Below are 109087 nucleotides of genomic sequence, written 5' to 3' on the forward strand. Positions count from 1 at the left end.
TAAATAGTTGTACAATAATAATGATAATGATAGTAATGATAATGACAATTATTATAAGGATAAACTGTATATTAGTTGGTAATTTTGGCTGTTAACATAGAAATGGCAAATGAATTAGAGACAAATCGGGGCGAGGGACGACCTAAACTAGACAAATTAAGAACAAGTATCTAGACTAGCTAATAGCTCTCACGCGGGCGGCGACTGTTGCTGCTTTTTCTGCTGTTGCTGCTGTTGCTGGTGTTGCTGTTGTTGTTTTTGCTGTTGCGCCAGTTGCAGCAGCAACGCTGAGGCAGCTGCTGGCGGCAGCACTGCAATGTGACGTTTGATCCGCTTCGCTGGCGGCTGCGACGACGACGACGACGACGACGGCTGGGGCAGCGGCAGCGGCAGCGGCGACGATGCAGGCGACACGCCGCCTACAATGCCGACGTCCTTGACCAAGGCATCCTGTGAGTCATACTCCTCCTCCACATCGTGCAGCGTTAGGTCTGTAATGTTGACCCTCTCCTGCTGCAATTCCACACGCAATTCCACCACATCATTATCATCATCATCATCATCATCGTCCACTTCCTCCTCATCTTCAATGTCCACAATGGAGATGACGTCGCTGCCGTTGCTGTGACTGCATCTGCTTCTGCTGCGATTGTTGAGTGTTGCGGCCACATCAGCCGATTCATCATCCAGATCGCTGTGCATCAGCCCAATGTCATGCGAATCGTCACCATCATCCGCAGCAGCGGCAGCAGCGGCGGCAGCGGCAGCGGCATTGCCAACATCATTATTGTCGTCGTCGTCGTCGTCGCCACCATCATCATCATCATCATCATCATCATCATCATCATCATCACTGCCGCCGCCGCCGTCCGCTTCGGACTAGCTGCTGCTCGACTGCGTTTGCAGCCCACTCGCTGCGGCAGCGCTGCCCGCGGCGACACCGGCCCCAATCACACCGTTGCCCGGAAAGTGGCACAGGCACGCCGGATTCGGATAGTGGCCGGTCTGCGAGTCCAGTTTCTTGGTCAGCGTCTGCCAGTACTCGATCTGTGCATTCAGCAGCTCAATCTTGCGCTTGCGCTCCTCCACCGCCAGCGACATCATGTACTCGTTGTGCTGGCCGCGCGAGCTGCTGCTGCTGCTGTTGTTCAGGCTGTTGTTCAGGTTGTTGTTCAGGTTGTTGTTGTTGCTGCTGCCGATGCTGTTGTTGTTGTTGTGATTGTGACTGTTGCCGCTGCTGCCGACACTGGTGTTCAGGTTGTTGTTGTTGTTGTTGCTGCTGCTGTTGCCGCTGTTCGCGGCAGCACAATTGATCGCATTGATGCTGGTCACGCCCAGTCCATTGTAGCCATTGAAGCTGCCAGCGGCAACGCTCAGGCCGCTGCCCGGCTGCTGCGCATGCACCTTGTCCCTGCTGCCCTGATGGCCATTCAGCAGCAGCTGAACACCGCCGGCAACATTGCTGCTGCCGTTGCTGCCGCCAACAACACCCACAGAGGCTGCCGCAGCAGCAGCGGCCGCCGCGGCGGCGGCAGCAGCAACTGTTGTTGCCTCCGACCCACCGCGCACCACATTGCTCGCCGTATGACCGCGGGCCAGGCGCGGCAGCTGCAACGTTTGTGTTGTGTGACGCGTGCTGCTGCCGCTGCCGCCGCCGCTGCCGACGCCGCTGGTGCTAGCATTGATGGCGGCCTGCAGTGAATGCGCCGGCGGATGCTGTACGGCGGACAGGCCGAGGCCGTTCAGCAGCAAATGCTGTTGAATCTGTTCCGCTGTCAATTCCAAGCCATTGCTGCTGTTATTGTTGTTGTTGTTGCTTGTGCTATCATTGTTGTTGTTGTTGCAGCTAATGCTGTTGTTGTTGTTGTTGTTGTTACTGCTGCTGTTGCTGTTGCTGGAGCCATTCTGCAGCGCCTTGCTGATGCTAGCAAAGGCGCCCACACGTATATTGCCCACCGCGGAGAGCGTGATTTCCGCCTTGGGCAGGCCGGGCGACATATAGCTGCCGGTGGATGAGACGGAGGTCTTCGTGGAGCACACAGGTGAGCTGGACGCGCGCGGCAATGGATCGCTGCTGTTGTTGTTGTTGTTGTTATTGTTGTTGCTGCTGCTGCCATTGGCCAGGTGATTGCCATTGATGCGGGGAAAGCAGCCCTGATTTAGCTGACGCAGATCCGCGGCGAACAGCTCGTCGTCGTCCTCCTCGAGACACACCTCCGGCACCTTGGTGCTGGGGCAATCATCATCGTCATCATCATCCATGCAGTCCATTCCATTCTCGGTCTGTTCATTGTCGCTAAGTCTCTCCGATTTGATCAGAATGACATCCGTATCCATGCCCTCATACATGGGCATCTATTGGCGGAAGGGAATAAGAAAATGACAAAATTAAAGTGTTGGAAAACGCATGCATAACTGTAACTTATTATTATTATGCATACATAACTGTAACTTATTATCAGATAAGGGAAACCGAAATTCGAATTCGATATTTGCTGATGCAATCGATGATAACTGTCTGTCAGTGTTGGGTAACGAAATTGAATTAATAAATTCTTTCCCAATTTTTCGCTAAATCAAAAATCACGATAAGTAAAAAAATTCTATTCCCATGAAAAAATTTGTTCTCGATAATTATCGATAATTTCAATTTCTGCGTAAATTGAAAAAAAAAATCAGATCCCTTTGCCATTCCGAATTATCAGCGTTTGACTATATCTCTAAATTATTAATTAAAAGCAGCCAAGCTGAGTTTTGAGTTTTTAAACAACTTCAGTTTTTTCAGTGTTGGAAAACGCAAATACGCTTCATCTATTCTAGTGCACTAAACGTTGTTAAGTAGCCAAAACTGAAGCCAGTAAATTAAGTTTTAACTTAATAGTGTTGGTAAACGGTGTTGGAAAATGCAAAAATAGGCGTTTGGCATCTGAATCTAGTTAAGCACTAAACGTGGCTTAGTAGTCACCCTACCCTATTATATATGTATATAGTATATACCTTAGAATCCTCATAGTCATCGGTTAAGTGACGGCCATTTCCGGCCGTTTGGCTGCCAGCGCCGTCCGTCTGCTCGGATATATATTGGGCGACCGAGTCCTGCTGGGAGAGCGTGTTGAGCAGATCCATGAACGAGCGATTGCCCTTGTCCTCGCCGCACAGATCCTTCTTGAGCAGCAGCTTCATGTTCTTGTAGAGCTGTCGCAGCTGCTTGGCGCTGCGCTGATGATAGACCTTCGAGTTGAACTCCTTGGCTATCTGCAGCCAGACCTCGTCCTTCTTCCGGTTGGACTCGGCGTCAGTGCGTTTATTCTCAATAACATCCTTGTACTGGGCCGCATAGCCTAGCACCATGTTACGCTCCCGCTGCGTATACCGGGGAGTCTTTTCCATTTTCAACCGTTTGCTAGACGTCTTGAAGCTGAGAGCGAAAGTGGAAAAAATTGAATTAGGAATGAATTAAGGAATAGTTTAAAATCAATAATACATATATCTAATGGACATTCCGAAGGGAGGCTCAGTTGAAAAATTAAGAAAAAACTTGGACAAGTAGAAAGACAGAGTAATATTGAGAGATAAAGTAGATCATTATAGAGACATAGAGAGAGAAAGGAGAAAAGAGCTAAAGAGAGGGAGAGGGGGAGAGGAAGTGTGGAGAACTTATTAAAGAGTACATAACAGCAAACAAAGAAAGGAGTAGAGTGACAGACACTCGATCACATTAGAGATCCTCTCTTTAGAGTTCCTCATATGCAGATATATGTATTTACCACTCTGTCCCAAAATGATCTCTCTAAGGTTCAACTAGTTAAGCTCATTATCTGAGCTAAAAATTCAATAAAGCTTAGTTAATTTATGAGATATATTTTCCTAATATCCGAACTAAGACACTTCCTCACACTAGACCTGGGTCTTCTATCCGTCCTAGGAGCAGCTCTGCGCGTCACGCAACCCAATCAATTCACCTAACTATTAGATGCGCCATTCTTTAATTGATAAACGAAAAGAAACATAAGGGGAAAAACAATTAAAGAGAAAGAGAGAGAGAGAGCAGAAAAAAAGTGAAAACTAAACGCTTAACTCTTTTGCACACATCCAACTCTGAGCATATGTACAATACGATTATTGATAACACGATATGATATATGTATATACATATACATATGTATGTATGAATGTATGTAGGCACACATATGGCCTGGCCCAGACTGCGTGTGTGTGTGAGCGTGTGTGATAAGCTGGCGACGCAGCTAACGACTAGGCCAGGCAGCTAGAACCGAGCTACGTCTGTGATAAACCCCAACAATGCACCCCGTACAAGCCAAAAAAAAAAAAAAAAAAACCGTTTACTAAAAACTTCCACGAAATCCTCAGTGATTGTGGTTTCGTTTTCGTTCTTTAATGGTTTGTTTAGGGACTGAGTAAGTTGTTCCTATGATTGACTTTATTTCATTACGTTTCTATATTTCCCTTTTATTATTGATAAGCGCAGAAGCTTTTGTTTTTGTTTTTTCTTTTTTTATCGATTTGTAATGTTTTTATAAGTGCAGGGGTTAAAATTCACGAAGACTTCAAGCTCAACTTGAAAGCTTTAAGCTGCGCAAGCTGAGCTTTGAAAGCTTTGCTGTACGAATTACAATTGTATCTATAATATGTCTGTGTGCGTGTGTAAAGCAGAATGCAGGCCCAGACTAAAACAATAATGTAAGGCAACTTTATATCTAATCTCAAATTGGAGATTAGGGCGCCAACTCACACACATGCACATACATAATCATTGAGTATGAGATAGAGAGAGAGAAAGAGAGAGAGCGCATATTCAATATACTCACGTTTAAGGCCGCGCCAAAGCCGGCAAAAACACAGGCACACACACACACAGACACAGATACACCCACACACACAGTCAAAGAATGAACCGAGCGAGGAGTAGGCACAACGAGCACAACAGAACCGAAAAAAAAACGATTGGGTGGATTGGTTCAACTGGGATGGTTTCAATAATTCTGCTTTCTGCTTGTTTCTTTGGTATTTTTTGTTTTTTTTGGTTTGTTTTTGTTTTTGGGTGCAACAACGGGACGATGACGCTGACGGCGCGGCTACGACGACAACGACAACGCGACAACTTCGCGAGCAGCACCAACGAAGCACAAAGCTTGACTGAATTCGAGCAAATAATAGCTGGCGCTCAGAAGTACCGTTGGGCAACAACAACAACAACCAGCAGAAGAAGAAGAAGAACATCAAGCAACAGCAACAAGGGCGACGTCAACCGACGGGCAAACAAAAATAGGAATACCGCGCCAGGCCAAACGAGCAACAACAATTCAACAACTGCGTCGCAGCGCCCCCTGACGGCCCCGCATAAAACGTACATATGAAAATACACACACACACACACACACACACACACGTTCACACAGCTGCGGCTGAGGCTGAATGAGTCCGTCTGTTTGCCCTCGCAGCTTTGTATGTGTGTGTGTGTGTGTGTATGAGACGTAATTAAAGCTTGAAACCGAGTTTACAACAACAACCCCGCAGCGCCATCGACGACGACGGCGACGCGCGCATGAGTGAGTGGGAGAGCACACAACTGTAGGCTGTGTGTGAGTGAGAGAAATACAGCAGGAGAGAGATAGAAGAGAGAGCGCGGCGTAATATAACAGTTAAAGAGGCCGCGCTTGCCAGCGCACAGGAGACTCAAACTGAGACACTCAGGCACACACACACACACACAGACACAAACACATATAAACAGTTGCTGAGAGCGAGTCAAAGCCGCGTGTGGGGCAAACAATGAGCTCAGTTTATAAATAAATGCATGCACCCATACACACACACACACACACACACACACACACACACGCGTCTAGAACTGTAAGCGAGTGCAACTCCAACGTCAAGTTGGTGTTATGACATCCGCCCACACACGCGCCCCACGACTGAGCGAACGCCTAGAACAGTGGCGAAACGATTTTTTTTTTCTGTTTAAGCGCAGCAGCAACAAAGTAAGGGTTGACGGCGACTGCGACGCCGACAGCGAGCTCTGGCAGACCGAAGACCGAACGAAGCTCGAAACGAAGAGTGAAACTGAAGACTGACGTGGGTCGCTCTCGCTGCAGCAAAAAATAGCCCGAATAACAACAACAGAAGCGCGGATGTAAACAGAGATGAAGCAAATGGGCATGAACTAAAATACAAAATACCCTGCACTCATGATGTTTGAATGGATGTACATGCATACATACATATGATTGAATTATATATATATATACATAGTTAAATATTTGTATCATTTAGATAGAGCACAATCTATCCTATGCCACTCTAATACTATAATAGTATGGCCTGATTTACACATTTACTGCATATAGGGTATGCACCCATGCACATACATATAAACATATGTACGTAAGTATGTACATATGTATATGCTTATTTGCCACATATTTCATGAGAATAATTGCAGAGTACATGAGAGCCCAGACAAAAACGTAAGCCTTACTTAGCCCCTGATTATGGTAGTATATGGTCTGGCAGCTCAGCTATAGGATTTACATGAAAACTTTATGCTATCCAATCCTAACTTTAACAATAAGGGAAGCTTAGTTGATCTTGACTTAAGAGTTGATCTTGACTCTTAAGAGGAAAATTTTAGCTTTGATAGAGACGAAGGGAAGAAGAGCTTTCATAAACAATTCCAAGATCAAGTGATCCTTGACTATTGGAGCATAGAGAAGAAGTTTACGTATAGAGAGATATGTACATAAGGAATATGGATTATACTTAGTATATATAGAACAACATATCAAATGTTTACAAACTTTAGTACATACTTAGTTATGTTTGGAAAAAAGATCTTCAGTTTTGTTCATGTATATAGCATACATATTATATTATAGTATATACTATGCATAAGTATATATAGCATATAATATTATATATGTATGTAGAAATACCAGCTGTAAGACTACGTTATTCATAGAGTAACTCTCTGATAGGCATTTGTTTAGCTCACATTTGTGCAAGCCTCCGATCAGGTTGTGCTCAGCTGACATTTGAGCAATCCTCAGATCATATATACATATGTTTATAAAGACTTGAGTTTCAATTCCAGGCCTCAATTAGGTTTCATTACGTTAACAGGACATGGAAGCAACGCACTTTCTCCATGTCCAGCATTGAAAGCTTACGTAAAGCAGCTTAAATCATTGATATATTTATATTTTTTTTTTTTTTGAATGCCTACCCCTATCACGATGAAAGGAGAACTAATGAAAATTATCGTGAAATGTATTGAAGCGAGTGTGAGTGTGTATGTGTGTGTGCTCGCGTGCATTACAAAGCGTCAGCGTTGGTATGGCGACGATGTCGACTCAAGTCTTAAGATAAGATTAAAATGAAACCCAACTGAATCGCAGTCAATGATTCTATCTCTCTCCCTCTCTCTCTCTCCCTGTGTGTGTGTGTGTGTGTTGGTGCTCGTTATCTATGAAATCCATTGACAATGGGCCAGGCAATGGCTTTCTGCTGAGCAATGCAAACAGCAGCAAAAAAAAATAAAAAATTTCTTACTTCAAGCACTACACGATACTCAAGTCGACGTACTTATGTAAAAAGCTGCAAGCAGCGGCTCACAAAAGATACAAAATGCATCTCTGTGTGTGTGTGTGTGTGCATATCTATATATGTAAGTGTGCATATGGATATATAGACATATATAGAGTAAGCGCTGCTTCGCCTCGCTCGTACTAAAGGCACAAGTTTCAAAGCGACACCTGGCTGAATTTATCTTCACTTACGCACACACACACACATGCACACTTACACGCATACAGTTAATCATTGCTCTACAGCGAACCCCGCTTTCCCGCAACTCTCCCCACCGTCCATCCGTCCTCCCGCCCCCTCGGCACCCAAAACGCCACGACCCTCGCCCTACCCCCTTCACCAGCCCATTGAACGCCTCAACTGCACAACAGGTGGAATTATTTACTGATAAGCCGCTGATAAAAGCGAGCCCAAGTGCTGGGGCGGGTTTTGGGGCATATTATTATTATTATTATTATTTTTATTTTTTTTGTTGCTGCTGTTGCTGCTTTTACTGTTGCTCTGACTGTTGCCCAAACACTCGCTTGATTCTATTTGTAGAGCTCTGATATTGGTAATGGCCGCGTGATATCATATATGAGCACGATACTGTCTTTGACTGTATATAGATATATATATATATGTACATATATATGGACACTATATATATACTATATATTAAGACAGTAGCAATCTGTATAGCAATGCTTGTATGATATAGTATATATTCAACATATAAATATAATATAAAGAGATATAGATTGATATAGTGTGCATATATGGTATATTATATTTCATATATATACATCTAAATGATCTATATTATATCTATAACTTTTAACTAACCCAACATAATCTGGCTTAGTTATTATTCGGCCAACATTGCGTATACGCAATATTTTCAAACAAAAATGCTTTTTTTGGCTTTAAACCCCCCTCCCCCCACCTTCTAATCTAGGCGAGAACTGTTATGTACAATATACAGTTTCTTCTATTTCTAGTCTATATGCGTTTCGTGCTAGTCGTGTCACGACTCTAAAGCCCATCTCTAACCCCCCACATCTGCCCACTACAGACTATTCAGAATATTCATTTCATATTCTCGGCCTCTGGGTTGAGCAAGTTTTAAGTTCCAACCGTTTGTTGGCTCTTTGATAAGACTGGCCGAAACTAGCAACTGACAGGGCCTTGGTCACGAGTTTTGCTCCCCTATATACACATAGACCTGCCTGTGTGGGTGTGGGTGTGTGTGTGTGCGTGTGCCTACGTTGAGCTGCTCAAGTATCGAGCCAGCGAGCAGCGATAATAAAGACATTTTTAATGAGATATACGTAATATTGGCAACAAAATATTTCAACTGATCCAATCTTCTCTCTCTCTTTCTCGTTTATGAAACTCTGTCTCCTTTTCTCTACAACTTGCACTACTTGGGCTATTGTCGAGTACTCTATAGAACTTAAAAAAAAACTCTCTCTAAAAATTTTACACTCTATAACAGCTTCATACATGACTTAAGTAGCTCATAAAGCTGAGTTCAAAGAGTCCGCCGTTATCTAAAAAAAAAGTCCCCAAGGTAAAGCTTTGTTTACCGTAAGCTTACTTCTAGGTAAGCTAACAGCTCTACAAAGCTTGTAAGCTGCACGAGCTCTACAACAAATAGTCTACACTTGCTGTTATTAGGCTACAAAAAGGTCTCCAAGACAGGTCTCCATCCAAGTTAGCACTAAATATGCCAACTCTGACAGCTCTGCCTGGTTTTTGGGCTATATGAAGTCTACAAAATACTACAGAAACTCCATAAAAGAATTCCTAAAAAATTCGACACCAAACTCTACAAAATGTTTGAGCTCAACTGTTCAAAGTTTTCATAAAAAGTCTATAAAATAACTAGTAGAAACTATACCTAAAAGCTCCGTAAAATAGTCTACAAAAGATTATTCTAAAAAGTCTACAAAAAAGTCGAAAGAACCCTTAGAAAAACTACAACAACAATTACAAGAATCTCTACAAAGAAGTCTGCAAAAAGTCTTAAAGAAAGGACAAAAAAGTCTACAAAAATGCCTTAAAGTCTCTATACAAAAAAAAAAAAAAAAAATGTATAAGAAAATTGTCTACATTTCGTTTTAAGCTATAAAAAAATAAATAAAAGTAAAAACTATATAGGTATTTATAGTCTTATGCATTGAGCTACTCACCTGAATTTGTAGCCGGCTACAGTTTGAATAGTTGCACCACCAATGCAATGTTCCCTGCACGGTGGCTCTGTGGCAGCGGTTCGCTCCCGTTAGCTGTTGTTGTTGTTGTTGCGCGAAGAAGTAGCAGTTGCTTTTCAGGCAGTCAATTGACTAACGTTTCAATTACTGCCGCAACTATCTGTGATCGTTAACAATTTCGATGGCCAACACCATTGATGAGGCGAACGGCTGAGGGTGGTGCGATGCGGTGTGGGGCGTGGCACACAATTGGGCTGAGTCAGTGCTGATCAGTTTATTTTATTATTAATCTTTGCTCTTGTCTGGTTTTTGTTGTTATTTGTGTACGCTTGTTTGTGTTTTGTTTTTGTTTTGCTCTTCTTGGCGTCGATTGCGCTTCACACTGCGTATGCGTAATTTTTTTGTATTGGCCAAGCTACAGCTGCCAGCTCTCCTGCCTGTGTCTCTCCCTTATGGTATGCACGTCAATATATAGCTCGATCCGACTCTCTTGCTTTGTTAATGACACTCTCCCCTTCTCTCTCTCTCTCTCTCTCTCTATCTCTCTCGGTCTCTTTCTCTTGGTCTCTTTCTCTGCCTGTCTCGCGCTCTCCGTTGAAGACTTTGTTTTTGCGTCGTGCGCTTCTTTGTTGCTTTGATTACGTTTATAGTTGGCGGCAGTTGTTGTTTCAAACCTTGGACTAAAATTAAAAATACATAGAATCGAATTTGTTAGCATGAAATCACGTCCATACGTAAACATCACAGCAGATATACACACACACACACACACACACATAGATAGAGCGACGCTGGCGATGAAAAGATGAAAAATGAAAAGCGTGACGTCGCAACTTCTTGAATGCAAGACAAATTTCAACGCAATAAATATATTAAAAATTTTTTTAAATAAAATATATAAAAAAAAAATGTTTTTTTTTTTTTTAAATTAAAAAAAAAGTATATGAAATCTAAAATAGTTATATTCACAGTTAGAGTTTGGTAATATAAATCACTTCGCGTCGCGCCACACTCAAACGTGTCTCAAACCCCGCCAGCTTTGCTCTATTTTACTGCTTGCCAGTCTTGGAGATAATGTGACTGGGGCTTCGCCGCAGTGTTGAGCAGCAGCGCAGTGAGGTGACGCGACGCGGCAGCCAACTCATGCTTTGGCTGTTTGGCTGGAAACCCATAGGCGGCTAATATCTAATCTCTGTTAGCGGCAGCTTTATCTTATCGCCTTAAAGGTGAGCTTGCGGCTCCATGGTTACTGTCGCATTATAATATGGCGCGTAGTACTCCAACAGCAACAACAACAACAACAACAGCAGCAGCAGCAACAATACGCTGCAATTCAATTCGAAGCACCCCAAATACACACACACACACACACACACCAACGCACTGTGAGTCATATGAAAGGGGCGCAGGTGTTGAACCTGTTCATTTCACTTGAAATGAGCTCCACAAAAAGGGTTGCTTAAGCTCTGCTTGCCGCTCTCTCTCTCTAGCCCCCTCTCTCCCCCTTTCTCTCACTCTCTCTCTCTCTCTCTCTTCCCCTCTCTGAAGCTCAAGCCAAGCTTACGCAGAGCTTTCGCCTGGCAGGATATAGACAGAGCTTTAAGAATTGTTGCAAGTTATCTATTGCTGTTTATATCTCTTATATATATATAGATATTTTAGATATATAGATATAGATATTTCAGATATATATAGAGCTATTCCAAATATTTATATATATTTATATAGAGCTATGTATACAGCTATCAAACTGAAGCGTTCGCCGATTCATATTAAATTCTAGCAATTGCAACTTAACACAAACAATGCCTGACTATTAGATACCCTCACAAAGGGGTATGATGAGCTGCTCGAGTCATCAAGAGCTTTTAATGAGTCATTTGCCTCTTTGCCTCTCTCTTGCTCTGAAAGCTCTGTCAAGACTGCCTGACTGCCTGCAAATAAAGCTGAAGAAAATTTGAGTCCCGAAAAACATTTTTTTATAAACTGAATACAAGAAAGTAAGCTTTACATCGAAGTTCGAGCTCTAATCCAGGTGCTGTATGGATTATTTTATTATATTGATGAACTTTCAAAGAAAAGGCAAAGCTACTTTATAAAATGTCAAGTCAATGAAAAAGCTTCTTTATGAACTTTCAATAGATAGGAAAAGCTACTCTATGAACTTTCAAGGAAAAGGTATAGCTATTCTATGAGTAAAAAAATCTACTCAATGAACTTTTAAAAAATAAGAAAAGCAACTTAAATAACTTTAAGGGGGTAGAAAAAGTTATTTAATGAACTTTCAAGGCATAGGAAAAGCTACTCAATGGACTTTCAAATTGAAACGCATATAAAGCTTAATGGAAATGTTCAGATAATCGAAATACTATCGGCCCAAGTCTGAATAGCTGTGCTTCAAACTTCCAGTTACAATGTAAAATAAATCTAGGGATAAACAAAATATATTAGGAATGTAAAATTTCCAATAATGAAATGCCAAGCACTAATTTACATAAAGTCTTAAAAAATGCAGAAAAAATGTATGGACTAAAGTTTTTGGCATTTAGTATAAAGTCTGTAGACGCATTTCCCAAAATATTTAAGTTTTTTTCAAGACTCTACTAAAAATACTTTTGGGGCTCTGATTGAAAAAGCTAAAAAGAGACTTTCGAGAAATGATTTAGGATTTCGAATGACTATTTTATCGGACATGCGACTAGAAGCTATTGCCTGAACGTGCTGTTTGCAACTTGAAATTTGTGCAAAGCCATGAGGCATGGCATCTATTATGAGTATTATGAGATCATAGGATGTCCAGCTCTAGACTTCAGATCTCAGATATGGCAGATGTCAATGTGATGCTGACGACGATGTGAATGTGTTCTTTGCCCTGGCCGAGTGTTGGTTAAAAGAATGTTGTGAGTCTGCCAAGAGACATCGCAAGCCATTTAAGACCGCCGATCTCTCGCCAGACACGCCCACCCAGTGGCAGGCGGTCGGTCGGTCGGTCATACGCTTAGCTAGAAGTGAGCAAATTATATTGTAGTATATAGTATGCAGTGCAAGTGATTTTCAGCAGCAGCAACAAAAAGTCAAAGAACACACACACACACACACAGAGACACACAGACATGCACAGACATGCACACACGTACACACAAATACACGTAAAGCAGGAAAAGCGCAAAGCGCGAACGAAAGCGTTTTACCGTTTCTCTCCCTTGTTCTTATGCTGCCGCTCTCACTCTCCCACTCTCTCTCTCTCTCTCTCTCTCTCTCTCTCTCCCTCTCTGTCGCTCTGTCTTGCTCGCGCTTGGTGCGTTTTGTTTTTAAATTTGGATCCGTTTGTCGGGATTTCGGTTCTCGGCGCGATGAAATAGTCACAGTCGCAGTCCAATCGAATACTGAAAACTGAATTCAGGCAACCAACTCGAATTGGCCGCGGCCCGAGCGCCACGAGCGGCCGAGCAGCCATCGCAGCCTGTTGTGCTGGCGCTGTTGTGCGAGCTGAGCAACAGCAGCAGCCGGCAGCGCATGCTCTGCTCCACAGCGCCGGCTGTGGCTGTGACGGTGCCCCTGCCTGTGGCTGTGGCCGTGATTGCGGCTGCTTCACTTTGCCAGTTTGCAGCGCCCGCTTGCCCTGCCCCCTCCACGCACACTCCCTCTCTCACTCTCTTGCACACTCTCATGCATCGAAACAGATCCACCTTAAACCGCATCCCCAACCCATTCCCCTCAACCCAACCCATGGCCCTTGTTTTGGGTGCCCCCTCCGACCGGCTCGCCCCCTCGCCCATCGTCCGTCCGTTCTATTGGGGTCTTTAGCTGATCGTCCAACAAAAGCGCCGTGTGGGGTTGGCGATTTTCCAAATAAAAGTTCAAAGTGTGCGCGCGACTGTGTTTGTGTGTGTGTGTGTTTGTGTGTGTGTAGGTGTACATAAGTATAGCAGCGACAGCGAGAGACCGAGCGAGAGAGCGAGAGGGAGAGCAAAGAGAGAGAGCGCAGCTTCATGGCCTACGAGAAAAAAAAAATGTGAGTCGGAAAAACGTTTCGTATTTATGCACAATAGAAGGAAAAATTAACCTAAACATTTTGGCCAAGTTTCACATTGTGTGCACATTCCATTGCCATTACACAAAATTAACTGAAAATTTTCAGTCAAGCTGATCGGGAACAAAATCTATATTAACAAAATATATCCATACTATACACATAAGGCATTAGCTTTAACTGATCCCATTCGGATACATGTGTATATATATTGGGGGAAAATGGGAAAAAAATTTACAGATTGAAGATGCTCTCTTTGACATTGGTGTATTGGTAAGCATATGATTGACAGACTGACCTATTGATTGATAGACAGTTCTATAATTAACAATATGATTGACTGATGGACCGACTGACTGACCGGCTGAGTAAGCACATGCGCAGTGATTGACGAGCTGATTGACTGCCTGGTTGAGAGGCTGATTGATTGACGAGATAGACTAACATAGAGTGATGACTGCCTATCGCTGGATTGACAAAGTATACGATTGACTGATTGATTGATTATTTGATTGATAGACTGATTGACTGACTAGATAGACTGTCATAGACTGATGCCTGCCTACCGAAGGCTTGACAGAGTATACGATTGACTGATTGATTGACTGCCTGACGACAGATTGATTGACTATTTGACTGACTTAGATTGACTAGCTGACTGATTAGTTGGATGACTGCCTATTGAAGGATTGACAGAGTATGCGATTGATTGATTGATAGACTGCCTAATGAAAGATTGATGGAATTTTTGATTGAGAGACTGATTGACTGACCGACTGACTAGATAGATGTCATAGACTGATGAGTGCCTATCGAAGGATTGACAGAGTAAACGATTGATAGATTGATTGACTGTCCAACGATAGATTGATAGCCTTTTTGATTGAAAGACTGATTGATTGACTGACTGACAAGATAAACTGATATAGAGAGCTTTGTTGGATGACTGCCTATCGAAGGATTATACGATTAAGACTTACTGATCAGTATTACTTACTGATCGACTGAAAAATTTACTAAATTTTTGACAGATTGACTGAACGACTAATAGAATAATTGAGAGATTACCTGATTCAGTGGTTGACTAGCTGGCAATTAGTTTGACAACTGACATTCATTCATTGATTGAGTGAACTGAGTGACTTCTTAACTACCTGTCTTAGTGGAAGACTACGTTGGACAGAATTGACAAATAGGGCTGACTCCCTAACAAATTGACTAAGTTACATATCAGCTAACTATAGTTATTAGCTGACGAGCTTACGAGCTGGCTTACTGATTGATTAAATGGCAAATTATTGGGCTACAAGTCAACTGACTAGCTGATTGAATTACTGGTTGACAACAAGATCTTTATACCTGAAAGAAAAGAAGGGCTGACTCACTGATGAGGCTGAATAGCTAACTAATAGACATCAGACTGTCAGTGGATCATATGCATCGAGTACATCAAAAAGAGCTCTACAGTCATCCCAATTCTTAGCCTTGAATGGATCCCGAGAAGGTTGATGTCAACTAAACTGAAGTCTAAATAAACTGTTTGTAAATGATTCACGTAAGAAATCTGAAATTCTAATACATATCTACAGAATTAGGTCTTTATATGATATAATGAACTATGTGTTTGGCAAAATTTCCGATTCTTTCGTAGGAATAGCTTGGACAGTTTAGTTAAGGATCTATATGCTCTATACAGACAGGATTACAAATCAACCTAGACATCCATATATCATATATCAATGTATATATATTTTAGACTCTGCTTATATTCCGCTCTTGAAACTCTTCGATTGATCATTTAAGGATTCGCATGTGCAAAGCTATATTGATAAACATACATACATATATACATATATGTGCATATATATATGTACATACATATATCGAGAATCAATCTATAGTATATCTCGATCGGTGGTTCAACTTGTTTCACTTGCATCACTTAGAGCGTGCGCACACAACTGTACTTCATGCACGGTCCAACTTGGATACTCTCTGAATTATTTCGACTTTATAAATAGACACGGATGAGACAAGGCGGCGGCCAGACGTGAGACGCGCAGCAAGATGTGAGATGAGATCGGGGCCAAACGAGAAAGATCGCTTGATGTGTATTTGTACATATACATATATATATATATATATATAGTGAATATATATAGGTATGTGTGTTTTTCTATATATTTCGTTTATATATCTTTGTATTTACTTTATAGCTAGAGTTTAAGCTTTCCGCGCCCTTAAGCACACCGGCCGCAACATTTGGATGTTTTTCCGTTGTTGATTTTGTTTTTTAACAATTTTCCTGCTTTCATTTGCGTTTCACATTGTTATTGTTATTGTCTTTGTTGTTTGCTTATTTTTTTTCGGGGGGGAAACTCGAAACTAATGAAGACTCAGCCCCTGGACTTGGGGATGGCTTCACCCTGTCCGAAAAAAGAAAAACAAAAATTAAATAAAACAAAAAAAAAACACCAACAACAACAATCAAGATTCTAACCCCATGCGCCAAGTGGCAAGAGCGTCTGCACTTGAAGCGCACCTCATCCGGGGGGCGGGGCGGGCTCGTAGTAGGTATGTCTGTATATGTGCGTGTGTCTATGTATAGATAGAAGTATAGCTAGGTATGTGTATATGTATATGTATATATATCGGCTCGGTACGTTTGTGCTTTGCTTTTGCCTGGCTCTCGAGTTGGGAAAACAAGAAGAATTCATTGCGTTGGTTTTTCTTGGCACTCTTGGTTTTTCCTCGACTGCGCCGCGATTTGAGTTCAAATTTATTTTTGGCAGCAACTTGAGTTCTTTCTGGTTGTTGTTGTTGTTGTTGTTGTTGTTATTGCATTGCCTCACCTCGGCCTTAGGCAAGCGGGCAAACTGGGAGCTAACAACGGGCTACTGAGAACTGGGATCAGGCGCACGTCTGCCTAATCTGTGCGCCTGCGTATGTGTGTATATGTGCGTGTGTGTCTGTGTGTGTGTATTGGGTGCATGCGCCGTTTGATATCAGTTGCCCATCTTGCGTCTGTTTGTATAAACCATTTAAAGGTAATTGAACTTAGCTCCGTGCTATGCACCTAGGACAGCCATTAGAGCCGAGCCCAACAAGACAGACAGAGAGCGAGAGAGAGAGAGAGTGTGTGTATGTGTGTGTGTAATCTTACAATAAGAGTGTGTGTGTGCGAGAGCCAGCAAACGAATGCACTGAAATGAGCGCTATAAATATGGCCAAGCCAAAAATAAAGCAAGAAGAAGCTTTGACTACACGGCATGGGGCTGCCCATAAAATGAGATATAGGGCCAAGAGCGATAGATATATAGACAGAGGGGACCGAAACAACGAAACAGATAGAGAGAGGCAAAGGGAGAAGGAGACAGAGAGAGAGAGAGAGAGAGAGAGATACACAAATACAGATGATGTTGTATCATTTGGAAAATACACAAATTTCTGTTCTAAACTTAAAGATGACGAGCGTTTTAATAATAGCACCAAGCAGTTTGGTTGGATTAGACATAGCTTTAGTGTAAAATTTCATGTTGGACTCGTTATAAATAATATATATATGTGAAAAAAAACCAAAAGATGCGATTGGGAAATCTGTAGCGTAGCATCGATCGCAGAAGGAAAACAGTATTAAAGACATGCCTGAAGAATGTAAACACATATAGTTTGATCACGGATAGAGAGATTTATGCATGCTTAAATAGATTTCCTGAACTACAGTTCTATAATTCTTATAGTTCTATAATTCTATAATTCTTATAACTCCTTCCCTTTAAGTTTATAACTTGAATAGCTCCAAAAATAGCAGAAGCCTGAGTGCCAAATGAAACGAATATAGCTCTAATAGTTCCTGACTTACCAACTATCTATACATTTAATTTGAGCTCTATGGGTCTTCTAGTTCTCGAGATAAATGAGACGAACAGATAAAGAAACATTTCAGTTCAAAGAGACTTGAAAGATAAGCATGGCTATAAAAACTAACGCCAAAATATAATAATAATTAGCTATAAAATACCTATCTTAGGCATATTAAAAAAAAAAAATTAAAATAAAAAAATTAAAATTAAAAAAATTAAAATAAAAATAAATCAAAAAGCTAATATTTAAACCTAGTAATAAATTACATTACATTTTCTGATCATGTGAAATTCCAACCAACTGTTTGTAGCTTAAAGCACAGCATTAGGGGCAAAGCTTTTCGAAAGAAACACAACAAAAATGTGTACCCAGTAAACAATAAAAAAAATCTTTTTTTGAACTATTTAAGAAGTTTCATATTTCGACCTGAAAACGAAAAAAAAAAAAAAAGCAGCTGCGAGTCCAACTCAAAATTGTTCGACGATATTTTTAGGCCAAAGCGTCAGAAACATAAAAGTTTTCCTTTCAAATGTGAGCGCTGCATATTGGGCAAATGATCAAGACAAGGTGAGATGGAGGGGTGTAACGAGAATAGGGAGAGGGCGTAAGGGAGGGAGACAGGTCGAACAGAAGGAGTGCGAGTGAGTAAATATGATTGCAAAGGGGGGCGATCGCTGCTTGAATTGTGCCACGAAAGCCAAAGTTGAAATGATATAAAATTAGAATATAACAAGAAATATGCATACAAACATACACACACCCACAAACACGCACACACACACACACACACATGTGTGTAGTTATAATATGCATGTATTTATTATATAGACTAAGCCAGTGGCTTAGGACAGCATGTCACTAAAAAAAATAAAATAAAAATCGATAACAATTAATTTTCAACTGCAAGATGATTGCAGCCACGACAAAAGCGACAAACCGAAAACAAAATCAAAAACAACAACAACAATTATAATGGCGCGCTCGCAGGCAGCAAACGCAGCAACAGTGAAAAAAGAAAACACAACAGAAAGTAACGGCACTGCTGTTCGGCTCGGCGGCTGTAAGCACGAATCAAGCAAAGCCGAAGCCGAGGGCAGCGCAAGCTTTGGCCAAAGGACAAAGCTCGCAACGTAACTTTGCGTGAATGTATGGGTGCAAAGCAGCGCTGCCTCTATATGTGTGCATGTGTGTGTGTGTTTGAGTGTGGCCCAATGCTAAAGCGTGTGTTGATGTCATAACTAACGGCGAAAACGCGCACACAACGCAGCCAAGGATAATGCGCCACAACAACAACAACAACAGCAAGCCATAGCAAAGCCCACAAAAAAAAAAACCCATACAGCTGTGAGCCACCCATTTTGAAACACGTTTCAAGACGCTGTCAGGGGGGTTGAAAAGGCAGCAACAACAACAACCACACGAAGAAGATGAAGTAAAAGAAGCAGCAGAGCTAAGCAAGGAACAATAAGAACTGGGATTGCGGCTCAAGGGAAGCTGCGCACAAAACTGCGAGCCGGGAGCCGAGCTGTGGCCGCGTTTCGAAACGCTGCTGGGGTGGAAAATACACTCACACTCACTCACACACACACACACGTGCGCGCGGAAACAAACAGACAGACAGCACGGCGCGACAACACACACAGAAATATAAATATATGTATATATATGTATGTATGTATTAATATATGTATGTATGTATGTATGTATGATACAACTCCAATTGGATTTGGCAAAGTCTTGAGACTAGCATAACTCACGCTTAATGCAAGCAACACTCAATAGAATCAAAAACGGCATCAACAATTCCTTTGAGTGTGTGCGTGTGTGTTTGTGCATTTACAGCTGTCCATATTTTTTACACACACTCCAAGCATATTGCACAGATTTTGAGCTAGACTTTGTTTTTAACCTCACACGCACAATGCCAGCAGCAAACACGCGCAGCGCCGCGTTTTGTTTACACTCTGCAACAAAATACTAACACACACAATCAAACGAGCACACACAATCTTGTACTTCTCTTCTTTTTTCTTATTATTAACAAAAACAGGAACGTATGTCGTCACATGCTGCGCGCCGTTAGCCAAACAATTATACATATGTACATATGCGCAAAACAAAATAACCAAAAAAAAAAAAAAGTGAAATATATATGTATATATTTATTCGTACGTACGTGCGCACAAAGGGCGGCAAGCGCGCAGCAGAATGAAGCGAACGCGTTTAACTGTAGTCGGCAAATGACCAGAATTCTTGTTGCTGCGACGAGTCGCAGACGCCGCTGCTGCTGCTGCTGTTGTTGTTGCTGCTGCTGCCGCTGCTACTGTTGCTGCTGCTGTTGATTTCGTTTAGGCTTTGCATGGCTTGCACACGATTTCGATTCCTTGCTAGCCAAGCGCACCCATACATACACGTACAAGCACACTCACATACACACACACACACTCAAGAGTGGACACAGAAAAGTTTCTGTTATGATTTTGGCACGCTTAATGCATATAATACCACGACAGTTATTCTTTAAACCGACCGCGAACGTTACTTTTAATCGTTGCATCTCATTATCGATATCGATTACTTCCATTACGTTTGCATAGAGCTGCCACTGTGCTGGTAATTTGTGCGTCGCTTTTAATCACATTGAGCTCAGCTAACGGCTGCGCGACCCAACTGACCGTCATATGGAAAACAACTCTTCAATTATATTCTTGTAAAAATATTGTTTATTTTTAATACAAATATTTAATTTGGTTGCATTTGCATTTCTTTGTAACAATTACATTAACTTATTAAAAAAAAAATATGATGTATGCTATATTAATGATTTCAAGCTTAATCGTACATACAAAAAAAAAAAGTAGACGCGAAATATATCTAAATATATGCATATTACTACAGTTATAAACTTAAGCTAGACATAAATTAATTTAAGAAATCATATGAATGTGTTTTCTTTCTATCTTTCTTTCTTTTTTTTTATAATTATAAGCATCTGTCTAGCCTACTAAAATAAATACTTTCGACAACTTAAAGTTATAGATACAAGAAAAAAAAAAAAAAAAAAAAAAAGAGTTGTTTGCATTACAAATTGTTCAAACGGTTAAAGCTTTGATCGAAATAAAACCCGTTGTCTTGATGCAATTAATTATCAAATATATCTATGTATACATACATATATATAATCATGTACATATGTATGTTAAGCGCTTATTACAATAAATTTTTTTTATTAATAATTTTTAGGCATACACGCAAATTCCATGTGTTTGTATCTGTATATGTGTAGAATTCTCTGATTTTTTTTTTCCTTTTTTAAGATTTTGTTTGCTTTGCTTCTTTTTTTGATTTGTTATGTACAACGTCTGATTGCGTATGTGCACCTACAATTTTGTTTTGTTAAAAAATAACAAATTTTTTTTTTTTACCAATTACATACACTTTGTCACTTCATCTAACTAATTAGTAAGGTTTCCCATTGTTTTAATAGCATTTGTACTTGAAATTTTGAAACGCGTTGGCAGCGCCACTCACGCTGCCATTCTCTTGAATCTCTCCTAACTTTTATACTTCTTACTTATCTCTTATACTCCATTCTCTGTTACTCAACATTGATTTCGCCGTCTTGGCGTTGTTGTCGCTGTTGCTGCTGCTGCAACGGTTCGATTGCGCGCACTGTAACAGCGGATGGCTGTCACCAGCGTTGCCATCGTGCTGTTATTGCTCAGACTGTTGTTGTTGCTGTTGGTGCTGCTGTTAAGGCGGCTGGTGCTGCTGCTGCGCAGCGACCAACGTTTCGACAGATCAGCTGCTGCCGCTGCCAGCGCCGCTGTGTAGGCGCGCGTGCCAATCGCTAGTGTTGGTACGACCGCATTCAGCTTTTTTGGCGACGGCGGCGGACGCGCTGAAATTCCACCGTTACACGACTGCAGACGCGTTGGCTTGCTGAACTGACTGCTGCCGCCGTTGCCGGCGTTGATGCTGCTGCTGCTGTTGCTCAGTTGACCAGCGACTAGTGTGCTGCGGCGCTGACTGCTACGTCGCTGCTCACTCTCATCATTGCTGCGACGCATACGTCGCGCGCTGCCGCCAGTTGCGCTGCCTACTCCAACCGCAGCTGCAGCTGCGGTTGCTGTCGGCGTTGCTGCTGTTGGCGTTGCCGGCTTATTGAAGGTGTGACTGGATTTGTTATTATTTTGCTTGTTGTTGCTGCTGCTGTTGTTGTTGTTGTTAGTGTTGCTGCTGCTGCTGTTGCTGCTGCGCAGCGTGCGCTTTGTCAGTTCCAGGCTGCTCAGCTGGCAGATGGAGCTGCGCAGCTGACGCTTGCTCACGCAGCTACCGGCGCCGGCCAGTCTCAAGTTGTGACTGCGACGCGTTACCATGACGCTGCTGGGGCCGCTGTTGACGCTGTGACGTCGACTGCTGTGACTAATGTTCGCGCCGCTGTTGCTGCTACTGTTGCTGCTAATGTTACTATTAATGCTGATATTGCTGTTAACGCTGTTGACGACATTGCTGCTGCCGCTGTTAATGCTGCTGCTGCTGTTGCTGACGCTGGGCAGCGCTTCGCTGCTGCTGATGCTGCCGCTGCTGCTGCTGATATTAATATTGCTGTTGCTATTGCTGCTGTTGTTGCTGTTATAGGCAACAATTGCTGCTGCACTGGCAGCAATAAACGACTTGCTTTTGGTGTGCTTGAACAGCTGTCGGCGACGCGTCTGCAAATGTTGATGATTCTCATTGGGCACGTTGCGATAGCGACGCAGCGGTCGGCGTACGCGCGCCTGCGCTATCGACAACTGTTGCTGCGGCTGCTGCTGCTGTTGCTGCGGATGTTGCGTTGTTGACAGCAATTGTAACGGCTGTTGCGACGACGGTTGTGTTGCTGACAGCAATTGTAGCTGCTGTGGCGGCTGCTGTTGTTGTTGCTGCGGCTGTTGTTGCGGTTGTTGTTGCTGCTGCTGTTGCTGCTGCTGTGCTGCAACCACGTCCAACTGTGGCACACTTGTATCCATGTCCTCGACCTGCGCCTCCTCCTTCTCGCCAACAGTCATGGGCATTGGCGTGGGCGTGGCTGGCAGCGTGGAGCTCACCTCGTTGTCCTGCAACGTGGCCAAGTTGGGTTCACTCCAAGGCGAGGCATAGACGAACGAGGAACAACTGGAGGAACTGCAGTTAGAGCTGGAACTGGAACTTGAACTGGAGCTGGAACTGGCCTCAACCAGCAGCAGTTGCTGCTGTTGCTGTTGCTGCTGCTGTCGCTCCAATGCCACCTGTTGCTCCTCATCGCGTTCCTGCTGCAGCAGCGCATTCAACGCCAGCAGCTCTGCCGGCTGCTCCACATAGGTCGTTGCATGATGTTGCTGCTGTTGCTGCCACCTGTTGCTGTGTGCCACCACCACCGCCTGCTGCTGCTGCTGCTGCTGCTGTTGCTCGCGTCGCGTCTCTAGCTGTGTGAGCGAATAGCCCTCCTGCTGCTGATAGCGCTGCTGCTCCTGCAATATCTCCTGCATGCTGCTGTGCTGCTGATGTTGTTGCTGCTGTTGATTGCGTTGTTGTTGCTGCAGCTGCTGCTGCTGCATTGGTTGCTGCTGGTGATGGTGGTGCTGCTGTTGCTGCTGCTGCTGCTCGTTAAGCAGCGTGTTGTAGGACTCGGCAAAACTGTATTCCGTGCTACCGGCATTGACTGACGTGTTGCTGACATAACTGTCGTAGCTGTGCTCCAGCTCCAGCTCGCAGTTGTTGCTCCTGCTGTTACTGTTGCTGTTACAGCTGAAGATACTGCTACTGTTGCTGTTGCTGTTACTGTTACTATTGCTGTTAGTATTCCCATAGATCTCCTGGTCGTGCTCCGGTTGCAGCAGCTCTCTCAACAGATCTTCGTCCACTTCGGGACGACGATGGCGTATCAAAGAAGTTGTCGGCGGCCAGCCGGAGATCGATTGCTGTCGTGATCTACGCCAATATTTACTCTGCTGCACAACATTCTCATCGATTTCTGGCTCCTGTTCTGGCTCATCATCTTCCTCGTCCTGCTCCTCCTCCTCCTCCTCCTCCTCGACCACCTCCTCAAGCGTTTCCTCCTCAATGTAATAGTCGAAATTGCGATACGGCTCCGGCGGCAAATGCCGCTTGGCCAAGGCACTGTACGGCGTATCATGGAAATATTCCTGCTCCTCAATGTGGCCGCACAGCTCCAGGTCGAGTTCCTCCTGATCCGCCAATTGGGCTGCCAAGCCACCCGGATATTTGTTCTCCGTATCCAATGAAGTCTCCAGCTCAGCTGTATTCGCTGGCGCTGCTCCAGCGCCTCCTCCTGCTGCTGCTGCAGATGCGGGCGTTAGTATCACAGTTACAACGGACGTGTTGTCCGCGCGCATCTTCTTGCTGGCCCATGTCTTGAGGGCCTTGTCGACCAGAGCCTTGCTTGGATTCATAACGTCCTGCTCGTGCAGACACTCGCCAATGAGATGTTTCTCTTGGACCGAGTCGACTGCTTCCTGCGGGTTAACAACGTTCCAAAGGCCATCTGTGCCGAAGATGAGACATCTGGAAAAGCCAAAATATACATATTAGTCAAAGGTATTTTTCAATGTGTACAGTGTTGGTAAATGCAAGTTGTTAAAGTCAAGTGTAAAACGAAAAATGTAAATCCTAATGTAAATCCTAATGTTAATCTTAAATGATTAAATTGAAGTCAAGTGTGAAAAGGAAAATACTAAATATTTTTAACTATCTGCAGTGTTAATAAATATCTGGAGAACTGAATTTTGTAGTCAAGTGTAAAAAGGGAAATTTACATATAGCTCAGGGCAGTTTTAAATATTTACAGTGTTGGCAAATGTTAGGATAGTTTGAAGTTGGCAGTGTTGGCTAACGCACAATGTTTTAGTCAACAGCACTGAAATCTAGCTTGATTCAGCTTCCGGTAATTTATCCTCAAATTAAGTGTTGGAAAACTACGACTAATTTTGGTGTTGCTTAAATTGTTCACAGAGCTTTATTTGAATAATAGACCGGCCGAGATTAGAGACACACCTGAACGTATTCGGATCAATTTTGACCACTTTCACATCCGGATCGGGACTAACGACAAATTCCTTGCAGCGCGAATTGTAGCTCCAGAGATCGCCCAGCGAACGCGCCACAGCCAGAAAGGGTATATCATCAACGAGGGTGCGTCGCTTGATGGGTCCGCGATGCATTGGATCGCGCGGACGATTCCAGACGACGCGCGGCACACCTGACTTGATGGCCACCTGACCGCCGGAGCGCTGAATGCGCGCCTTCTCCGCCTGCGATTCGGGCTTGTGATCTGTTGTCAATTGTTTGGCGCGCCAGCGGCGCTCGCCAGGATTCTGATAGCCGAGCACAATGCCCGAGTCGCCCACATGTCCAATGTAGATCTTCTCGCGGCGCATAAAAGCGACTGTTGCTGTGGTGCCGGCGGTGCTCAAATGCCCGTTAGCTGTGCGCGGCCACTTTTCTATAAATAAGAAGGCAAAACACCAGAAATTAAATTCAAATTCAATTTCGATAACGATTATATCGATAAATTCTGCAAGCGTATTTTAACCTATTCAAATTCGCATTGTACGCTGTTAAACTTGAAAATTATCCATTTTCTTTTCTCTTAATTTAATTGCTAGCTTAAATTGTTTTTTATTTGTGACGTCGCAGCAGCAACAATTTTTATATAAACCTTTCCAATTGTGCACACTTGCTGCGCTGCTAATCTGCTTTTGTGTGTATTGCCGACTCGCTCTAGCGCACGCTCAATTATGGGCGCACACAGCGGGGTTGCCAGCGTACGTCACTTTCGTGAGCAGCTGGCAAGCCTATGGAATATTCCACTCAGAGAGTGGCAAACCAATCGATAAGCGATTATTATAATACACGGACACACATATATAGTTGACTCGCTCACTCACCTTGCTCGCGCCACATAGCAAAGTGTGTGCTAATGTAACCTTCGCGTATCGCACGCAACACATCCTCATCGTTATCGGACCAGAACAGCTTTTGCTTCACAATCTCCAGCATAAGGTGCTCCTTGGCAAAGAGCGCTGCCTCCGTGCCGCCATGTCCGTCGTAGATGCCAAAGAATGCGTATTCCAGCTCGTGTGTCAGTGGCGACTCTTGATATGCTACCGAGAATTGATCCTCCATATATTTGCGACCGCCCTGACTACACTGTCCGGTCACACGCATATTTACGCCCAATGTGGGCGTGGTGCTGGCAGTAGTTCTCTCTTTGCTGCGCTGCCGGCTGCTGACATTGCCGCTGCCTTTGGTGCGCATCGGTGTCGCTGCTGCAGAGCTACCGCCGCTGCTGCTGCTACTGCTGTTGCTCGAAGTTTCTGTTGTGGGCGTGACCAGTGGAGTCTCTGCTGATCTTGGGTGAACAACAACGTCGAGCAATGTATTGTTATTGTTGTTATTACTGACTCGGGAGCAGCGCTGCTCGGAGACTGAAGCCACTGAAGCGGCCGATGCCGCTGTTGCTGCGTCCGGATTCACATTTGGACTGGCATCTGTATAGTAATTAATAACATCATATTCCACATGGGCAACATCCTGTTCTGTTTCCATTGGAAGTGTGTTTATTGTTGTTGTTGCTGCTGTCTGCATGCTGGGAAGCATTTTTGCATTTAGAGGGGAGGGAGAGGGAAAGAAGATTGGGGCTGGTCGTAGCCGGCGCCTGTTTTGTACTTGTTTTGGTTTTGTTTATGTTGCTGCTTCTTCTTGATAACTTAGTGCTGCTGCCGCTGTTGTTGTTGTTGTTTTTACTGTTCTCGTTGCTGTTGTTGCTTTTGTCTTTCACAGCAGTGTTGTAATTTCATGTGACATTTGGCACTCGCACTCCCAATATTGACTGCTATCATTGCCGTCTCACTCTCACGTTACTTGGTCGCACCATGTGTGTGAGCGGGCGCACTACTCTCTGGCTCTTTGTTTGTCTACGCTGGACGACAGGCATGCAAGTGTGAGTATATATGTGTGAGTGAGTTTTATAGTATTTACGTTGATGGTTCTGTGTTTGTGTGTGATTGCTTGCCTTCTTCTTTCTATTTTTCTATTTTTTGTTGGTATTTTGATTCTTGTATTGGAAACCGCCGCCAATTTTTACTATCTTCTGCTGCTTGTGTTTCTTTCTTTCACTTCATTTGCGTTAATTTTTTCTTTTTGTTCTGAGCTTGTATAAACTTATGGGAAATTGTATGCAGTCAATGCCAGTTGCAGTTTCACCTTGATGGAAAATCAGATTATGCGCGCGCTTTGCGAACACAAACAAAACTCGTTTCCAGCCTCTTTTCAAATCTTACAGTCTTTGCGTTGCTGCAATTTGTTTTCGTTGTTGTTAGTGTTAAAACCGTTGCTGCAGAGTTCTTTCTTTTTAAATCTGCTATTTTTGTTGGTGTCGAGCATTTTCATCAGAATATTTTTGAAATAATCACGTACACACGCACACGACGGCAAATTGTTAATAACACAAAAACGAAATCAAATAGAAAGCAAGCGAACGAACGAACAGAGAGCAGCAGAGTTGTAGCAGTAGCGTAAGTTTGACGGGGAAAAAACAACTGAACAGCGCGCTGCGACTTGTTTGTGCTGCCAACTCACAAAATAAGCGGGCGCTAAACAAGCAGCAGGGCAGGCAGGCCACTCTGGCACACAAATACATACACGCATGCTCATACGGTATATAGGCATATACATACATGCATACATCCGTTCGTATGTTTGTGCGCAGATATGAGAGCGTGCGAGCAAGCGAGAGAGCAAGCAGTCGGGCAATTGAGTTGATATGCTGCTGCTGCTGCCTGGGTTGCCAGACGTGCTGAGAGAAAAATTGTGAAATTGCTTTGTGGCCGCACACACAACACAGCACAGCACAGGGTTGCGGTGAAGAGGAAAGATCCTCTGCTTATGACAGGTTTGCGTAACCCCCTAAACTAAGGTTGGCGCGTTGCCTCTAAGTTCGAAGTGCAACAATGTCACCTGCATAAGAAACTAATTTAATTTTCGTACATAATTTAAATAATAGCAACAATAACCATTTGAAAATATTATACACACAGATGATGAAAATACACTCATATGTATGCATATACATAAGTATATTAACGTAATAAATATTAAATAAAAATTATGTACAATATCCTATATGCATACATATGCATGGGTCTACATACTTTTAACATTTGATAAATCTTTAATATTAAAAAAAATAAATAAATAAATAAAATAAACAATTTTTTATGAGAAAATATGTAAGTTGTTAAAATATATACAAGGTAGATTTATTCAAAAAATCAAACAAAATTGCTAACCAACGGCCACACCCCGCATAAACGCAATCTGTGCACCCATCTGGCAGCCCTGAAATATATTAGTCATCGGCAGCGCGCGCTCCAATGCTCTTGCATGTCGTTGCTTTGCTGGTTTTATCCCACACTCACAGTCGCAGCTTATGTATGTACTTATAGCTGACACTAATAGCAGCGAGCAGGAAACAGTAGTGGTCCCGCTCGCACCTATGCTTTAAATATCGTGTAATGGCTGTAGCTCGCAACTACCGCTCGTCATCAAGTTGCTTTCGCTTCAGCCATTGTAAAGGGAACAAATGAAAATTTCCAATTTTAATGTCAGGCCATGCACATATGGTAGGTATAACAATATGTAGATATGTACAAATGTCTATAGTATTGAATATACTAACAGCTAAGGATGCACTTGTTTTAAAAATAAATATTTAATGTTTATACGACATATAGACATCGCACAATTGGGCGGACGGGTGCAATAATGGAAAATCGGTCATTTGAATATGCGTTTTTTTTTTGCGCTGAGGTAGTTAGGCCGCTTAATCGGCCTAGAGGGCAACACTTGCAAGCGATAGCCGATAGCGCAAGCAACCCTAAAACTGGTGTCGTTTTTTATTGTATTATTGATATTGCTTGGGCATGTGTATGTGGAATTGCGAGTGTGAATGCCAATGATTGAATACCTTTTTCATTTCCTAAATAAGAATGGTATGATGGGGTTACATAATATGATGAATAATTTAATAATATAGGACTAAATAGTTATTTGAAAATTTGGATATTAATAATATGGCTCCCAGTTAACTAAATAGATTGTTTATCAAATGATATTTAATTATTTTTAAAATTCGCTTTTCAGCACTGCTTTAAATGGCAGTGTTATACAATAGCCTCATTTCCAAATAACGTTCACTTTTATATTAATTTTTGTCAGCATTTGATCACGAATGTGTTGAGACAAAACTTTTCTAGTTATGAGCATATCTAAAAAAGAATTTAGCATAAAATATTATCAAATAAGGAAATATATTAGTTATTCTTTACAAAATTTAGGTTTTTTTTGAATACCGCGCTTTCCACTTTTTATCGACAAATGCAACTCTGTTGGCGTCTGATTCACCAGTGGTGTCGCTTATAAATATATTCGTTCGTTACTCATTGAAGGGTAACGGTTACTTGAAGGAAAATAGCTATTTTTAGCGTGTAATTTAGATTATTAAAATATATTGCACATATTTTTATGATACAAATAATATTACAAATACATTAAATGCACTTTCAAACACAAACATCTAAATGATTACAACTATTTACATGAAAAGTACTCGATACTCGTTACAAAAAACTGTAAGTACTGTTGCCAGAAGCGGCCTGCCAGAAGCCGCCTGGCAGACGCCGCCGTATCATAGCCAATCAGGTTCGAGCATATCGCCTACACTGAAGGCATTTGGGCCCCGTTGGCGGCTGTCAGACTTAGCTGAAACAGTTTACGACAAGCAAGCAAACTGTTCGCAACTGAGTGCGTTTCCAGCTCGAAATATTTTTTTTTGTGAATTTTGTCACGACGAGTGCGCTTAGCGGTAAACACAACTTATTCATATTAACAGCTTTCCAAATTTTCGGGTGCCAAGAATATTTTTTTGACATTTTGTTAGTGCTGCTCAAGTTATTATTTTTTTTGTTCTATTCCAAAGTGCAAAACGCGGCGTGCCAAATTTATATTGCGTGCAAAATTGCCAAAAAGGAAATTATACACATACATAAATACACACACCGACACAGACCCACACATGCAAATAAAGGCACACATACCTACACATACACGTACATTACGTTTGATTGGTTAGGACAGATATTTTTTTTGCGAAATTTTTTTTCTTAGCTAAGATTATTCAAAGTTTAGCTTTAATTAGTCGACAGCTGTTGAATTAGCCACAAGGCCGCCAAAAAAAAAAAAGCTTGAGGAAGACGAAAAAAACAATACAAAGGGAACTTTTTGTCTTGGCACGCGCGCAACTCCCCAAAACCAACGACAACTTTACAACAATAACTAAGGTGAGTGAATTGTGAAAAGTTCTAAGTGAAGTTGTGCAATAAATTGACATACTTATGCATGATTGTGTGTGTACCACAGCGTGAGAGGGTAGGCAAATTGCCCGGCCGGAGCCCAGAGATGGCGCCAGCAATTTTAGATCTTGTATGGTTAACACGAACAGTTCAGAAAATCAAATCAAAAAATCTAAATAAATAAAATAATTAAAATAAACTGATTCTCATATTGCCCTTCTGTCAGTTTTGTTTTTCTTTTTTTTTTTTTGGCTAGATCAATGCTTCTACACTGCGCAACAAAATAGGAAATCTGATTCGTTGTTTGAATTCAATCTAACGACGTTTTGAATTTGATTAGCATACAAAACTCTATTGTCTGTAGTTTAAGACAGTTGACGTCATTTGTTATTTCAGATTTGTATATTTCAATTATTTATTTATTTTTCTTGCCTAATCTGTCGCTTAATTTATGAGCCTGCCTTGAGAGGTAATTATGAGACTAAAAGCTTTCTATGCAAACCAATTTCACAAGCTTGATTGGCGTGGGAGTAAGAGACGCATACACGCACACATACACATACAAATTCAAACACACACGTTAGCTTAGAAGCTGTTGCTTGCGAGTAACGGAAACATGCTGCGCTCTGTCTCTGTCTAATGCAGTCCTGGGTTATTTAATGGAAATTTGATCTTTTGAATTGAAATTGCAAAATTGAGCAGGAGCAGTAAGAGAGAGCGAGAGAGAAAGATAGAGAATGGAAGAACGAGGGATATTGATAGGGATGAGAGGGATATTGTATTGAGTATGGTTTGTAACGAGAATATTATGTAGTTTTCATTATTATGAATATATAAATAAATTATTAATATAAAGAAAATAGAAAATTAGCAATCAAAGTAATAGTAATAATAAACAACTGCTTATCTTTAATACGTACATATGTGTTATGTAATATTAATTTAAAGTTTTCTTAAATTCCCCTGATTTTATGTATGCATATATTTCGGTACATCATTTAAGATCCTATTGAGGTCCGCATTAATTAAAAAGCAGAAATCAGCGTTAGTTCAATGCAGCGCAGTAAATTGTAGCATACGTTTATGGGCTCACACACACACACACACACACACACACACACACACACACACCAACACACACCAACACATACATACAGTTGTCAAGTGAATGCAATTGCACACACACACACACACACACACACACGCACAGAGTCGCCCACACGCACACAGAGCGTGTATTTATAGATCAGGTTTCGCTGTCGCTCCGTTCTCTCTGTAATCAACAAGCTGTCTTCGTTTGTCCAACTGTCAATGCATTTCTAATTGAGTTAATCAGCAAAAGTTTTCTGCTCGTCGTCGTTGTCGTCTCTCTCTCTCTCTCTCTCTCTCTCTCTCTCTCTGTCTCTCTGTCACTCGATCTGTCTATCTCTTTCATTCTGTTTAATTTGGCGTCGCTCGACGTGTGGCATTGTTGCATGCTCATAATTCTGCCTCCTGCCTTTTGTTGGCTTCCTTCTGTCAGCTGCTGCTGCTGCATCCTCTTTGCACTTAAATGAATTTCCATGAATGCATTATAGCGAGATGGGGTTATCAGCCAGGGCCCCGCCTACCTCACATCGCCCACCGCCCATTGCCTGCTATTGAGTGCAAATTTTCCTCTTTTCTATGTGGGTGTGTGGGCGTGCAGCTTTGTGGGTGTGACTGAGTCCATTCTTCACATTTTGCGGCTGGCCCAGTAGCCGCCCAAGCCACCCACTTCACCAAGTCCACCCACTCTACCCACTGTCCAGTGTTCGCCTTGCCAATGAGTCAGTTATTTCTCGTTAGTCAGCAAACTATTAAAAACATTTCCGCTGTTATTATTTGACATTTCCCTTTTCGTATTTAACTAGGAACACTTTTTTTTACAGCTGTTTTCCCCGTTTATCCATAAGGTTTGACTAGCGAATGGTTTTATGCTTTGTTAATCCAAATAGCAAGCCCTTAGTCCAGGCACAGCCGCGAAAATGTGTCAGCTTGTGCAAGAGCTGAGAATTTAGAATTGGTTTTTGTGTAGGTAGAGCTGGTGCCTGGTACTCCAGGCATGAGATGATGGTATGACTAAAAAGATATTTGGTAGATTAAATCGAGTGCTCTCAGATATTCTGGAATTTTTTATCTTAAAACTAGGGGTAATAATATCTAAATAAATCTCTATAATATTTAGAGGTTTTCTTTTATTTTGTAAAAGCTTCAATTTGAATTTTAACAGAGTTTTCAAAGAGTTCCTTAAGTTATTTTCTAGTTAAATTTAGAGTTTTGAATTATATTTATTTCAATTTCTTTCCATATCTAAATTTTTTATTTATTTTTTTTTTCTAGTTAAAGTGCAAATTTCTATTGCATTTATCAGGAATGTCTATACAGTATGTCCATCTGTCTCGTTTTCTTTTTAATGAGGTGTCTATTTATTTATTTTTGCATTGTTTAAGTTCGTTTGCAATTTGACCAGGAATGCTTATATACATATATATTTTTAAGCTCTTTTTAGCTCTTCATTTTTACAGAATTTATTTAAGGTTTTTTCTTCAGTTAAAGCAATAATCAAAAATTCTTATATACATCTCCATTTCGTTCCATTATATCATTATATTCTATGAGTTTTTAGTCATTTTTTCAGTTATCAGAAATCCTCTTGTGTATCCTTATATTGGTCCATCTAATTGCAATCATTAGATATTTGCATATCTATATACACAAATCTCGATCCATCCATCTAATTCTACAATTTCCATAACTGCAAGAAAATCGATATATGAATATATTCCTTTCAAGTCCGAATCAAAACACACACACATACTCATATAGCTATGCCTAAGCCATTTATTATGCATAAACGGTTTGATAGACCTGAAATAATGCGCGTTTCTCTAGCATAATAAAAAAACTAATTGAGGACAATTACAGATTTCAGATATTCCAGTGAATTTTCATTTCATTCATATCACCTGGAATAGCAAACATGAAAGACGTACAAAGTTCCTCACACATAGACCCACACACACAGTCGCATACACCTGAATATATGCAAAGAAACAGATACCGTGAATCTATAATAATCTGTGCGAGCTTCTGGAGCAGCTTTCTCTACACTTGAAAAGAGAGGATATTTTTGCTTTTATATTGTGTTCCGAAAGTGGGAAAGGGTATATTGGGTTTGCCCGTGCATCTGTCGAAACTTTAAAATGGGATAGTTGAGTTCTTGATAAGAGGAAATATGTTTTTTTTTTATTTTTTTATTTTTTTTTTATATTTTGTTTTGTATTTTTTATAAGTAAGAATAATAATAACAGAAATGTGTATTTTTTAAAGGCCTATTTAAGGTAAAGTTTTATTATTCAAAAAATCATTTAATTAAATTACAATCATTTAAAATAATGCTCCATACTCATCAATGCCTCCCTCCCTATACTCTCTATTTTAACGAACTGTAAATGAATTAATTCCTGGTAATGGAATCACGACACGCTCCCATCTGTTCCATCTATCGTAAGCTCAAATCGATGACAGTTTGCTATGCTTTTAATGTATATTTGCTAAGTGCAGTTGAGTTCCTGTTAACATGGCCTTACCGTTGCAAATCAGGCTTATAAGCTCCTCAATGTATAATGGAACGAGCCGAACAATAACTGCGCACAAGCGAAGGGAACAACAACATTATTAATAACCCACAATAACGGCATTTACAACAACAAAAGCCGTAGGAGTAACGCCAGTAGCAGTAGCAGCATCAACAGCAGCAACAACAACAGCATAGTCTATGCAATTTACAGTTGCATTTGATTCAGTACTCACAATGTCATTTCGCTCTTCTGGCTCTCTGGCTGGTTCCATCTCGCTTCATCTCGCTTTTGCGTGCTTTGTCCTTGGTTGCAGCAGCTGCGAAGAGTTGTTGTTGTTATTGCTGCTGCTGCTGGTCCGTCCTGGTGCTGCTTTGGTTGCCAAGGCCACGGTACGTGCTTTACATCGACTCTTTCACACAGCATTCGTTGCGCTTTTGGCTCTCCTCTCGCTCATTGCTAATTGATGTTGGTGTGGGTCTATGGGCGCACGAGTGAGTGAGTGAGTGAGTCAGTCAGTCAGTGAGTGAGTGAGCGTGTGAGTGAGCGAGTGAGCGACCAAATGGTGTATGGAGGAGGGCGATTGTTGTCTTCTTTGCCTATTAATATGCGTTTTGTTCAGCCCCAGCTGCGTTTGTTGCCTCTGTTCAGAGGCTTTAGTTCAGCTCTTCTCTTTGATATTTGATTTGCAATGTTTTGTTGGAGGCCTATTTGTTGTTGTTATTGTTGTTCGTGCTATTGTTGCTGGTGCCTGCTGCCTGGTGCTGCTCATAATTGAATTGCCAGCGTTACGCATTGTCGCTCACTCACAAAAGTATGCAGCAAATTTGTGCAGCTATTGCGCCTGCGTCGACCGAGTTTGCATGTGTATGCATGCATGCGTGTGCGTGTGCCTGTGTGTGTGTGTGTGTGTGTGCATTACTTTATTAAGCAATTGATTACAATGACAGGCACTGTTGCGTGATATGTGCCTACGCCTGCCTGCTGAACCATAGAATTTATTGAATTGTACTATTCCACCTGTATCTATAGCTGCCCTCAAATAAAAAATGTATGCACAACTAATAGATATCGAAAAATATTTGCATGCACAGAATGCAAATATTTGTTTTCTCTCTTTCATTACAGACGCAAAGAAGACCATATTCAAAGTAAACAAAACCCAAGCGAAACAAAACATAAATAAAGATGTCTGATCGCAAAGCTGTCATTAAGAATGCTGATATGAGCGAGGAGATGCAGCAGGATGCTGTTGACTGCGCGACACAGGCCCTCGAGAAGTACAACATCGAGAAGGTAAGTTAAGATTGATGAAGAATATATATATATATATATATATATATATATATATAGATGAGATGAAACGGCTCTCAAAAATACTTGAAGAATGTTTACTTTGCTTTCTGACGTTTTTTCATTTATCAGTTCATATTTCCCCGTTAATTGACCTACATAAGGGTGAACAACAGGTGCTAAGATTTTATTTATTTAGTAAAAATAAAAACATGATTTTAATGAAGCTTTTACTGCATATGTAGATATATCTTTTTATTATACTGCCTATATAGATGTATATATAGATATAGATGATTGTATAGATAATATTATAAACATATATGAACAATGTAACCTCCGTAGTGCGCACTTAATACAGTTTCATATTCATGTTCATTTACATGATTATAACCGTGCCGCGTCCACCTCATGGACCTGCCAAATAGTTCGTTGATAACAATATAATTATGTAAATGTGTGAGTAAATGGATTGAGTTACCTAGAGCTCAAATTATGCGGTTAATTAATAGTTATTGTTAGTCAATTGGCCTATTGTTGGGTTGAATGCGTGAAACACTAATTAAATGAAATATATATACACGTTTACAAGAAGGACTGTGAACGACTTGGAAATACCCGTGCTTACCAGACTAAATATGTTTAAAATAACGAAAAATCAAATTCATACTGCAAAAAGTATAAAATATCTCAAGTTTTTTCTGTTTTTAACAGACTTTTAAGTCAATTCCCAGAATAATTCAATACATCTTTATAGACAGCATAAGACATGTATAGCATAGAGTGTAGTCTATCACAGAGCATAAAGTACAACAACACAGCGCATTTCATATTTGTCTGCATGCAGCGCTCACATCTTAACTCGATTTACTTGATCAAATTATAGGCCTGCTGCAAATTGAATCTCGGCTGCAAACGTGGCCTATAAAAGTCAAGCGTCCGGCGGATGCGGGTCAACTTTACGGCGTCCTCGCGCTGCACTTGCTGTTAGCCTCTCTTTAATAATATGCGTATTTGTGCCATAAACGTAGATTTAGCCAATTTAAGAGTGTTGCTCGTGACATTTTTATTGAATATTTGTCGCGATTTCTGGCCCCGACGATGCACACAGAGAGGAGGAAGGAGAGAGAGAGGGATAGAAAGCCCTGCCTTTGTGTTGTTGAATTTAGCTCCCAGCGACTTCTATTACATTTGACATTCTCATTTTCAAGTTGCACCGATGTCCATATATATGTATATCTGAACGTCAAAGGCGAATGGCGAGTGTTTTCCTTTGAACTGGAAATCAATCCAATTCAATTCAATTCGCCGACTAGCTAGAAGAAATTTATTGCGAAAATTCCGTTAGCTTTTAGCAGTGAGTAGAGTAAGTTGGATGTAATTAAAAAATACTTGGAGGTCTTGAAAACTCTAATAATTCATCGGAGAGTGTTGCACATACAGTGGAGTCCCGATAATTCGAAATGGCAAGGGGATCAGTTTTTTTCGATTTGCAAAATTCAAATTATCGATAGTTATCGAGAACAAATTAGAATAGGGAATAGTATTTCTTTTCTTATCGGGGTACAAATTCTCGAGACTCGACTATATTAGTTCACTGGATCGATTGTGGAGACTAGGTGCTAAAAGGGCTCCTACTCGAATTTCCCAGATGAGCAAGATGAAGTAACATTGCCTTTTGGAAATACAAACCCCATCTTGTTTACAGCAGCGATAGTGATTCGCACTGTATTAGCTGCTAACAGACCAATGCATAAACTTTATCTACCTGAGGCTGCATTCCAACTTGCAAGCGCCTTCGACGTGCAGCCGCCTTCGTTGAGCTCCAGCCTGTGCATTGCCCTCGAGTGCTGCAGGGGACGTCTCGTCTTTCCCGCTGTGAAAGCTTTTCTGCAAAGTCACCGACTTTTTCCCAAGCATCTTTGCTCTTGCATACTTGCTCTCCTATAGTCAGCGACAGTTTCCGCCATGTCTCGGTCCGCCATTCACAATAGACGAAAGTTGTACTTTGTCAATTGTATTTTACCGGTAAACGCAGCTGGATGCGTTTGTTTTTTTTTTTTCCATCCTATTTGGATACCTATTGAAAGTAGCCATGACTAAAGAGTGAGTGAGAGATGGTGGGAGGGGGTGGTAGAGGTAGCCATGACTAGAAAGAGAGTAAGAGAGGGAGGGTGTGGTAGAAGTAGAAGTAGAGGTAGAGGTAGAGGTAGAGGTAGAGGTAGAGGTAGAGGTAGAGGTAGAGGTAGGGGTAGAGGTAGAGGTAGAGGTAGAGGTAGAGGTAGGGGTAGAGGTAGAGGTAGAGGTAGAGGTAGAGGTAGAGGTAGAGGTACAGATGTAGTAGTGTAGTGGAGGTGGATGTAGATGAGAGAGGTTGGGTTGGTAGAGATAGGAGCAGAAGTAGAAGTGGAAATAGAACGGGAAGGAGATGAGACGATTTTCCACTCAGTCACTGCTCTAGTTGAACATATTTTTCGCTGTCAATCTCTCGCAATTTCTCATTCTGCCACTTTTGCCGACTGCACAAAAAATCCTTTGATTTACCGGAGATCCCATGTCCCAACGAGTATGTCATCCATCGGCACAGCAATTCCAGTCACTGTGCACCGGTAGCATCGGTTTCCGTCTCACCTGTAACTGGTGAGACTGACTGGGCCTTCAACAATCAGTCCAACCTTTGACTACAGTCAGAGGGTCTATTGAGATGAGCTGGCTGGCTAGTCTAACGATAGTCAAATACTCTGAATAGAGTTTACTATCTTGCTGAGTGGGTTAAGTCTAGGGTAAGTCTTACCTAACTCTGGTTGATATTCCCCATATTATCTGCATATCGAGCTAGGAAATTATTTTCAGTTAGCTGAGGCTTCAGAGGTCTAGCTCCACGTCAGCTCCTCCGGCGTGTCTATATATCCTGTACAGGATTTCGCTTTCCCGCATGCTTATAAATATTCTGATGTACCCAAACGGGGCCAAAGGCAGGGGAAATTGAACATGTTGGCAACCTGATAGACTGCTAATAACAATGCAAAAGGAAATTGATTTAATTGTGTGGGAGAGGAAGCAGAAAGAAAGAGTGAGTGTGGAGGGGGGGGGGGGGGGGGGTGGGTGTAGGAGAAGAGAAAAGAGTAGAATTTGAAATTGAAATTGAATGTAAGTCGAGGCGATGCAATGTCCTTTGACGTGATTTGCAGTAAACTGATTACGCGAACGGCATTAAATGGCCGACATTGAGGTCGACTGTTTCAGCTGGCCATCGGCGGGGTCTGGCGTTGTTGGCCGTGGCCAAGGGCAGGACTTAATATAAGCCTGAGCCGGATGGGCTGGCGGACAGATGGATGGACGGCTAGCAACAGCGGCGCAATGTCAACAAGCAATAGAATAATAATAACAGCTAAAACGAAGCAATGGAAATAATCAATAGACGCGCGCTAAAGGCAGCCACTGGGGCATCTATCGATGCTTCCCCAATGCCCTTCCCTTCCCACCCCCGTCCAGTCGGCTCTGGTCAGTTGGCTGTCCGTAGCGGAGCTATGGGTGTCAGAGCCTCTGTCAATGCCAATGGCAGGTGCCAAGGTGAGGCCTTGAGAGAGCACAGCAAAATGCGAGAAAGACACCGAGAGAAAATCACGGCAAATGAGCGAGGGTGTTATCTCTCTCTCTGTCCCTCTCTCTCTCTGCTCAGCGGGGGGGCATAAATGTGGGTACGCGTCGTTTGCTAATTGAGTAGTTAAAAGGAAAAAAATATATAGAAACAAGAAAAAACATCATTGAAACGCTCGCGCCGCTGCCGGAAAGTATGCTACAAATTTTTCACTGCCGCTTACAAAGTTGACAGAGTGTGTGGCTGCGTCTCTGTGTGTGTGTGTGTGTGTGTGTGTGTGTGTGTGTTTGCCTGTCTGCCTGTGTTAGTGCAGAGGCGCACGCATAGCTACCACGCCCCAATTGCCCATGCATTGGCCCACTGCCGCCTGCCCCTCGTTGCTATAAATAAAATATATGCCATGAAAAACCCATATACATACACACACACAGCGCACGCACACAGTGGCAGACAGTAATTCAAATACATATAAAAGACATAAAGCAAAGTGTGTGTGTGTGTGTGCGCACAAAAAGTGGGATTGATTGGCTTTGCTTTGTTGTTGCTGTTGTTGTTGTTGTTGTCAGTTTGTTGTTCTTATTGTCTGATAATATTAATAATAGTGTCATTATGAATACTGTGAGATACATGTGCGTGTGTGGGTGAATATGTGCGTGCAGCGCGTGTATGTGTGTGGGTGTGTGTGCGTGTGTGTCTGTATTTGCATTAAAGCCGTATTAGATTCAACAAGCTTTAAGCTCAACATTAGCTTAGGAGGCCAAAAAAAGTGAATAAGGTATATAATGTAATTTATAATATATGCAAATGTATATACAGTCGAGTTACGATCATTCGTAATGGCAAGGGAACCGAATTTTTCACGAATTATAGAGGTTTTCGATTTAGCGGGGTACGAATTATCGAGACTCGAATGTATATACATATATATATATATATATATATATATATATATATATATATATATAGAGAGAGAGAGAGAGTTATTCTTATAAATAAGTTGTTCATTAATATGTTGTAGTAGTACATATATGTATATATATTTGTTAATAAATGTCTAATCTGTACATCATAATTAACTACGTTAACAGCACATTGATGGGTAATTTAAAAACCCTTTGTGCAGCATGAGGATTGCATATCAAGATAGCCTTACTGAGGTACAATGCTCTTGGCAAAACCTTGTCGTTCAGGTCGGGCAGGGCGTAAAGCTCCTGCGGCATCAGGCTGCGGCAATCTCAGCCATCTTAGGCTTTATCTGCTTGTGTGCCATCTTGCCCTCCTGCCCCTTCAACTGTATGCAAATTGAGATCCTTATGACGTGCGAGCGACAGTTTGCTGTCCGTCCAAGTGATGTCCGATGTGGCAATATCTGAATACGTTTGTGATTGGATTTCGCAGCAATCCCTCAAATCTACACATCCATACAGCAAATATAGGCAGAATAGCATGCAAACGTGCATAGTAGTAGTATATACAGACTGTGTAGAAGTAGAAATAGTAGTATATACATATATTGTGGTATATAAAGTAGTAGAAGTATCGATATAGTATATATAGGAGTATATGCTAGTATATAGTAGTATCATGTGTGAGCAACTAATCTTTTTCCTGGGTTGTTTATGTCATAAAATTGTAAATTAAAAATATATATAAAACGCTAAACATGGCAATAAAATAAAAATAAAAATAAATAAAAATAAAAATAAATAAAAATAAAAAGAAAAATAAATAAAAAGAAAAAGAAAAATAAATAAAAAGAAAAAGAAAAATAAATAAAATTAAAAAGAAAAATAAATAATAATAAAAATAAATAAAAATAAAAATAAATAAAAATAAAAATAAATAAAAATAAATAATTATAGTAAAAAAAAACTATATGTTACAAATAGTTTTCAAAACATTGATTTTTTTTAAATGTAATTCAATTTAATATTATTTATTATATTTTTATTTCATTTTTATTTCTATTTATTTAGAAGTCAGAGTTAACATAAAATTAAAATTAACTTAAATAGAATAGCATCATATATCTATCTATCTACAGAGCCCTTCAGCTCGCATTTTAGACAAAAGTATAATATTTAAGGTATCTAAACATTGAGCTAAGAGATAGTAAATTGTATCTGAGAGATCCAAGTCTATTTGCAATGCAATAAAAATATGCTCACACATGTATATCAAAGTAAGAGCAAATACAACTAGAATTTAAATAGAACTCAATGGGATTTAAGCTGCCGTAAGTCTGAGATAAACTGGGATTTACTTTCAGTAAAACTAAATTCAATGCAATTGCATTAAATCCCAAGCATATTTCTATTAAATCTCTGCAAATGAACTCCAATGGCGATTGTTCAATTTCAATTTGGATTTCAATTTGTGCTGACATTTCGCCCGAAAACATAATTTGCCAACATTTTGCAATTAGCAGAGTTTCAAATCTGCTTTCCATTGTAGTTAGAGGCTTTCAGTGTGAATTTAATTCAAATTAATTATTATGAAGCGAGTTTGTTCGAAATATTTCGAGTTGCGCTGCAAATTTGTGTGCAAATTGTGAGCAAAAACTCTAGTTGCTGAAAAGTAAGCTATGAAATACACACTAGCACACACACATACACATACACACAGAGAGTGGCACACACAGTCATACATAATGGAGAGTTTTCATTAAGCAAAATGCATTTTCCTTTGCTTTTCGAACAAAAAAGCAGGCAACAAAGTACGAAAAAAAAAACATAAAAAGCAATAAGCTCTGGTATCCAATAGATACGCAACTAGCACACCAATACACAAGGGTTAAATTGGCACACACACACACACACACACACACAGAGACACGCACTGGATATATATACACACACACACACACACAGCAGAGGAGCAAAGCAAATTATGTGTTTTATATATACTATATATATATACTATACTTGTATATATATATATTTTTAGGGGCGCTTAACCTTTCGAGCGGCTTAAGTTGTATCTACCAAAAGGCAGTATGCCTATGTATCGGTGTGTGTGTGTGTGTTTGCTTTGCTTTGCTTTGCCTTGGCTCTGGCAGCGATTTAAAGACAAAATCCCAAAAATAAGCCAAACAAGAGGCTAACAAACCAAATAAACCAGCAAAAACCAAAGCGCGCACTCTAAGCCCAAATTAAATCAATTTTCCCGCATCGTTTGCGTTTTCTATTTTTTTTTTCTCATTTTTTTTTTCTCATTTTTTTTTTTTTGGTTTTTAATTTTAAAAATAAATGTAATTAGTTCAGCTTCAATTTATATTTGTTTTTGTTTTGGAAATTCATTTATTATTATTGTTGCTGCTTGATTTCGTGTTTGTATATAGAAGAGAGAAGAGAAAAACAAGAAAGAAAGAAAAACAGAAAAAAAAGGCATTTTGCGTGGCCAAATGTTTAATCAATATGCGGCCAAATATATCCGTCAAGTCAGTCTTCCTTAGTTCCTGCCTGCCTGGCTGCCTATCGTTCCCGCCATACCCGCAGCCCCTCCGCTCTGCCATCCCCCTGGCCCTCCCCGCCCCACGGCCATGTCGGGCATGTCGACATTCCGCACTTCTGACATATAGAGTACATGATTTGGGCAGGCAATTACACAGTATCTGACAGCCGCCCATTCCCCATCCAACTCCCCAAAATTCAGATTGAATTGCAAATAAAAATTGTGGCGCATTTTGTGGGGCAGAGCTGGGAAATTAGCCGCTGCAGATAAATGTATTGATAGTAATATGGGGCTATAAGTCGAGCGTATTTAAGGATTTAAGTGGAATTTTATTCATTTTCCCATATAAACACACACATATACATACATATGTATTAATTAAAAAAAAAAAAACCACTTCGTTAAGTCAACTAATGAAATACGCAAATTATTTCAATATGAAGTAAATTGAATTGTGGTTTTGGACTATTTTTTATAGAACTTTTTATATGCGTGAATGTGGAGTGCAATGATTATATATGTATGTAGCTAAAAAGCTCTTGAATTAACTGTATATTAACAATTTATGCAATTAAAATTAAAATACAATTTAAATGAAGTACATGATAGTGATGAATGATGAATAATATATAAATTGAATAATGAATATTATATGATATTATGAGATATAGGCTAATGATGAATAATGAATAATATAATGTAAAATTCTAATGATATTATTAGCTGAATATTATATTATATATTATATAATCTAATGTTGAAGAAGACAATAAAAAAATTAAATATGAAATAAATAATACAAAAAAGTGTTAAATCTAATATGTATATTATGTTTTACACTAATATATAAAACAATGAAACTAAAATTTTAGAAATAGCCAGGAATCCATTCCATTAATCTTAATTCCTCAATATTCATAAACCCTACAAAAAAAAAAAAAAAAAAAAAAAATTATAAAAATAAGATAAAATAAAGAAAAAATTAAATTATAAAAATAAAAGAAAGAACCAACCAAAAAAAAAAAAAAAAAAAAAAAAAAAAAAATAAAGGAAAAATAAAATAAAGGAAAAGAAAAATAAAATAAAATAAGGGGAAAAAAATAAAATAAACTAAAATAAAATAAAGGAGAAATAAAATAAATGAAAAATAAAATTAAATTAAAAAAGGAAAAATAAAATGATTATATAAATTTGTGTATTATAATATTTTTTCATTAATATATAATCTAATAAAACTGAACTTATAAATAATATCCAAAATACATTCTATTAGCCATCAATTATTTATAATTCTTCATTATTTATTAGCAGTCAAAAATAATAGAAAATAATGTAATAAAACTGAACTTATAAATAATATCCAAAATACATTCTATTAGCCATCAATTATTTATAATTCTTCATTATTTATTAGCAGTCAAAAATAATAGAAAATAATGTAATAAATAAAAAAAAATTACGATAATAAATCATATATATTATGTTTGATAATAATATATGAACTAAAAAAACTAAGAGCTTTATTATGAATGCATTAATTAGCAATTCACACATTTGTTCATCTATTCATTCATTCGTCTATTCACTCATTCATTGAGTGAATAACTATAACAATTCAGACACATTATAGAGAATTATGGAAATGTCTCTAGACCAAAATAGAAAAAAAACTCAAGTCATCTATAAGTGACTAATGATAGAGTCTCTTGCCCTGGCTAAATTATTAAGTTTGTCTATAAAGTTTGGTTAACTAACAGTTAGCTCGAGCTGCAGGTGGGTTTAGTGGCTGTGTTGCATGTGTGTAAATAAAGGTTCCATTTTTTTTATAATTTTTGTTTTCTTTTTTTTTTTTTTTGTTTGGCGTTGCCAAAACAAAATGCCAAATCGTTGCAGTTGGAGCGGGCTCCCTCGATAGAGCCAAACCGCTGCCCCCCAACCACCCCATACCCGTGTCATCTATTGAGCCGAATTGAATGAATAAACGTGGGGATATTAAACAGTCAACGCATTATTGTCGTCTGACACGAAACAATAAGAAGCGAAGCCAAAAGAAAACTTGGCAATACCTTGACAAAGCGATCGTGGCATTTGCTGGCTGGCTAGGGGTTGCTGCTTGTGTACATGTGTGTGTGTGTGCGTGTATATGTGTGAATGTGTAACTGTCACCATTGCACTATGGGGAATTTTGCCGTTTTTCGGGTATTTAGTCATTTTTGCGAAGTATGAAAATTTATAATTTTTTTATGTTAACATCTTAATAAAACTCCAAACTTTAAGGTACTGTACTCAAAATATTGAATAACAGTCCACTGTTAAGCCTAACAGCTGTTAAAGTCAGCTGTTATCTTCGAAAAGCATTTGCCTTCAGCTTACAATTTGTGGTAGCCGATTTTCAAATCATCGTTATTCAATGACCAGACATTATTTTTGAGAATTTAAAAGCATATGAATTTTTAGGGCTTCTACTACTATGCGTTGGCTTAAAAACCAATTGATGTTTGATAAATTTGGCTACCTTGATATTTTGAAAAAAAAAATGTAAGCAGAGTGCGGAGAATTGGGGATACTTGAAGACTTTGCTTTCTATCAAGACAAACGACCCCAAGCACCTTCAAATGCTAGCTAGGCTCTGGCTAATCCATAATTGTCCCAAATTGATCCAAACGCCTGCCCAGAGCCCGGATATAAACGTAATAGAAAATCTGTGGGAATTTTGGCGAGGAAAGTTTACCAAACCGTATATAACAATCTGGACCAATGAAAATGGGATTACTTGCAGCTTGGGACTCCATAGAGCCAGAGATCTGCAAAAAGTTGGTCAAATCAGTTCCCAATCGCTTGCAGGCTGTTGTCGCAAACAAGGTTTTTGCAACAAAATATTAAATATTAAGTTTTTCTCTTATTTTTTTATTAAAGTTTTCTTTTGTCCGATTTGGCGTTGAAGCTCAAAATCGGACTTGTTGTTAGTTTTTTAAATAAAAAAAATGTGCCATTGAAATTAATTGTAAATAAAATTAAACTTTGCAAAGACATATAAAACAGCCACAAGGGCGCATAAGTATAATTCCAATTGCATGTTATAGAGTAATCAATTGGGATCTTAGTGCCTTTGTCTCAATGTGCACTTTTGCGCACAACCGGCACAAATCAATTTTTAGCAGGTGACTATGAGCTGACCTGTGTGATATTTGGCTCAATGAAAAAGGCAACTATAACCAAGAAATAGTAATTTAGATTTTTTTTTAAGGCGAAACTAAATAAGACTAATATTGATTCAACTTATTAATGATATTAAAAAAGCAAAAGCCGCTTTTTTGCCAAAATATAAATGCCAAATGAAAGAAATGCAGCAGGAACAAAAACTAGCTGAGAACTATGAATGACTGCCTATGACAGCAAATGTTTATAAAATAATTGTTCATTTGAGGCAAATTATGGAAAATACTGTTCATCCTGTAGGCATTTTTGGCAAGGCAGCTTTTAATTTGCACAACCAGGTCTATAAATCAGACTAATTTCATCACGCATAGAAGGATAGCAGAATCCATAATTTCGCTGATGGTTGATAGAGCAATGGATACATCTGATCAGATTATTTCTTCAGCAAATCTTTAGAAACGAGTTTCAAAGCATAAAGGTCGCTGTCTAATGAAGTTGTACGTCTTGTATTATGTAAAGTTGAAGGCACAATTAAATCAGTTGAAGAACCCTAATTTTTTCAGCGGATAAATATTTCTGGCTGATCTGGAACTCGAAACTGAAGAAAACTAATATCGATTTTATGAAAGTTCGACTGTTTTCAATTAAAATTATTATTTTAAAGTATAAACAAGCAAAATTCTTTTAAAAAAATAAATTTTTTAATACAAAATTTTAAATAATTTTTTTTGGGTGGGCGGTGACACGCCCATTTTTCTAAAATATATTTCTGATGGTATACATATTAATAATACAAAAACCGGATCAAAAAATCTGGCTTAGTTTTCAAGTTATTAATTAATACCCGATAATTTGGATTTTTCCCCATAGTGCATTGTCGCAAAAGCTTTTCCCACTGTTTGTTTGCCTTTGAGGTCACTGGGTTAAGTTTATGGCTTAGCACGCATTTCTGCTCAAGTTTGGCAATTTCCTATCTGCTGCACAGTGGTTGAGTAGCTACCCACCCCTACCACTTGTTATCTACCTTCCCTTGTGCTAACCCCCTTTTAGCTACCTCTAGTTCTCTCTCATTTCATTTTTTGGACAACATTTTGGAGTGTTTTAATGATTTTTAAATTCTCATTGAGTTGCCTTGCTTTACAGTGCTGGCTAATATAAGTGGACTGGTTGAGTTGAGGCGATTATTTGTAGTAGGCAGTTCTTACTGTATTAGACAAGAGCACTGTCTCTATATCGACAATGCTCTCTGCTGTATTAAAATATCTAGGAATATTTGTTAATTGTTAATAAATATTAATTGTTAATAAATATTAACTAATTTAATTTAAGCCGTCAAAAAGTAGGCCCACACTTTTTGGCTAACGTTCCTTGACATTTAATGCCGTCAAGAATTTTCTGACAAATTCTGACAAATATTTATTTGCAGTGATATGAAGATTTTTTCCTTTTTTTAATTAATTAATAAATTAAACATGTTCCTCTGTTAAGCGTTTATTCGCATTAGGCAGGTTATACTGTACTAGAATGAGGCTAAGCACTGTTAATGCATACAATGCATTCTTCTTATATTTTCGATTAGTTAACAAAACTATTATTTAAATTGTTAAAAATTATTGAAAATGATAATTGAATAAATTTCGGCTCAAAGCTGAGAATATATTTTTGAGGCAGGCTGTACTGTACTCGACTGAGATCTTGAGTAGACTATAGTAAATTACTAGATAATATATGTAAATTGTATTAATTGTTTTTTAATGCTAGACTGGAATCCGGTTATAGCGACGTTCAAGGGATCTATAAACATTATAAGTTAACTCATTTAACTTTGTCTAGGAATCATAATTTTGTTTCGCTATCGTTATAACTGGATTCTACTGTATCATTATTAAATTATTTGCAAAATAAACTCATTTCATTCAAGTCGAAAGATTGTGGCTTAAACTATTTGGCTAAGTCTAAAGTTTCTTGGCCTTAAATGCCGTCAAATGTTTTGCTTTGCTTCCGCATGGCGTATGTCTTATGTGTTTGCCTATCAGTCCGTCTGTCCGTCTCCCTGTCTGTCTGTCTCGCTTTTCTATTGTCTATTTGATATGTCTGTGTGTGTGTGCGACGGCGGCGTCGATGTCTGTTTGCATAACCCTGGCTTTAGCCCATTAAAAGCGACTGGCATTGACCTTTGGCATTTGCCAATGCGAGCGCTGCATACGAAACTACATAAAACAGTTGTAGTGGTAGTAGTAGTGGTGTGCGTGTGACACAGTGCTGCCTAAACCTTGCGCTGCTGATTATGCTACACTTTCTTTTATTATTTTACAACAAGTCCAAGCAGCAAGAACAACAACAACAACAACGGCAGCAGCAGCAACAGCAACAAGCGTCATAACTAACTCATTAGCACATAAAACTTTTTGCCAGCCCCAAACCCCAAGCCCCAAGCCCAACCGCGCCCCACACTCAATCAGTTTTTGAGGTCACAAATGAAGGCTTGGCTAGGCGCGTGGGCTGGAAGTTTGTGGGTTTGTTGGTCTTGTTGCTGGCGGCCTGAGGTTGTTTTATTGAGTTTCCGTTTCGTTGTCGCTAATTCGAAAAACCGTTAACAAGTCTCTCACTCTCCCTTTCTCTCTCTTTCTCTGTTGCAGGATATTGCGGCTTATATCAAGAAGGAATTCGACAAGAAATACAATCCAACATGGCATTGCATTGTCGGCCGCAATTTTGGATCGTATGTGACACACGAGACGCGCCATTTCATATATTTCTATTTGGGCCAGGTGGCCATTTTATTGTTTAAGAGCGGTTAAAGTATTGTCGAGTCGGATGAAGTGGTGGTCAGGAGGCTGGAGGAGCAACAGCAGCAGCAGCAGCAGCGACAACAACAACATTTAGATGTAGCAGCAACTGCTGCTGCTGCTGCTGCTACTGCTGCTACTGCTACTGCAGCAGCAGCACAACAACAACAGCTGCAGCAGCAGCAGCAGCAACAGGGACAGCAAATAGATGTGCAGATGGAAGTGGAACTGGAGGAGGGCCAGGGGGATGAGCTGGAGGAGGAGGCGACAGCAACAACAACAACAACAACTACAACTACAACAAGAACAACATCAACAGCAACAACAGCTGATCGCGATGTGGAGTTAATGGAACAGCAACAACAACAATATCAACAGCAGCAACAGCAACAGCAACAACAGCAATATCACCACCATCATCAGCAACAGCAGCAACATCATTATCAACAACAGCAACAGACAGCAGAAGCATATGAAGACATGGAGTTGGACCTGGACGAGCTGGCTATGCCAATAGATGGCGCTGCACAGCAATGTGCTGCGTATGTCTATGAGCAGCAGCAGCTCGTACAGCAACAGCAGCAGCTTGCATATGAGGATGATGATGATGATGATGACGATTCTGATGATGATGGCGATGATGACGACGACGACACCATAGTGGAGGACAGCGATGCAACCAGCTGCAGCAGCTGCTTGCGTGCTGACTTGGAATATGAGGAGCAGCAGCAGCAGCAGCAACAACAGCAACAACAATTGTCAACATCAGCAACAGCAGCTGAAGCAGCAGCATCGTCAACTTCGCCGCCAACTCCGCCGTCTCCACCGACAGACATGAATTGAAGAAGGATTTGCTGTTGCAGTAACTACCGCATCCTGTACAGCTTTTCGTAAAAGGCCGCCCAAAGTCGTAGAAGCTAAATAATACAATAGGCACATTTACACACACCTACACACAAAAGTACATGTACCCACACACATACACACACACATACTTATACAACTGCTAGGCATTACCATTGTATGAATCGACTTAAGCAACCGTTTGGACCAACAAAGCTGTTTTATTAGTTCCCATGCTAATATCTGGTCAGAATTTCCTTAAGCGTCCACATCCCGAATCCTCCTTATTCCGCGTACCATTTAAGTTACATTTATAACATTTATGATATACATATATTTAACAACTGCTATTGTTTTCCTTCTATTGGTATTCTTATTTTGTTTGGTATTTTACACAAACATTGCAGCAAATATTGCTTAATTGTAATTGTTTATAGTATGAAAGAATGTAACATACAATACAAAAAAAAAAAAAAAAAAACAAAAAAAAAAGGAGGTAATGATGAGCAAATAGAGAAAAAAACACATACATATATACATGTTTAATTTGTTTTCTTTTATGTTCTTTTGTTGTTTTCTTGTTTTCCATTTGCCATTTGTCGTTTTTCCCTTTTTCTCTTTGTTTTCATCTTCTCAATCTCGCCCCAATTGTTTTTGCACTCTTGTTGGTGTCTTGGCTTAGCATGTGCAGCAACCAATTAGCAGCTTATCACGGACACAAACACACAGGGACACGCGACACACATATATATACATATATATACAGCACAGGCAACAACCACCACTGCAACCGAACGAAAATTAACGAAAAAGCAACAAAATGAATACAAGAAACAAAGTTTTTTAATATGTTTACTGCGTTTTAGTTATATTTTTTAATTGGTTTTTTTTTTTTAAAGGAACTACGGATCAAAAAAGCGTAATGCAAACAATATTAATAACTGTGCTGCACTAGTGGAAGGCGTCGGATTTAATTGAAATGGTCTTCCATTAGCAGATTTAGTCAAGCTGTGTCGCTGCATCTAAATGGGCAGCACTGGACAGCACAATGACGTAGTTGATTTTGCTTTGAATGCGAGTTTGTTTTCATTTTTTTTAGTTCAAGTCTATTTTGTTTTTGCGCAACTCGATTGTTGATTCAATTGAGAAACTTGAAATTTGTAGCAAAAAATGCAGAAAAATGAATAAATATCCATCCAAAAGGGCAGACAGAAGGAGAGGAATACAAAGAGTTAATGGCAGAGATAGATAGAGAGAGATATTGAGAGAGAGAGAAAAAGAAAGTAAAATATTATATTGCGATTAAAGCAAATTATTAAATAAACATGAAACATCATGATATTTGTCATCTTGTCGTTAAATAAATGTGTGCAATCTGTATGTTCTTTAAACTAACAAATAATTCTTCTTCTTTTTGAAATCAGCAAACATAAAGCAAAGCTAAAAAGCAAAACAAAAAAGCAAATATATATATATTTAACTTAAATTGGTGTAAATTATGCAAAATACAAATACGAAAAAAATAAAAATAAAAACGAAAAAGTCGCGGAAAATAGAAAAAGGAAATAAATATAGTAAACTACTAAACAAAAACAGCTTAAACTAAAGCAAAGCAAAGAAAAAAAAAAAAGAAATACCAAATAAATACATACATACAAGAATACATACGTAATTTCCTACTCACACAGCAAGAGAATAAACATAAATACCAATACCAATACCTATGTCGACGTTATGCAGCACTCACACACAAACAGTGACACACACACACACAAACACGAGCGAAACGATTGCCGTTACTTTTTTGTACACTGCACCACAAATTTGCTATATATTTACGTTTTAGACTTTTTGCTGCACGTTTTCACACACACAAACAACTACTATTTATGGCTAACGGTAAGAAATACACACACACACACACACACACACACACACAAAGTAACCAAGAGTAGAGAAACTATATACACACACATCCACGTGTGTGTGTTTCTCTTGCATAGACTCTATACATATACATATTAAAACCCACTCCTACAAACACAAGAGAACTTCTTATAAGTGTTTATATATACAATACATATATAAAGAAATGCAAAACAAAAATGCAAGCATCATTTTTTTTGTCATAATGCAAAATACTTGGGCATTAAAATAAAAAAATAAAAAAAAACAAATATATATATACATACATATATATGTATTTAAATACATATATATATGAATACAATTTTTGATGTAAAACTTCAATGGAAACGGAACAAAACAAAAGAAAGGAAAATAAATAAGAAAATTGATGTGAATTGAGTGAAAAAAATATCTAAAGTAAATTGAAAAAAAAAAAACTATTAATTTTTGTAGAGAAATTGAGCGATTGTTTTGAACATTTGAATTTACGCATTTGATTTGCCTTAGCTTCAATTACAACTGCAAAATATTCATATAAATTCTCAATTTCCTCTCATTTATGTTCAATCAATTCGCAAACTGAAAGATTCGAGCTGAAATTACTAGAATTTGTTAAAAACTAGAAATAGTTTAGTTTAGCACACTTAACTTTAGTTTCGTAAATGTTCTCAATAATTTACGTATTTATTTTTAGTATTTTTTTAAAGTTCAATTTATTCTACTTGAAAATCTGTGTACTTTTAGTTCAATTGTGTGCATAAGTTTTTTTTTATAAGAACTAGAAAATTATTATATGATGAAGGTGCAGAAATGGAATATTTAAAAGTATATATATATACGAATAAGAAGACAAGTGAAAGAAAAACAAAAAATAAACAGAAACAAAAACCAAATGAGATCTTTAATGTGAAATAAAAGTACTTCTTGAAGACAATGTATTTTATTTATTCTGGGCGTATTTCAGGTAATGAGAATGAGTCGATGGTCGTCGTAGAAGTTGACAAACTTTTAAATAGCTTAAAATTACCGTTGGCTTTTGTTTTTCTAAATCAAATGAAGCTTTAAGTTTTCAAATCATTTAAATACTAATGCTAAGGTGACCATATTTTTATATTTTCTGATATATTTATTTGGTATTATGTGGCAGACATTTATATTGTCATTGAACATTGAAGTTTTGAAATTTTAACAGTTTTTCCACGATAGCCTCAAGTTTATTTGGTATAATTTATAGCACTTTTTGTCATGTGGGGAATTTAATTGTATATTTTTTATCCACTGAAAATTAACCTTTTCTTTTGGAGCTTTTAAAAGCTGCATCAAATATAATACCAAATCATAAATTATTTACAGTATATTTTTTTCAAAATATTCGTTAGCTGTGAGGTTATTTAGTATATTTTGAAATTCATTTTGCCATGTGGAAAATTAGGCCACAAATGTCTTAGTTTTTGGCCATTAAAAATTCATATTTTTGAAAATAAACTATTGAGCTTTAAAAAGCCTTACACAAATATATCAAATATATATAGTATTTACAGTATCTTTTTTCAAAATGTGGCATATTTAGTATCATTTGGTATTCAAATTAGCGTATTTTTTTGTAGCCATTGACCAGCAGCTGTTACGCGAACGAGAGAGAATAGTCGAAAACGAAAGCCGTGAAAATGTTGCGTACGTTGTCGCGCGTTAGTGAATTGCCAATTATTGTTAAGCAATTGCAAAAAGTACGTAACTGTAATGCAGCCGTTGCTGTCACTAACAAAACAATTGTAACTGTCACTAATACGAAGCAACACCAACAACAACAACAACAACAAGATACAAAGCAAACCAACAGAAGCAGCAGAAGTTACAGTGACAACAACAATAACAGGAGCAACTACAACAGCAATGTTAACAGCAGCAACAACATTGGAAGACAACAACATAAAAACCACCTAAGATTTGACAGCAGACGCAGTTATTCATCGTCATTTTTCGGTTTATTCCAGAATGCAGCACAGGCCGGTGTCGCAAAGACCAATAATTATGCCACGGAAGCGACCGTGCAAGTGAATCGAGTGAGTATTTTAGGGCAGCAGTAACAATCAGCCGCCCCCACATCAAGTTCTAGCAAGCAGAAAGAAATTGCCGATTACATAATGTATGCTGGTGTGTGTCTGTGTGTGCGTGTGTGCGTGTGTGCGTCCGTCTGTCCATTAGTGTATGACCTGATTGCGCAGTGTTGCATTTGCGCGTTGTCGATTAGTTAGTTGCATTGCCGGCGCCAAGGTCATTGACTAACACAGTCTTGCGGGCAGCGCGTGACCGACGTCGGCAGCGGCAGCGATAGCGGCAGCATGAGCACAACACGCACTTTCTTATCAGAATACGGTTGTTGTTGGTGCTGCTAGCACCAACACTAATAACAACTGATTGATAGGTTATGCAAATGAGATGCTGCAACTTTGTTCAATGTAATATATAATATTACTATAGTACAAATCCACAAGGAAATCAAATTATAATTCGAGACAGTTTATCAACACCAAAATAGCACACTTTGCACGCATGAGTATTAAATGAAGAATGTGCTAAAAAATACCTCGTTTTAGAAAAATATCAACATACGCATAGCAGTGTGTGTCAATTGTGTGCGCTGCATTTTTCATTCAAATTGTAAAAGCAATTACTTGCTAAATCTTTGATTTAAAGCGAAATTAGTTTCATAAATAACAGTGCAATTTTAATTCATGAAAATACCTTTAATTTGCGTCTTAAAATGTGCTATAAAATCCCTGTAAATCGAAAATGTAACGTTTGCTTAGCAAACAATATGCAGCTGTCTCCCTTTCACTCATGTTGTTTCATATGCTCGCTCACTCACACGTTTTATTTGCATATTCCTCTCTCTATCGCTGTCGTGTGCAATAGCCCTTTAAGCTGCATCGCCTGGAAGAAGGTCCGGAGACGACAGTGAAGCTAACAAAGGATGAGGCGCTCAAATACTACACACAGATGCAGACTATTCGGCGCATCGAGACGGCTGCTGGCAATCTGTACAAGGAGAAGATCATTCGCGGCTTCTGCCACTTGTATTCCGGCCAGGAGGCCTGTGCGGTTGGCATGAAGGCGGCAATGCGCGACGTGGATAACATTATATCGGCTTATCGTGTGCACGGCTGGACATATTTGATGGGCGTGCCGCCGCTGGGCGTGCTCGGCGAGCTGACGGGCGTCCAGAGCGGATGTGCGCGCGGCAAGGGCGGCTCCATGCACATGTACTGCCCGAATTTCTATGGCGGCAACGGCATCGTCGGCGCCCAAGTGCCCCTCGGCGCTGGTGTCGCCCTCGCCTGCAAGTACAAGGGCAACGGCGGCATGTGCCTCGCCCTTTATGGCGACGGTGCTGCCAATCAGGGCCAGGTCTTCGAGGCCTACAACATGGCCTATCTGTGGAAGCTGCCCGTTATCTTTGTCTGTGAGAACAACAACTATGGTATGTGAACAGTTTAAAAATACGGCTTATCCATATCTATCTAACTAATCTAACTTTCACAACAGGCATGGGCACCAGCGCGGAGCGCGCCTCCTGCAATACGGATTACTATACGCGTGGCGATGCTCTGCCCGGCATCTGGGTGGATGGCATGGATGTGCTGGCCGTGCGCAGTGCCACAGAGTTCGCCATCAAGTATGTGAACGAGCAAGGACCGTTGGTAATGGAGACGAACACCTATCGGTATTCGGGCCATTCCATGTCCGATCCCGGCACATCGTATCGCACACGCGAGGAGATCCAGGAGGTGCGCCAGAAACGTGATCCCATTACCTCCTTCAAGGAGCTGTGCATTGAATTGGGTCTGATTACCACCGATGAAGTCAAGGTTAAAGCGACTGCAATCTCTATATGGAATGAACATTATTGACACATTTCTATATTGCAGGCGATTGATCTGAAGGTGCGCAAGGAAGTGGATGAAGCCACTGCTCAGGCAAAGAACGGCACCGAGTTGCCCGTTAGCCATTTGTGGACCGATGTATACTCCAACAATTTGGAGCCCAAGCTGCGTGGCACCAACGGCTACGACATAGATCACATCCAGGAGCGAAAGGGTGTAAATCATTAGGAGGTTAAAGAGCAACGATTCTTTAGTACCACACAAACACACACACCCACACACACACACACACGTGCATACATAAAGCAAGCGAAATCTCTAGATCATAAGCCGAAAGTTGATGTTAGAAAAATTTTGTTTTCCAAGTAGTTAAAATCCATTGCGTATACTATACGATTTTATACAACTATGCGCATATATTGTGAATGATGCGTGCGATTGTGAATGCAATATAATATTTCGTATAGCCTTAAATACAGACACACACATACATACATACAAGTTCAAAGACACGCAAAGACAACGTAGTTAACCACGAATTGTTCACACCCTGCCCACTCCCATACACACTCAACCACACAACATGGGCCAGTCAGTGGCAACAGCAATGGCAACGGATATTAATTATATGAACGTGTTCAATTTGGTTAAAGCGAGGTGTAAATTGTTGAAATATAAATTAACTACATATGTACGTATCAAATATGTGTTGAGCTCTGTGAACTATGTACGGCCGTGTGAGATGACAAGAATACGGGAGACTGAATCTCGTAGGAGCAAATCGAAGATAACATGGCGAGAGTTGAGCGATATGTGTATAAGAGCAAGAGATCGAAATGTTATTTGAAAGTCGAGTGGGGTCGTAAAGTCGTAAACCTAGAACACATTGAAGCATTAATCGGTAATTCTAAAATTATTTTAGTATTCTTTAGATTCTTTTGGCATTTTATTTTTGACTTTCTGTAAGACTTATTTTCAATGCGGCATTACTTTTAAATTTAGTATAAAATTCGTAATTTCCTAGGCCTTTCGACGAATACGTTATTAATATCTTCAAATTGAATAGTCTACATCCAGAGCATTGTGGGGTCCGACCAATAAAAACCTTAGCGCTTACAGTTTTTTTCTTTTAACGAACATTCTTTAATATGATGTCAACAGCTAAGCGGGTCTGTAAGAGCCGTCGATATTTATTGCAGATCCAATTGCTCTATAATTTAACTGGGGGTAAAAAGTGTTCGCCCTTGGGGATCTGGTGGCGGCCTCGACGTTTTAGTTCGGGCTGTTCAACGCTGACGCTGAAGAACGTAAGTCATGAGAGAAACAAGCTGAGAGAGGAAAATCGGGGTGTAGGGAGAGCGGGCGAGCGAGAGAGAGAGAGACATAAATGTAGACTGAGAGAAAGACGGATTGAGAATGAGAAAGGGATAGTGAGAGCATGACCAGAAGACATTCAGAGAAGTAGATGTACCGAGAGATAGGGAGAGAGGGAACTAGAGAGCGCGAGGGACAGTGAAGGATACAAGTCGAGAGCGCAAGAGATTGTGTAAAAGAGAGAGAGAGAGCGAGATCGATAAGAAGACCTAATTGTAGATAGAGAAATGAGGAGAGAGAGGGAGAGAGGGGATATATAGAGAGATAGAGAGAGAGAGAGAGAGAGCTAAAGAGAGATAGAGCGCGACAGAAAGATAATTAGATATAGAGCGAAATACAGAGATAGAGATTGAGATGAATATAAAGAGAATAAGTTAGACTGAAAGTGTTAGTGTGAGAGAGATGGAGAGAAAGCGAAAGGTATACAGTGCAAAGCGCGTGAGAGAGACACAGAAGAAATAGCTAGAGAGCGAGAATGAGATAGATCAGTCAGAATGGATATAATAACCCAAAACAAGAAATGAGATCTAATAAGTGAATTGACGAGAGATCGAGTGTACCAAATAAGGTAAAAGTAGTGTGTGATCAAGTCCATTATAAATCGAGAGAAAGAGAAAGAACTAGAGATAGAGAGAGAGAGAGTGAGAGAAAGTGAGAGAGAGTGAGAGAGAGAGGAAAGGGGAGGGACAGCTACAGCTAGATTTCCACCTTAGAGAAGACTATCAATATCGATTCATTGTATACCTCTGACTAGACTTTCAAGTGCTATGAGCTGGAGAAGGGACCGCCCATGGACGTGGAATTATCACGTGAGGACGCATTGAAAATGTACACGCAGATGGTGGAGGTGCGTCGAATCGAGGTGGTTTGCAATAATTTGTACAAGGCGAAGCATATTCGGGGCTTTTGCCATCTGTACAATGGCCAGGAGGCGGTGGCCGTCGGCATGTGCGCGGTGCTGCAGAAAAAGGATAGTGTAATAACGGCATATCGTGCCCATGCCTGGACCTACCTGATGGGCGTCTCGGCATACGGATTAATTGCCGAACTGGTCGGCGTTAAGACCGGCTGCAGCCGTGGTAAAGGCGGCTCGATGCACACCTACGGCGACAACTTTTACGGTGGCAATGGCATAGTTGGGGCCCAAGTGCCGCTGGGCGCCGGAATCGCGCTGGCGCATCGCTATAAGGGCGACGGCGGTGTCTGTGTCGCACTATATGGCGACGGTGCGAGCAACCAGGGCCAGGTGTTCGAGGCGTACAACATGGCCAAGCTGTGGGGCCTGCCCTGCATATTTGTCTGCGAGAATAATCACTACGGCATGGGCACCAGCGTCGATCGGCATGCGGCCCTTACCGACTTCTATATGCGCGGCCAGTATATACCCGGCCTCTGGGTCGACGGCAACCAGGTGCTGGCCGTGCGCAGTGCCACGCAGTTTGCCGTCGAGCATGCGAGGAACTGTGGCCCGATTGTGCTGGAGATGAGCACGTACCGTTATGAGGGTCACTCAATGTCCGATCCGGGTACGGCATACCGGTCGCGTGATGAGGTGAAAACGATACGCTCCAAACGGGATCCCATCGAAAGCTTCCGCAAGCAAATCCTTCAACTCTGCTTGGCCGACGAGGAGGAGCTGAAGAAGATCGATGCCAAAGTGCGCAAAGATCTCCAGGCGATCTCCAAGAAGATATTGACCGATCGCGAGGTGGGCTTGGATGAGCTGGTTGCCGATATCTATTCGAAAAATCTGGAGCCCAGTATACGTGGCGTCTCTGGCTTCAATCTGAAGCACAAAAACGTTGCGGACGTCTGCTTTGGCAAGTCGAGGCGTACGCCTGCCAGCGAGATGAAGGATGTGCCCATTGGCGATGCGGCGTTTGTAGCGGCGCAGAAGAAGGCCAGCGAAGAGAGCAAGGCCAGGAAAGCGGCGGCAGCGGCTGCGAAGGGCAAGGATGGAAAGGATGGCAAGCCAGCTAGCGATGACAAGGGCAAAGATAAAGATGCTGAGCCAAAGGATGCAAAAGCCGCTGAACCACCCAAAGCAGCCGCCCCACCAAAAGCACTTGCCCCACCAAAAAGCGGGGACAAACCGAAATCCTAAACTGAAGCCACAAATAAAAATTAAAAGCGAAAAACCACAAAAAAAAAAAAAAATATATATACAGAAAAAAAAACAACATATTTTTGCAAAAAACACCAAAAGAGAAAGAGATCTGTCAAAATTTCCATGGACAACGATCTTTTGATTCTGCTCTATAATCGTAATAAATTTGAGCTTTAGGAAGCTCCAGAGCTTTATGCTTTTTATAATTTATAACAATATAATTGAAAGGCGAAGTAAAGTCTTGTCGGCTTGTTCAACAGCTTTCACTGATAGGGATCACTAGGTCTGAGCCTTGAGCTTTGAGCTTTTGATATTGTCTGTGCTGTGAAGCTTTGCCCAGGCCAGTGGGCGCCTGAAGATCTTTAAAGCTTTTGGCGTTTGGCTATTAGTATTTTATGTTTGCGAAGAGCTTTTGACATTGAGCTGCCTTCGGGCAGCTGCTGTATGAGGAAGTGACTAAAGGTGTAAAGCTTTAAGGATTTCCAGTTGGTGGCAGCTTTTGTCTGTAAGCGAGCTTTTTGAAGGCGCCTTCTATGTGGACTTTTTCGCTTTTTGAACAAATTGCAGCTAGCAAGCTTTTGGCTTAGCTTCAGACATCTGAATGTCTCTGGATAGACTGCAGTCTAGTTGAATGCGTGAGCTTTGAGCTTTTAGCGCACACCTGTTGTGGGTGCTTTGCATTGATTTAGCTTCATCGCTTCAGTCACCCTTGCAGAGATACCCTCCAGAGCTTTTAGCTGTGCTTTTTACCTTACTCTCGCTCCCCCTCACTTCCCCTCTCTCACTCCATCACCGTCGCTCTTCAATCGTTGCTCACAATTGCCGCAAATCGAGTGCGACGCGTTTCATTCATTTATCAAGCTGTTAAATGGGCAGCGCTGTACCCACGCGCTCGCTGTCCGCTCAGCCCAGAGCAGCCGCCCCTAGGCAGCGGCACCCAGCCAGAGCACCCCAGCTCGCCCGCACCTGTGTGCCGCCGGCCAGGGCCTTCGATCTGTTAAGATCTGTTATTCAGTCTCATCGCGATGCTCTGGCGTTGATCTTCACGTGCGCTGCGACGGAATTCGTGCTGCTTGCTGTTCGAACATCTCATTTAATAATTTATTTATTTATTTATTTTTACATTTTCATTCCTTACTTTTTTTTTTTTTTTTTTTGCTTTTGGTTTTTGTTTTATTTATTTATTTATTTATTTTTTTTATTAAGCCACGTGCTGCGTGGGCATTGAAGATTGCGCGAACGCCGAATGTTTTCAATATGTTTAATAATAAACGAACGTTTCACATTTGATTATCGTTGGCAGTAGTTCATTTGTCGAAAAATGCAAACATAAATCAAATAATATTTCCATTAGCGCAGCTTGGATTTTATAAACTGCAATTTTATTTGTTTACCAACAATTTTCGATTCAATGTAGCAAATTTATTTCTATTGCATATATGTTTTTTAATTAATTTTGTTTTGTTATAAAATTCATTTAATATAGATAAAATAAATATTATTTAAAAATATTAAAGCTAATTAATTTTCTTGTTACAAATATTTAAATTCTTGAACATATTTAAATATACATATATTTTAAATAAATATATATATTTTTTTAAAATAATTTTTTTCAATTATTTTTTTTATTTTTTTGTATATTGTAATAATTAAAAACAAAATTACAAATGTATAATTTTTGTAGTCGTTAAATTTTAAGTTTTAAATTTTTTGTTTATAATGTTGTCAAGAAAAAACTTTTTTAATTTTTTCACTTATTTTTTTTACGTTACAAAAATAAATAAATATATCTAAAATTTTTATTGATTTTAGGTATATTTTGGACAATTATTTAAATTAAAAACAAATTTTTTTTTTCATAATTTTTCAATGTTTTTAAAGCATAGTTGCATTCAACAACTTTTTTCATTTGTTGAAAGTGTGAAACGTTCGTCGTGCTTCGCAAAATATATGTTGAATATTTCAGTTTTAATTTTGATGTTTTTTTTTTTTTCAAAAGAATATTTGATTTATTAAATGAGAATTTGCACCGCGTGTGAATAGTTGCATTACAAAATGTGCTAAGCTTCTGCTTAAAAACAGTGTGCCAAAGATAAAAGAAAGAAGAAAAAAATGAAAATATTTGTGAAAATGTTGGAACAAAAAAACGAAAACGAAAAACAAAAATGTATTTAAATATTTTTTTACTAATTTTTTTTGTCACATATTTTTAGCCAAAAAGTTAAAGTTTTCGCGTCTGCAATGAATACGCATATGAAAGATATATCTATATGTTGGACTTTGGGTGTTTTAATATTATTCACTATATGAAAATATCTTTGTTTTGTTTTTGTGCTGGTTTTTTGTTTTGTGAGCAACAAATAATTCAAGGTAATAACATTTGCCATGCATAATTCAAAAATTATTATTTCTATTTTTCTATCCGCATGCTGGGCAATTAAAGTTGAAGTCAAGTGTTTGGACATTAGATGTATGTATATGGATGTATGTGTATAGGTTCATATACGAATATCTGTAAAGGCATTTATATATACAGGTGTGCGTCTGTCGAGTGACACACTTGAGCGACAGCTAAGAGCAGCAGAGCATGTGCTTCTGGGCATGCTCTACAGAAGACTCTATACACATATATCGAGTACAATTGTATATTTAAATATATATACATATATATGTCTCTAATATACATATACACATATGTATATGCCTTAGCATACTCAGATAGCTCTCAGCGCTTGTGCGAGCGCAGCTGATCGGCATTTTTTCGGTATTTCCGCTACATTTGCATAGTCGAAATTTGAAAGACCTAGAGAGAGAGAGAGAGAGAGAGAGAGAGAGAGAGAGAGGGGACAAATCTGTGAGATATATGTATATATATATGTATATATGTATGTATGTATATATGTATGATGTGTATACACACATCTTATTCTGCGTAGTCCATTAAAATAATGCTAAGGAGCCGCAACAATTTGCTGCGCCGAGTTCCATTTCATTTCAATTGATATTGTAATTCATATGTTGAGCAAACACTTTGACAATTTCTTCAACACATTTCGTATGCGTCCGCAGTAGCCCTGAGCCACTCTCATCTCGAATAAGATATTATATCTAAATTTAGATTTCAATTTCAATTAATTCAACAGTCTGCGTGCATGTCGTGCCTCTGTTAATCAAATGACATAATCTATATTTAATTAATCTCACAACTAGCAGTAGTTGAATCTGTTGATTGAGGAACATAAATTTGTTGATTTTTATTATAATGTAGCAATAACGAATAAGTTTATTTGCTTTAAGCATTGGGCAGTTGCCAGAAGACTTCAGATACTTGGCTAAAATGATAGATGATAAATAATAAATAATATGATACAATTGATGTGTAAAGGTCTAATGGGATATTAGAGGGTTATTGTTAGTTATTGTCTACTAATGGTCTCTGGTTCTTGATGCTAGGTATAAGCTCAAGCTCATAATCAGGCTCAAGCTATATATGTCCTATGTTTTTTTTTTTTTTTTTTTTTTTTTTTTTTTTTTTTTTTTTTTTATTTCAACTAGAACAAATTGGGCATAGTAGAACAAATCTAGAAACTTTGTATCAAGCTTATATAGACATTATCCAACCTGAGCTATAGCTAAGAACAGCTCAGACAAGTTAGTAGAAAGTTGATTATTCTACTATTTTAATTACAGCATCTCAATGATACGCAAATCTGTTTAAAAAAATAAATATCAATTATATAGTACAACATAATCGATTTCTCAATAAAGTAAATTTCATAATACTATTTTGGCTAAAACAGAAAGTAATTTATTTTATTTATTTATTAGTATGAAAAGGTAAAAATACATGTTGAGATTGGAGAAAAAAAGAAAAGCGTAGAATAAAAAAATAAAATAAAATTCAATTAGTCAATATTGAATAAAAATAAAGTAAGGTTGTTGAATATAAATATATGAAAATATCAATGTATCGATATTTTTTAAGTTGCATATCAAACCCCATATTGAAATTTATTCAAAACCTAAAATATCATCGATGCGATATTTTAAAAATATTCGACAGCCCTAAAAAAAAATCCATTCTAAGCATGTGAACCCCTTGGTTTCTTTCGGTTATCATCTTTTTTAATTTTATTAAAAAAAAAAGTGAATCTTATAACTTCTATCACAAAACTTAAAATATCTTTAAAACGCAAGTGTCATATACACGTAAGATAAAGTTAGGCTCACTTTAAGAAAGATATATTTCAGTTCTAGGCAAACATAAAAACTCTATAAAACTGCACTTTATATAAGCAAAAGCATTATAGAAGTTATGAACCAGTAAAAGTGGTTTTAATATAATTTTTAATGGGCTCCCATGGCGTATACGCAACGTGCTGAACAGCACGCCATGAAGAAGGCATATACATGTTAAAGTGTAAGTTTGTGTGTATGTATGTGTAACACATATGATACACAAACAGACACACGCACACACACACACACACACACACACACACACACACACACACATCTATGCATAGCCCAGAGACACACTTTAATGCTTTCAATTTCAACGAGCATAATTGGAGAGGCAAGTGTAGACGATTGGGTAAGCCAAGGAAACGCTAAGTGACAGCTAATCCGGCAACTAATAAATACATATATACACACACACACACACACACACAAATGCATATATACGTATATATATAGAATCATATTCACTCGGAACTCATTGTGCAATTGTGAATAATTGAACAATAATGTGACTTGATGTTGCTGTTGTTGTTGTTGCTCTTGCTGTCGTCTCCAAAAATTGTCTCAGTTTACGTTTGCTTCCTCTTGCTGGCTTTTCAGTGTTGCACAACTCATAAAACCTTGCTTGAAACTTATGTTTTCCTTTAAGATTTTACTGTTCTTTTGTACAATTTTGAAACAATTTGTATAACTATAACAAAAACTGATGACGCGACCTTGAATCAAAATAGATTTTAATGCGCGACGCTTGCCGATCTCCGCACGTCACCAAAAAATGCCATCAACAAAGCCAAATGAATAGATATATATATATATATATGTATATATATATACATTTTTTTTGGCCCGTATTTGTAGAAGAATTTACGGTTCGGTTCGGCTCTGTTCTTGAAATGATATTATCTAAAATGCTCGTTAGCCAAAAATGCAGTTGCCATAAAATACAAAATGCCTTTGTACCCGATAAACTGAGACCACCCCAAACTCAAGTGGGGCGCCACAAAAGCAATAGATTTACTTATTTATATATGTGTGTGCGCCGCAAATGGAAATTAAATGAGCCACAGAATTGAATTTGTTGCTCTGTAAATTCAAATGGATGCAAGACTTGCTTACAAACTACTTGACATCAGTTGAATAGACAGCAAACATTTGCCATTATCTTCTCGAGCCATTTGTACAATAGGAATACAGATTTTAGTTATGGAAGAATTATAGATTAAATAGATGTTGTATTTAATTTTTGTGTAGTAGGTCGATAAGAGGTTAGCGGAAATAGCTCTATGGCTAACTAACAAGAGATATACGTCCATCTTGTTGACGTGAGTGAGATGATCGAGAATATCTTAAGCAGTACAAGAAGAATGAGAGCGTATTTTTTAAGTAGAAAGCGAAAATAATATACAGTAGATACGGATATAACGGTCTGTTTATAGCGTACGTACGGTCGTCGAGAATTCCGACTCCCAGATAAACTTACATGAGTAAAGTATATGGTTATTGTGTCTTGTATAACGACGGTCCCTCGCGTCGTTATAGCCGAATTATACTGTAATTAATTAAAGAGAGTCACCTACATTTGAAGAGTCTCCTACGTGAATAAAGGCTTGCAAAGCCTGAACCTATAGTAAATGAGCAATAAGGACAGACTGAAGCGCTCAAGGCCTTGTAAAGTCTATATATTCTTGATCAGATCTATATATTCTTCATATTTGAACAACAAAAAAAAGTAGTTAAAATAATTGACAAATATTTTATAACCAGTTTGATATAGACAGTCTCAGTACAAGAGGATTTACTCAAGCTCTCATAATATAACTCAAATTGCAGCCCAAGCGCATGTGTGTGTGTCTGCAAGTGCTCTTTCATCTATTTGCAGGGCTCAGGGCATCTTCTCCTCGAGTATTCTCGACTCTCTTATATGCTTAGACAATTTTTATATCCAAAGTCTCATCTCTTTCCCTAATCACTATTCTTTAAGAGAATATTAACACCAAATTTATTGATTTGAATTATACAGTATATTTTTTCGATATATACAGTTCTAACACATTTTCTATGCATTGTCTGTGCCTTCGATTCTTGTTATTGTTTTCGCTTTTAGTTGCCTTGTCTTCTGAATATTACACGAAAAGAGGAGGCAAAAGGCAACGAAACGCACATCGCCGGCATGCAATCTATATTTTATATTGGATTTTAATTGAACGCCAACCGAGTCGGTTAACGGCTCGTCCATTAATTGCTCGGGGATGCCGACCAAAAACTGATAAAACAAGAATAGAACAGCTATTTTTGGCAACTCGCCAGCTAAATACTCTATATGCAACTACATGAAATAGAAGCTGTATGCTATAGAGGTAGTTCGATATGATATGGGGCAAAATTTGTTAACTATAGATTCTACAACAACAAATGCTGAGTCAAATTTGAGAGTGTCTCTATTGAAACACATAAATAGCTTAACTAATATAATAAAGACTTTTCTTGATAAGAGTTTGTCGAGAAAAGTAAAAGCTTGATACTTAAACCGGAGGAATAGTATACCATATATTGATTGATATATGGGTATATATATTTTTACATTTGAGCATACCTTTATACAGAAATTGTAGAGAGTCTCTAAAAGCTCACACCAACTAAAGCGAGCATATAAAAATTTAAGCAGACAATCCACTTTGCTAAAAAATTGCCAAAATCAAAAAGTATAAAAAAGGTAAACGAAAGAAAGAAAAAAATGGTACATGTCAAAAAGTTCACCTAATGGTAAAAATGGATAATGTTGATTAAGGCCCATGCGACGAATATTTGATGCAAGTCAGAAACGACTCGTGATTGAAGGAAACTGAGTGAGCAGGAAGCCGAGCAGGTTGATGGTTTTCATACCTCTGATATTTGGTTGTCCTCTATGTAAGGTTTGCAATCTGTATATATGTGTCTGCCGTCACATGAAATGTCTTCTTCTTTAAATCTCATTTCACTCAAACAACTCTCACTAAGAATCTACTCGAACTGCTCTGCTGATTCACATCTACCTCTCATTCTTTGCTGCCTCACTGTCACCTTTCTATGCGATTCTCATGCGTTGAATAGTTGTTCGCTATTTGTTATTTGTCGACTGCAATTAGATTTCGAGTCGATAGGTTGCTGTCAGCAATGACAAACATCAAGTGATTTCTCAAAAAGCCATAAAAATCCCAATAATAATATCAAGCAAAACCTAAAGCAAACAACAAAAGCACCGAAACAGATGTCAGAAGCGACAAAAACTGCTAAAATGTGGTCAGTGCAATATGCGGACGACGTAATAGCCCACATATTATTTATTTTTGGCTATAAATAGAAGCTAGTGGGAAACTTAAAATACATAGAGGAGTGAGATGAAAAGCATCACTAAATAAAGAAAATAGAAACAAAAACAAATAGAGAGAGAGGGAGAGAGAGAGAGAGAGAGAGAGAGCGGAAGATAGTGAACAGGAGAGAGAATAAGGCAACTATGTGCAAAAATATACGCCTGATAGATATCCTGTAGCTCTGCCAAGGAAACGTAGTAGAGCATATCAAAAGAATATATCAGAAAGTTGTATAATATAGGATATGATGGAAGTGATAATACCCCTCACTTAAGTCATATACAATATATAGGTTCAAATTTAGATACTCGCTCATAGCTGACTGTACGATATACTAATGAATATAAAAATATGAGTAAAAAAAAAAAGTAAATAAATAAATCAGAAAAGATGAGACACAGCAAATCCGCAAAATAAATAAATAAGTAGGAAAACAAAGCAAAAATCAACAAAAAGCAAATTGTAGATAAGACTAATTCGTGCGAAGTGTTTTCCTTTCTCTTTCCGCACCAAGAAAAACAATTGAAATGGGCAAAAAGAGCAAGAGAAATGGAAATAAAAAGCCAATAGCAAAATTTGAAATCAAATGTTGATTTCCGAGGCAGGTGAACAAAAATGACAATAGACAATGTGCGTGTGCGTGTGTGAGTGTGCGTGTGTGGTCGTATGTGTTAATTCTGCTGATCCATTAGGCTGAAGATGGACTGAATCAGCCCAATGACGAATCTTGGACAAGTGTGAAAACTCAAATGGAAAATGAGTCCAGAATCCGGCATTGACAGCTCAATGCCGTTGGGTATTTGATGGATAGATGGATGGACGGACGGTCGGATGGATGGGTGGCTCATGTTATTGTTGCTCTTTCTGATGCTGCTGCTGCTGCTGCTGTTTTTAATTGAATCAGTGCGAAAATGCAGAGAGCTTTTAGGCTAGTTGCAAACTTAAATTGATGATGGCAAGAAACTAAAGCGAGAATTCAAAACGGTTAACAACTGACAGAGCTAAGCAAAGATGAAATGAGATAACAGATAAGAGAAGAGAGAGAAGGAGAGATACAAATAAGACTAGAATAGATAAAGGCAGAGGATGAGGCAGGTGGAGAGATAGAAAAGGATCAAAGGGGAAATGATATAGAGTGGGAGGAAGAGAGAGAGACAGAGAGAGAGATAGAGAAAGTTACAGAGAGATAGAGAAAGAGAGAGGAAAAGATGGAGAGATAAAGTAAGAGTGAGTAAAATGGATAAACAGGCAGAGGGAAATAGATTTCTTCAATCTAAAATCGGTAAAAAGAATGAGTGACGAAGCAGTGAGAGATAGAGAAAAGTCAGAGACACAGAAAAAAAAGGGAGAGACGATGAAGACGGCCAAAAGACCCTGTAAAGTAGACAATAGAAAAAGAGGGAGATACAGATAGAAAAGAGAGTGATAAAGTACAAGAGAACAAGAGGGGCAAAGAGAGGATATGAATAAAAACGAGGAGCTAAATTGAGAGTCGGAAGCAAAGAAAAAATGGGGGAGGAACAAGAGAGAGGGAACGAGAAGAAACGTGCAAGAACGAAGAGTGCAAAGAGGCTTGGATATTAAGGAAAGTAGCGGAGGAGAAGGAGAGAAGGAGAGAAAGCAATATGTGTTTTCCGCTCGGATTCCCTTTACATACTATGGGGAAACACATTAGAGAAATAGAGAAATTATTAAAGACAAAAACCTAAAAAGCTTCACTCCAACTCAAGAGAATTGCATAGAGGGGCAGAGCCTTGGCATTGGCTTGCTCCGTATTAGAAAGCAAACATTTACAATCTATAGCAATTGTAATTCAGTAATAATTGGTAATACATACATATACCTACATATATGTACATATATGTATGTAGTATACGTTTTCTTTCAATTCGTCTTGGTGTTGATTGAATTAATTTGGTTAAATAACATTTGATGCATCGAATTACGATTCAATCAAGAGATCAATATACATTTCCCTTTGCCATGGGGATTGGCAATTGGAGATTAGAGACTGGGAGAAAATACGTATTTATTGACTTAATCGAATGCAGAACGTAATCAAATTGTATATCAACAATATCATCTATCAATTGCATGCACAATGCACTCAGCTCAGATACTTAATGATAGCTATATAGCCACGATGCGACGCGTTGCGCATTCGAATGCGATGTGAGGCGATGTGAGGTGATGTGAGGCGATATGGGGTCGTAATTCAAATGGTTCACATAAAAAGTATTAAATCAAAATTGAAATGCAATAAAGCGGTAAGCGCTAAATAATTGACATGTTCCACCTTTGGCAAACAAAACGCATTTTAAATTTAATTTGCCAATATTGTCCGACCAAATATACGAAATGTACACAGGCCAGGCCCAGTCGACTGAGTATGGGTTATAATCTCATTTTACTCTACTACCTACATATATGTGCGTATATGCTATATATAGAACTGTCTGACTGTGTGCACGTGTGTGTGTGCGTGTTTGTATTTATTTGAGACTCATATCGTGCATAGGCACGTCGAGGCACGTGCGTGGCTTAAAAATTGTGAAAATGAAAACTGAAATGAAAATGGCAAATCAGAAGCGCAAAATTTATGCACGTGACGAATTCAGTTGACCCGATTAATACAACAAAATAATAATAATAATAATAAAAAAAAAAAAATTTGCCACTAACAACGTGGCATTAATTGATTAATTATGCAAATTTAAATGTCATGCTGGCCAAAACAAACAGAACGGGCCAAGAGCGTGAATGAAGGCATTACAGAAACACACGCGCGGTCGCCAATCGAATGTATTTCAAATTTAAGTGGATTAGTGTGTGGCACAGCGCTTAACTGTTGCCATACACTGCGCAACCCGCCCGTCGCTTGCCACACTTGCAACTGGCAACACCAGCTGCAACACTGACAGGGCTCCCAGCTAAAAGCTGTCCAAGCTGTTTGACTGGCACAAACTTCTACGGCTTGAGCTGGGCTTCATTTCTTGAAATTTCACATTTTGCAAGGCAATTGAAATTCGTGGTAAATAGCATTGAGTTAGTACTTTTCTACTACTACTTTTCTACTACTACTATTTTTAAATAAATATTTTTCAATTTATTACTTTTATTTCTCTTACTACTACTACTACTACATATATGTATGTATATAGAATATATAAAGGCAATTGAAATTCGTGGTAAATTGCATTGAGTTAGTACTTTTCTACTACTACTCTTCTGCTACTACTTTTCTACTACTACTATTTTTAAATAAATATTTTTCAATTTATTACTTTTATTTATCTTACTACTACTACTTCTACATATATGTATGTATATAGAATATATAAAGGAATATTTACTTACTACTATATCTGTTAGTGGTAGCTACTACTACTTTTCTGCTACTAATTTTTTTTATTACATTTATTATTATAAGGTTTCTAGTAATTACTACTTTGCGACGACTGCTTTTTTTTTTTTTATAAATATTTTACAACTTATCTATATTTAAATAATGTGTAATTATTTAAATAATATTATTTGTTTACCATTTGTAGTCGTTACTACTACTATTTTTTATATTTAGAAATATTTACTTGCTACTTTAACTGTTATTAGTATGTAGTTCTACTACTTATCTACTACTATTTTTTTACGACTACTATTTTTCAATTTATACATATTTTTATTTATATAATGTGCATTTAAGTAGCTACTATGCATTATTTTTCTTCTACTAGTAGTAGTTACTACTACGACTTTCATTTGCAGAAAAATTATTTACGATCATTTCTGTTTAGTCGTAGTTCCATTTTTTTTTCTTCTATTGTTTTCTACTACTATTTTCTTCACTACTACTATTTTTCAATGTATAAATGATTTTATTTATATAATGTGCTTTTAAGTAGTTACTATTATTTTTTGTTTACTATTAGCACTAGTTACTACTACGACTTTTCATTTATAGAAACATTCATTTATGATTATTTTTGTTAGTAGTAGTTCTACTACTGTTCTACTACTTTTTTCTACTACTATTTTTCCATTTATTTTGTTATTTATAATGAGCATTTAGTCAGGTAATACTCAACTTTATTTTTTATAAATGTGAGTATTTTACAACTATTTCCGTTACTACCAATAGTAGTGGTAGTAGTTACTACAACTTTTCTACTCCATTATTTTTATTATTATACTATACAGATAGTGTTTATTTAATTAGTTGCCATTTATCTTGTTACTTTTAGTATTAGCTATAAATTATTCTTATAACATTGCAGATGATATATAAAACGTATTTCCGTCTTCATTTGCCGTCTTAACAATTTGTTTGGGCCATTAATCAGATGACTTTTTGCAAGGCTAATTGTCCACATTGTAAAGATTTGTAATGTGCATTTTTATGACAATGACAGAAATTTTATTGCTGACATTGCAAGACTAAGTACAAATATTTCTTGTTTATAGTTGACAGTTAATTACAGTCATCAGGCACTTAGGAATTGTTCATCAACAGAGACTTATACATAATTAATTTTAGCATAAAGTTAAGTCAATTCCTTAGCAGTTAAACACAGTCATCACGGTCCAACTTCAACTGAGCTCTCTCGCATAAGCTAGATAAACGAATGAATGCTATGACTCCCTAAAAGCATTATTATTTTACAGTTGCATTTGAGTATGTATATATATGTATATACATATGTTTATGTATAGTACTATATTTTCTTTTTAATGCCCTCCCCCGCTAAGTGTTTGAGCCACTTAGCTGAGCGCAAGTGATGTTAAAGGCTTTATGACTTAATGTCAGCCTTAACTTTTGATGCAATTGTTGAGAATATTTCAGATGTAAATCAGTTAAGTGCCTTAATGCATGACAGCGTGCGTGACAAATGCTTGATGCCGTCCCCCATTGAAAGGGTATGCATATGTATGTATGTGTGTATGTGTGTATGTGTATAAAAACCTTTTTGCAAAATGCAGCAACAAATCCGACGGACAATTAAACATAAACAAACAGCAGCTCATGAGCTCAGTAATGCTCATATACCAGCAACAGTACTCGTTAACTGACACACACACACACACACATAAATTTTTACGAAAACCGTCGCACACACACACACACACACACATACAGATGGCACACTAATTAAGTGGCTTTGGCCAGCAGCATTCAGCGCGTCCAGAGTTTTCACCTGTGCGTATACGTAATTAATTTCATTATAATCTCTTACGCATAATAAAACAACAGAGCAAACAGCGCTGAGCTGCAACAATAAAAAACAACAACAACAACAACAACAACAACAACAACAACAACAACAACAAGGACAGCAAGGACATCAGACAGCAGGCATCATAATACATTTCGGCTTGTCCCTGGGCCTCACAATTCATGGATCTGCTCGACCATCCAGATCTATGAATATCCCCAATGCGGCGCCAGCAATTAATTGACACTGAATTCATTTTCATTGAATTCAATTAAATATATGTATCTGCATACAAATACGCATACACATACGCACACATGCACACATTTTTGTGTGGGCGTACATTCAATCTGCTGTGCCACGCCCCGCCCTGCACCGCCTCCCTTTCTGTGGAACAAGTCTAAAAGCTTATAAATATTTGCTGTTTGGCTTTTTGCGCCACTTTTATGAGTTTCTGTTGAATTTTTGTTTATAAACAAAAGCGCTGAAATAATCAATTGATGGACAATGCTCGCAAATGATGCCTTCATAAGAATAACAAAAGCCAACAACAACAACAGCATCAGCAACAACAACAACAACAAACAATAATAAAATGCAAATGCATAGAAAAAATTAACTGTATAAATAAATAAAGCCAGCGAAAATGTTGAAGCAATTGCCAAACGAATAGAATGAAAATTAAAGGCAACGACTGTAACATACTCTGTTTCTTAAAGTATTAATCTGCACTTTGTGGGCGTGGCAACTCTATTGATGTTCAACTATTGCAAGAGTGTTTCAGATGCTGAAATTAGTTTTGTTTTAGATATCTTTTAGATATATCCGATTTAAGGAATTGTAAATTTAATAGGGAATGGTTATACCTGTTTAAAAAATAAAAGGTGTATATTGGATTTCTGTAATTTTCATCTTGATAACTATATCTACCATAGTTTGAAATTAGATCTTCAATTGAGGCCTATATTTTTAACTGTGAACTTTATCTAAGACATGGAGCCCGATCCTTCCTTGAGAACTGGATCCTCTATTGGAGACTCGATAGTCCATTGGGAAACTATTTCATTGTTAACTGTATAGTCCAGTGCATACTAAATCTTCAACTGGGTATCTACCGCTGGGAACTAGATCTTCCACTAGGAATTACTTAGGTCCTTCACTTAGAGTTAGATCTTGCATTATGAACAAAATTTGGAGTGTATATCTTCTCCTGGTGACTAGATTGGGTGTTATCAATTCCACTGAACACTAGATCTTCTACTTGGAAGCACTTAGATCTTCCATCGGAAACTACATCTTCCACTGGGAACTGTATTACGGAAAGACTAGTTTCTCCACAGCTGTGGAGAACTGCAGCTCTAAGACCAAACTTTAAAAGTCATGATTGATATTACATTATAAAGCAATAATAGGCAAATTATATGAATATAGTTTTTTTTTTTATTTTTCTTTTTTTTAGTGAGTATGAAGCCGTCAGCTATGCTCGACTTCTTGCTCTTACTTATTGTGCCGTTAATATTTTGTGTTATGCTGGCTTTGGTTTTGGTTGAATACACTCATTATTTCTTAGCAAACACATACACATACACACACACACACACACACACACACACACACACACACACACACACACACACATACATACATGCACTTACACAAGCTCTTTAACAGTCACAACCACACACTCAAGCTAAAGTCATCGCACTTTTACTTTTCGACAGATAATTAATTCTCACAAAACTAAGTACATGATGTACTATGCGATCGCTATAAAAATGGTTGGAAACAGTAATAGCCTGGGATCATGTTGGTGTTCCAAAAATATCAAGATGTTATTTTGAAAAATATACCTCTAATTTAATGTACGGCAAAGGAACATCGAAAATTATATAACCAGCGCGAAATAAACACAAACAAAACCGAAAATAATTGATGCAAATGTAATGCAGTTGAGGTAAAAGCGAAACATGTGTTTAGCCATTGCTCGAATTGTGCATCTGCTTGAATGCAAATGTGTCAATATTTTAGGTGCAGTACATATACTATGTATGCGTGTGTGTGTGGATGTGAACTAGTGGAAATGTTTATGGGACCGTGCTAATAGAAATTTTGATGGAGGTAAATGAGATTGATGGATTCGTTGTATCAGTTGGAAAGGGTTGAGGTCGTGCGGTGAAATGGAATGGATGCATAGGAACATTACGAGAGAGAGAGAGAGAGAGAGAGAGAGAGCGAGATAAAGAAAGATAGAGATATGAAGAGGTACATAGAGATATCGATAGAACGGGGAATATACAGACAAGGAGAAAGAGAGGGATAGATTGATTGAGAGAGTCAAGGACAGCAAAGAGAGCGAGAGAGGTAGAGAGAGAGAGGTAGAGAGAGAGTGGTAGAGAGAGAGAGTGGTAGAGAGAGAGAGAGAGAGGTAGAGAGAGAGAGAGAGGTAGAGAGAGAGAGAGAGGTAGAGGGAGAGAGAGGGGGGAATGGAAAATAGAGGGAGAGAAGGGAGAGACACGCAGAAATAGAGAGAGAGAGAGTTAGACACAAGGTCATCAAAGAAAGAGAGGGATAGCGAAGAAACAGAGAAAGGAACAAAAGCGGAGGGAGGTAATCAAAAAGAGAGGGATGAAGAAGCAGAGGCCGAATGTGAGTGTGTGTGTTGGGGAGACAATGTGACAGGGCGAGAAAAAGAGAGACATAGATAAAGTGAGACAGATAAAGAACAGCGAGAGAAAAGAGCCAAAGAGAGAGAGCGGGAGACAAAGACAGAACGGGAAATAAGTGGGAGTGAGAAAGGAAAAGAGCCAACAAAGCGAAAGAGGCCAAAGGAGACCCGGAAGATCGGATAAGTGTAGAGAGACAGGACGAGGGAGAGGCAGATACGAAAGGAATGGTTGAGAGAAATATAGAGACAATGAGATAGCGAGGTAGAGTCCGTGAATGATGTAAATATAAAATGTTTATCTTATGTATACATATATACTCATATATGCAGACAAAAATTTATATTCTACAAGCATCACTCTCGCACTAAATTTGTCAATCAAGCTTGTCGTACAGTTACATATACATATACATAGTTCCATATATGTTGTTACTTGTCGATATCGCAACGACTTGTGAATTCCGATTGCATCGCTATGGCCATTAATAGAACAATGTTAGCCCAGCAAGTGCTTAATAAACAAGCAGTGTGTGAGCATATTTATCGACATTAGCTGCGAGCTGAGCAGCTGACAGTGTTGCCAGAGCTTACGAACGCTGCACACGATACGGCGGGTGGCAACATTGTAGACGCGATATGAGAATAGAAATGAAGAGAGTCCTGCTGCTACGAAACATGTGCAACAATGTTTTTATTTGCCGGCGCGTTTATTTTTAGTTACTTTCTGCGCTCTCTCCCTTTATATCTCTTTTTTTTCCTTTTTAATATTTGCTTTTCTCTGCTTTTCTTCTTTTTTTACTTTATTTTCCATTTTTAGCTTCAATCTCTTTTGGTTTTTGTGTCTTGCTTTAGCGCGTGGCGTGAAAATAACTTTCTAAATAAACGCTACATAGAGTTGGCAACTATGGAGGGCAGCACACACACACACACACACACACATATACGTAGAGCACTCTTTATCCACGCTTTGCTGTCTGCGCATTTTCGTGACGCTTTTTGTGATGGCGCTGAGTTTTCCTTGTATCATTTTCATTTTATTGCTCTGCAGATTAGAGTTGCGAAATTGTTAAATTTCGCTTCTTTTGTTTCTATATAATATTTTTTTTTGTCTTTTCTTTTTGCTTTTAATTTCTTTTTTTTTTTGCTGCTGTTTGCTGCCGCTACATCAGCTCTGACATCTTTGTCCAATTTGCTTTCCCTTGGCCGAAGTGATTTTTCTTCTCCTCTTTGGCCGTGAGCTAATTGCCAACTGTTAGTTAATTATTCGACTGGTTAATATGATTATTTTCAGATATTTCCCATAAAAATAAAAACCTGAAAAGCAAGCCATAAATTAACTAAGCATAAACGAAATGAAAACTTAGTTCCCAAGAATTTACCTAACAAGGCGTGTCCCCAAGCAGACTTCGTTAAAAGTTTTGCTGACAGAAAGTGAATAATTTTTTGTTTTTTGTTTTTTGTTTTTTTTTTTTTGTAAAACTCAGTTCTATCTATAAATAACCAATTGTTGTGGATTTCAGTGGGAAAAAATGTAAAGAGAGGCTAGATTTTGGATTGCTTTTAAAAGACTTTAACTTTAGTCTATATATACATTTAGTACTACAGTCGAGTCTCATTAATTTGAACCGCGTTCAATCAAAAATCTAAATAAATAAATAAAAAAAGAAAATATTATCCCCTTCTAAAAGCTCGCTTTCGATATTTCTCGATAGTTTGAATTTTTGTGTAAGTAAAAAAAAAAAAAAAGATTCCCTTCCCATTTCTAATTATTTAGATTCGACTGTCTTTAGTAATTCAAGATTTACTAAGAAAATTGTTAGATTATCATATGAGAATGATATTTAAAAAATTTCAGAAGACTAATGAGAGATTAGATAAGTTTAAATAATATTAATACTGCCTTGTAGCCCATAATTTAGATTAAGGTTTAATGATGACGGCGCTATAGAGTCGAAGACAAGAAGCCGCAATAAAGAATTCTTTAAAAAAATAGAGATGCTTAGAGGGAATATCGTACTACTATCGATAGATTTATAGCTAGGTATCGTTTGTAGATCATAGAGAATGACATTAGCAGAAGAGGAAGAGAAAGAGAGAGAGAGAGAGAGCACTTTCAAATCGAAAGCGAAGAACATTAAGATCGCATGCTTAAAGTAAAGGCTTCCACAATACAAATGAGAGCTCGCCTCCACTCTACTCAGTTGCTTTCCACATTGATAGGGCCGCAAGGTCGTTCCACTCTTGGCGCATTTCTTGGTAATGTTGTAGCGCCTACAGAGTCTTGAGGCAATCGAGGTAACCGCATTTGCGGCATGTGTGCGTGTGTGCGTGCGGCCGGGTGGCATGCAGCCGTCAGACGTTGCATTTTACATACGACAAATTCTAAACGTTGTCGTCGCCGGCGGCGGTGCGCTGCAAATTATGCGATGCGTTTGCAATTTGCCGCTTGCTGTGTCACGTGTTAATATTTCACGCACACACACACACACACACACACACACGCATACTATAAAATTTAATTAATGCACAGGTGATGCTGCTGGAACAGCGATGCTGGCAACAGGCAGAAGACTTGTTTAAGCCACATCGCGTGGCCCTTGGGGCTTTGGCTGCTTATTGCATCTGCGGGCTGGATTCGCGTATTCGCATAGCTGTTGCGCCTGTTCGCGCTGTTGCCTGTAAAGTGCTTTGTTAATTAGCCAACTGGCGAGGCTGCTTTCCAGCAATAATTTGCGCCCGCAAGTATGCAACACATTTGGTGCCAGCCAGTTTACTGGGCACGGGGCACGGGGCACGGGGCACAGGGAACGGGGCGGGCGTGCGTATATGTTAGCGCCTGCATTGTATTTCGCACACTATTTGTCAATGTCAGCATAGAGCACACACACACACACACACGCACATGCACACGCAGACAAAGTGCTTGGGTAGTCAACAACTACTTTGGTGTGGCCGCAGCTGCATCGCGTTTCCGCTAAATGTTAATGCAGCCCAGTGACCCATAGAATGGGATCAGCATCGCACGCTCGTTCATTACTCCAATGGCTGGGCAACAGTTTACAGAACGTGTTAATCAAAAGCAGCGCACAAAGTTTCGCTCATTTGGTTTTCCATGGCAGTTCGATGGGCATCAGTCAATGCGACCCCAAGCTGCAAAATGGCTAACAAGCCTGCTGCTGGCAGCCATTAATGTTGCATCAATCAGTGTCCGTACAACAAAATGCCAAGCGAACAGGGCCAGTGAATCGGGTGCATGGCTGACATGGATTAGCCCGAACTAACATGGCCCAAAAGCCAGAAATTTTATAAATCAGCTCAGTTTGCGTTTCGAAATGAATTAGGATTGCATGAATTAGAGGAGAATACGAGAATGTTAAATATGTTCAATACTTTTTTGTTGATCGATACCGATATAGTAATCGATAGTAGGTAAATTTTCAAGAGTGCAGTTAGCCATGTTAGTCAAAAAGAAGAGAAGAAATGAGGGGAACTTGCAGTACTGTAATGTTTTATTAGAGTTTATGAAATATTAAAGACTTATTGCTTTAATTATCGATAGTGCGATAAGCGATAATCAACGTAAGCTGCCATCGCAGATAGAGACAAAAGGAGTCGACTAATTATCGAAATTTACGCAAGATATTCTAGAAAAAGTGCAGAAATTAGGGGAATTAGCAGTCCTATAATGTTTTATGGAAGTGTATGCAATACAAAATGTTATCGCCATAATGAGCGATAGTTCGATAAGCGATAATCAATCAAAGCTGCAAAGCTATGGCAGTAAACAGAGAAAGAGAAGAAAGGAGTTGACTAATTATTGAACGATTTTCTTTTTCTGTTTATCGATAGGTATTATTTGATTGACTTTGATTGCTTATATATTTTTTACTCAGTATGAATTTAATAAAAGCTACACAAATCATTACAAAGAACCCAATTTCTACAATCAAGAAGACAAGAAGAAGGCTTCTCAGAGTATATAGCAATAAAAACTAAATTTAAATGCAATGAAACTTGAATAGTTACCAAAAGCCGATTTCGATTGGCTCGACAATGAAGTGAGTATTCGTGTTGAAATGTTTTTATTTTTTTTTACATTTATTTTTATTATTATTGTGATTTGCGTGATTTGCACGATGTTTTTGGATTTCTATACGAAACGAAAACTGGGGAAAATATATTTGTCATTTGATTGGCCTTAAAAGTCTAGTTTCAACTTAAGGTTTACAACATATCCCATAGGAACTTCACTAAAGAGAGATACGTGTATGTGTGTGTGTGCGCCTGGGCTTATGTGTGTGCGTGTATTTGCGCTTGTTCTGTTTATATGGCTGGCCATTAAAACAATTTTACTAGCCAATAAAAAAAGGCGCTTTAATCTCTGGTCACACTGAAATCGTTGCGTAATTTAATGACACTTAAAGTCCGACAGTAAAAAAAAAAAAATGAACCTATGTGAGAGAGAGAGAGAGAGAGAAAAAAATGGAATGAAAATAAGTAAGAGAACTTGAAATGCATTTCAACGCTGAGAGCTGAATAAAAAATCTGTCGTAAGCATTTTTTAATATATATTTGCTTGCTAAGTACTTATATATATACGTATATATATATCAAGTTAATATGCAGAGAACGAGGGAGAGAGAGAGAGAGAGAGAGAGAGAGAAAAACACACATAGGCAAACATACGCAGACCTGCTAAGGCAAATGTACTTGGCTTGGGCTGAGGCTGCTCTCTGCGCGCCCTAAACTATGCAACACATTTCGTTTGCATGTTTGTGCAACGCATCTTATTCTTTGCACTGTACGCACTAGCCATAGAGAGTATATCTGGTTGACTTCAACTTCGTAAAGAGAATTGATGTATTATGTATGTATCATTCAATTACATATTTATTTAACTTGGGCATATTAAAGAGGCAAATGCATTATTCAGTTCTATCTAAAGCATACAAAGATTTTATTTCTAATAATTTCATTTTGTCATTTTTAAATAAAAAAATCTGATTGGGCAATTGTTAAATTATTGTTAGCTGTTGAATTATTAAAAAAATCTTGCCTTTTGTTCTAGATAATATATAGGTAATAGCATAAATAAATAATAGAAAAAATGTCTGGCCAAGCACAACTTGAAGACTTCAGTAAGCAGAAAATTCTTGGAATGTTAAATAAGTTTTAGCTTTTATTTCTTTATACAATATGATAAATATGATGAAATATATGATATGATAATATGATAAAATATTTTAATATGGTAATATATTATTGTAGGTTAATAAGAGATTTAATTAGTTTACAGAGGTTCGGCATATGGTTAAGCATCGATTGACTTACAGCTAGGTATCGATCATTGATCATGGGGTAGCAGAAGAGGAAGAGCGAATACTAATATAAAGCCTCCTACATTATATACAGTATTTATTGATTTATAGTTAACAGTTTGTTAACAGCTGTTAGATAACAGTTTTTGAATATGCTAGTCAGAATCTCCAGTTTTGCTACACATAGTATATCTAACAGTCGTGAACTGCCGCCTTTAGAAAAGTGTAGATAATTTTTTCTTTTTGCGTACAGCCGTTTGATGCGCCGTCTGTCTGCACCTTGGCGAGGGGTGGGGCACAGGGGCATGGGTGCCAGCCGAGCAGCAGCAGCAGCAGCAGTAGTCGAGGAAAGCGCAGCGTCCTGAAATGTATGCGAATTTGCATAGAAAATAGACAGTTTGGAAAATTGCATTCCATGTTGATAACTTAAGGCCAAAGCAGGCGCTGTCGACGGCTCTGACGTAACGTTCAGCAGTTGCTGCCTGGCTGGCAGTGTGTGTGTGTGTGTGTGTGTGGAGTATGTCCTGATTGTCCTGATTCACGTCGCCAGCTGCAACTGAAACGGGCTTGAAGCACGCAACGCATGTGCATAAATAACTTGTTTAAGTTTTATGGCAATGGCTATATATGGACAGCGTCCAGTGAGCCCAGCAAAGGGCCCAACTGCAGCAGACTGCAGCTAACTGCATGGACCGCCATCCATTCCACCACCATCAGCACTTGTCACCCAATTTATAAGCGAACGATCCGCACAACTAGCAGCACTTATAAGCGCGCCGCCCGGCCACACCTTGAGTAAAATGCAATTTACCACATGGCCAAGGAGCGTTCCAGTTGAAGGTGAAGTTGATGGGCTGTCAGGGTCTGCATACGGGATTGGATTCACCAGTGCACCAGCAGTGGACAGCAGCAGTCCGTTGTCCTTCATGCCGTCTCCTTTGCCGCAGCGACGTGCGACTGCGCTTTGAAATCAAACACAGAATGAACTGAATACGACTCGTATTACGATTGTCACGGGAGATAGGTGAGAGAGAGAGAGAGCAATGTATATTGTAGTTGGAATTTGTTTACGCTACAGAGAACCTGCAAAAATCTAAAAAAAAAAGAAAAGAGAAATTAGTCATAGAAAGATTAAATTTTGTTTGCTCAATTTTTTCTTCAATTTGTCAGAGTTTGCTGCTCGTATTCATAGCAGGGTATTTACTGTACTAGCATATCCAGTTGAGACTTGAGCTAGCTTCTTCTTACCGTTTGGTTTCTCCGTGTGTGTGTGTGAGTGGGGTGGGAGGGGTTTGTTTATCGTTTGCCATATCGCTATGCTCCCCTCTCCTCTCACTACTCTCGGCCTTTATACGGACAGCAGCAGCAGCAGCAGCAGCGGCAGCAACAACAAGATAAAGTCAAATAGTTACAGGCATATCATTTCAAGCAATCTGACTAGGTTCCCAGGCAGTCGTCCAGCTCCAGCTCCAGCTTCAGCTTCACCTCCAGCCAGCCAGAGTCGAGTCAGTCGAGCATCCATTGCATTCAGTCAGCCTTTTTCAAACAAACAGTCCATAGCTTCTTCTGGCTTTTGCGTCATTCCTTTACCTCTAAGCTTATTTCCTTTTTTTTTTCGTTTACGTTTTCTTTTTTCGTTCTTCAACCACAAACGCTGCGCTTTATGACACTGAGCAGAGGCGAAAGTCAAGGCATGTTTGTCTATGTGATGGACAACAGCTCGCATCAAGAATAAATGTGTGCTAAATATTTCAACTGAAACTTGAACGTGCTCAGACAAATAGCTCTTTAAACGGTGCCAACTACTGCAGGTGCTGCAGCGAGCGACGGTTAACGGTAGTGCAGTTATGGACATATAACGAGTCAATATTTTGTAGAGGGTAGTTTGGATTGCATTATATTGGATATATATGATATTTGATTGAAGTCTAGAGTATAAGAGTAGATGAGTAGATGAGTATATGAGTATATGAGCATATGAGGATATGAGTAGATGAGTATATGAGTATATGAGCATATGAGTAGATGAGTATATGAGTATATGAGCAGATGAGTAGATGAGTATATGAAAGTGGATGAGTAGATGACTAGATGAGTATATGAGCAGATGAGTAGATGAGTATATGAAAGTGGATGAGTAGATGACTAGATGAGTATATGAGTATATGAGTAGAAACTTATTTGAGTAGATGAGTGTATGAGTAGATGAGTATATGAGTAGTTGAGTATATGCGATTGAATGAGTAGATGACTAAATGAGTATATAAGTATATGAGTATATGAGTAGATGAGTATATGAGGATATAGTTATAATATAATACTCCCATGTTCAGGCTTAGTAGTTTGTTATAGACATGCATATATCAAACTACTAAATATTTTATAGAGAGCTGATTAAAATCATGATAATGATAGTCTATATGATTTGATCCCATTGTATTCAAGATCAACAGACAAATTGCGCTAGTAAACGCCCCATTCTGCTGTCTCTAGACTTGAGTATTAACAAATTGATCTCGTCAGCTGGAACTAAAGTATAAAAGCTGCGCCTGAACATCTTTCAGCACATTCCGATGAAACACCAATTAAATCGATAAATATCGCTATTAAATATAGGATATTAAAGCATATTACGCTCAGTCAAGTTGCGTACGAGCTCACTCTACTCTACTTTACGCCTCTACCACAGGGTATTCGACACCTGTCAGCTGAAGCTAGACTCAACTTCGACTCGGACGCATAGTTAATTGAAAATTAGTTCTAAATGATGTTTAAATGCTGGCTCATCGGACAAACGAAGGCCACTTTTAAAGCAATTTGGCGACGGGCAAATTTTAAAGTTCTCGAGTTGCCAGCCAATTAGACAGGAAAAGCAGAGCGACGTGCGTTGGTTTTAGCTTGAGAAAATGGCACAGCCACTTGACTTGCTGTTGCTGCTTCGACTTGTTGTTGTTGTTGTTGCACGTTGTTGTTGCTGTTGCTGCGGCTGTTGCTGTTGTTGTTGTTGTTGCTCCAACCACTGAGCCACTCACTAATTATGCAAAAATTAGTTGCATCTCGGACACAAAAAAAGCAAGAAGAAGCAGAAGAAGAAAGCTAAACTGGAACGCGGCCTGCCAGCGTCGACACATAAAAACAAGAATAAACTAGAGCTGATAGCTAAATGCAGAAGACTAAATACCCTAACTAGATAGATTTAGTATAAGATAATTATCATGAGAATATTTATTGCCAGCGGATATATAAATCTATATTTTTATTTTATGAAATATACAATTTATTTAAAATTTATTTTTATATATTAAATTCAAACCAGTTATATATATATGAAATACATTTGCTAATCAATCAATCACTCCCTAAGCTTCACACTTTAAGTTAAAAAGTTTGGCTCGAACAGCCAATAATAATGCTCAGTGCCAGGGTATATAAAGCTGACAATTCTGCGCCTTCCTTCAGTTCGGGGCTTAACATTTTTTTCGCACGTGCTGCTGGAAGCCGCGTGCCACTACGTGTGTATGTGTGCTACTGAGTGTGTGTGTGTGTGTATGTATGTGTGTGCTAATTTAGGCTCCTTTTGTTGTCTCCCAACTGAATGACACACAGAGTTGGGCGCGAAGCGTGGGAGCGCACAAAAAATGGCCGCCTGTCGTTTGTTGTTGTTGTCGAGCAATGGCAGCTCTGGTGTGAGAGCGAGAGAGAAAGGAAAAATATATAGGAAAAGCAGATCCCAAAAAAATAAAACAAAAAATAATAAACAACAATGCGACTTTGTCTGTGAGTGGGCCATGCGGTTGCAGCAGCTGCAATAGTTGCACCAACAGAATTGCAAATAGCGCAGCCAAGCAGTGCGAGCAGCCCAACCCAACGCGAGCCCAAACCCGAACCAGAGTCCTAACTAGAGCCAGCGCCAGAGCCAGAGCCTGAGCCCAGCTCAGCTGCATTGCCCATGGCCCTCGGGGTATTCGTGGTGTCGTTCATGCATACTTTCATATTCATTCACTTGCACATTCATTGATAGCCAAGCCTCTGGGCTAGTAGACATGAGAGAGTCACACACACACACACACACACACATATAAACAACACATGCACACACACACACATGCACAGCGCTCGATGCATGTCTCAAATGAGCACAGCGTAAGGTGCGTATGCGTAATATATGAGTTAGACTTGAACAGACAGATAGAGAGGGAGAGTGAGAGAGAGAGATAGCGAGAGCGACAGAGAAAGAGGGAGACAGACAGAGCGACAGAGTCGACATGTTGCGCTGCTAGCATTAATAGACTAAAGTTTTTAATGTTGCTCATTTCAATTCGTGTAAAGTTTTTGTTCGCGAAATTTTATTAATTAGTGTTGGAAATGGAGCGTATGCGTAATATACTGAAAGCACTTACAGTTATATGGCAGCAATGTTAATTTGCAATACGGCTGCCACTTTAACTTTTTCTAATTGAAATACGCATGTAAAACTGAGCAGTATTACATTGTTATTGCCGGAAAGTGAAGTGAAGGTGTACGTAATTTACTGAAGACTCTGCCAACTCCATAAACTCATCCGGCTTTGACATATTTCAATTAAAAAAACAAGTAAGGGGCAATTATAGACTACAAATTATCAAGGTGAATTGCCAAATTCTGCGAATTGAAAGTGAGTTTAGCTTTTACATATATGGATTTCTTGTCTCTGCTTGGTAAGAGTAAATATTCTGTAATGAACTTGTGCGCAGCGTACGGTGCGTATGCTTAATGTGTGAGAAAGATCTAGAGATGGATGGCAGCCATAGGTTGACTTGATTGCGAAGATAATGGACGAAATGTGAGTAAGGCTCAGCAGCCAATAAGTTGCGGTTAAGGATAAGTAATTAGCGCAGCGAACTGGGCGTATACGTAATTTATTAATATTTGAGTAGTTTTCTAAGGGAGAAATTGTTAAGGGAAAACGTTCATGGAAAATGTTAAATGAAATAAATTTCAGCATATATTTCAGCATTTTTTTTTTTAATTTTGTAAACTGAAATGTAGTCAAATGTCAAATATTCATATTTTAGATTAAATATATATTAATTATTATATTATTATATTATCATTATATTATTATTATATTAAATTAATAATCAGCTTTATTTGCTTTCAATGTAAAAAAAAAAAATGTAAATTCAGTAATCTTATGCTCATCCTGAATAGAATGGAATCTGCTGCCCTATATGAAATTCTATGTTGCTCTTTACATATTGTTGAATCGTAGCCAATGCCAGAGCTCTTATTATTTCACTTACAATGGGAACACAATGGCATTCCCAATAATACGAATCTAAGCCAATAATGGACTCTTGTGATATATTTGCTGATGCATATTTGCAAGCCATTTATTTGAATCTGGAAATCCTTCTGCTATATCATTAACTTCATTTTCAAGTCAGTTTTTGCCGTTGGTGTCGTTGCTGTCGTTGTCATATATCTTGTGCGTCCATTAGATTGCATAATCACTGTTTGCTGTTGCTCCCATTGCTGCTGCTCCTCCTCCTGCTGCTGGTTTTGTTGTTTTAGAATCGGTTTACAGTTGGCTAAGGCAAAAAACATTGGCGTCGTTTTATTGCTCGCTAATCATCGGTTATATCGGAAGCTTCCATCTTGGCTAGCAAATGATTTATGGCCAGCATTGATACAATGCAGGCGGCAAACTGGGTGTGGGTATGACTGGTTAAGAGTTAGCTCTATCTCTCTCTCTCTCTCTGTCTCTGTCTCTCTCTGTCTCTGTCTCTGTCTCTGTCTTTCGCTCTTACTGTTAATATTCTATTTGTATTTTGTTATACCCTGAACCCATTTTCAATGGGAAATCAGGGTGTAATGGTTTTGTTAAAAGTGTATAACAGGCAGAAGAAGGGGTGGCAGACCCCACAAAGTATATCAGGGCGATGAGCTGAGTCGATTTGGCCCTGTCTGTCTGTCTGTCCGTCCGTCCGTATGTATGAACGCGTCGATCTCAGAAGATATAAGAGCAAGAGACCTAAAATTTTTTGCCTAGGTCCGTGTATATCACGCGCATATCGAGTTTTTCTCTAAATATCGATAACTACTATCGATAATTTATTATCGATTAAAACTAGGTATTTAATTATATCTCTTTAGAGCTAGAGCTACCAAATTTTTAATGTAGAGTTTTATAGAGTTTTATATAATTTCGGTTTTTGTTGTAATTTATCCCCAACCCCTATATCCACCCCCTTACCCTCACCTTTATTAAAGGCGCATTTCAAATACTAGAGACTTGTGCTTTAGCATATACACGCACTTTAATGTTATATTAACGACTTGAAAGTTTCATGAGCATAGTTCATCAACAAGAAGAGTTATTAAACTATTAAATTAACATAGTCCATACTGCTGCCAATACGTGTTTATGCTTGCATCTCTATGTTTTTCGGTGTGTGAGTGTGTGTGTTTCTTGTGTAAGCAGAAAGACTCGAAGAATTATTGTGAAATGTTAATTCTTCGAAGGGTTCAGGGTATTTCGAAGTCGAGCAGTCTCGACTGGAGCTTTCTTACTTGTTTTCTTCTTATTTTCTTGAAATTGTTGCAGATTTTGCAACTGGCACTTGGCTATTTGTCTTGAATTACTTTTCGATTTGCACTTTACACCAAGCACACACACACACACACAGTCACACTCACACCCACACTTAGATAGACACTCACAGATATACAAATGCACTTATTTATTTGGTTTTCAATTTCGGTTTTCGGCTTTTGCTTATGTGTATTGCTCGCCAAATGTTATTGGACAGGCGCACGCGCTGCCCTCGCCACCTGCCGCCACCCATCCCCCTCCCCGCTGCTCACCACTCCCTTCGCTCACGACAGACAAATTGCGCGTAAAATAAAACTTCAATTGCAGCAATAACACGAGCAGTAGCAACAGCAGCAACAGCAACAACAACAACAACTGCGGCTGCTGCTGCTGCTGTAAACAGCAAGAAAAAAAAAAATAAAACACAGAAAAAAGAAAAGCGTTTTAAAAACAATGAAAGTGGCAAATTCACAGCCAAAAACCGAGCGACTCCAAAAGCAACAACCACTCTACTAAGCCACCCAAACCACCCAGATCAGGCAGCCCAAAGCGCTTACAGCGAATTCGCAAATATAGCGAAAAGCTTGTGCATGTGTGTGTGTAGTGCATTTGAACTGTAACAACAAAACAGGAGTAACAACAGCAACAACAACCACAACAAAAACAACAACAACAACAATAGCAACAACATTAATGTTGTACGTGGCAAACCGAACAGCAATATTCGTTGCATTAAGCAAGCGCAACTACAGGAAAAGTCAAATTTTCCGCTTTTACCTGCAGTCGTCGATGGCGCTTTAAGGGTCAATCGCACCGCCGGGATAGAAAACGTGCAACGATATCGTAACAGCTAAAGCGCTGTATGTGTGTGTATGTGTCTGTATATGTGTATGTATGTGTGTAAAGCGAACACTTCAGCAAAATATTTCAAATTTATCAAATTACATTTTAATAATTATTTTTAACGTTTTCTTATTGTTCTGTTTTGATACAAAATTGAATGAAAATTGATTTGATTTCAATGATTGAGCTGTTGTAATAAATATAATTTATTATACTCATATTCCTATGTAGAATAATCTGACATAATTATTAATTTTAGAGGTGGCTCTTGCCATATTCAAGAAATAAATGAAAGTCGATACATGAATTACTTGAGTACACAGTAGAAACCGGCTATAACGACTCTCAAGGGAGGCCCTATAACTGTAGAACAAGCTTGTCTGGGGACCAGAATTTTCGTCGCTATAGCCGTACAGACGCTATAAGCAGAGTCGTTCTAACCGGATTCTACTGTATTTTATGCATGTAATAGTAAGGGCATTGAAACTAAAGACTCATCTAGAACGTATAGCGCATAGAGTACATGTGAGTTATTTGAGTATATTTTATACATAACAAATATATAGAGTATATTCGAGTTATATACATAAATATTTAGTAAATTGAAACTAAAAATTCTTATAGAGTAAACAAACGTATAGAGAATATGTAAGTTATTTGAGTATATTTTATACATATATAGAGTGTACGTGAATTAAAGCTAAGGGCTGTTCTAGAGTAAGCAAATATTCGAGTTATTTGAGTATATTTTATAAACAAAGACTTATTGAATGAAAACCAAAAATTCTTTTGGAGTAAACAAACATATGAGATATTTGAGTACATTTCATACACAAGGATGGAAACTGAAGTTTTTTAGAGTATGTGTATATGTATATGTTTGTTATATAAAGTAGTTCAGCATATTTGAATATATTTGATACATATGTGAATTGAAGCGCAAGACTCATCAAAAATAGAGAAACATATAGACTTTTGCACTTTGTTGACATCTCCAAATCAAAGGAAAGTCAGGGTATATCGTAGTTGGGCCAACTAATATTCCCGGTATCTCCTAATTGACTTGCCTTCACGTGGGTATTGTCTTAAGAAAACATCTATTGAGCACTCCGAACTGTTTTGAAGGTTGTGAAGAGTTTAGCTTCAGGAATTAATAAAACTTAAGAAATCCTAAGGCTCGAGAGCAAAACCCTAACTTCCTCAATTTTCATTGTGGCTTTGGGAACTAACATTTTTAGCTTAACAGTGCATCTCATCATGGCAGAACTAATAGCTACAGTCCTAATCACTTGCAAATCTACATAAAAAAAAAACACACACACACACACATAACCTTCATCTCGATATCATTATTTGGCCTGAGAGGCTTGCAGCTGAATGAATTAGCTTGAATTTGATTTTTAATTATCGGCCACTCTGGAGCTCAGCTAATTTCTCGAACTTTTTGCAGTGGGCGGCGCGTGTGGGCGTGACAGCTGTTAGGGAAAGTGCAATTGGAACTGGAACTGCAATCGGTATCGGAATCGAGATATACAAGAGTCCAGGCAGAGGCCTCACCGGCCCCATCGCCTCCATCGCCCCCATCGCCCTCGCTCCCCGAACTGCCCAGCCACTGGAGGGGCAGACGTAGCGGGGACCGCTAGCAGCGCAATGTCGATGCTGGCAGCTGCAACGTCGACGTCAACGGCGATGCCAGTGGATGCCATTGCCGCAGCGAAAATGTTTTCGGATGCGGATGTGGCGGAAGTGCGGCACGTTGTGCAACGCATTTTGGTGCCGTGCGTTTTTGTTATTGGACTATTGGGAAATTCAGTGAGCATTTATGTTTTGACGCGGTAAGTGCACTTGTTTGCGATGCTGATGCCAGCTACTGATGCTAGCTACTGCTATAGCTGCTACTACTGTTGCCACAATAGTTGTTGTTGTTGCTATTGCAAGGATTACGGCCGAGCGGCCAACAGCATTCAAATGCTGCCGCAATGTGTATGTGTGTGTGGGTGTGTGAGAGTCTGTCCCTGTGTGACTCTGTGTGTGTGTTTGTGTATTTTATGCATTTTATGTTTATGTTGCGTGCTGCATGGCCAACACAACTGAAAGCAGGTATGCAGCACATTACAAAAGGCATTTAATTGTTGTTACCATCTAGCTGGCACTCTAAAATCATTTCATTTCCCAAAATGCCAACAACAACAGCAACAACAAGAACAATTTCACGTGCTAACGGCTCACAGATAAGCGTGCGCTCTCTGTTGCATTCACACTTGAATTGCCTCAAAATAGGCAAAATTGTTGGTCGCTGCAAGGGAGTGCGTCAACAAAAGCTGAATGCTTCGACACGCAGCGGAAATGCATACAACATGTAGCTGATCTAGCTGACTGTTACGGTACTATGAGTCACGGCAGAGCGTTTGGCATAGCGAGCAGCTTTGTGTTGCGCGTGGGTCAGATTGATTACATGTGTAACAGTAGACAATTGCTGATTGCTACAGAACTCAGATTAGTTAGGTTGCAGAGATTTATAGAATATTTTAAATATGTATATATGTATGTATAAAAAGTAATTTTCCAATCAGAATCTAGTCAAACTCTTTTGCAGATATAAATAAGAGCTGAAGATAAATGTATAAAATTGAATATGAAGATATATTATTTGGTTAAAATTTAATAATAATAGCTGAATATAATTACTCCAGTGTGCTACAATTCTACAGAATGCAACACTTTGCAAGAAATCAATCTGGCAAATAAAGTAAATGTCCGCAAAGAAATGGCATACATATATACATAATTACTACAACTGAAAGTTTCACTGATATTTTATCAATCGCAGACTGGATAATTTGTTCGTTATTTGAGGACTCTCTGACGTCTCTTTAACAAATTCTTTTAGTATATTTGTTGGCCAAATCTTAGATCTTAGCAGCCAGTCATCTGTATGTCATATTCAATTCAATAGCAAAGACGTTGCAAATTGCTCATTGATATGACACTCCGTCCGGAGCTCATGCCCTCTGCAGCTTTGTAGGGCATTTCTGTGGCGACATTGGCCGCAAAACGGTAACTTTCTCGCCGCTCCCACAGCATCACAATTGCCAACAACTAAATATGAACCGTTACGTTTTATGACCTTGCCGACATTTGCGTGCATTTGCCAGATTTCAATCCAGTTGCCCGGCTGCCGTCTGCCCTCTGCTCGTTGCTGGTTGCTGGACAATTTGGTTATTCAATTATTGCTGCATTTGGTTGCAGTTGCATCGCTCGGATCCTTCGCACTGTGGCTGTGCAGCCGATTTGCATACGCAAACAAACAATTTGCTTTAATACTTACTTTTATTTATTTAGCCGGGATCTAATTTTTTCCTTTTCCGCTTTCCTTTTTTTCTTTGCCATTTTCTATTTTCCATTTTCTATTTGCCATTTTCTATTTTCTGTTTTCTATTTTATTTTGCTCTCGTTTAGCAAACGCATGAGGTGCACCACAAATATTTATCTAACGGCTCTGGCAATTACGGATATTGCGTACCTGACCTTTGTATTAATTTTATCACTCAAACACTACGAATATATCAAATACCACTGCGAGCTGTACTGGCTCCTCTACGGATTCGTAGTGTGGCTATGCGATGCGTGCGGTAAGTGAGAATTGTGAAATGCGATTATGTGGGAGAGTAGGGAGCTAGTTATGGAAAAGATAATTGAAGGAGGATAAATATTTATAGTGAAGATCCTGCTACCTTTTAGGTAACATAGTCTTAGCAGAACACTGATGGGATAGAAGAAAAGAAAATTATAGGGTGTAGTTATTACAGGTAAACTTCTGGGGAATATGTGAGATATTTTTAGTCAAGACCCGCTCTGTAGTAGCTCTGAGGTTGGACTGAGTCTATACTTAGTTTTAGTGTGGCAGCTTGTAGATCGTAAAGCTGCAGTACTTAGATGCTTCATCACGGGTTTGACCAGATAGTCTATTCTTTGAGCCTTGGATTATAACTTCAATTCCAATCAAACCCCAGTCTTGTGAAGGACATTTGAGTCTTTTCCTATTTCTAGCTGATTTTCGGGCTGTAGTTTGGGTGTGTGTCTAGGTTCTCGAGGTACTTCTTGGCCATCGCTTGGATTTTATAGCCAATTTTTGGCAGCATGAGGTCTCGCTAGATGTTTCTGCATTCATTATGTTCCACTTCTCCTAAAGAACAAAAAGCTTATTTAGCAGGATAACATTGTAGAGGCCGGAATCTCAGATAAGTACTCCTAAGCTCCTCAGATGACGATGAGTTCAGCCTCTTCCACTGAGAGTTCCGAAGATAATTTGCAATAATGTTCCACGTTCCACTTCTCAGCCCATTGCTGGAGCACTTCTAGGCATTGCCTAGCCGGGAACAGGCAGCTGCAACGGACGCAGCTCTCCCATGGAGTGCAATCAGCTTAGATTTCACTTAATATGATCAAGTTGCATTTTATTTCTATCAAATTGAATTTGCTGCTATTCAATTATATCAATATATGTACAATATAAATTATTGAAATGCTTATAGACATTTCTGAAATCCCCCTAAGTCGACATAATTGAGTTGCTTTCACTAGCGGCATGAAACAAAGTGAGCTTAAATGCAAAATCCATAAAAGCGAAAATCCTTGAGCAGCCTTAAGTAGAGGACAAACAATTAGACGAAAATTGAGAAGTAAATTGGAAAGGAAAACGAAGCTGAGGCAGCTCAGAAATGCGCCCAGAAAAGAGTCCAGAATACGGAATTCAATATTTGAACAAGTTTAAGCGCTCATTAATCAAGCAAATTGTTTAAGCAATATATATTGTATATACATATGTATGTATGTACATATATTAGAGACAGATATACAGTTAACTGTGGTAGTTTGTTGACCACTAACTGAGGTAATTTTAGCGCCTGGCACAGGCACAGGTGAGCCGCTCTACAAAAGGCATTTTGATGAGTGGTGGGCGGTGGGCGGTGGGCGTTGGGCGGGACATTATTAATAGCTCGACTGTGAGCGCGTTCGTGTTCAACAACTGTATACTGATATCGGCTTGCTTGAATTGTTCCCATTCCACACTAACACACCCACACACTCACACCCACACATACACACAGCATACATCTCAATTTACATAGCCGTGTGCTTTACTATCGAGCGATTTATAGCGATACGCTATCCGCTCAAAAGACAAACATTCTGCACGGAGTCGCTGGCCAAGAAGGTAATAGCAGGTGAGTGTGAGTGGGCAGCGCCTAGGCTAGGTATGGCCTGCCTGGCTTGGCCTGGCCTGGCCTGGCCTGGCCTAAGCGTTGCACGTCGTGTTGTTGCCACGGTCGCAGCACTGAGCCAGCCTTTGTATTGTTTTGACAGCCGTCGCGCTCTTCTGCCTGCTGACTACGCTCTCGACGGCGTTCGAGCACACATATGACATCAATTGGAAATTGATTGATGGCGCCTATAGGCCCTGCAATCTGACGCTGGCAAATGTGTCGCCCATGCCAACGCCCACGCCCACGCCCATGCCCATGCCCACACCGGCTCAGACCATGACCACGGCATGGCATATAGAGGAGCCAGCTGGCAATCCAGCCACGTCTCGCTATCTGGAGCCTTTCGATTTGAGCAGCGACAGCGGCAGCGGCAGCGGCGCCGGTGAGCCAGGTAAAGTAAAGTAACTTAAATGCTGGCTGCTCTTTAAATACTTTTTATTCGCATAATCAATTTCACTCTTCTCCTCCCTCTCTCTCTCTCTTTTGCTGTCTCTTTGGCAGACCACATTCCAAGCAGGCAGCGACGGTTACCAGCATTCACGTCCGCCTCTGTGGGCGTGACTGCGCCAGCCACTGAGCCGACAACAGCGTCGGCCACTGCGAGCTTGTTGCAGTTGTCACGTGCCAGACGCAGCGAGGACAACTACAACTATAACAACGATGCCAACAACAACAACAACAATGACAGCGGCAACGACAACAACAGCAACAACAACAATAGCGCATTCGCATTTAACATTACGGAATACTGTCAAAATGTAAGAAAAGAATGTGAATGAGAATCGCACGTAAATTTAATGCCCTGACGGACTTACCGAGCCACTGTATTGGACAAGCGAGAATTGCGCAGGGAATAAACAGAAATTCGAGGGAAAAAACTGAAATGACATGTATACCATTATTTTAACCCATTTATTATATACATATAGCGCTTAATTTAAAAAAAAAAATGAATTTTACTATTACATAAACCCTAAAGTCTACTGAAAAATTGATATACACACATATAAAAAATATATATATGTATCTGGGCAATTGCTTTAATTTAGATCCATTATAATCCGTTTGTGTTGAGCCTATTGATATCTAACTCTAGATATGTATACTATATATGCCATATATACAGATCAGCTTGAATCACTATATTATATAACACTCATACAATAGATTGCTCTCTAAGAAACTAGCTTTATTGTGTAATATAATATATAAGTACAAATTTAGCTCTCTGTAGAAAAGATATAAGTTATTTCTAAACTAGAGCAAAGATTTTCTTTATAATAATATCTCTAATCTGTATGCTGCAGAAAATTCTGTTTTAATTATGTAAATTCTTCAACATATAACCAAATTATGAATTATAGGAAATCCGTCTACAAAATGAGTTTGGTTATGAATGGCTGTTCGATTTATGAAAGATCTGCAGAGCTGCATTAAAAATGTAGAGTAAGCGCAATTGTCTAACAAGTCAGCCTCTCTTTGATAATTCCCCTATTCCAGTCATCTGTATGTCTAGAGCATTTGATTGAGCCTAGTTCCTGTCTGATTCAAACGATTTACGAAATGAAAAGAATATATTGGTTTTGTGCAGTGTATTTCCTTTTTATCGCAATGTTGTTCATCCGCCTGTTCCGCTGGGTCTACTAGAAGTGTAGTAAGCTGGGAATTACTATATATAATTGAGAAACTCTATTAAGGTGTTAAAAGCTTGAAATTATACAGAGCTGCAGACGTGGTTTGAGATGGTATACTCCAGAAATGTACTCTTAGGATCCTTTATATATAGACCAAAAACAATGTATTTGCGCCTACTGAGGACTTTGTAAATTATATAAGCTATAGAGAGTTTTGTACAAGTCTCTTCATTCCAGAGTTTTTAAGTTAAAATCATTCAAACCGAGGAGGTTTAGTTTCTAGCTTAAAATATGGAATTTTTGAGGTCAGAAAATCTATGTCTATAATATGTATAAGTAGCTGTTAGTTTCGAGCGGGTATCTTACAGTCGGGCTATACTAATAAGAGCCCTCTTTTGTGAGCTCTGTTATCTCAATGCACATGCGATTCAAGTCTCTTATTTGAAATGAAAAATATTGAACATCTTCTAATTAATTGGCATTTTGATAAACCTCTTTCGTTGCCAGATGACTTTCTACACCAATGGGCTGTCGAGTCTGGGCCAGAATGCGCTCTACTTTAATATCTGGAGCGTTTACACGCTGATTGTGTTCGTGCTGCTGCCGCTGTTCGTGCTGGCCACATTTAACTGTTTCCTCATTCTGCTTGTGCATCGCTCGAAGAGTCTGCGCGGCGATCTGACCAATGCCAGCAGCATTAGGCGTACTAAGGTAACTGTGCAGCCACGCCCATTCGCCAACTATGAACTAATTGACTGATTGCAGCGCAAATCGAACTCGGGCCTAACGGGCAGCGTCTCACAGGAGAATCGAGTGACCATCACGCTGATTGCCGTCGTCCTGCTGTTCATCGTCTGCCAGCTGCCGTGGGCCATCTACCTGATACTGGTGCAGTACGTGGACATCGAGATGAACATACAAAGGATAGCGGGCAATGTGTGCAACCTGCTGGTGGCCATCAATGCGGCTGCCAATTTTTTCTTATATTGCGTGCTGTCGGACAAGTATCGCAAGACGGTGCGTGAGCTGGTCACCGGCTATCGCTATCGCCATCGACATGCACGCAACAACATCAGCCTCTATGTGCCACACACCAGCACCACGCTCAACGGTGACGGTGCCAGCAGCGTGGGCAGCGGCGGTGGCTACAATGCCTACGGTGGTGCCAGCAGTCGGCGTTGCCGTGGCAAGGCGGCGGTTGCAAGGCGCCTGATTGCGTGAGTCACCAGCCGATAGTTTCTTCCGATCAACGTTTTTGTTTTCTCTCTATAGACATAATTATAAATATTTTTGTTTTCCTATACTCTAGATATACATTTATTATGTCTATTTTTCGTTGTTTTGCTCTATATATAAATACTTTAGATATATAGTACGTACATATACATACATATATCATATATGTTTTTTTTTATCAGTCAAATTCGCAAGCTGTACAATCCTAAACTACTCTGTAATAGGCTAAGTTGAGCAATATATGCGTAACTATTTTAACTCCATGTATATAAATACATAGATTACACATACATTTATCTATATATGTACATGCATATACTACCAAACATTTGTGCCATATATGTGATGATTATAGTTATACGATCTGTAGCTATCCTAAACGTAATTACTGTTATCCTAAGTGTCAGAAATGTAGTCTAAATAAATCATTTTTTGAACTACTTTGTAGTCGATTCATTCGATGGTGAAAATGTAAAGCTGTGGGTGAGAGTGTTTTTGTAATGGGTGCCTGGCCAAGAGATAGCTGGAATCCAGCGTAGATCACTTGGATTGTAGTGTTGACTAACTTTTGTTCTAGATGGATCATTGTATTACGAATTGGTTATCGTATTACTAATAAGTTTGCCAAATGGAAGAGATATTCAAAATATTAATTATGCAAAGGCTGGGTCGAGATCAAAGAGGCAGTAAATTGGAAATCTTTGGTATTTGTGTTATTTAATAAACGATAAAAGTATCAAGTAAACTGATCGATTATTATCGATAATTATTAAATGACAAAGGGTAAAATTAAAGTTGAGCAGTTTGCTTTAATTATCTACAAAAGATCGATAATCAAGTAAGTTGATTGAATGTTATCGATAATAAGGAAATGTAGAGAAATATAATATTTCTGTTGCTGTGGTTGTTTTTCGATGTGAGAAATATTCGATATATCTACAGCTCTACAGCGCTTCAGCCTGATCGAGAATACATAAATAGTTTTTAGGATCTGCCACGCCTCCTTCTGTCAGTCCAAACATTTTTACAATAATCTCAATTCATATTATATGGGCATATAAAAATTAGTTTATCTATCAATTCCTACTTCATCTCTTGACAATTTTCAATTTCCATTTGCGGCCCTTATCTATAACTGCTTTCAATTGGATAACTGGCCATTTGGCAATAACAGAGCACGAATTGTTGTCGAAGAACTGACTCGAGTTTGGTTAAGCGTTGTCAACGAAGGAGGGCGAGAAATGTGTCTCACCGCCCGACGGCCCGACTGCCCGACAGGAAATTGTCTATCGATTAACATCTGCAGCCAGAGCAAGCGCTGAGCAATAACGCAGCTCTGTCATATTTCGCTGGCACTTGACAGAAGCAAACGTCAAAACTTGAACGGCAATAGGAACTGGAAAAGGCCGTTGACAGCTGTCTGAAAAGGGAGGGGGTAGAGAGGTAGGTAGGTAGGCAGGTGGGCAGGTAGCAGAGCTTGAGAATATTGAAAATAGACAGCACTCAATGCTGGGCTGCTGCTGCCACAATGGGAAACTGTGAAAGTTGAAAAAGTCAGGGCGAGCCGAGTGGCCTCAGGTGAAGCCAGGAAATTGCATTATTTCAAGTTCAACTGTAAAGGTAAATACCAATTGATAGTGTGGCACGCATTGAAGCCACAAAGCCGATACGCTTCGCACACACTGTAACTAAATGCATTTAAGCCTTTTTTGGGAATGCGCTTAAACCTATGTACAATGGGAATTGGGCTAAAACACGCTGCAATACGAAAATCGGGGCACAACTTGTGCAGACAAAACTTATGCACAGCGGGTAGTCGAGCCAGACCGCGTTGTCTCTATATATGTAGGTATATATATACAGCACGAGTCATCAGCATAGCGCAACTTTGACTTTGCCAGCTAATGCCTACATATATTTTCCTACATTATTCGAGCTATAGTCCTACAAGTCCTGAGCTCGTATACCTTCTGAGCTCGACCAACAGACTGACGGATAGGACTAAATCGACTCAGCTCGTTGCCCTGATCTAGAATATATATGTACTATAGGCTTTGCCACGCCTCCTTCGTTTAACAAAACCAATATAGCCCGATCTTCCCAATAAAAGTAAAAAGACTTTTGGCTCCAATAATGTAGTAGGGGCTATCCCGATGACGCGCAGTGTATTTTACTGTATATGTATGCAGAATATATATGTATACGAAACCAACCAAAAGGCAACACTCACGCACACACACACGTACATCGACTAACTGTAACAAACGTAATGGAGTAACAAACATTTGTGGTTTACTGCATTTGTTCCTGTGCGTGTTTAAGTGTGTGTGCGTGTGGGACACACACAAAAGCACTCTGTAAATACACTTGCAGTGATGAGCCAAAAAAAAAAAAAAATATAAAGCCAACTACAACAATTGCTATCAGCAACTGTGTGTGTGTGTGTGTGTTTGTGCATTGAGAGTGTCAGTTGCCTAGAACGGCTTTTCCCTCAATTTCCCCGGCAAGCTTTCACCGCACACACACACCAGCACACACACACCAGCACACACACACACTCATACACTGCACCCTTTTTCTCTGTTCGTGTTCATGAAAAATTACAAGTCAGCGTCACAATTGAAATATTTCCGCCTCAACGAACAGAAATGCGCAATCGAAAATAGTTATCTTGCCATTGGAATTTGCCAGAAATATGCAGCTGGCGGGGCGACTGGTCGGTCGCATGCGGATATGCCAGCGACAGACAGACAGACAGACAGCAGAGACAGACAGCCAGCGCTGTGGACAGAGGACATGTGCCGGCATATGTGGATTATATCTCTCTTTCTGAGTATGTGTGTGTGTGTGTGTGTGTGTGTGAGTCTCTCTCTCTGACTCTGTTTTTGTGTGAGGCATCGCCTACCCACTTTCAAGCTGCTTTGGTTGGTCCGAAATTTCCATATTTGATTGTTTTTGAGCGCCTGCAACAACAACAAAAACAACAACAATCACAAATGGTTCGGCTACGACGCGTCGTCTGCTTATTGAAAATGGTTTCGACTGGCCAGCCGCTTGGCGAATGCAATGTGGCATACTTCTGGACGCATGCCACAATCATTAAAATATCCAGCTAATGTGACTTTTTGATGCGCTGCCAATAGAGCTCTCTCTCTTTCTCTAGCTCTCTCTCTCTCTCTCTCTTTTGTATCAACGAAATGCTTGAAGTTAACGTATGAGCACTAGAATTTATTCTAAATATAGAAGAGCACACGATAAATGCTTTAAATAAAGTCGAGTCTCGATAATTCGTACCCCGCTAAATCGAAAATCGCGATAAATCGAAACAAAATTTTATCCTCTTAAAAGAAATTCATTCTCAATAATTCTCGATAATTTGGATTTCAATGTAAGCCCAAAAAAAATATCACTTTGTCTTTTCGACTCATCGGGATTTTACTGTATATATATGTATAGAGAACATATGAAGGTATCCAACTATTTATATATTTTTTTGTTTGTTTATATAGCTGCTCGTTATCCTTCTCAATCGGCTCAATGCTCGCGTCGCATAAGCATGTAAAGCATTCTCACGCACTAACACACATATACACACACAAATACATACTTATACACTCAGTCAGAGATAAGAAGTACGCATGACAAAGCGGCTTAAGTCATATAAAAGTACTGTTAGTACTTAAGTGGGTCGAATAATAAATACCTCGTAAATGAACTCTATCTGCCCTATTGAGCTGCCAAGATTTTCAAAGTAGTTTTTAGCCAATTCATAATCATTTAATGCACATGTGTTGGCATTATCCATTGTTCGTATTAGCTGTAAAGAAGATTTGCATGAATGATTTACAGCAACATTACTCTCCTTCACATTCGTTTTCCCAATTCTATCATGTCCCATGTTACCTATGCAATGGGTATTCAGACTAGGAACAAAGTATCAACAGAAGAGTCCCAGAAGTTGTCAAAAAGTTGCTTCAATAATAACTTTTGCATATGAAATGCTCTCGCTGAAAAGAGTCAGCGATGTGACACTAAAGGAAGCCAACTCAGAATGTAAAGCGTAAGTTATTATGTTAAGTAATAGTCGCATTGAAATAGAAACGGTAAAAAATTAGTTTGCATCTTCAGTTGAAAATTTATTAATAAAATTTTCTGGCCTCTTGAGATAAATTTATTTATAATATTAAATGTACATATCATTTATATATTGAATGCACAGCTCCACAGGTTTTTCCATAGATAAAAAATAATATAGCGTAAGGTATACTCAGGCGATCTAGCATAAACGTAAGGTATGCAAGGGTATAATGGATTTGTTGAAATATATGTAACAGGCAGAAGGAGGCGTGGCGTGGGTATGTGTGTGCATTTCTTGTGTTAGCAGAAAGACGCACTTGTTATAAATAGAACCTATAGAAAATGGAAAAACAGGGTATTGTGTTTATGTGAAAATGTATATAACAGGCAGTAAGGAGGCTTGGCACACCTCATAAGACATATACATACAAACTTGATCAGAATGATGAGCTGAGTTGTCCATCTGTCTGTCCATAAAAATTACTATAATACAGTATATATATTATATGCTAAAGCGAACATACTATACTAGCTATATGCGAACAGACAGAAGTGAGAACGAACAGTTCACACAGAAGACACTGGCTCGGTCGAGTCGATTGTTTCTCTTGTTGGAGAATATATATAGAATATATGTAGGACAGCTCTGATGAATGTAGTCTAAGCTTAATTCAATCTAATTCCTGTTGAAGTGTATCAAGGCTATAGAGTGCTAGACATATCAGTGGGACTACTATTTACTTTAGTTTCCGAATCACACTCCTAAACATGAAACAAAAATAGGTATATTTTCCAAGGCACATTCATTGCTCTTATTTGAAATAGGTTTGTTTCCAATTTCTGTAGAAAAAGCTATCCAAAGCGAGAATTATTTTGTGTATTCATCAAAGTCCTTCACTGTCATCAAAGTAGGCTACACAATCTTGAAACATTCATAGAACAGATTTGTAATTCTCAATTGGTTATAGCTTTCACAGAGTGTCAAGGCATCGAGAACGAAGCAGTTGCTGGAGTTGAAGTTTCTCACAGAGCGACTTCTTCTTAATGAATTTAGAAAAAATAATAAATACATCCACATTTCCAGTAGGGCATAGGTAGGTTTTCTGGTTATTTCATCTTTAGTCGGAGTTATGGTAAGTAAACCGATAAAGGTGAAATAACCACTAAAATCAATCAATAATAAACTAGTAAGAGATTGCTCTAGTAGAGACTGCTCGACTAGCAGATGCTCTGCAGCGTGCAGTGAGTTGCTGTGTCACGCGCTCTGCTAACTGCGCAGTTGACGACGCAGCAGCGACTGCGCTTGGGCTGCATTATGAGTATATATGTACATATGTGAGAGCTAATTTATTTAATACATTTTTCACCTATATGTCGAGGCGATGCGTTTCTCGTTTATGCCTTCAATCATAGCTACGCGAGCTCCTCCGGTGTCGCTTAATTCTTTCACAAAGCTCTTTCTGGTTCAATAGTCTTTGACCCAGTGATTTCTCATCTCCTGTCTAAACCTCTAATTCTGGTCGCAATTCTTGTTCATCGAGAGCACAGCGACTCCTCTGCTGCGAACAACATAACTAGCCGTCTCGCTCGCACCTAGCGACACCCGGGACCACGTTCAGCAACAGTTATAGTTTTCTGTCTCTTAGCGACAACAAATCCTTAACTGTTACGTTATAGTTTTCTCTCTCTTAGCGACAACAAATCCTTAACTGTTACTACAATACTAATCAATCGATTAATACGAGGATGTCAGTGTTTCTCAACACTATTGCATCAAGAAATCCCACAGTAACTTCAACAACAGTGTAATACCGCACTGATACGACAAACATATACATCGAACTATGTGTGTATTTGTTAAAGAACGAGTCTTCAGTACAATAGTAGTTTTTGCGGACAGACTACAGTGAGCACTGGCCATGAGTGCACTACGTCAGTCAGCTGCTCTTTGTAGCAGTCAGAGTACCTGCAGTCGAGCAGTCTCTACTAGAGCACTCTCTTACTAGTTTATTATTGATTGATTTTAGTGGTTATTTCACCTTTATCGGTTTACTTACCAGAACTCCGACTAAAGATGAAATAACCAGGAAATCAACGCTATTAAACACAGCCGGAGAATGAGTGGCACAGCAGCTCACTGCACGCTACAGAGCATCTGCTAGTCGAGCAGTCTCTACTAGAGCAATCTCTTACTAGTTTCTTATTGATTGATTTTAGTGGTTATTTCACCTTTATCGGTTTACTTACCAGAACTCCGACTAAAGATGAAATAACCAGAAAACCTGTGCCCTACTGGAAATGTGGATGTATTTATTATTTTTCCTAAATTCATTAAGAAGAAGTCGCTCTTTGAGAAACTTTAACTTCGTCAATTGCTTCGTTCTGGATGCCTTGACACTCTGTGAAAGCTATAACCATTTGAGAATTACAAATCTGTTCTATGAATGTTTCAAGTTTGTGTAGCCTACTTTGATGACAGTGAAGGGACTTTGATGAATAGACAAAACAATTCACACTTTGGATAGCTTTTTCTCAGAAATTGGAAACAAACCTATTTTAAATAGGAGCAATGAATGTGCCTTGGCAAACATACATACATATTTTTGTTGTTTATTATTTATTTACACTAGTTTATTATTTATTTATGGCTGATGGTTATTTCATCCTTGTCGGTTTACTTACCAAAAGAACGGCCAAAGAGGAAATAACCAGCAAATCTGCTCCATTGAAGAGCCGTAGAATCAGTGGCACATTAGCTCACTGCACGCTGTAGAGTATCTGCTAGTCGAGCAGTCTTGACTAGAGCACCCTCTCTCTCTCTCTCTCTCTACCCCTTGAAAATAGGAAATCAAGCTATAATGGTTTTGTTAAAAGTATGTAACAGGCAGTAGGATGCGTGACAGACTCCATAAAGTATATTCTTGATCAGGGCGACGAGCTGAGTCAACGTAACCCTGTCCGTCTGTCCGTCTGGTTGAACGCGTCGATCTCAGAAGATATAAGAGCTAGAGACTTATAAAAGATCGTTTTGATGTTGGGAAATTTCTTTTTGTTCAGCAAGCATGACAACAGTCTTCCTTAATCTTAGAAAGCCGTACATAAGCCATAGTATATCCGACCATCTCTGAGTCTTGTATTCTAAACCCTTTTTTGTTTATTAAAAGTTATCAAACTCAGAATATTACAAACTTTATCAACTGTCTTAGTTCAGTTCATTCGAGCATATGCTGAAAACTTGCAAATGCAGCAACTCAAATGCAGCCACGAAGGCAAACAACAGACAAAGGCAATGGCATAATCCCATTGAAGTGCTTAATTAATGTACGGATTTTGAGTTGCCTTTTGTGCAATTAAAGTCAAAATCAACTGTCAATATGCCGTTACGCAGACACACATGCATTTAGCTGCAAGCTGGGCAGTGATATGGGCTTTCGAACTCTGTCGTCCCCCATCACCTCCTTAACCTCTATCGGCTCAAAGACTGCTTGTGTATTAGCTGCTTTTGACAGCACTCTGGTGCAGTTTTTGTGGAAAATGTTGTTGACTTATCACGAGATGTAACACTGGTGTCCCACTTGGTAATTGCTCAAATTGCTATTCGTCTTATTGGACTGTGCAATTACGTTCGACAACATTGCGTATGCGTTATATTTGCCAAGACACCAATTTTATTTGCGGTGTTGAGTTTTGAGCAACTGACTAGATTTAAAAGTACTAAATTGGAAAAGCTGAACTCTCATCTATTGCTGCGACAGCAATTGCCTGACAGGTCACTCTATGCTGTGCTGCCTGGGGCAGGCGAAGAGCTGCAATGAGAGGGGAGAGCTGTATTTGCATAATTGGATAGCGTCAGGAAATAGCATGCCGAAGTCTGAATGATTTACTTTATGTTGGTGTGTGTGTGTGTGTTGGTGTACATGTTGGGGTATTTGGTGTTTTATATGTTGGTGTATATTTTGATGTAAGTGTTGATGTATATGTTGATGTATACTTTGGGGTATTTGTTTTTGTATATGTTTGGTGAATTTGTTGGTATATTTGTTGGTGTATGTGTTGGTGAATATGTTGGTGAATTCGTTGCTATATTTGTTGGTGTATATGTTGGTGAATATGTTGGTATATTTGTTGGTGTATATGTTGGTGAATATGTTGGTGTATTGTTAGAAAATATTCATAATATCATGAAAGAAATAAATAGCTTCCGAATATTTATTATATGCATTTTATATATTGTACATATTATATATATAACATATTACTAGTCCAGTCTCAACTTAGGCGCATAGACCAGAATGCTATCAAATTCAACACTCTGCATATCACCCGGCGGTGGATAATCGCCTAACCATTCAAGTTGTACAGTGTGTACAAATTTGTCGAAGTCGTCTTCAGTGAACGAATGCTGATAGGGATACTTGATGCGTTGCAAGTGATACGGGCACCTGGGATGATACATCCAGTTTCGCGTACGAAAATATTTGTTTTCTTCGACGTCCCTGTTTATATTTTCGCCATCGTTTTGGCTCTGAACATGCAAGCTAATGCAGGTCATTGTATCGAGTATCCATTGCCTCAATTCCGGATTCGCTTGGAACTCCTGCAGGACACGCTCTGTGGTGCCAAAGGGCTTCTTCTCCGCCTCCATTCCCATATTGCGTAAGCTAAATAGCAGGGGCATTGGCAAAAAAGGGAATCGCACACACCTCATAACCGTCTCAAGGTATTTGAGCCGCTTTTCCGATTTGCTCAGCCAACGTAGTGCCGCAAAGAACACTTCGGCCTCACAGTTAACACCGATTGTGTCGCGCTTTAGCAGGCTCAGCAGATGGCGAATCTTCAGATCTTTGAATTTATCACTGCCCACCAAAGGCAAGAAGTAGCTACGTACGCGATCCAATAAGATATCTCGCACGTCTTTCAGTAGTGGCTTCTGCTCGGCATCCAAAAATAATTTGAACCCGATTTTCTCCCGCACATAGGACTGAGAGATCAGCTTAAAGCATTCTTTTTTAAGTATATCAATCTCCAAAAATCTAGATGCCTGCAGCACTTTAATGGCGTTGAATAAAGTGATGGGCGTACGAAAGCGCATCCATTCATAGATGAGCTCAAACGCCGATGGGGAAACGTCAGACACACTAATCTCAAAGACCTCAACATCCCATTTTTTGTTGGCAAACCAAGCCGAGTGCAATCTCAGCAAATTCGATATGCATTCGAACCAGCGGTCGCCGACTTTAATAAAATTGTTAGGTTTTAAATTGAAGTTGACCCTATCGACTATCAGTTTTTCATAGCTTGGTTTGTTCGGCACTGTCAAAATGTAGTTGGGATTATCTATAAAATCGACATAAGTGAAAATCGATCGTTCGTAGACTCGGGGTACTGGCAAACCGTACGAACAACTGTCATCATAATCAATGAACTGCTTCCAAATTACTGAGTCGCGCGCTCTAGGTGTTGATTGGGATATGTCCGAAGTACTCACAGAGCTACTAGGTGTATCATCCTCGCTCGTACTGTCGTTCGTATCATTCGATTTCTTCAAGTATTCGGAGTATGCTGCCGATAGCTCGTCGAGAATATCTTCCGTTATGTATTCGGCGACATAAGCGGTTAAATGCTCACTAGTATCATCAATCAGATTCTCAATAATGTCATTAATGATGAAGTCGGCAACACAATACGTTAACTTATCATCATAAATCCTTGCTGCAAACCCGGGCGCATCAAGCAGCGCTTCAGTGTCAACTTTTTGCTTTCTTTTCTTTTGTAAGAACTCAGATTTGAAAAACTTATATCTCATGATATCTAACTCTTCCTCCGTTGCATCCATAGCGCCAATCGCTCGTATTGCACTCATCGATATAACCTTTTCTAAAAGTACATTCGCGCTTACAATTTTTTTCAAGGCATCCATAGTCTCATCTGTTATCTTGTCAAAATTTAGATTTTTAACTGTAGCTTCAACGACCTCATCGATAACAGAGCTAGATATTTTTTTGCTCAATTCGTCAACATCGTCAGCACCTGAATCTTCCTTAGCGCCGCGCACGATTTCTGCAACCACAATCTGCGTGACGTACTTTATAAGGTGTTTAATGCCTGAACACTCCTTATCGTCATCGTTATCGGAACTCGGTTGAGGAGTTTCTAGAGTATCAAATCGAATCATTGGCTATTAATTGACAATCGTTATCACTTGATATCGACTTACTTTTGATTTCGGGCTGATGTTTTGGATAATGCTTAGTTGCCCGAAGAGTATGTTGCAAATATTCTAAAAATTCAAAACGGTTGATTTGTTGTAAATTGTCTTTTGCATTTCCATTGATGTCTTACCTCGTTTGTGAATAGCATCGCCCAGAGAATGGTCATATCCTCGATAACTACGTAAGGCACAGTCTAGAATTTCAAAAGGAATTCAATCTTTTCCAATTAGACATTTTCGATTCTCTCTTGTGTCGACTTACCTGAGCTGCTGTCATTGCCTAAAGAATTTTTGGGAGCTCCAGCATAAGGCTTATTTGCTAAAATTGTAAAATGTGTGATTTTTTGTTTGTGTGTTATTATCATAAATTGATGTCTTCTTACCATTAAGATAAGTAAGACCACATACACAGTGGTTCCTTCTTTGAGCCCTATGTGACGCACATTCTACAATTTCGAAAAGATTTGATCTATTTTCTATTGATTTTATATTATCATATCGACTTACTTGAGCTACTATCAGAATCGGTTAAATAATGAGCACCTGCTCCAAGACAACGGTTAGTTTCTAAAATTTCAAAGTGATTTATTTATTATGAACTTCCCTTTTGATATATTCTTACCATTTCTATAAGTAAAATCGGCTTGGGACTCCTCCCATTCTGGAGCACTCGGTTTGATTTCTGAAACTTCAATGCGATATCATAGATTACAAATTAGCTTTTTGTATTCTCACTTAAGTCGACTTACCTGTCTTACTTTTCTCATCACTAACAGAATTGGATACTGCACGAAGCGTATGACTACTTTCTGAAATTGAAAATCGGGTTTATCTATTACAAATTGGCTATTTTTATTCTCTTACCTTCGTTATCGTCACTTTCGCTTGAGGAATCACTTTGCAAGATCAATTTGTGTTCCAGAGCTTCAAAATTGTGTCATATATTACAGATTAGATTGTTTTTATTGTCATTGATGTCTTCTTACCATTTCTAACGGTGACATCACCTTTGTAAGCCTTACATAGTATAACACTCTGCTTGCTTTCTAACGAGTCTAAACGATAATTGAAGAACTCGTGTGACTGATTTTTTATAAATTCACTTATATCAACTTACCCGAGTCAGTATCACTTGACGAATCGCTACTAGCTTCAATAGTGAGTTTGCTTTCTAAAATTTCAAATTTATTCATCTCGTATAGATTAGTATCGTGCTATCATTAATGTCTTCTTACCTGTCTTATTGGTAGCATCACCTTGGGCACTATCACATGCTTGAACACTCTGCTTGCTTTCTAAAATTTGAAAACGGTTTCATCCATTAAAAATTGACAGTTTGTGTTCTCACTTAAATCGACTTACTAGTCTTACTTTTCACTTCACTAACAGAGCTGATTCCTCCACGAAGCGTATGACTACTTTCTAAAATATCGAATCGGTTACATCCATCAAAAATTTACAATTTTTATTTTCTTACCTTTGTTATCATCACTTTCACTTAAGGATTCATTACTTCCTTGGATCTCTAAAATTCCTAATCAATTTCATTCATTACAAATTGACTTATACCCAGAACCCATTGAAAATGGAATTTCAGTGTATTGTTTTGTGAAAATGTATGTAACAGTCATAAAGGAGGCGGGGCAGATTTTATATTATAGATATAATTGATCAGGAGGATGTCGAGCTGAGTCGATTTAGTCATGTTCGGCCGTTCGTTCGTCTGTCCGATTTTCAAAATATAACTTATATACCGTAAGAACTAGCAGTGAAGGTCTTTATAATGATTACCGATTAATGGTCTGTATTTCAAGCACTAAAGATTTGTGGATTAGCAAATACACGCACATTAATCTCATTATCATAACCTGAAAATTTGCTTTAGAAAGTTTTTCTAGCACAAAAGTTATTAAGGAATTAATTTTCATAAAAAAGCTCATACCGCAGTCAACAGAGCGCGTGCTTATATGTATCTGCGAGTGTGTGTGCGAGCTTCTGATGTATGTATGTATGTATAAAAAAAACGTATAATGATTAGAAAATTTCAGCTCTTAACAGAGACTGGGATATTTTTTGGTCAGGCAGTGCCCTGAACCACCCTTATTTGGTATCTTCTCACTTATTTCGACTTACCAATGTCAGCTTCGGTTATAGAATCATAGCCTAGAGAATCGGTGCACACATGCATTGCAAATTAGATTTTCGTATTATAACGACTTACCATTGTGATCGCTTGTATCGCTTGCATATTCGTCAATTTCTGAAAAACTACGCGTGCTTTCTAAAGATTCAAAATGTTATCATCCATTACACATTGACTTTGTATTCCGATGGATATCGTCTTACCTATTTGACTAAACTCACCGTCTTGAGAAGCCTCACATACTAGAGCACTCGGTTTATATTTTATAAGCTCTAAATGATTTTATCCATTAAAAAATTTTATAATACCTTATATTCTCGCAAATGTCGACTTACCCTTATTATCCTCACCACCGTCTAGAGATTCATGACGTAAAGATGCGCCGCTTCGTCTAAGACTATGTTTGCTTTTTATGATTTCTAATGGATCTTATCTATTGTAAGTTAGTTCTGTACTCTGATGAACGTGGACTTACCTTTCTTTTCGGGATCGTCTTGGGACTCATGACGTAAAGATGAGTGGCTTCGTTGAAGACTATGTTTACTTTGTATCATTTCTAATGGATTTCGTCTATATAAGTTGATTCCGTATTCTAATGGATGTTGTCTTACCTTTCTTTTCAGAACCGTCTTGGGATTCATGACGTAACGATGCGTGGCTTCGTTGAAGACTTTGTTTGCTTTCTATAACACCTAATTGATTTCATCTATTAGAAATTGATTCGATATTCTGATGGATGTTGTCTTACCTTTCTTTTCGGAATCGTCTTGGGATTTATGACGTAACGATGCGTGGCTTCGTTTAAGACTATGTTCACTTTTTATCATTTCTAATGGAGTTTGTCTATATAAGTTGATTCTATATTCCAATGGATGTTGTCTTACCTTTCTCTTCGGAGTCATCGTCTTGGGATTCATGAGCCAAAGACTCGTGGCTTCGTCGAAAGCTATGTTTGCTTTTTATAATACCTAATTGATCTCGTCTATTAACAACTGTCCATGTATTGGGATGAACGCTCTCTTACCTTTCTTTTTGGAATCATCGTCTTGGGAATCCTGACGTAAGGATTCGTGACTTCGCCGAAGGCTATGTTTGCTTCTTAAAGTATCTAATTGAAATTCATCTATATCTATAATAAATTCACTTTTGTTATTCAAATGCATGGCGTCTTACCCTTTTTTTTGGAATCATCGCCTAGAGAATCGGTACGCACTTGACTCTGTTTGGTTCCCAAGACTTCTGGACGAATTCATCAATTATATATTGATTTTACGTATTCGAACGACTTACCTATTTTTTCATCAGCAACGCTTAAAGATTTGACACTTCCTTGAAGACTTTGTTTGCTTTCTAAAGATTTAAAATGATTTTATGCACTACAAATTAATTAGTGTGTTCCTCTATGGCGACTTACTTGACTTGGCTTCCAGGACTTTTTCATCGTACTTCTTTTCAAATGTAACCGTGATAATGTCACTCACACAGGACCCTATAAAGCTCCCACCTGGCTGAGCAGTTTCTTTGCTGTCTTTACCTTTCTTTTTCTTATCGCCCTTAATTCCTTTATGTTTGGTATTTGGTTTACGCGACTTTACATCTTTGACTGTATCGGTGTCTGATTCAGCTTCATCGTCAGCTTCATTTTCAGAAATAGATTCAGCTTCATCATTATGAGACATTTTCTTGTTTTTGTCCCTATCAGAATATAAAATAATTTCTGTTTCCCTTTTTGATTTTGATTTTTTTTTATAAATTTTTACAGCTGTTTTCAGCTTGATATGCTGAATGAAACTGAGCTCATGTATTCCTGTTTCCTACTGCCTCAGTTCGATATATGTCTAAGCCTACTCGGTAGAAATTTTATTTTTTAATGACTTGCTTTTTAATGACAGATAATATGATCACATATACATATATGTGTCGTATCAGTACGCCCCGATATATATATCTATATTTATATTTTATTTATATGTACATATCTAAATTTATATTTTTTTAATGCTCTTCTATGCAATTCTCATTAATGGGTGTTATACTTTGGGTCTTTGCTGTGTTCTTTGACTCTGTTTCTTTATTAATAATTTGAAAATATGTGTATTAATATATATGTATATTAATGCGCTCTTCTATGTAATTCTCATGAATGTACATTTGGCTTTATGCTCAACCACTTTCTATCACGCCACTTTCTATAACTCCTGCATCAGTCTTTGCC

The 109087-nt window shown here is 39.0% G+C and overlaps 8 protein-coding genes across 20 annotated transcripts; 5 read left to right on the forward strand and 3 right to left on the reverse strand.

The window, feature by feature from the left end:
- Positions 1–879: 879 nt before the first annotated feature.
- Positions 880–19689, reverse strand: LOC108618178 (uncharacterized). 4 transcript variants are annotated; one of them, XM_089475260.1, is made up of 4 exons: positions 19455–19689; positions 9783–10480; positions 2998–3418; positions 880–2355 (listed from the first exon to the last, which is right to left on the reverse strand). In XM_089475260.1, exons 3-4 carry the CDS (start codon positions 3388–3390, stop codon positions 880–882), a joined length of 1869 nt encoding a protein of 622 aa, XP_089331386.1. In that variant the 5' UTR covers positions 3391–3418; positions 9783–10480; positions 19455–19689. The 4 variants fall into 4 exon arrangements, with proteins under 4 accessions (XP_089331386.1, XP_089331384.1, XP_089331385.1 ...); XM_089475258.1 differs by lacking the exon at positions 19455–19689 and adding an exon at positions 12992–13285; XM_089475259.1 differs by lacking the exon at positions 19455–19689 and adding an exon at positions 10770–10946.
- A 1215-nt stretch (positions 19690–20904) lies between these two features.
- On the reverse strand, positions 20905–27334 carry Pp2C1 (protein phosphatase 2C). The gene is made up of 3 exons (XM_018016235.2): positions 25626–27334; positions 24733–25180; positions 20905–24243 (listed from the first exon to the last, which is right to left on the reverse strand). The coding sequence occupies exons 1-3, from the start codon at positions 26335–26337 to the stop codon at positions 21300–21302; spliced, it is 4104 nt and encodes a 1367-aa protein (XP_017871724.2). The 5' UTR covers positions 26338–27334; the 3' UTR covers positions 20905–21299.
- Positions 27335–29441: 2107 nt separating this feature from the next.
- Positions 29442–51663, forward strand: ctp (cut up). The gene is made up of 3 exons (XM_018016234.2): positions 29442–29602; positions 34817–34984; positions 47834–51663. The coding sequence occupies exons 2-3, from the start codon at positions 34877–34879 to the stop codon at positions 47993–47995; spliced, it is 270 nt and encodes an 89-aa protein (XP_017871723.1). The 5' UTR covers positions 29442–29602; positions 34817–34876; the 3' UTR covers positions 47996–51663.
- On the forward strand, positions 48200–51663 carry LOC149267959 (uncharacterized). Its single transcript, XM_089475262.1, has one exon. The coding sequence runs from the start codon at positions 48200–48202 to the stop codon at positions 48824–48826; it is 627 nt and encodes a 208-aa protein (XP_089331388.1). The 3' UTR covers positions 48827–51663.
- Positions 51664–52302: 639 nt separating this feature from the next.
- On the forward strand, positions 52303–55321 carry Pdha (Pyruvate dehydrogenase E1 alpha subunit). The gene is made up of 5 exons (XM_018016232.2): positions 52303–52461; positions 52729–52797; positions 53651–54215; positions 54281–54603; positions 54664–55321. Exons 1-5 carry the CDS (start codon positions 52402–52404, stop codon positions 54844–54846), a joined length of 1200 nt encoding a protein of 399 aa, XP_017871721.1. The 5' UTR covers positions 52303–52401; the 3' UTR covers positions 54847–55321.
- A 156-nt stretch (positions 55322–55477) lies between these two features.
- On the forward strand, positions 55478–58305 carry LOC108619572 (pyruvate dehydrogenase E1 component subunit alpha, mitochondrial). The gene is made up of 2 exons (XM_018016228.2): positions 55478–55925; positions 56747–58305. The coding sequence occupies exons 1-2, from the start codon at positions 55767–55769 to the stop codon at positions 58094–58096; spliced, it is 1509 nt and encodes a 502-aa protein (XP_017871717.1). The 5' UTR covers positions 55478–55766; the 3' UTR covers positions 58097–58305.
- Positions 58306–58935: 630 nt separating this feature from the next.
- Proc-R (Proctolin receptor) lies at positions 58936–94882 on the forward strand. 3 transcript variants are annotated; one of them, XM_089473022.1, is made up of 9 exons: positions 58938–59177; positions 60316–60472; positions 87755–88139; positions 89764–89936; positions 91416–91532; positions 91672–91962; positions 92073–92329; positions 93713–93916; positions 93971–94882. In XM_089473022.1, exons 3-9 carry the CDS (start codon positions 87955–87957, stop codon positions 94424–94426), a joined length of 1683 nt encoding a protein of 560 aa, XP_089329148.1. In that variant the 5' UTR covers positions 58938–59177; positions 60316–60472; positions 87755–87954; the 3' UTR covers positions 94427–94882. The 3 variants fall into 3 exon arrangements, with proteins under 3 accessions (XP_089329150.1, XP_089329148.1, XP_089329149.1); XM_089473023.1 differs by having other exon boundaries at positions 58938–59146; XM_089473024.1 differs by lacking the exon at positions 87755–88139 and having other exon boundaries at positions 58936–59177.
- Positions 94883–102713: 7831 nt separating this feature from the next.
- On the reverse strand, positions 102714–108695 carry LOC108620259 (uncharacterized). 8 transcript variants are annotated; one of them, XM_089474356.1, is made up of 26 exons: positions 108287–108695; positions 108163–108222; positions 108046–108108; positions 107897–107980; positions 107757–107840; positions 107621–107701; positions 107484–107564; positions 107348–107428; positions 107208–107300; positions 107076–107144; positions 106951–107010; positions 106863–106892; positions 106207–106263; positions 106092–106151; positions 105965–106024; positions 105847–105900; positions 105716–105784; positions 105594–105653; positions 105479–105538; positions 105352–105417; positions 105237–105296; positions 105113–105184; positions 104992–105048; positions 104861–104923; positions 104736–104798; positions 102714–104671 (listed from the first exon to the last, which is right to left on the reverse strand). In XM_089474356.1, exons 1-26 carry the CDS (start codon positions 108549–108551, stop codon positions 102777–102779), a joined length of 3747 nt encoding a protein of 1248 aa, XP_089330482.1. In that variant the 5' UTR covers positions 108552–108695; the 3' UTR covers positions 102714–102776. The 8 variants fall into 8 exon arrangements, with proteins under 8 accessions (XP_089330482.1, XP_089330477.1, XP_089330480.1 ...); XM_089474351.1 differs by having other exon boundaries at positions 107897–107995; XM_089474354.1 differs by having other exon boundaries at positions 106101–106151; positions 107897–107995; positions 108046–108111.
- Between the last annotated feature and the right edge of the window lie 392 nt (positions 108696–109087).

This window comes from Drosophila arizonae, chromosome X (genome assembly GCF_054131065.1).
Source record: "Drosophila arizonae isolate 15081-1271.41 chromosome X, UAZ_ARI_1.0, whole genome shotgun sequence".
In the NCBI taxonomy this organism is placed as follows: Eukaryota; Metazoa; Arthropoda; class Insecta; order Diptera; family Drosophilidae; genus Drosophila; species Drosophila arizonae.

Coding starts and splice junctions, on each gene's coding strand:
- LOC108618178 (XM_089475260.1), bottom strand. CDS start 3,390: ATGGAAAAGACTCCCCGGTATACGCAGCGGGAGCGTAACATGGTGCTA. Junction 2,356..2,997: donor ATGACTATGAGGATTCTAAG/GTATATACTATA, acceptor TTCCGCCAATAG/ATGCCCATGTATGAGGGCAT.
- Pp2C1 (XM_018016235.2), bottom strand. CDS start 26,337: ATGCTTCCCAGCATGCAGACAGCAGCAACAACAACAATAAACACACTT. Junction 25,181..25,625: donor TGCTATGTGGCGCGAGCAAG/GTGAGTGAGCGA, acceptor TCTTATTTATAG/AAAAGTGGCCGCGCACAGCT. Junction 24,244..24,732: donor ATTGATCCGAATACGTTCAG/GTGTGTCTCTAA, acceptor TGGCTTTTCCAG/ATGTCTCATCTTCGGCACAG.
- ctp (XM_018016234.2), top strand. CDS start 34,877: ATGTCTGATCGCAAAGCTGTCATTAAGAATGCTGATATGAGCGAGGAG. Junction 34,985..47,833: donor AGAAGTACAACATCGAGAAG/GTAAGTTAAGAT, acceptor TCTCTGTTGCAG/GATATTGCGGCTTATATCAA.
- LOC149267959 (XM_089475262.1), top strand. CDS start 48,200: ATGGAAGTGGAACTGGAGGAGGGCCAGGGGGATGAGCTGGAGGAGGAG.
- Pdha (XM_018016232.2), top strand. CDS start 52,402: ATGTTGCGTACGTTGTCGCGCGTTAGTGAATTGCCAATTATTGTTAAG. Junction 52,462..52,728: donor TTGTTAAGCAATTGCAAAAA/GTACGTAACTGT, acceptor GGTTTATTCCAG/AATGCAGCACAGGCCGGTGT. Junction 52,798..53,650: donor CGACCGTGCAAGTGAATCGA/GTGAGTATTTTA, acceptor CGTGTGCAATAG/CCCTTTAAGCTGCATCGCCT.
- LOC108619572 (XM_018016228.2), top strand. CDS start 55,767: ATGATGTCAACAGCTAAGCGGGTCTGTAAGAGCCGTCGATATTTATTG. Junction 55,926..56,746: donor CAACGCTGACGCTGAAGAAC/GTAAGTCATGAG, acceptor ACCTCTGACTAG/ACTTTCAAGTGCTATGAGCT.
- Proc-R (XM_089473022.1), top strand. CDS start 87,955: ATGTCGATGCTGGCAGCTGCAACGTCGACGTCAACGGCGATGCCAGTG. Junction 88,140..89,763: donor AGCATTTATGTTTTGACGCG/GTAAGTGCACTT, acceptor GCTCTCGTTTAG/CAAACGCATGAGGTGCACCA. Junction 91,963..92,072: donor CAGCGGCGCCGGTGAGCCAG/GTAAAGTAAAGT, acceptor TCTCTTTGGCAG/ACCACATTCCAAGCAGGCAG.
- LOC108620259 (XM_089474350.1), bottom strand. CDS start 108,551: ATGTCTCATAATGATGAAGCTGAATCTATTTCTGAAAATGAAGCTGAC. Junction 108,112..108,162: donor CGTTGCTGATGAAAAAATAG/GTAAGTCGTTCG, acceptor GAATTCGTCCAG/AAGTCTTGGGAACCAAACAG. Junction 107,996..108,045: donor CGATGATTCCAAAAAAAAGG/GTAAGACGCCAT, acceptor TTATAGATATAG/ATGAATTTCAATTAGATACT.